The 144179-nt window shown below is 45.0% G+C and overlaps 1 protein-coding gene across 6 annotated transcripts; it reads right to left on the reverse strand.

Moving 5' to 3' along the window:
- Positions 1-8973: 8973 nt before the first annotated feature.
- On the reverse strand, positions 8974-84006 carry ANO5 (anoctamin 5). 6 transcript variants are annotated; one of them, XM_069739932.1, is made up of 22 exons: positions 83812-83991; positions 61190-61234; positions 59773-59846; positions 56593-56640; positions 42815-42931; positions 38537-38605; positions 35835-36119; positions 33956-34069; positions 33616-33731; positions 33115-33249; positions 32434-32539; positions 32300-32360; positions 29821-29972; positions 24226-24300; positions 21457-21679; positions 19261-19430; positions 17595-17692; positions 17292-17422; positions 12729-12934; positions 12203-12384; positions 11339-11444; positions 8974-9980 (listed from the first exon to the last, which is right to left on the reverse strand). In XM_069739932.1, the coding sequence occupies exons 1-22, from the start codon at positions 83873-83875 to the stop codon at positions 9756-9758; spliced, it is 2802 nt and encodes a 933-aa protein (XP_069596033.1). In that variant the 5' UTR covers positions 83876-83991; the 3' UTR covers positions 8974-9755. The 6 variants fall into 6 exon arrangements, with proteins under 6 accessions (XP_069596033.1, XP_069596036.1, XP_069596032.1 ...); XM_069739931.1 differs by lacking the exon at positions 24226-24300 and adding an exon at positions 25760-25840 and having other exon boundaries at positions 9614-9980; XM_069739935.1 differs by lacking the exon at positions 61190-61234 and having other exon boundaries at positions 9116-9980; positions 83812-84006.
- Between the last annotated feature and the right edge of the window lie 60173 nt (positions 84007-144179).

The raw sequence follows: 144179 nt of genomic DNA on the forward strand, positions 1-144179 counted from the left end.
TTTTTCACCACCCATTCAAGTGGATGGGTGAAAAACCCTAAAAAAAAACTAAACAAAAAAAAAACACTGAAAGTAGTGACATGCTTTGTTGTCCAAAAAAACTCAAAAACATGCAAATCACAAAATCCTGATGATAAAACCCGTGTGTGAGAATTTGCATAGAAACAAAACTGGGGGGGGGGGGGGAAACACCTAGTTTGAACTTAGCCTGAAAATTGACTACCTTGAAAATTATAGGAGAGATCAAATAATGCAGAATTGTCCTCTTGCGCGCCCATCAGTATACTGCGGTGTCCCCTTTACTGCAGGACAGGTCGTAGGCGGAGAAATCCCCCAAAAGTCACAGACGTGGCGGCAGCGCTGAACTTTCCATATAAACTGCCGATATAAATCTCATGACCTTATCGGGATTTGTGTTGTCATTGGAGTCTCCTGTGTCAGCCAGCGACCGGCTTAGCTCTGCTACATCTGTAGGGCACAATTGTAGGTTTCCTACCTGGATTCTCGCCATCTCTGGTCCTGAACTGATAATGTCGCTCACCTGCTCGGAGCGCAGTTCCATCCTCTGGCACCGGCCGCCTTCTGTTTTCCTCTCGGGGGTATGAAATGCTTTTAAGAAGGTGTTTGTTCCTGTCGGACGTGTACTAAGGCAACGCCTGGAGAGTCAGCAATGTCCATCCGCAGAGCATTGCTCCCGACCCTGCCGTCTCTATAGAGCGCTCATGTACAAATCTGTTCCACCGCCACCATCAGAGAGGTCGCCCTGCAGAGCGCGTCACGTCAGCAGCGGATAATTCCAGAACCTTGTATAAGAGCGGCACACGTCATTGGTGGATTCGGCACAACCTGTGCGTTCTGTTCTTGGCGTACAGATAAAACCATATTCTGCGCTTCTTTACCTAGTAAATAGCCAGATTTTCATCCTTCACCGTTTACCTAGACTTTTGGCTGTTAACAATTGAACACAATACAGTATATGTCACAGCAGAGGATTTGTTACACGTAGAGGGTGGCATGTCAGAGTGAGGAGACTTATAGGCCATGCAATGTTCCTGTGGGAAATTAAATATGCAAAGTATCTCTTCAGAGAGGAAGAGGACAGCAACTCTAGCATCTCCTACAGTATTGGAAGTAGCAATCCGAAAAGTCAGTATTAACCCTTGCCACATGATTTAGGATAAAACCCAAATCAGAATCTCAATTTGCAGACACGGTGTTTCGGGGGTGCTGTCCCTCATCAGTGCAAAGTGTGAGATCTGATTTGGCTAGAATAGAGGCTCTGTACTGCAGTCTAAGGGGTAACGTTGCTACTTGTAGAAAGTGACAAGCCAAACCTGGCATATGAGAGTGAGGAGACTTAAAAGACATGCATGCTCCTCTGGGAAATTAAGCCAAATAATTAGATCTCATACTTTGCACTGATAAGGAACAACACCCTGAAACACCGTGTCTGTGAATTGAGATTATAGTTTGGCTTTTATCCCAAGTGTAACGAAAACACACCACACGAGAGTACTGGGGGGGGCGGGGGGGAGAGAAATGGATATCACCCTGCCGTCGCCAATCTGTGACAGAGCTTACACAGTCGCAGCTCTCTGGCACCCTCTTACCCTCAGGTCAGTCAGGGAACGGCACCTAGGATAAGTAGTCGCCGGAGAGGCTGCCCTGTCACGTACTGGTTATTGGGGCACTCTGCAGTAAGGGCAGTATATATATCACCAGTCCCAGGCCGGGAATATAATATAATATTATATTAGATGATAGATAGAGATAGATATCTCCTATCCGTCACTGCCAGGATCCCCCAATAATACAATGGTATGCTGCCACCAGTTCCTCAATAGATATAAGTCAGGTCTGTTAAGCTTATAGCGGGTCAGAGACCAACCCCAGGTAGCATATAAGTATTAGGCCGGCGTCACACTAGCGAGTTTTACGGACGTATGAGCGCATTAAATACATCCATAAAACACGCATTACACACGGCCCAATTATTCTCTATGCCCCAGCTCCTATCTGCCGTATTTTACTGATCTGTATTATACGGCTTTCTACAGCCGTAGAAAATCGCAGCATGCTGCGTTTGTCACCATATTGTGCAAAAAAACGCCAATGCAAGTCTATGGGGGCCAGAAAAATACGGATTACACACGGACCAGCAGTGTGACTTGCGAGAAATACGCAGCGGTGTTAACGAGAAAAGCCAGTAATTCAGTGCGGTGTAAAATCACACTGACAGCTTACAGTAGAATAGGTGGAATAAATGTGTACACATAGAAAATATATATATATATATATCTCTCTCTCTCTCTCTCTATCTATATATATATATATATATATATATCTCTCATTGAGACACATATGTATATATTAATATTTCATCCAGCGCTATATAGCTTAAAAGCCGGTAATTCAATTGCCGCTTTTGCCATCTCCTTCCTAAACCCGACATGATATGTGACATGGTTTACATACAGTAAACCATGTCATATCCCCCTTTTTTTGCATATTCCACACTACTAATGTTAGTAGTGTGTATGTGCAAAATTTGGCCGTTCTATTAAATTAATGGGTTAAATGGCGGAAAAAATTGGCGTGGGCTCCCGCGCAATTTTCTCCGCCAGAGTAGTAAAGCCAGTGACTGAGGGCAGATATTAATAGCCTGGAGAGGGTCCATGGTTATTGCCCCCCCTGGCTAAAAACACCTGCCCCCAGCCACCCCAGAAAAGGCACATCTGGAAGATGCGCCTATTCTGGCACTTGGCCACTCTCTTCCCATTCCCGTGTAGCGGTGGGATATGGGGTAATGAAGGGTTAATGCCACCTTGCTATTGTAAGGTGACATTAAGCCAGATTAATAATGGAGAGGCGTCAATTATGACACCTATCCATTATTAATCCAATTGTATGAAAGAGTTAAAAAAACACACATTATTAAAAAGTAATTTAATGAAATAAACACACCAATTGTAATATTTTTTTTTTTTTTACAGCCAGGAGCTCTGCTATAATGCAGCTATGCTCGTGGCTGTAAAACCCCAGCGAATGAATGGAAACTAGGTCAATGACCTGTAGTTACCTTCATTCGCGGTGAGGCGCCCTCTGCTGGATGTCCTCATATAAACTCGAGCCTGGGAACTTTTCTGAATTTTTCCCTCGCTCGAAGGACATCCAGCAGAGGGCGCATCACCGCGAATGAAGGTAACTACAGGTCATTTACCTAGTTTCCATTCATTCGCTGGGGTTTTACAGCCACGAGCATAGCTGCATTATAGCAGAGCTCCTGGCTGTAAAAAAAAAAAAATTTAACCCCTTCAGATGGAACTACAACGTGGGACGTTACAGATCCTCGGAAGGTATGGATATTGTTGGTTTATTATTCTTTCTTTGTCACAGAGCGAGGGTCTTCAGCGAGTGGATTGAGCGTACAATAAAATATTACAACAAACGATGTGTTTATTTCATTAAATTACATTTTAATAATGTGGGGTTTTTTTTTTTTAACTCTTTTCATACAATTGGATTAATAATGGATAGGTGTAATAATTAACGCCTCTCCATTATTAATCTGGCTTAATGTCACCTTACAATAGCAAGGTGGCATTAACCCTTCATTACCCCATATCCCACCGCTACACGGGAATGGGAAGAGAGTGGCCAAGTGCCAGAATAGGCGCATCTTACAGATGTGCCTTTTCTGGGGTGGCTGGGGGCAGATGTTTTTAGCCGGGGGGGGGGGGGGGACAATAACCGTGGACCCTCTCCAGGCTATTAATATCTGCCCTCAGTCACTGGCTTTACTACTCTGGCGGAGAAAATTGCGCGGGAGCCCACGCCAATTTTTTCCGCCATTTAACCCTTTAATTTAATAGCTAGAACGCCCAAATTTTGCACACACACACACACACTACTAACATTAGTAGTGTGGAATATGCAAAAAAAGGGGGATATGACATGGCTTACTGTATGTAAACCATGTCTCATCATGTCGGGTTTAGGAAGGAGATAGCAAAAGCCGGTAATTGAATTACCGGCTTTTAGGCCATTTCGCGCTGGATGAAATTATATATATATATATATATATATATATATATATATATATATATATATATATATATATATATATATATATATATATATATATATATATATATACACATACATACATACATACACATATACATACATATACAGTATATATGTTTTTATTATTTTTTTGAGCACATGGATCCCTTGTATATCCGTATGTCGGTTTTGCAAGCCTGCGAGAAAATCTCGCAGTACGGATGCCATACGGATTACATACGGAGGATACCATGCGCAAAATACGCTGACACACCCTGCCTACGGAGGAGATACAGACCACTATTTTGGGGACTTTTCAGCGTATTACGGCCGTAAATTACGGACCGTATTGTCTTACGCCGAGTGTGACGCCGGCCTTAGTCGGATTCACAGACGTGGGAAATTAGGTTTCGAGATAAAAGAGCAGCCCAAAATTAATTGATATTTTATTTCCCGAAAGGCACACTAGAAACTGCAAATATATTCAGATATTACAGTCAGAGGTACAGCTAAAAAGTAGGGTACAGGTTGGGAATAGCAGTTAGCTGTAGGTGTCACATTACCGTTTCTTATAGCATGTGGGCCCCAGGGAAGCGCTTGAGTCCACAGCCACTTTCTTAGTTCCTGGTCCGTCTCCACACGTAACGCGACATGGCTTCCATGGCAGAACAAAGACGATAGCTAAAAGTGCAAGATTTCACCTGCATTGGAGGCGGTAGTGGCCCTTTTACTTCTCGGGCCCCTGCTCGGCTGCACAGGTTGCACCAATGACGCGTCCGCCCCTGGATCTGTTCAGGTTCTCAACTTCTGGATGCAAACAATAATGCAATGATCAGCGGCTCATCTGTGAACTGTCTGGATAATTGGCTGCACTGTGATAAGAGACATGTCAGGAGTTTGACACCTCCATCAATCGCTGAAACAAAGTGGCAGGAGAGCATAACCCAGTGGTGATCAGGGGTGTAACTATAGTGGTTGTAGGGCTCCTTGTGCCATAGGGACATAAAAAGTCCCTTTGACCCATAAGAGAGCACCAATATTATACATCCATGATATTTATGGGCCCTGTTGACAATTTTGCATTGGGGCCCAAGACCTTTAAGTTACGCCATTGATGCTCTCGTCCGAGACCGGCGATGACTCAATAGAAAAGTCCATAAGGTAATCTCATAAATCTGTTTTTCAAAACGGTTCTTTACTGTTCAACGCGTTTCGGCACCCTATTGGCGCTTTTCCCAAGGTGGTAAACCAAGTAATGTCAGCTAGTCGGCACTTTTGACAGCAAGTATAGAATATTCAGTGGGGTCTTGATTGGTCAGATCCGTTATACGAGGGGCTCGTCAGTGTTACGTCCATGTGTGCATCAGCCAAGGGTCAAAGCCCCTTAAGCTCAAAAAGCCCAGAAAGCAGCAGCACCGCTGGTCAGACGGCCGCACTTTTCATCTCTAGCAGCATTATTCCTCCATTTCAAATTTGTGAAACAAGTCTGGAGAGGCAGTCTCTTGTACAGCAGTAAAAATGCTCAAAACAACACTCAAAATACTGAAAACTTTTTAAAACGAAGTTTATTTTTTTTTCCCATACAAGTTCAAGCAGCGTGAAACACAATATAAAACCGAGAGGCCAGCGCTAAACTGGCAGAGAAATGTAGTAAAATAACCGGTAAAAACGCAGATTTTAAAAACTATTCACACACAGGTCAACATAGAAATACAGAACAACATAAATCAGTAGGAAATAAGATCCCAATAAAAATGTCCTTCATATACGTATTGATACAAACAGTCAAGGCTTAGGGTTGAGAGCACAGTGGCGCGGGGCAGCACCGGGGGTCAGGGCAACGAGGGGCCAGGGCGAGGAGACTGCTGGGTGGTGGTGATGGATTATTGGGGAGCTTATATGGTTAGAAGGGGGCCTCCGAATACAAATGGTGGAAGCTATAGTATTTTCGGTGGACGGGTCACTCGCTGTTGGATGGGATTTGTATGCAAAATGGCGGCACAAAATAAGATGGCCTGATCGTTACCGAAATTAGGAGGATAATAGGTTGGCCCCGTTGGATTCGGATAGGACATCAGGACCACAAGGTTTATGGCAGGAGTGCAAAATATAAGAATTGAAATATACATAGTTAAAAAAAAAAAAAAAAAACATCCCGAAAAAAGTGGAAAATCACTAATGGGGGTAATAAAGTGATCCGTCCTGAAATACCGTAGGCAACACAATGCTTTTCCAAGATAGCAGCACAGAGGATTTACAGCATTTTCCTAAACTGTGCTCCATTTGGTGCCTCTGTTGGCACTTTAGCCATCCAGTAGGTGTTAAATTAATGTTGCACCTAAATTTTGACGCCCCCTCCTCTAAGCCATTCCCCCTTGTTAGAAAAACCTGCAAAAAGTGTCCAAACAGATAACAAATTGCCACAAAATTTCCCAAAAGTAGAGAGAAAGTGACAATTGTAAACAGCTGTCGGGACAAGATGGGAGCTGGAGATCAACAGGATGGGAACCAAAGTCCTACAAGGCAGATTCCCATCTTGTAGGGATCTTCATGAATATTCCATTATCTGGAAGAAATAAATCTGTAAAACAGACATTTTATCCAAGAAACTGACTGCAGGAAGTGGAAGGAGACGACTTCTGAGCCGAAACAAACATGAGAGGAAACAAGGACTCAAAGTCATCAATGGAGGGGTCCAATATGGCCGCCCTGGCTCTCGTGCTGGGTCACGGGTTCCCTAAATCTGAAATTGTGTTTGTGATTATGACTCTGCCTCAGTCCTTAAGAGAGAAGCTTACTCCTTCGCTTTAACTATTGGACAAAGTCACATTTTTTTTTTTGGTGGGGGGGTGGGGGGGGCAACATTAAATCGTTAAGACCCAATAAATTAACCCTCAGAAAACCTTTACAGCCATTAAGGAGTCTTTGGGAACAGTGCACAAAACAAGAAACAGTCAGCAAAAGGCACTTTTTTTTTTTAGGGGGGGGGGGGGGGGGGGATACACATCAAAATCAGCTGCAGAACACAATATTGGTCACGCTGTACGAGCTCCATAAATATGCAGGAACGTTGGCTGCAATTCCCCTTGCTGCCACATGTGGGCGCTACAAAACATGCATGATTATTGAAATACTTTCATGTGCATGTGAATAAATACTGAACAGGAGGCATGCTGCCTATTATACGGGCTGCATTACTTTCCATACGTCCTACTAGGCCTCCTACTGTGGAGGTAATACAAGTGGGTAGGGGGAGACAGGAAGATGAGACAGGCCTGAAATCCCACTACTGATCACAGAAATTACAGGGTCTTACATTTATGTGCATAGAGTGGAGGAAGACCTTTCCACAAGGCCACTTCCTACTCTGTTTAGATGGCCGATAGTGCAGCCATAGTTAACGTGAGCAGTTGTCCCATCCAGGAACTTAAATCAGGCTGCTCCATTAATAAAATCTATCAAATATCCATAGGATAGATGATAAACATTTGATTGCAAGGAATCTGGCTGCTGGGACTCACATTGATGCTAAAAATTGGAGCTCCAAAACTCCACGGTGTGAAAAGAGTACTGAGCATGTGCGACCACCACTTCTATATACAGAACAGTACTGAGCATGTGCGACAACCACTTCTACACACAGAGCAGTACTGAGCATGTGCGACCACCACTTCTATACACAGAGCAGTACTGAGCATGTGTGACCACCACTTCTATACACAGAGCAGTACTGAGCATGTGCGACCACTGCTCCATTCACTATTTAGGACCACAGTTCCCAGGAACACACATTTATGTATATACTGTACATTTTACGGTTTATGGAACAAGCCCTTACGCTCCAACTCTGCGCTACCGTATCAAAGAGGTAAAGCGAGCGCGGCCATTCATGTTGCCACGCCGCTCAGTTCAGGCCGTCCATACGTCTTCTCGTATGGTTATGAACCTGCACGATGACTGGCCGTGCTTACAGGAGTGAACGAGGGTCGCAAACAAGGCACATCACACGTAGTGGTGTTGGCATAAACTTTAAAAAAAAAAAAAAAAAAAAACACCAAATTTACAAAAAAAAAAAAAATTATATTTAATAAAAACAGAATTGTTTAATGCAAACAGTCAATGCCGCAGATTTCTTCATAACAATCCAAGTAGGAAATGATGATAATAAAGCACTTCTGAGAGGTAGGCTCGGGTACAGCATGAAATCACCGCGGGTCCTGCACGAGAACCACGCTCAGGCCGCTGGGATCTACGTAGATGGCGTCAGCGCCACGGGTGACAATGTGGTTTATGAATGGCGGTATGGAAATGGAGATCTCTATACCCAACACTGACTGCTATGAATAAATGATATGTCAACGAAAAAACCTGGAGACCTACAGTGAATATTCCATGAAAAAAAAAAATCACTATAAAGTTCATTCATGAGCACTGAAAAATGAAGAAAAAAAAAATAAAGAAATAAAACAAACTACTTTGTGACGCGTGATGTAGAAATAACGTTATAATGCAGATTCTGCTGTTGATTTTGACAGATCACAGCGACACCTACAGTTTGCAAGAAGACCTGCCATGAAAATGGGTGTTAAGGTTACCTCCCTCCATCACCAGAAAAAAAAAAAAAGGAAGTTATTTCCTAATCTATGGATAGGGTACAACTTTCCTGACGGCTGGGACCCCCATCCTTAGTGGAACAGAGGTGGGCATGATCAGCCTCTGCTCCAAATCACCGTCTATCTATGAAAAAGCCATGTACTGGGGGTCCCAGAGATCAGACAGGATGATCAGCAAGTTATGACCCATCCTCTGCATAGGTGATTTTTTATTTTTTTAAATTTTTTTATAACGAAAAACGAATTGAAAGAACGCATTGAAGAGACGCTGCCGTCAATGTGATGTTTTTACATATAAAAAAAAAAAAAAAAAAAAAAAAAATTGTGTAGCAATGTAATTTAATCATTGTAAAAAACAAATTAATGCCTGAGCCAAGATAAGCAGGGTTCATGATAAGATTTTTGGATTTAGAGGAAAAATACAAGTTTTTGATTTTCTGATAATACTTTACTCTTTTAACAGAGCTAAAATATAGTTGATGATAAATGTCATTTTCATAATAATACGCAAACATAGAAGATTCAGAGAAAAAAGTTACAAAAAAAAAAAAAAAAAGGGCATCCTCCGTTAAATGGCTTTTGATAGATTTAGGCTGAACCCCAACAGCTCTGCCAGCACCCATTTATAAAAGTGCAAATTTAGGTGCCAGTAAATCACGGAACATAAAGTGACTCACATATAAAAGATGCAGATATGTCTTGATTAAAAACCAAAATAAAATAAAAAAAAAAAAAATGTATAAATACATTTAAAAAAAATTGTCCTGTGCCCCGTGGGTGTTCAGGGGCCTCATACGCATTGTGTAAATCCAGCTACCTGGCTAGTAGATCGAGGCGAGGACTCGTGTGATGCAGTGTGATATAACAGCAGGACTGGGGTCCCTGTAATCATTCGAAGCCCCAGAACTGGAAGCAGCCATGGTGGACGAGTCTTACAGAGCTCCGAGCATCCCGGGACCAGGGGCTCTTTGCTCCATCTTGCCCACTACGCCAACATTTACAGCAGCGTCTTGAAGAACGTGGCTTTATAGTACGGCCTGAGTGAGCAGAGTGTCCGCTGTTGCAGCAGAGGAGCCGCTACATAGCGGCGGAGAGCTGCACCTTCCCTTCCGTGGCGATGACCTCCTTCGCCATGGCGGAGCAGGGATCCTTCTCGCACAACCTCTCCCGTAACTTCTCTAGCTCGTACTCGTGTAGGATCTTCTGCGTCAGGTACTTCTCCCGCTTGATCCTGGCTTTCACCTCGGACGGCACGTCTGGGATCAGCCAGGCCACGAAGAATTTGACGATGAACACGACGTGCTGAAAAAGAGGACAGACGTGAGAGCACTGTTTTTTGAGAAGAAGGACGGCTGACAACCGGCAGACTAGAGGGGTTGTCAGCTTTCCTGAAACTGATAAGATAATGCAGTTATGTCACATTTTGGGTTTAATGCAGTTTTAAGGAGGGGAACTAGATACAACTATAAACCTCATAGTGGAATCAAGCGACTACTGCAGTTTTCTTAACTTTTACCTCCAGTGCAGGTCATTCCATAATCCCCTTTTTTTGCACCCTAACGCTTGTGTACGGATCGGGATTATAATCTGAACCTTCTCCATACTGGGCAATGTCATCTGTGTTACACAGCCAACATCTGCCTGTAACAGCAAGAGATGGCGCTTGCTCTGATTGCTGCTGCTGAACCATTTAACAGCAGCTGTCATTTACTGAAAGTGGCATTTATATGGCGCGATGGCCGGATCCAATCCAGTCACTTTCATCCCCCCAATGCCGATTGGTTAATATGGAAGTCCTGGGCCCCGCTATGTGATGCAAGCTCAATTTATCTTCTATAAAATAAGAAATCAAAATGTCGGCAGAATCAGATTCCCTAGGAGGTACTAAAAAATAATGTTAAAATTAAATATAATATATGTTACGTTTAAAAAGTTCGGATCACTCCTTTTCCACAGTTTGAAAATAAAGACGAGGTATAAAAAAAAAAGAAAGACCACACACTTGGATGGTATTGTTATTTCCATAAAAGTCTGATCGATCAAAATATAAAATTATTTCAATGGTATGCTAAATGTAGAAAAAAAAAAAAAAAAGATATATAAAAGCCAGACTTATAGCTTTTTCAGTCACTGCACTCCTCACATCTCACTGCCAAGAATCAAAAAAACAAAAACAAACAAACACTGAATGTACCCATATGATATTGAAAAAAAAAAAACTAACAAAAAAACTACAGGTCGGCATGATGCAAAAATCAAACTCACTGGGCTCCACTGATGGAAAAATAAAATTACAAGTTGCAAAAAAATAGTGATAGACCAAATGGTCAATAATAATAATAATAATAATAAATAATAATAAACTACTTGTAATACATATCAAAATGAGCAAAACAACATAGTAAACCAAGCCGAACACTTTTTCTTTATTTTACCGTCAGCTTGCAGATTTTAAGAATAAACTGATTTTTTTTTTTTTTATTTTGCAGACCGTTGCATAATATAACCTCATAACCTGAGTGGTTTCACCAGGCAAAACCTCCCAACCTAAGGTTTTCCCCTTTTCTGTACCAATTTTCTGGTTTATGCATCGATTGTTGGGGAATTTATATAAATTTTGTCTACTATTGGCAGAAGAACTACCGATGACGACATCATACCTCCATAATGATGATAAAGGCCATTTTTGCCGCCAGTATGTGCCAGAACTGCATGGTGTGTAAGTATCTGTGCGCATGGTCTGGAGGGTAACGATAATCTCTGTACCTGTGAACATAAAATAACAAACAAATTGGAGGTTATAGCAGAGGTACCGAGCAACGATGAGCTCAATCATAAGTGACTAACCAGAAGATGGGGACATCCATACATTGGTCAATATAATTTGCAGGACCCTGATCCAGTGGCCATGTTGGTAGTTGATGGACCAGTGCCCATCAAAAGTGCCTCCTACCCGTGACATCTCCAGCACCTTTTCCGATTAGTAGGCCTGGCACGGCTTCATTCACATGTCACGCTGCAATGATGACGTTGATACAGGGCTATGAATCTGAAGAGGCACTGAGTACTCCGGCAGATAGGAAGAAGGTCACAGAGCTCCCGTCAGGAGACGACGGATTATTGACGTGGCCGCTGAACTAGGGTCCTGCAATGCATTAGATCCTCTCTATCAACTACGATAACTGTCTCGCCCCATGTACATCGGTTGGAAAACATGGCGGCATTCCTGCCACCTCCTGAAAAAGGCGGTAGACCTACTGGACTTCAGGATGAGTGTCAAATGATCTGCTGAAGCCTCCAAACAGCAGGTTTTGGGAGGTTCTGGAAGCACTGAATAGGAGGCGCGAGAGGATGGGCACAAGGCATGGCCTGAAATGGAATATGAGGCTGAAAAGTTGAGAAGTTTTGGTGATGTGCACATAAGAGAATGAGTTCCATACCCGTGCCTACTATGCTAAAAAGAAAACAAGAAATGACCCACTTGTTGGAATTTCAGCACATAGTACAGAAGTAAAACAACCAACCTGCACGTTAGGACGTTCATTTGGTTTTCCAGAGGCATGCTGATATTCCTAAAATCGGAAACGTTAAACTCCGAGAGGCTGTTGCTAATATATCCTGCCATGGGGGAGTCCGGGTTCTTAAAGTAGGCGTAAGAGTAGACCAAGCGCGGGATCATGTCAGAGGTGAAAGCCACAATAAACGCCTGAAAGAGAAGAGCAAGGTAACATATCTGTAGGAAATCTATAGGACATAAGGGTTTGAGCACAGTGACTGCTGCCAGTGTATGGAAACATCCTTGCTTACATCCTGGTATGTAGATTCGATCACATTTCATTGGATTCCACTGGAAAAGAGGTCTACATGACATTCGTGAAGGGGCTTATTATATATGCACATGACAGTGACCAAATCTATACTGCATGCAATCCATGTAGTTAGTGCAATAGGAGCACACAATGGGGTCCGGAGGAATTCTATACAACTGAAGCCCATCTTGGCAGTGGCTTATGTCCCCCCCCAGAACAAACAACAACCAAGTTTACTCACGTTTGTTACCACCGATAATATGGCCATAGCATTCAGGATTTCCTGCCACACCCCAATGCTGTGAGCCTTCGCTGCAAATGGCCGTCTAAACTGCGTGGTCAATTTCCATGAGTCAACACGAATCTCAAGGATGTTGTTTAGGAGAGCAAGGAGCGGAGCCAGAGGAAAGGAGGCCACAAATAAAGTGATGAACCCAAACTGGATGACTACAAAAGAAAAAGCATCCGGTGTTAGCACAATATAGTAACTTATAGATTTCCCTACATATGTTAGAAGATAGGAGGCAGTATAGTAGTTCTATTCTTAAACATAGGAGGCAGTATTATAGCAGTTTAATACAGCTCCTATGTACAAGACTATAACTACTATAATACTGCCCCTATGTACAAGAATAACTACTGTAATACTGCCCCTATGTACTAGAATATACAGTGGGACAAAAAAGTATTTAGTCAGTCAGCAATAGTGCAAGTTCCACCACTTAAAAAGATGAGAGGCGTCTGTAATTTACATCATAGGTAGACCTCAACTATGGGAGACAAACTGAGAAAAAAAAAATCCAGAAAATCACATTGTCTGTTTTTTTAACATTTTATTTGCATATTATAGGGCAGCACGGTGGCGCAGTGGTTAGCACAGCAGCCTTGCAGCGCTGGGGTCCTGGGTTCTAATCCCACCCAGGACAACATCTGCAAAGAGTTTGTATGTTCTCTCCGTGTTTGCGTGGGTTTCCTCCGGGCACTCCGGTTTCCTCCCACATTCCAAAGACATACTGATAGGAATTCTAGATTGTGAGCCCAATCGGGGACAGTGATGATAATGTGTGCAACCTGTAAAGCGCTGCGGAATATGTTAGCGCTATATAAAAATAAAGATTATTATTATTATTATTATTATGGTGGAAAATAAGTATTTGGTCAGAAACAAAATTTCATCTCAATACTTTGTAATATATCCTTTGTTGGCAATGACAGAGGACAAACGTTTTCTGTAAGTCTTCACAAGGTTGCCACACACTGTTGTTGGTATGTTGACCCATTCCTCCATGCAGATCTCCTCTAGAGCAGTGATGTTTTTGGCTTTTCGCTTGGCAACAAGGACTTTCAACTCCCTCCAAAGGTTTTCTATAGAGTTGAGATCTGGAGACAGGCTAGGCCACTCCAGGACCTTGAAATGCTTCTTACGAAGCCACTCCTTCGTTGCCCTGGCGGTGTGCTTTGGATCATTGTCATGTTGAAAGACCCAGCCACATTTCATCTTCAATGCCCTTGCTGATGGAAGGAGGTTTGCACTCAAAATCTCATGATACATGGCCCCATTCATTCTTTCATGTACCCGGATCAGTCGTCCTGGCCCCTTTGCAGAGAAACAGCCCCAAAGCATGATGTTTCCACCACCATGCTTTACAGTAGGTATGGTGTTTGGAGGAAAAAGAATACTGAGTTGCATCCATCAAACACGACAAGTTGTGTTTCTACCAAACAGTTCCAGTTTGGTTTCATCAGACCATAGGATATTCTCCCAAAACTCCTCTGGATCATCCAAATGCTCTCTAGCAAACTTCAGACGGGCCCGGACATGTACTGGCTTAAGCAGTGGGACACGTCTGGCACTGCAGGATCTGAGTCCATGGTGGCGTAGTGTGTTACTTATGGTAGGCCTTGTTACATTGGTCCCAGCTCTCTGCAGTTCATTCACTAGGTCCCCCGCGTGGTTCTGGGATTTTTGCTCACCGTTCTTGTGATCATTCTGACCCCACGGGGTGGGATTTTGCGTGGAGCCCCAGATCGAGGGAGATTATCAGTGGTCTTGTATGTCTTCCATTTTCTAATTATTGCTCCCACTGTTGATTTCTTCACTCCAAGCTGGTTGGCTATTGCAGATTCAGTCTTCCCAGCCTGGTGCAGGGCTACAATTTTGTTTCTGGTGTCCTTTGACAGCTCTTTGGTCTTCACCAAAGTGGAGTTTGGAGTCAGACTGTTTGAGGGTGTGCACAGGTGTCTTTTTATACTGATAACAAGTTTAAACAGGTGCCATTACTACAGGTAATGAGTGGAGGAAAGAGGAGACTCTTAAAGAAGAAGTTACAGGTCTGTGAGAGCCAGAAATCTTGATTGTTTGTTTCTGACCAAATACTTATTTTCCACCATAATATGCAAATAAAATGTTAAAAAAACAGACAATGTGATTTTATGGATTTTTTTTTCTCAGTTTGTCTCCCATAGTTGAGGTCTACCTATGATGTAAATTACAGACGCCTCTCATCTTATTAAGTGGTGGAACTTGCACTATTGCTGACTGACTAAATACTTTTTTGCCCCACTGTAACTACTATAATACGGCCCCTACGTACAAGAATAACTACTGTAATACTGCCCTTATGTACTACAATATAACTACTATAATACTGCCCCTATGTACTAGAATATAACTACTATAATACAGCCCCTACGTACAAGAATATAACTACTATAATACTGCCCCTATGTACAAGAATATAACTACTATAATACTGCCCCTATGTACAAGAATATAACTACTATAATACTGCCCCTACGTACAAGAATATAACTACTATAATACTGCCCCTATGGAGAAGAATATAACTACTATAATACTGCCCTGTGTACAAGAATGTAACTACTATAATACTGCCCGTATGTACAAGAATGTAACTACTATAATACTGCCCCTATGTACAAGAATATAACTACTATAATACTGCCCCTATGGAGAAGAATATAACTACTATAATACTGCCCTGTGTACAAGAATGTAACTACTATAATACTGCCCGTATGTACAAGAATGTAACTACTATAATACTGCCCGTATGTACAAGAATATAACTACTATAATACTGCCGCTATGTACAAGAATATAACTATTATAATACTGCCCCTATGTACTAGAATATAACTACTATAATACTGCTCCCTATGTACAAGAATATTAGTAGTTATATTCTTGTACATAGTAGCAGCATTATAGTAGTTGTATGAAAAAGCGACTGCAGCCATGGGTAATTAACCCTTTGATTTACTTACTAATAACATCATTGTATAACAGATACCAGAATGATACCATGACCGGAACTTTTATTTTTTTTAGCAGCATGATTGGTTGTGTGATGGTGTGATATACTATGTGGGTATCATTTTTGTGTATATTTCTATTTTACTTATGGTCATGGTGTTCTCTAGTAGAAGGAGTTATTTGCTAATTGATGAATGGCTGTTGCTGCCATCTGATATCAGCCTCCACAGTACTGTATTGTTTGCCCTTATGCTAATGACATGTTGACCTAGCTTGTTGAAACAATGAGCCCCTGAGACCTTCCCCCTCCTGACCTGTGAATGAGGAGGGAGGCTTTTAAAGATATCATGGAGGTGAGACACAGATCAGTCCTGTGTGGAATGATGATGTGTGCACAGCATCTCAGAGAGAGAAAAAAAAAAAAAAGTATATGGACTATGCTATCTTCTGTCTGCCGGATTGTTGGACTTTTATCCTGTTACTGAACTGCATTCATGTTCTGGACTATTTTATCCTTTGTGTGGTAGATTATATATGGACCTTACATATTTTTGCCTAAATAAAGGTCTTGGAATTGTTTACTATACTCTAGCTCTGTTGATTGTGTGATACCGGAGAAGGAACCTGTGACAGTTGAGATAACTGAGTTTTTTCTGAAATCAGGATTACAGATGGTCTAACTTGAATATTTATTCTACCATGTGGCTATTTACCAAATCATGTTGATACTGCAATATACTGGTATTTCATCTAATTACTATATGCTCCTGTTCATAGCCTCCGGCCACTGCTTACCGGTCACCTTTTTGGATCAGAAATATAATGTACCCATAGTTACAAAAATATTTTAATTTTTTTGTATGTTTATTGTATTCACAAATGTTTTTGTTGCACAAATACAATTGTAATATATAACGACTCAGATCCTCCTTTTGTGGAAAATTCAGCATTAGGGTCAATATTTTTATGGGTACTGTGATTATTTGAGAATGGTACTGTATTTCATAGTTGCAATATTATAGCAGTTATAATATTTTTACATAGAGGACAGTACTATATTGTTCCTATAGACAAAAAAAAGTCTGAAAAAACAAAACAATAGTAAGGCTATGTTCACACACAGCGTTTTTAATCAGCGGCCAAAACGTGCTCTCTTGACAGTGAAAATGTTGCTTCTGGAGGTTTTTTAGCAGCATTTTTTGTATAGAATACAAGTCTTTTTAAAATCGCCAAAAAATGAAGCAAAAAAAAAAAAAATGCTGCAAAACCAGTTTTCAGCATTTTTGCACCCCAATTGCTTTCTATGGGTGAAAAACGCTGCAAAACACTAAAGAAATTGACATGCTGGAGATTTAAAAAGCCAAGCGGTTCTCAAAATTCAGTCAGGAAACAATAAAACAATCGTGTCCAAGATTTCTGAAACGTCATAGCTTTGGTTGGTCCTGTAAAATGCCACTTCTTATTTAACTCTGAACAGACGCCGTGTGTGAACATAGCCGAATTACAGACTAGCCTTTCCTTTCTCACCCATTTCAAGATATTCATAGAAGAGTCCCAGTTGTCCAAAGACCTGGAGGTCAAAGTCCTGCTCCCACCGGCTGTACAGACTCTCTGGACTGTTTCTCGCTTTTCTGCTTCTCCACCAATTCTGGATCCACCTAGAAAGCAAAGATTTGTGAAGGACGCAGGAAACGTTCTGAGACTATAAAGGGGAATCTATGATCTTCATTTCTGTAATGTAAGTTAGTTAGTTATTTCTTTAATCAGCGCCACTGATACCAAATAAAGGAAACTTTACAGAATATTGAGATTCCCCGAGGATTTACTTACGGAACGAAGGCCTCCTGTATATTTCCCCAGATTTGTTTCCCGGCCATCACTATAGTGAGCTGCGTCGTCAGTTCTATCAGACAACCGGCCGGGTCACACTAAGAATTGAGGAGAAAAAAAACCGACATATACAAATCATCATTTTACTGCCTTCTCTACCACGTGGAGCATCATAGAAGGAACCATTATTATTATATTATTATTATTATACATTTTTATCAACCCATTACTGGTTTAGTGTGGGGGTCCCACTCATTACACAATAAGAGTGGGTTCACATGCCACAGGCAGTTTTGTAGCGAGAAAATTTCACTGGGATTACTGGGGGTCTCAGCAGTCAAGACCCACCATGATCACTAACTTATGGAATTTGCTGGTAAGTTATTAACGTATTGATCGCTGAGGGTCCGAACAAGAGACCGAGGGCTCTGAAGAGGTCTGTCCGAATGGGGCAAAGGTTGATCATGGACACCAATGCTCTATTTAATGGGACTGGCAGGGGCAAAATTTTACTAGGTGTCTTTTGGCACATATGAGACGACCAATACTATTATAGACCTGGGATTGGTGGGCACTGGGTTGAGTCTCGTGAGCCCCGATGAAAAAAATTTCAAGGCAGTGCGATAGAGGGCTGAAGCTCCGTCTTGCGGGGGGGGGGGGGGGTAGTTATCACAGTGATCAGTGCACTATGGAGAAGTGATAACAGCTTTGTGCAAACCCTTTAAAAGGAAACCTGTCACCCCCAAAATTGAAGGTGAGCTAAGCCCACTGGCATCAGGGGCTTATCTACAGCATTCTGGTGGTAATACACATAAATGAAGTGCACATGTTGGATAAAAGACAAATAACCAAGATAAAATGTCCAAAAAAGTTATATATAAAAACCAATATAGGCATGAGGTGTACCATCAGAGGAAAAAAAATATATATATATCAGGACTCCTTAAAAACAATCTAAATTAGTAATACGTGACAGTAGTGAAAAAAATTGTAAAATTTATAAAATAAACAACGTGCATGTCCGATACAAAATCATGGGGTTAAAAATAACCCATAATAGGGTTAAGCTGTAAAAGCAACCTTTGTATGGAGAAAGTGCAAAAAGAGTGCAAATGTGCAAGCCTGCAGTGTTCGAATAGTGTGGAATACACCCAAAAATATGTTAAGTGCAAATAGGCACAATATAAACAAAAAGGGAGAAGTGAAGGGAGATAATGAAAGATTGTAGCGGAGATCCTGTACCTTGATGGCGTCACCGAATCCAACCAATGCGCACCCCGACGCGCGTTTCGGATTGAAAATCCTTTGTCAGGGGTTAAGATGGGAGGCACCGGACCGCGACACCCATCGTACCGGGACCGCCCCTGGGTGAGTATAATCTAAACTCTTTTTCTCATCTTTCAGGATACATCGGGGGCTTATCTACAGCATTACAGAATACTGTAGATAAACCCCTGATGCCGGTGGGCTTAGCTCACCTTCGATTTTGGGGGTGACAGGTTCCCTTTAAACACTTCTAAATTTGCGTGCATCCATAGGTGGGTGTATGTATAATGTTACTTAAGTTTTCAGTAGGTGCCGTAGGAACCTTGAGAGCCATTAGGGGGTTTACAAGATATCTGCCCAAATCTGGTTGATGGTAGGAATTGATTGTCAATGTGCCCACCTCCTCGTTACGCCAGCGACTGAACATATAGGTGTAGTCGCCAGGATACCCAACAAACTTCCCCTTGAAGAAAGCCACGTAGAAACACGAGGAGTAGTAGTTAACGAACTGGAAGAGAAACATCTTCATGGTCAGCCGGTTTTCGTACTCCAGGTGAGTTCTGGGGATTTCTAGTTAAATAAATAAATAAAAAGAATACCGTAATGCATTTTAAATGAGAGCTATCAGCAACTTCTTCAGACGCCGGCTTCATTTTACAGAACAAATTCCATACATTGGCGATTTGGATCTACAAGGTCATACGTGTACATATTAAGTCGCTGCACATTGGTGCAAGTGCCTCTTCTCAAGGAAGGGGGCAGTACACACAGGGATCAGGCCACGGGCATGAACTTCAGTATTGGAGCATTCCTATGATCCACGGTGTGGTTGTCAGGGACCTCAGTATCATGACAGCGTTATCACATTGGAACCAGCAATTACATGTACGGGTGCATGCTGGTGGCCTAATTATTATTATTATTATTTATTATTATACATTTTTATAGCGCCATTTATTCCATGGCGCTTTACATGTGAATACGGGGCAAATATAGACAAATACATTAAACATGAAACGTTATCGCGTCGCTGCAGCGTGCCCAATAGCCAGTACATAGCAGGCAGCCTTTCTGGCGACTAATTACCCAGGGTGCAGTACCTGATCTGACCTGAGAGTAAGGGGGGCGCCAGAGAGCTGCAAGTGTTAAGTGGAACTGTAAGCGGGATATACATAAATCCCTGCAGTTCGTGGTATATAGAAAAGCAGTGGGATACCTAGAATAAGCCCCTGCTGTAAACTAAGAGGTCAATAGCCTTGTGTGTGGTTTTTTTCATCACATCGTGGAGTGGAGGGATAACTAAGATAAGCCCCCTGCACATGTGATAGCCGTCTGTTGGCCTAAAGTCACCTCAATCCGTGACGTAGGGGTGACGGTCACGGTGTGAATCCTGACCCATTGGTGACAGCGGTCAGGGGGAATCGTGACAAATTAAACCCCGATATACAAAAGAAGACAGGCGCGACTAACAATTTAATCTGGATAGTCGATCATCGAATTTGTATGGGACCCCTTGACTTTTCCCCAACAGATGAGATAAAGAATGTGTTTGCTTTAAAAACACCAAATTCTTTTGTCTACCCCAGGTAGAGGGCTGAAATGAAGAACAGAAGGTCCTGCGAGGTGGGGACGAAAGGAAGGAAAGACAGAAGGTCCTGGGAGGCAGGGATAAAAGGAAGGAGACTGAAGGTCCTGGGAGGCAGGGATGAAAGGAAGGAGACTGAAGGTCCTGGGAAGTGGGGATAAAAGGAAGAAGACTGATGGTCCTGGCTAGTGGGGATAAAAGGAAGGAGACTGAAGGTCCTGGGAAGTGGGAATAAAAGGAAGAAGACTAAAGGTCTTGGGAAGTGGGGATAAAAGGAAGGAGACTGAAGGTCCTGGGAAGTGGGGATAAAAGTAAGAAGACTAAAGGTCCTGGGAAGTGGGGATAAAAGGAAGAAGACTAAAGGTCCTGAGAGGTGAGAAAAGACAGACCAGTATAGAGGTGGGGAGGAGGGTGGAGAGTACAGAGGAGCCTAGAGTTGGTGGGTGGGGATGGGAAGGACCGATGAGTCTACAGATGTGGGATTGAGGGAGGAAAGACAGAGGAACCTGGGGAGGAAGGACAGACAACAGACCCCAATACATTTCAAATGGTCAGGTGTGCCTGTCTTTCATCTGTGTATGGATGCACTTACTTCTCTGTCCCCACAGAAAACATTTGAACCATTGTCAGACAGCCATCTAAAAGCTGTACGGGCATATTATGCCTGGCCATACATACTGGACAGTGCGGATGTGTACTGGGATGCAAGACTTTCTACACTCGTGAGCTCAGTTTTCTACCTTAGACATATTAGTAAAAGAATGTAATAAAACTTTAATAAAAATCGGAACTCCTGAAATATACAGAAGAGCAGGACATTGCATCTGGCACCACTGGAGAAGGACAAGCATGTAGAGACGCTCATGCCACAGATTCTAACACTGACCCGCGACTAGTTCTCAGTGGAAGGTAAAATGTAGCAGACAATGATAAAAATGTCAGAGAAGACTGTAAAAATCCATCACCCGTCTGTGGGTCTGCCATAGTGACCAGTGCCCTCTGCTCGCTTACCCATGTCGGTGATCCAGACAGCCACCCGTTCATACAAGAAGTTCAGGATCATAATCATGATGAAGTTCAGGCAGGAGGCCGTCACCGAGGTGGCCAGCTGTGGCGTCAGCAGCCCGCTGATGGGCTCCAGTGAGTGGTTATTCTCCATGACACTGGCGAACGCGGCATAGACCGCCAACCGATAGACTATAACTGCGATCATGCTGGCAATGATTAAAGAAATCTGCAGAGGACACGAGATGGAAAGATTATGGAAACAAAACAAAGAGGAAATACGGAATATATTGGGGAATTACTTATATAGCAATTCTTCATAATGTTAGAATTGCTCTCGCTAGCTGGAGGACTGATGAAGACCTATGGCTGACAGGGAACTAGCAGTCAACATAACCTGGACAGATTTTACTGAATGGACCCCAGACCAAAACTATTGGAATACGGCCAACAGCCAGAGTCCTGACCGGGACAGAGGGACCACCACCTCTGCAGTCCCTGCACTACTATAGTGCCCTGTATTGCTTGATATATATTTTAGTACGGGTGGGCTAGGGGAGGGCATTGCGTTTATCTAAATTTGGTGCTCAGTAGTTCAACATCTGACACTACAACACCCAGCAAGTGCCATGATATGCACAGGTGGTTACAGAGAGCATTGGCTCCTGAATAAGCTATCTTGGTGAAACAATGTTACTCACCCCTTAGGTACAGATGGGATCGCCAAACCAGAAGTGAGGTCACCGACCACCAGTGACCCGACTGAAGTATGTGGAATCGGTGGCCGCAGCGGTCAGTTCACTCATGGTCATTGACGTCATTGCTACCGGTCAGTGCTGGAGCAAGGAGCGGAGTACAGGGGGTGAGAACTGCCTACACTATGATCTTACTCCCACTTATCTCCACTACCAGAATTAACCTTTGAGCAGGGAACCCATTTAATGCATCTTGTGACGGCTCATAACCTGTATACTCAATAGTACACTGGGAGGAAAACATCTACTGCCAGTATAAGGCTGCAACACGGCTGTCGGGAAAAAAACTGCTGAGCTGGAGTGGTGGTGGTCAGTCCAGGCTCATGGGGACGAGACATTTTAGGTTGGTCATGGGCATTATAGGTCTTGGGGCATTAGATCTGAATAAACGGCTAGATATAAACAGATAGAAAGCTAGATCAGTGATATATGCATAAACATGTGTATCTGGGATTTTACAAATTTGGAGAATTATGAAGAATTTCAGCACAATCATCTATATCCAGATTGGATTTGTCTGGAGGTTAAAACGGTTATTTTGACAATTTCATTCCAATGCACAGTCAAGATCATAACCCTCATCTTGGCAATGTATTATATACAGACAGAACAATTGTTTGGGACCCAGGATAAACAATATGGCATCTCGCTGGCTAGAAGAAGTTATGCATTAGCCATTCTGTATCAGTTGCCCTCGGAAAGAGTCGTTTGGACTCCTGCGATATAAAAGATGGCACGTCCTTCAATGGGTTGAAAACTGCTGTTGAGCAAAAACATTTGCGCTGCCCTGATCCAACGTCCGGTCGAATGTGGCAGCCATTACTTCTGCAGCCGGCGTCCTAGGCCCTACGACGTCATACAGTCACCAAGCCTGGTAAAAGTCAGTGGTGCCCAAGAAACCAGCTGCAGAAGTGATGACTGCCAAGGAGGACGGGACCAGGGCAGCGAAAAGCTTCTTGCTCAATTCCAGTTGAAGCAGTTTTCAAAACCGCAACCACAAGAGGAAAAAAAAAAAATCCAGATGAGGATCAGAGCACGTTGCGGATTTTAAAAATTCACAACATGCTTGTTCTTGTGCAATAGAGCATCAGATTTCTCACCGGTTATTCGCCCGCAGCACACCGGGAATTCACAGCTCGTTCAACTGCAAAACCTACATGCAAATTTTGCAACAAAATCAGCAAAGGACTTGTCGCAAGATCCGCAGTGGAGTTGTTCTGATTCATGTGAACTAATCGATGAGGTTACTATTGATGAATGCAGAGCAGAAAACACCAGGCTAATGCATGTAGCTTCCTACCAGTAGGGGGCGCCGCGCAGGTTTCTCTACTCTGGGCACATGCTAAGGGTAAAGTAACTGGTGGCGGATGCACTGTGGCGACATTAGGTAAATAGTAGCAGAGGACTATGTGCACTGTAAAGTGTAGGGTAAAGTATAGACCATGTGTGAGTACAGATGCATTTTGGAGAACCTCTTTGGGGGGGGTCTTATAACCAAACGGTGGCTCCGTGGGGCACTACAAACTCCAGTATGATTACTGCAACTATGATGGAGATTCGGTATACACTGCGAGTCTCTGATGGGAGATTGGAGGAACCTATATATACACACATGCAGTAGATGAGACTTAAAGGGGTACTCCAGCCAGTACACTGGATAGTTGATGAATGTGTGAGCTATTGGAGTCTCCAGTCAAATCAGGGAAACCCTGTTTCTCACCTGACTGCAGTTTGGAGGAGTTTAAATAAAGCGTGGTTCAGTCACAGCCATGCCGCTCCATATAAAAAGTCTATGGTACAAACTGTACTGCCCCAACAATAGCACAAACGGGCCAATGTGTTTATACTGGGTCACCAAACATATCTGTAATTGGCTTAGAAATATAATTCTGAATTTAGAATACAGAAAAGTATTAAAAAGAAAAAAAAAAGCAGACGAAAGTTCACAGAGGGAAAGGGGGAAATGTGAGACACAGCACCACAGAGCGATGTTAAGTATTAGAGATATAAAGACGCTCACCCAGAAGAGCACTGTGGTTCCAGAGAAGCAGAACCGGGCCGCCTTGCTAGTTAACGGCAAGAAAGGCTCCATTTCCTGAAACAGTCAAAGCAAGCAAGGCCACGATTCACCATCAAGTAAAGAAGCTCACACCCAAAATAAGGAGAAAACAGGACTTTGGCAAGTGATGTGCGGAGGCAAAAGTGGCAGAGAGACCATCCTGCTTCGGAGTCCGAAACCTAACTGGATCGGCTGCATCTATGGCACTATGAGGACCCTCTAAAAAACGGAGGAAGGGGTTTAAAAAAATAAAAATAATAATGCCGCCTCTACAGCTCCATGGTTCTTCCGTTGCCAAGGCCAGGGATTAGCCTCCTGCAGTCATGTAAAGGGGCAGACACTCGTCGGCTAAGCGCGTCCGTCTACACCAAGTGATCATGAGAGTCTGATCAGTAGTCTGGTCTAGACAGGCGAGGGGCCCAGGACAGGCGAGGGGCCCAGGAGAGGCGAGGGGCCCAGGAGAGGCGAGGGGCCCAGGAGAGGCGAGGGGCCCAGGAGAGGCGAGGGGCCCAGGAGAGGCGAGGGGCCCAGGAGAGGCGAGGGGCCCAGGAGAGGCGAGGGGCCCAGGAGAGGCGAGGGGCCCAGGAGAGGCGAGGGGCCCAGGAGAGGCGAGGAGCCCAGGAGAGGCGAGGGGCCCAGGAGAGGCGAGGGGCCCAGGAGAGGCGAGGGGCCCAGGAGAGGCGAGGAGCCCAGGAGAGGCGAGGAGCCCAGGAGAGGCGAGGGGCCCAGGAGAGGCGAGGAGCCCAGGAGAGGCGAGGGGCCCAGGAGAGGCGAGGGGCCCAGGAGAGGCGAGGGGCCCAGGACAGGCGAGGGGCCCAGGACAGGCGAGGGGCCCAGGACAGGCGATTATGAATTGGCAGCCATTCTGCAGTATTTGAGCAAATTGAATGTCAAAAATTAAAAGTGTGCTGAAATCAGACATCTTTGGGAATTCCGTAAAGAACTCGATGTCTTACAGATGGATTCGCTCATCTCTAGCATTGGCAGATTATCGCTCATGTCTAACGTAAAAGCAAAAAAATATATATATACTACTGCAGATTTGGTTTCTCGGTGCCAAATATGAATAATGGAGGTGGATTATCCCAAGTTGAAATGTTTTACTCAAGCACAACTTAACTCTTGAATTCTAATTTTAAAAAGTTGCAGGACTTTTTCTCAAAAGTGGCAAATGGGTATTGAAATCGATACCAATCGGCAGCCAGCAGAGATCATCAACAGCAGTCATATTTGGTAGATGCTGAATTTTCACCATTGTTGGCGTTAATACTTTTGCTATCAGATTATCTGCCAATTTTTGCATTTGTGCCCAGTTTATATCCCATGATGAAACAAGATGGTTTCCATCGCTCTCCTTCTGCCTTCCACACATCACCAGGCATGAACACCAGTGCAGAAACCCATTTTTTTCTGTAGCAAAACCATCCGAGAAAATAAGTTAATGGTTGTTAGTGTCAACTTTCGAGAGGCTGAGATCTCGGAGCCTCCCTCTTACCCAGAACAAAATGGACATCCAGCACAAGAACACTTTCCCCAAGAGGTCAGCCGGACTTCGCTTAAAAACCAGTTCTATTTCCTACAAATGTAGAAAGGCTGAATGTGTAACAAACCAGAACATCGGATCAGAGACTGTCCACGGAGCACAGGAATAATACAACATGTGCATCCTGCACAGAACACAGGCAGACATTTTGGTTTCAAGGTCCTGGAGCTTAGTTATTATATATGTTTTTTCCTTTTTTTTTAATTTTATTTTAAGAGGATGTCCACCTTTGGGGCACTTTCAGGTCGGTGGTTATAAAATCAGCTATGAAGAGCTATAAAAAAAAAAACAAAAAAAAAAAAAAAACAGATGAGAGTTAAAAACTCTTTCATTGGACTATCAGAGTCAGCTCACTGGCAGATTCTCAGTTACATCATTCTGTAGCCAATAATAGAAAGTGCAAGACGAAAGCTATAGAAGGAAAACTTTGCAATCTTTTAATGAAACCCAATTACAAAGATTATTTGTAGCCAAAAATACTTGCATTTAAGAAAAATCAAAAGACCCCAAAAGGTGGAGAACCCCTTTCAGAGAAAGCTGGGATGCAACCAATATGCCTGCCGTTACCATTCTTCCATTTGAATAACTCATGAATGTCAGACAGTTTCTGGGAAAGCAGTGCCAAAATAAATATCTCCATCGCAGGTTGCCACCTAACGAGCCAAAGCCCCAGAACGGCCAGATGAAACGTAGTTGCACAGAAACCTATCCTGTAGGTTACCACAACTAGGCAGATCGAGTATAATGCAGCTTTCTTAGGAGCATAAATCTGAAACCCAACTTTCCTAGACATAGCAATAAAAATACGCCATTCAGAGGTCAAAGAAAGCCCTTACAGACCCGTAATGGCAGCCATAGTGGTCATCTCCAAACTTTCTAAAAAAAAAAAAAAAAAAAAAAAAAGGATAACTACTAAATATAACAAAAAAAATGCATTAAGAACGTTTGGAATTTGAGGAGACATATCCTTAAAACGCTTTACAGTTATTTAAAGGGGACCGGTCACACGCCATAAATATGTAATTGGTTTACCTTTTGTAAATGCCGTCATTTTCCTGAATCGGACGATGGTTTTTCTTTTTTTCCGATGTCTCTCCGTTCCCGAGATATAACCCCCCTTTCTGTGTATATCAATCTAGTCTTGTTAGCCAAAGGGGCGTGGTCTGCAGCTATTTGAGCGCCACATCCACTTGCCCAACAGTATTAGATTTACGGTATATAAAAGGAATAGGGGACCAAATCTCAGTAATGGAGAGAGGCGCAGGAACGAGAGAAAAACAATGAATTAGGGAGAACGGTGCCGTTGGCACGTTTATGGCGGGTGACAGGTTCTCTCTATAGGATGCTCGCCCTGTCATAGCTCAGAACACAAAATGGCTGCCTTTGTACTGTCAAGACAAAATACAAAATGGTTAATACTGTTAAAAATATAAATCGTCGCCTTAATGTAGTCTGGAAGCTCCAGCTAAGAAGCGACACTGTGCTCAACGTACAATTAATTAATGCTGCAAATCTATAAAAAAAAGTAAGTTTAATAATTGACAACAACCCCACAGGACAGGAAATATCGGTGCAATTAACACTGCCCCCCCCCATACTGTGGGGAAAGGCATGATTATGAGAACTACTAGGCCTCATTTATCAAAACAGACTTTGTTGCCCATAGCAACCAATCAGAGCTCAGCTTTCATTTCATAAATTGCTCTGGTAAAATGAAAGCTGCGCTGTGATTGGCTGCTATGGGTCTCAGTCTTTTACTTATATGTATGGCCTATACACACAATAAATAAACCATGGTTAGAAAAAACATGGCCAATTCTTTCCAGAAACAACATCACACTTGTCCATGGCTTGTGTGTGGAACTGCAGCTCAGCTACATGGAAGCTGCGATACCACACGCAACCTATCAACAGGTGTGAAGATGTTTGTCTAATACCAGACAACCCCTTTAAGTGGCGAATATAAACATCAGTTATATCAGGACGAGACTGTCCAGTTATATTATTACGCGCTGCATGTGACAAAAACATCACCTTAAAACACAATATATGGACTAATCCCTTTAATTCGGCACTGAATAATCCAGAAATTCCAACAATTCAGAATAAAATCAAAACAACAAGAACCGATTGCGTAATGTCAGGATTATCTTTATTATTTTAGGTTTTCCACCTTGAACAGTGTGGATACTTTTCTATCACCATCCAATAGTCCAGAATCTTTGCTACTCGGACAGCCATTGCCAAATTAAAGAGATTTTTACTTACCGTATAAACTCGAGTATAAGCCGACCCGAGTATAAGCCGACCCCCCTAATTTTGCCACAAAAAACTGGGAAAACTTATTGACTCTAGTATAAGCCTAGGGTAGGAAATGCAGCAGCTACCGGTAAATTTCAAAAATAAAAATAGATGCTCCATACTGTTCATTATTGCCCCATAGATGCTCCATATAAAGCTGTGCCCCATATAATGCTCCATACATTTCATTATGGCTCCATAGATGCTCCATATAAAACTGTGCCACATATAATGCTCTGCACCGTTCATTATGGCCCCATAGATGCTCCATATAAAACTGTGCCACATATAATGCTCTGCACCGTTCATTATGGCCCCATAGATGCTCCATATAAAGCTGTGCCATATATAATGCTCTGCACCGTTCATTATGGCCCCATAGATGCTCCATATAAAGCTGTGCCACATATAATGCTCTGCACCGTTCATTATGGCCCCATAGATGCTCCATATAAAGCTGTGCCATATATAATGCTCTGCACCGTTCATTATGGCCCCATAGATGCTCCATATAAAGCTGTGCCCCATATAATGCTCTGCACCATTCATTATAGCCCCATAGATGCTCCATATAAAACTGTGCCATATAGAATGCTCTGCACCGTTCATTATTGCCCCATATAAAAGCTGTGCCATATAGAATGCTCTGCACCGTTCATTATGGCCCCATAGATGCTCCATATAAAGCTGTGCCATATGGAATGCTCTGCACCGTTCATTATGGCCCCATAGATGCTCCACATAAAGCTGTGCCATATGGAATGCTCTGCACCGTTCATTATGGCCCCATAGATGCTCCATAGAAAGCTGTGCCATATATAATGCTCTGCACCGTTGATTATTGCCCCATAGATGCTCCATATAAAGCTGTCCAATATATAATGCTGCTGCAATTAAAAAAAAAAAAAAAAAAAAAAAATCACATACTCGCCTCTCTTGCTCAGGATGCCGGCGCTTTCAATATTTACCTGCTCCTCGTGCGGCTCCGTCTCCAGCACTGACGCTCAGCAGAGGGCGCGCACTGACTACGTCACCGCGCCCTCTAACCTGAGCGTCACAGCTAGAGGACGCTGGAGACGGAGCCGCACCGGAACGAGGAGCAGGTAAATATCGTGCAGCGCTCCCCTCCCAGTATACTTACCTGCTCCCGGCGCAGTCCCTGCGCTGCATCTTCTTCCTGTATTGAGCGGTCATAGTTACCGCTCATTTTCAGTCATGAATATGCGGCTCCACCTCTATCGGAGGTGGAGCCGCATATTCATTTCTGTAATGAGCGGTACCATGTGACCGCTCAATACAGGAAGAAGATGCAGCGCTGGAAGAAGCAGGGACTGCAGGGACCGTGCCGGAGCAGGTAAGTATAACTAGACATCCCCTGCCCCCCCTCCCCTGCCAACCCCCGGGGATGACTTGAGTATAAGCCGAGAGGGGGACTTTCAGCCCAAAAAAATTGGCTGAAAATCTCGGCTTATACGCGAGTATATACGGTACTTCAATACTAATAATTACGATATAGATAACAATAAAGAAATATGAAATTCACTACCCAATTATTTAAAAAAAATTATATATATATATATATATATATATATATATATATATATATATATATATATATATATATATATATATATATATATATATATATATATATATATATATATATACTGATAACAGATACTGCTTTCCATAATTTAGGGCCCCAAATATACCTGAGTGACTGGATTTTTCTTCTTTTGGGTACATTTGGCCTCATATTCTGGCCTCAGCTGAAGTTGTTGTTGCTCCTCTTCAAAGTCAACCAAGTCCCATTCGTACTCGAGCCGTGCCTGCCTGCGCTTCCAGAACTCCAGGAACAAGGTCACTGCAAGGAGAGCGGGTCAGTCTCCCCTACAGCAGCGGTGAACTCGCAGCATAGACCTCTTCGGACTCATTATTGCATTTCTGCCCTTTTACGCAAGTTTTAATTTGCGTCATTTTATAAAGTCTAATTTACTGATTGTATTTTTTTTTATGTTAATCATTGCAGGGGAGGTTTTGTTTTTCTAGAGGTATTTGGCAGAGTTATCAATTGCGCAAAATTTTTGTGCAAATGTCCTCCAGTGTACCCCCTCCTGGAATGATTTTATGGACAATTTTTGCGACATTACAGTAAAACGTTGAACTTTTATTCTAGTGTATATAATAAAAAAAATAAAATAAAAAAATAAACAGCATTTTTGATTTTGCACCAAATTCATGAACTACATTTGCCAGTTTGAAAAATGTCATGCAAAAAACACCAAATATCACAAGATAATAGAAGAAAAAAACAAAAACAACCAGGCAACCCCCACATGTACTTAAGCTGGCTAACAGATGTAAATCATTCAGCTGCGGCAAGAAAAACTAAATCTCCGAGCACTAAAAAATACTCGGAGGACCCTTGGAGCATGCTCGAGAAATCTCGAGTAACGAGTATATTCACTCATCACTAAAAATGATGACTCGGCCCATAGAGTCATTTTCTTTTTCTCAGAAATAAAAAGAACCTGGCAAAAAGAGGACAACATTTTACCAATCTATGACATACAAAGATTTAATTCATTGTATTACAGTAATTTAATCTTCTAATGACCGGACACTGTCGATTTCATACACATGGCCGTTTATCGGCCCTATTTTTATTTGTTGGGCTACGGAAATAATTGTTTGCACTAATTGTTCAATCGTTTTGTCAAGTTTTTATTAAATTTTATTAATGGTAAAGACAGGGTTCACATTTAACATGTGCTCTATTCTGAGCGCTAAGTCAGAAGTTCTCCCCTAAAGCCCCCAAAATTGGGGACCATAAAACGGAGCCAGTCACTATAATTGGGCAGTCACGATATTCTACGTCTGACCTACTTTCAGGCAAAGTTTTTTTTTTGTTTTTTTTTTTTATTAGCCTAAAAAAATAAAAAATAAAATCTTAAATTTAATTTACTGTCATACATTGACATGTACAGGGTACCAATGGCGGCAAATTTCACTTTTTTTTCCTCTTCCTTTGTGTTTCATTTTTTTTTGCTTATGTATGACTATATTTTTGATAGTTACCATATATACTCAAGTATAAGCCGACTTGAGTATAAGCCGAGACCCCTAATTTTGCCACAAGAAACTGGGAAAACTTATTGACTCCAGTATAAGCCTAGGGTGGGAAATGCAGCAGCTACTGGTAAATTACAAAAATAAAAATAGATAGATACCAATAAAAGTAAAATTGAGACATCAGTAGGCTAAATGTTTTAGAATAACCATATTGAATCAGGAGCCCCATATAATAATCCATACAGTTCATGATGGGCCCCATAAGATGCTCCATACAAAATACGCCCCATATAATGCTGCATAAAAGGGTAATGATGGCCCCATAAGATGCTCAATATTAAAATATGCCCCATATAATGCTGAACAAAGGTTAATGATGGCCCCATCCATATTAAAATATGCCTCATATAAATGCTGCACAAAGGTTAGGACATGCAATTTTCCATTCTCCTGGGGAATCCAAAGGAGCCCCAATCACAAGAAAAGACAGTTAGAGCCGTAATAGATGTCTGTGACAATCAGGCCGATATCTGATCACAATGCATGGACTGGCCGCACGTCTCCTGACCAGAGCGTAATAGCTTCATATATTTCTATAAAACTATCACGCTTGCGTCGGCCAGTATTGCGATCTGACCGATTATCACTGACACCTGAAAGAGCCCTTCTGGTTACGTTTCCCCGATGGGCTTTTGGTGAGTTTTTGACACTGCACCATTTAGCAGTAGTCCCATTAGCTGATGCCTGTGATCAGGGGGGTAAACGTTTAACTCGTCACAGCTGCAGGCTCATGCTGTCATCTGACAGCTTGGGAGTCGCAGCTCTGACCGACAGTAATGTTTTTACCACCATTTAGAGGCAGTGTTTGTGACATGCACCTGACAGTGTGGCAAACACTGGATGTTCGAGCCCCCATTTAAGAGAATAGTGTCCGGATTTGGGTACTGTTCTGGTACCAGAACTTTTTCTTTTTTCTTTTAACTGTTCATCTGAACCCGCCGGACCCAAGCATCAAGCTGTTCACCCATCACTGTCAGTGCAGTCCTTCACATCAGTTTTGACATAATTTCTAGCCTAAATGCATCGATATTGTAGTTGGGGTGAAGTTAAGACACTTACCCCATATTCCCATGAAGATGGCGAAGAAGAGGGTCGCCACGTTGTCAAACAAGTGCGAATACTGTAGAGAGGAGCAGAGGATCAGTACGGAAGGTAGGGATCACAAAGAGTCAGGGGAGGAGGAGGAAACTTACCTGAGAAGGTTCACAAGTGGAGTTTAACCTCCAAAATTCACAGCGCTGGTCACACAGGGGGCACATGATGATCTGACCACCAATGTCCTTATCACAGATTTCTTTACTGCAGAAAGAAATCAAAACAAAAAAGGTTTCTCCAAAACAATATGGATCGGGTGGTTTACTTTTCCCCCATATTCTTATGTTCTTCTTTTAAGTTACAGCTATTTTGAAGCTTATTTTCTATTTGTTTGTATTTTTTTTTTTTTTTTTTTTTTAATATGTTCACCATTATGGGAATGGTTTTTGTTTTACAGACGTTTCGAGCTGGTCCGTCAATTGCGAACTTTTAGAAAGCTGCAAAATTTTTTGCACGGATGTACTCCAGTCCTCCTCTTCCCACAGTGATTTTTTTTTCTTCAAGTGTCAAAATTTCGCCAGTAACTATAATAGAACATGCGACTGCGTGCTGACATGACGCAAAAGGTTAAAGACAAAAAAAAAAAAAGTTCTTTGAGTTCGTGCAGACAAAAAGGGACTTAAAAAATTAGCAAATGAAGAATCAGGCCTAAAATATAACAAATGTTAGCAATGTGTAGTAGGGTGTATGGACAGTGGGGGGCAGAGTGGTACCAAGGACTTAAATAAACCGGTTGCAGTTTTCAAGGTCGTACGTCGGGATGTTTTACATAATCTTACCTACTGATGCTTTCATCCATTGTAATCCACCCGTATAGGAAGCAAAAAAATCCAACAATAGCAGCAAAAAATAACATTTCCGTATAGAAGCCGAGCCAAGCAAAGTAGATGCCAATCTTCTCCCCGTAGTATTTCCTGGAAAGAGAAGTAAACAGCACAATGGTCAGTGGATGTGGACACGTTATGCAGCACATGAACACGGTCAGTTATGTTAGTAATGGTGAACTGGGATATTTTTGTTTTTCCTCCTAAAGGTGGCTGGAAACGGACTCAAAAAGCGCCAAGAAAAAAAAAAAGAAGAATGAACAGAATGAGGTCACAGATTCTTAATTAACTCGTTCTGCAGCCAGGGATACTGCCGAACTCTTTTTAAAAGAAACCCAATTGTAAAACTTATTTTTAAAAGGCAAAAATACTTGCATTTCAGAAAAATAAAATTGCCCTGGAAGGTGTCTATATCCCAAAATCTCGTGATTCAGAAACCATTTCTCCCGCACTCACCTAATCAGATCCAAGGGCTGCTCCTTGTAAAACTTTCCAAACCTGGCCCACTGCTTATACAACGTGTATCGCTCGCTCTCACAATTCTCGTCCAGCGACTTCTTCCAGTACTGGCACTACGGAGAACACACGATAAAATGTGATAATCCGACTGGAAATAGTCGATCATTAATAGTAATATGTAAAGATGTTCTTTAATGGCAAGAAATTAAAATGCCTCTCTCCCCTTGGAAAAGCTGGGTGACAACCAATACAGATGCATTATCGACATAGGAGCTATAATGGCTTCTATACAGAATATTTAGTGACTCCAGGAACCACATTTCGGGTTACTACTTACGTCATGGATAGGGAAGGCAGCCGAGTACGTCCCGTTATTTAACAGCCTCTTAATGCCAAACTTTCTCTTCTCCTCCCCGACCCCATAGGGGCAGCGAGACAAAATGTAATAGACCTGGAATTGGGAAAAATCATTAAAAGAGCAAAAAACGTCAGTATGATAATAGGATTAGGGTTTTTTGTCCTGGCTGGGTGCAGATGCATGGAGCGCACTCATAAGCTGAGCATAATGTATACACGGCTGGTGCCAACTGTGTTAAACAGCCAGCGTCCGACTCCTCAGCAGCATTGAGCAGAGCTACCACAGATCAATTCAATTTAAATATTCAGATGCCCCTTTTTCCCCAAACAGTGTACAGCAGGTATCAGCCACCGGCTGTACGATCTCTGCCATGACTGTTTTTGCAGCGTTTCAGAGAAAAAAAACAAAAACAAAAAACACTTTTAATAGCCGCCAGTGCCAGGTGACTAGTGGTACAGGTGAGTGGCTTGTCCCCGCCTCTTCCTACGTGCACATATATTATGCAGAAGCTTGTCAATGTCGGCAGGTGGGGAGAAGCTTCCCAGGACCCGCCTGTATGATCAGTCATCAGCGCACGTTGGTCCCTGCTGGCTATTAAAACACAAGGCTTTGATCATACATTCAGTATCTCCTTGCAGATTCCCTTTAAATGGAAAAAAAACTGGTGACAGATTCCCTTTAAATGGTTTCTAAATGAAGACTTCCCATTGACACCAACTTTAGGCTTCATAGGAAATTGTATGACTATTGTGGTAAATCGGCTCACTCGGAAGCACACAGAGGTAGACACAGAAACGTGGTTTTCTTGAAATCTTCCACTGGTTTATTAAAAAGTTACTGCATAAATCAGTGCAGCGTTAAGCAAAAAAAAAAAAAAAAAACCTTTCTGGCCTAAAGAGAAAACAAAAACATAACCTGTGGCACAGTCTGTATTGCTGCGGGGATCTGCCCGCTCAGGAACAAGCAAAGGAAAGTTTAGCTTTCTTTATCATGAAAGCACAGCTCTGGAGTGCCCAACTCCAGACACACCCAACACTGAATGAGCCAGAAAGCTGCCAATTTATCCTCTGGACTCCATCCTGGGGTGGAGATATGGTGAACAGCCTCCCACCCACAGATTTTCACTAAACCTAATCCTGAACATGGCTGATTAACCCCTCTCAGCACTTATAGCACTTAAAGTGCGGGAGCATTTTCCTGGGTTCATATCAATGAAGCTAACAACCTCAGTGATGCATGTCTCATCTCCAATACCTTGCCAGCGACTGTCACGCATTATACTGCAATGCTGAAGTATTACAGTACATTGTATAAGTGAACAAAATGCTCACAGGATCAAGCCACTTGTGAAAAGTGTAAGGAAAAAAAAAAAAAAAATGAAGACAAAAAGAAAGTCAAAATGTAAAATTGTTTTTAGGAATACTGTTAAAAAAAAAAAATCTCCTATTCTGCATCATAAAACAAGAATTAAAAAAACAAATTGTTATAGCCATGCTCGTAAAAATTTTAACAACGAAAGTATGAAATTAATGCACCCACAATTTGAAGGGAAAAAAAGGGAAAAAAAAGGAAGAAATCAAAAGCACCGGATTTTCTGTTTTTTTTTTTTTTCCCATCACTGCACTTCCCCCAAAAAAAGAGTAAAGGAAAAAAAAAATACTTTAAAAAAAAAAAAAAATCATTATTATTTTGTTTATCTCTTAATTCTAAAGCAATTTTGGCATTTTTATTTCTTCCTTTTTTACCTTTAAGCTGTTGGGTGAATACATTTCATTTTAGATCATATGGTATTTTCTGAGCGGACGACTCCTTTATGGGGTAACAAGTCTCCCACATATGAACTGCTCAGGGCACTTACTATCCTGTTCCTGGTGGCCGGTGTGAAGAACGAGCTCTTGTCATTGATGAGGAACAGCTCCTGCTTCTGCTTGCTGAACGGGGCGGTAAAGTAGTCCTGCTCCGGGTTCATGACTTCGTGTGGCAGTTTGAAGAGTCGCAGGAAGCAGTTTAGAGGGTTTTCCTTGGTCTGGACCAGATCATTCACCTTTATGGGCACCTTGATATTCAGCACCTCCGCATAGGTGGCAAGGACCTCCCAGGGGGCGTGGATTTTGACAAAGTAAATTTTGCCATTTTCAGATTCCTGCAGGGAGAAATACAAATGTCAAAACTTAAATGATGAAATGAATTCACTGATACAGAGCACTGGAGGCAGAGCGGGATACAGAGCACTGGAGGCGGAGCGGGATACAGATCACTGGAGGCAGAGCGGGATACAGATCACTGGAGGCAGAGCGGGATACAGATCACTGGAGGCAGAGCGGGATACAGATCACTGGAGGCAGAGCGGGATACAGATCACTGGAGGCAGAGCGGGATACAGAGCACTGGAGGCAGAGCGGGATACAGAGCACTGGAGGCAGAGCGGGATAGAGCACTGGAGGCAGAGCGGGATACAGAGCACTGGAGGCAGAGCGGGATACAGAGCACTGGAGGCAGAGCGGGATACAGAGCACTGGAGGCAGAGCGGGATACAGAGCACTGGAGGCAGAGCGGGATACAGAGCACTGGAGGCAGAGCGGGATACAGAGCACTGGAGGCAGAGCGGGATACAGAGCACTGGAGGCAGAGCGGGATACAGAGCACTGGAGGCAGAGCGGGATACAGAGCACTGGAGGCAGAGCGGGATACAGAGCACTGGAGGCAGAGCGGGATACAGAGCACTGGAGGCAGAGCGGGATACAGAGCACTGGAGGCAGAGCGGGATACAGAGCACTGGAGGCAGAGCGGGATACAGAGCACTGGAGGCAGAGCGGGATACAGAGCACTGGAGGCAGAGCGGGATACAGAGCACTGGAGGCAGAGCGGGATACAGAGCACTGGAGGCAGAGCGGGATACAGAGCACTGGAGGCAGAGCGGGATACAGAGCACTGGAGGCAGAGCGGGATACAGAGCACTGGAGGCAGAGCGGGATACAGAGCACTGGAGGCAGAGCGGGATACAGAGCACTGGAGGCAGAGCGGGATACAGAGCACTGGAGGCAGAGCGGGATACAGAGCACTGGAGGCAGAGCGGGATACAGAGCACTGGAGGCAGAGCGGGATACAGAGCACTGGAGGCAGAGCGGGATACAGAGCACTGGAGGCAGAGCGGGATACAGAGCACTGGAGGCAGAGCGGGATACAGAGCACTGGAGGCAGAGCGGGATACAGAGCACTGGAGGCAGAGCGGGATACAGAGCACTGGAGGCAGAGCGGGATACAGAGCACTGGAGGCAGAGCGGGATACAGAGCACTGGAGGCAGAGCGGGATACAGAGCACTGGAGGCAGAGCGGGATACAGAGCACTGGAGGCAGAGCGGGATACAGAGCACTGGAGGCAGAGCGGGATACAGAGCACTGGAGGCAGAGCGGGATACAGAGCACTGGAGGCAGAGCGGGATACAGAGCACTGGAGGCAGAGCGGGATACAGAGCACTGGAGGCAGAGCGGGATACAGAGCACTGGAGGCAGAGCGGGATACAGAGCACTGGAGGCAGAGCGGGATACAGAGCACTGGAGGCAGAGCGGGATACAGAGCACTGGAGGCAGAGCGGGATACAGAGCACTGGAGGCAGAGCGGGATACAGAGCACTGGAGGCAGAGCGGGATACAGAGCACTGGAGGCAGAGCGGGATACAGAGCACTGGAGGCAGAGCGGGATACAGAGCACTGGAGGCAGAGCGGGATACAGAGCACTGGAGGCAGAGCGGGATACAGAGCACTGGAGGCAGAGCGGGATACAGAGCACTGGAGGCAGAGCGGGATACAGAGCACTGGAGGCAGAGCGGGATACAGAGCACTGGAGGCAGAGCGGCCCAGGGTTCGGGGCTAAATTTAACCACTTGGGGAATCTGCAAAAATTAGGGTGACATGAAATCTGACATGAGAGAATAGAGGCATCTCTAATCTAAAGCTAGTCCTTATAGACGCAGACACAGCTCCAGTCTGGGGACTAGTCACAATGCTTAAGTCTGCAAAACCAAGAAGAGCGACATCTGAACAGCAGGCCGGGCGCCAAGTTTTTAAAAACCATCAGGTTTCCCCCTCCATACAGATCTGCAAGGATGTTTTCGAACGTAATCGCACAGTCGTGCAGGTGCAAAAGCAAGGAGACAACTTTCAGAGACTTCCACGCTCTGTACAGAGAAGGCAGAGATGGGTTATTACCACCTCTGCTTTCCTGATCATTGTATACAGAGTACAAGCTGCGCCTCCAGTCCAGGGACTAGTAATGGTGCTTCCTCCTCACTACATCGCAGCGCCATACAAGCGACCAAGGGTACCAAAACTGCAACAAGCAAGTTGCAAACAATCCGACACAGCTGACTTGCTTGTTGCGGCACCCTTGGGGGTCACAATGAAACCCTATTGTATGGGATGGCGATCCAGCAACGTCAGCATGCATATTTTGGTACCACAACATGTGTCAGGGCCAAAAGCGCAGTGTAGTCGCAGTCCAAGTCTCCCTATGCAACCTTTAGGAGAGGTGAACAGGACTGCGCTGCGGCTTGCTCTCACCTTCTTGTCCTCGGTTTCTACCTCCAGACCAGCTTTCTGTAAGCTCAATTCAAATTCTCGCCTTCTGTCCTGGGAAAAAGAAAAGAAAAAAAATAAAATAAAATCTTTAAGATTTTATCCAATTATACTAATGCTAAATAGTCCCCTGACCTCCCCGGTGGCTCTGGATCATGTGACGGAGGCACTGGTAAAAAAAGTTTCCCCAAAGAGGAAAAAGTTGTGGCCGACTTCTGACCAAGAAATTCTAATATGTGGCAACTGCTTTATTCATGGGAACCATTGTAGGGGACTTTCCCCCCTCCTCCCAAGGAGACTTGGCCTAATAGGTACATTCACACAGCTTTTATAGACACAGCAAATTTTTGAACATCCTGTGTATTAAAGTATTAGATAGGAGTGAGATTTTATTATTAATGCAGGAAATGGCCACAGAAAATGCTCTGCAGATAAGCCCAGTGAGGATGTAGCATTAAAGAGAGACTTCTTTAATGTGTGCAGTCAGTTTTGCCAAGTCATAGGACTGTGATGCCTTTTGGGTGGAGCTCCCCTGTTCCAATGATCCCCACTAGGTGGCAGCAGAGCAGCAAAAACCAATGTGGCGCAGCATCGCCTCCATATATTCTGCCACATTTGTGCTAGGAAAATCTGACATCAGCTTTGTGTCTGCATTATGGTTTCCATTTATAAGGGAATCCATGACAGTGTGCGGGATCCACTATACGACTTATAATGGGGGTCTGTCCAAGCGTCGGTGTTTCCATGGGATAAATGATGACCCCCTCACCCCCAGTCAAATATGGCATCATGTCACTTATGATTTCAGATTTGCAATGTGTACGTGACAATATGTAAAAAAATGTTGCAATACCTTGGAAAAGTCCCTTCTGATGTGCACTCATTACTTGCAATGTGGCCATGTGAACCTAGGGTCATCTTTTGGGTCATTGGGTGCAGCCAGCAATAAGAGAAGTCATAAGACCGTGGATGAATCCCCAACGCTGGCAGATGCCATACAGATGGGGACACGCAGACTCTGGTGATCCCGCACAGCAGCGATATAAACCACAGGAAGTGCCCGACCCAAAGATATAAACATAATAAACCGATATCTCAGGGTCGGGAACTTCCTGTGGTTTATGTCACTGCCGTGCGGGGTGTGTATAGAGATCACTGCAGGAAACAGACACCGGTCACATAAAAACACAGCCGGGTGATGGCACAGTTGGGTTATGTGCACAAGTTGGGTTTTATGTTTTTTTTTTTTTAAAGCAGATTTTCACTATAGAAAAACGGAAAAAACCCAAAGAAAAACGCTTGAAAAACTTGCATTTATGGCCATCAAAAAAGCACTTGGCTGTTCTTGTGTTCAGTCATTGGTGGGAGAAAAAGTGCTTTTTCCTTCTTTGAAGCAGCTCCTGGTGGAGTCCACGCTAAACTAGGCACTGTCCAATCAGAAAGAAAAAAAACAAAAACACACAACTCATCAAAAACATGAAACTTTTCCAAAAGTTCCCTGAAACGGTTTCCACTAGAAAACGTTTTGTTTTTTTTTTTTTTTTTTTTTTAATGATAAAAAAATCTGCGTGTGCACACAACCTTGTATGTGGAAATGAATGGTGACCAGATGCTGGATCTGTAATGGCCGGGATCCATCCACATGTCCGCTCCTCCCTGGCTCTGCAATGGTCGGGATCCCTCCACAGGTCCGCTGCTCCCTGGCTCTGCTGGGACTAATGGCCGGGATCCCTCCACAGGTCCACTGTTCCCTGGCTCTGCTGGGACTGTAATGGCCGGGATCCCTCCACAGGTCCACTGTTCCCTGGCTCTGCTGGGACTGTAATGGCCGGGATCCCTCCACAGGTCCACTGTTCCCTGGCTCTGCTGGGACTGTAATGGCTGGGATCCCTCCACAGGTCCACTGTTCCCTGGCTCTGCTGGGACTGTAATGGCCGGGATCCCTCCACAGGTCCACTGTTCCCTGGCTCTGCTGGGACTGTAATGGCCGGGATCCCTCCACAGGTCTGCTGGGACTGTAATGGCTGGGATCCCTCCACAGGTCCACTGTTCCCTGGCTCTGCTGGGACTGTAATGGCTGGGATCCCTCCACAGGTCCACTGTTCCCTGGCTCTGCTGGGACTGTAATGGCCGGGATCCCTCCACAGGTCCACTGTTCCCTGGCTCTGCTGGGACTGTAATGGCTGGGATCCCTCCACAGGTCCACTGTTCCCTGGCTCTGCTGGGACTGTAATGGCCGGGATCCCTCCACAGGTCTGCTGCTCCCTGGCTCTGCTCGGTCTGTAATGGCCGGGATCCCTCCACAGGTCCGCTGCTCCCTGGCTCTGCAATGGCCGGGATCCCTCCACAGGTGCGCTGCTCCCTGGCTCTGCTCTGTCTGTAATGGCCGGGATCCCTCCACAGGTCCACTGTTCCCTGGCTCTGCTGGGACTGTAATGGCCGGGATCCCTCCACAGGTCCGCTGTTCCCTGGCTCTGCTGGGACTGTAATGGCCGGGATCCCTCCACAGGTCCACTGTTCCCTGGCTCTGCTGGGACTGTAATGGCCGGGATCCCTCCACAGGTCCACTGTTCCCTGGCTCTGCTGGGACTGTAATGGCCGGGATCCCTCCACAGGTCCGCTGTTCCCTGGCTCTGCTGGGACTGTAATGGCCGGGATCCCTCCACAGGTCCGCTGTTCCCTGGCTCTGCTGGGACTGTAATGGCCGGGATCCCTCCGCAGGTCTGCTGCTCCCTGGCTCTGCTCGGTCTGTAATGGCCGGGATCCCTCCACAGGTCCGCTGTTCCCTGGCTCTGCTGGGACTGTAATGGCCGGGATCCCTCCACAGGTCCGCTGTTCCCTGGCTCTGCTGGGACTGTAATGGCCGGGATCCCTCCGCAGGTCTGCTGCTCCCTGGCTCTGCTCGGTCTGTAATGGCCGGGATCCCTCCACAGGTCCGCTGCTCCCTGGCTCTGCTCGGTCTGTAATGGCCAGGATCCCTCCACAGGTGCGCTGCTCCCTGGCTCTGCTCGGTCTGTAATGGCCGGGATCCCTCCACAGGTCCGCTGCTCCCTGGCTCTGCAATGGCCAGGATCCCTCCACAGGTGCGCTGCTCCCTGGCTCTGCTCTGTCTGTAATGGCCGGGATCCATCCACAGGTCCGCTGCTCCCTGGCTCTGCTCGGTCTGTAATGGCCAGGATCCCTCCACAGGTGCGCTGCTCCCTGGCTCTGCTCGGTCTGTAATGGCCGGGATCCCTCCACAGGTCCGCTGCTCCCTGGCTCTGCAATGGCCGGGATCCCTCCGCAGGTCCGCTGCTCCCTGGCTCTGCAATGGCCGGGATCTCTCCGCAGGTCTGCTGCTCCCTGGCTCTGCTCGGTCTGTAATGGCCGGGATCCCTCCACAGGTCCGCGAAAAAAAAATGCAGCATGTTCATTAATTTTGCGGTTTTTTTTCTTCGCGTTTTTTGCCCGCTATATAATGCATTTGGAAAGCCCCGGAAAAAAAACGCGCAAAAAACGCATGCAGATTTCTTGCAGAAAATGTCCAGTTTTCTTCAGGGATTTTCTGCAAGAAATTCTTACGTGTGCACATAGCCTTAAGGCTAAGGCTGGAACAGGATGGCTGTATGGCCCTGCAACATCTCAGAGTAATACAGGTCAATGGGGTCACATTAAAGCCCTTAGGGACTAGAGAGATGCAAAAACCTAGGATGAGGCCAACTTGCATTTTGCTTGTTGCGGACGTGGCACGCTAGGGGGTCTCAACGTGATCCCATTCTTCTAGATTAGAATTCGCACATGGCGATCATTGGCCATGGCATCCACATTAGCCCCAGGCATAAGGCGGCCATACACATTTAATAGCTGATAGACAAACGCTGCCCGTCTGTGCCGTTATGCAGCATGGCAGCCGGCCAAGAACCAGCGCCGAGTAAGGGAGGGCGATGGGAGGAAGGACGGCGATTGTTACACACTGTGTATTAGACATATAATAACGCAGCATTCCTTTAATCCGACATCCAATAATCCAGCACAGAACTCAAATACATAAGACCAGTACATAATGTCACCCTCCATTATTCTACGTACATCCAGTAATCCAGAAAGCGGGATCAACCGCTAATTGGAGCCAGATTACACGAATGTCGTGGCACATCGGAAGAAGACATCAGATGTACGACAGACCAGATCTGGACAGATCCTTAAAGGGGCGAGATAGGTAATCAATATCAGATTTGTGGGGGTCCAATATTTGGCTTTTTTTTGTTGTTTTGTTTAACTTACAGCTTTTCGCCGGTCCAGATCTTTGGTTGTTTCATCAAAATAAGAAAGAACAAAATCGATTCTCCGGACGCCATCGCGGAAGAAGACGGAATCTTTACTGTGGTGATGCTTATCTATCTGTGGAGATAAAAAGGCAAACTCAGGACCTGGAAGAAGAGAGCGGGGTGGGCAACGAGACCCCTGCACGCACCGCAATGTGTCACCGCACTGCAAGGAAACAGGAGGTTGTAGTGTCCTATGTGTTACATGGAGGCGCATGCAGCGACCCTGCACAAACACAGGCAATAAACACACACAGACGGCGGAAAAGAAGAGGGCGTCAGTTGGCTTACAGCAGTCCGCTTCATACGGACCAATGCCCCCCGCCAATGGGCAAGTGATGAGGTGTAGGGGGGAGTCATCCCGACATCCCCCCCTGGAAGATTGGGACCCTAATAAGGTGGATTCATTGGAGTTCATGGCTGCTGTATAAGTCCACTCGCAATGGGCGCCCCCTAGTGGTGACCGCAGACTCCCAGAATGTTGTAATTATACAGCTGTGCCATTCACAGGACTTTCTGATATAGACTCTACAGCAGAAGATAACGTGCCAAATACATCTACAGCAAAACAAGACTCCTTCCTGTTTCCCAGTAGGAAAAAAAATAAATAAAAAATTATATAATTTTTTTTATTGCTTTAAAGGGATCCGGTCATGTATGAGAAATATGTAATTTTTTAGTGGTATAAATGCTGCTGTTCTCCTGAATCCGGTGCTTTATTTCTTTTGTTCCTGCTCCTCTCTGTTCCTGAGATATGACCTCCTCTTTCCTGTATATAATGCTAGTCTTGTTAGCCAACTGGGTGTGGTCCTCAAACCTTTTCTGTGGGCGTCTCCTTAGATCTACACCCACTTGGAAAACAAGGCAAGTTTTATATACAGGAAAAAAGGGGCCATATCTCAGGAATGGAGAGGAGCAGGAACAAAAGAAAAACAGCGCCGGATTCAGGAAAACAGCAGCATTTACACCAAGAAAAAAAATAAATTAAAAAAAAAAAAAAAAAAAAATCACAACGCATGAATATTAAATAATAATGGCAAGTGACAAATTCCCCTTAAGGATCATATATTGCTCTTTTGATCTGCTACACGGAGGCCTCACTACCAACACCCGATCCTCGGTATATCGCGGAGCCTGGCAGAACGCCAGCCACAACCTGGTACGTAACACCTCGGATCTGCCAGCGACACAGGTAAATAATGAGCTGCCTGACAACTGCTGAGGCTCCGTGCCAGGGGATCGGGTCATTACTTTAGTTAAAGAGCAATAGGGAAGAGAAGAATAAGAAGAAAAAAGAAGGACACTTAATCTATAAGTCTACAACTGGAAACAGCCCCCAAGAGGAAACAGTTACCCTGCGGAGACTAGACTAAAGTTTCCAGGCACAGTAGCCAAAAGAAATGCAAACAGTATAAAAAGAGAAGCCACTTGTTGGAAATTGTACACCGAGACCAGACAGAAATTACAGCTACACGTCAGGACACAATGTAACGTCTGTGCACATTTACTTGGGACTGCAATAGAACCTAAAACTTTTACTGGACTGTTCCATGACGGAGTGATCCGAGCCACTGCCCCTGGTGGAAGGAGTCACTGCACCTTTAGAAAACATGTCGGATGGCTTTATGGTGGGTGTCCGGATGCAGAGACCCCCATCGATGGTGCTTCAGAGACTGAAGATGGTCTCGGACCTTCTACTGAGCCGGTCTTCTGACGAGCAGCACTCGGTGCTTAAAGGAACTTTCCATTCTGAAGAAGCTCTTGGTATACAGTACAGATGCTGCACTAAAACAGGGGCAGTGTTCAGCATCTTCAGCTTTGATAGAGGTCGGACCCACAGGCGGACATCTCATTGGCAGCCACAGATTGCACCAAGAGGTACGGGGCCACATCCAGCTCCAAAGCCGGTGGAATTATGTATTATGAGGAGCTATTGGCCTGCAAAGGGCCCATCTGTTCTTGCCCAGGGGCCCCCTTCTGCCTGCGTCCGCCAGTGGTCAGACCCTCATCATAATGACTACCTATCCAAATATAGTCGACAGCACTGGGCAGCAGTGGAGAGTATTTTGGACCCCTCAGTTTACATGCATTTTCACAGCAAGCTTTCTGTACACCGGAGCTGACAATCATAAAGCCGAGAACGTGCATCACTGGTCCGTTCATTCTTAATGGGACAGCTGGAGATCGCCAAGTTCACAGCTCAACCTTCCCAAATGTAGGGGCAGAGGGGCACGGGCAACACTCCATGCAAACAGAGGGCATCTCAGAATCAGAGAATTCCCCGTGGATGAATCTTCTCTACAAGCTGTTCACACCACACTTTTTTTGGTTTAAATTTCACACCTCAGCAAATACGTAAAACCATTTTTCTCTCTTTTTTTTTTTTTTTTTTACCCGTAGTCGACTCTTCAGGAATAGACCCTGCTTGTGCCATTTCTGTGGAGCAATTAGAAATGTCAGAATTTCTACCTATAAAAACACAATATCTTCCAATGCTTAGACCCATCATTCTGGGGGGAAAGAAGGGAGCTGACGGGTAACATTACACTGGGTGGCGAGGGATGCCGGACTATGTCCTTGACCCATGGACAAGACACACCGTGGCATGTAAAAGTTTGGGCACCCCTGGTCAAAATTACCGTTATCGTGAACAGTTAAGCAACTTGATGAAATGATCTCTAAAAGGCCTAAAGTTAGATGACACATTGCCTTGGTGTTTTACTATATACACACCATGGGCACCTTCCATGGTTAGTACCTAGTAGCATCCCCTTTTGCAAGTATCACAGCTTGTAAATGATTTTTGTACCCAGACAAGAGTCTTTCAATTCTTGTTTGAGGGATTTTCATCCATTCTTCCCTGGAGAATTCCTCCAGTTCTGTGAGATTCCTTGGTCGTCTTGCATCCGCTGCAATTTGGAGCTCTAGCCACACATTTTCAATGATGTTCAGATCAGGGGACTGTGAGGACCATTGTAAAACCTTCATCTTGCGCCTTTTTAGGTCACTTATTGTGGAGTTTGACGTGTGTTTAGGATCATCATCTATTTGTAGAAGCCATCCTCTTTCACCTTCAGCTTTTCACACATGGAGTTTTGTTTGCATCAAGAATTTGCTGAAATTTCATTGAATCCATTCTTCCCTCTACCTGTCAAATGTTCCATGTGCCATTAACTGCAAACACAACCCCAAAGTAGGATTGCTCCACCCTCATGCTTAATAGTTGGTGAGATGTTCTTTTCCTGAAATTGTGTTTTTTTTTTCTCCATACATACCTTAAGGCTGTGTGCACACGTTGCGAAAAAAAAACCGCATAATAATAATCTTTATTTATATAGCGCCAACATATTCCGCAGCGCTTTACAGTTTAACAGTTTCAAACACAAAAGTCATAAGTAACAACGTTAACAATACAATAATTAAAGCAAAATAAGACGACATACATATGCATGCATATGCATCCTATCATTTAGAATGCATTCCACAATTTGTGTGCACATGATGCTTTTTTTCCCATGAAAAAACGCATCGCGGTAAAAACGCAGCATGTTCATTAATTTTGAGGATTTCCCATTATATTATTGCATTGGGAACCTCCAGGAAATCCACACCAAAAAAAAAAAAAAAAAAAAAAAAAAAAAAAAAAAAAAAAACACACACACACACACCAAAAACGTGGTAAAAACGCGAGAAAACCGCATGCGAATTTCTTGCAGAAAATGTCCAGTTTTGCTCAGGAGATTTCTGCAAGAAATCCTGAACGTGTGCACATAGCCTTAATCATTGTGGTCCATTGTGTTTCCAAAATGCATCAGGCTTGTTTAGATGTTCTTTTGCATATTTCTGATGCTGAATCTTATGGTGAGGATGCACGAGAGGTTTTCTTCTGATGACTCTTCCACAAAGGCCATATTTGTGCAGGCGTCTCTGAACAGTAGAACAATGTACAACTCCAGAGTCTGCCAAATCTTTCTGAAGGTCTTTTTCACTCAAGCGGAGGTTCTGACTTTTCTCTCTAGCAATCCTACGAGCAGCTCTCACTGAAATTTTGCTTGGTCTTCCAGACCTTATCTTGACCTCCACTGTTTCTGGTAACTTCCATTTCTTAATTACATTTTCGAACTGAGGAAAAGACAACTTGAAAACGTTTTGCCATCTTCTTATAGCCTTCTCCTGGTTTGCGGGCCTCCACCATTTTTATTTTCGGAGTGCTAGGCAGCTGCTTAGAAGAACCCATGTCTGCTGTTTTTAGGCACAAGGTTAGAGGAGGCTGGTTTTTATAAAGCTGGGAAATTTGCATCACCTGGCCATTTCTAATGATAATAGTGAACAAGCCATAACCCTAAACAGACTAATTAAGGTCTATAACCTTGGTCAAAGTTATCTGAGCACACAAATCTCCAAGGGTGCCCACACTTTTGCATTGGCCCATTTTCCTTCTTTGTAATTTTTTAAAAATTGAAAATACAATTTTTTTTTGCCTAAAATACAAAGGACATGTGTGATCTTTAACTTTAGCTCTTTTAGAGAAAATTTCATCTTCAATTTGCTTAACTGTTCACAATAACAGTAATTTTGACCAGGGGTGCTCAAACTTTTACATGACACCGTATTCCTCAAATTCCATTGAAAATCAAAAAGGATTTGGAAACCGGTATAGAATAAAATGGACTAGAAAATGGAAGATAAATATTATTGATGAAGTCATGCATCGAGGATGCCACAATCCATACCATAAATAATAGAATAAAACTACGGACAGAAGGATTCATGATTATTGGTTACTAATGAGCTGAGCAGCAGTTCTCAATGTCAGGAAGCAGCTGAGAAAGCAAATAAGATTTTGAGTTGTATAAAAAAAAAAAAAAAAAAAAAAAAGCAAAATGTGATCACAATGTATTATTACCCCTTCTATAAATCCAATGTAAAGACACATTTTGAATATGGGATTCAGCTTTTGACTTCAAGGTTAACAAAAAAAAACCCAAAACAAATATGGCGTGGTGGCTCATAAAAAAATGTAGCACTTAATGCCGACGACCAATGGCTAAAACTTATAGAGGAAGACAACTCAGGGACTGTAAGCAGTATACCGAGTGCAGCCTAAAGCAAAGTGACTCGTGTTCTTGGAATCCGTGGGTCTTGCTCTGTCGCCCCCAGCCATACTCTGGGTATAGGGTGTAGAAACGTCTAATTCATAGGAAGAAATGTTCTTTGAAAAGCTTCACTCTAGGACCAGGTACACAAGGGCAGCATCACCGCTCTGTATACAGACTGCAATGTCCGGACTGACCCCAAGTCTCCAGTCCCGAACTTACAGCCTCATACAGTGGGGCAAAAAAGTATTTAGTCAGTCAGCAATAGTGCAAGTTCCACCACTTAAAAAGATGAGAGGCGTCTGTAATTTACATCATAGGTAGACCTCAACTATGGGAGACAAACTGAGAAAAAAAAATCCAGAAAATCACATTGTCTGTTTTTTTATCATTTTTTTGCATATTATGGTGGAAAATAAGTATTTGGTCAGAAACAAACAATCAAGATTTCTGGCTCTCACAGACCTGTAACTTCTTCTTTAAGAGTCTCCTCTTTCCTCCACTCATTACCTGTAGTAATGGCACCTGTTTAAACTTGTTATCAGTATAAAAAGACACCTGTGCACACCCTCAAACAGTCTGACTCCAAACTCCACTTTGGTGAAGACCAAAGAGCTGTCAAAGGACACCAGAAACAAAATTGTAGCCCTGCACCAGGCTGGGAAGACTGAATCTGCAATAGCCAACCAGCTTGGAGTGAAGAAATCAACAGTGGGAGCAATAATTAGAAATGGAAGACATACAAGACCACTGATAATCTCCCTCGATCTGGGGCTCCACGCAAAATCCCACCCCGTGGGGTCAGAATGATCACAAGAACGGTGAGCAAAAATCCCAGAACCACGCGGGGGGACCTAGTGAATGAAGTGCAGAGAGCTGGGACCAATGTAACAAGGCCTACCATAAGTAACACACTACGCCACCATGGACTCAGATCCTGCAGTGCCAGACGTGTCCCACTGCTTAAGCCAGTACATGTCCGGGCCCGTCTGAAGTTTGCTAGAGAGCATTTGGATGATCCAGAGGAGTTTTGGGAGAATGTCCTATGGTCTGATGAAACCAAACTGGAACTGTTTGGTAGAAACACAACTTGTCGTGTTTGGAGGAAAAAGAATACTGAGTTGCATCCATCAAACACCATACCTACTGTAAAGCATGGTGGTGGAAACATCATGCTTTGGGGCTGTTTCTCTGCAAAGGGGCCAGAACAACTGATCCGGGTACATGAAAGAATGAATGGGGCCATGTATCGTGAGATTTTGAGTGCAAACCTCCTTCCATCAGCAAGGGCATTGAAGATGAAACATGGCTGGGTCTTTCAACATGACAATGATCCAAAGCACACCGCCAGGGCAACGAAGGGGTGGCTTCGTAAGAAGCATTTCAAGGTCCTGGAGTGGCCTAGCCAGTCTCCAGATCTCAACCCTATAGAAAACCTTTGGAGGGAGTTGAAAGTCCGTGTTGCCAAGCGAAAAGCCAAAAACATCACTGCTCTAGAGGAGATCTGCATGGAGGAATGGGCCAACATACCAACAACAGTGTGTGGCAACCTTGTGAAGACTTACAGAAAACGTTTGACCTGTGTCATTGCCAACAAAGGATATATTACAAAGTATTGAGATGAAATTTTGTTTCTGACCAAATACTTATTTTCCACCATAATATGCAAATAAAATGTTAAAAAAACAGACAATGTGATTTTCTGGATTTTTTTTTCTCAGTTTGTCTCCCATAGTTGAGGTCTACCTATGATGTAAATTACAGACGCCTCTCATCTTTTTAAGTGGTGGAACTTGCACTATTGCTGACTGACTAAATACTTTTTTGCCCCACTGTATGTGCGCTGAAGTCAGTCCAGGTATTGTGGCCTGTATAAAGCATTGTGTGTAACTGGCCTAAAAAGGTCCATCACAAACAATAAGGGGTATTCCCATCCCCAAGATCCCATCCCAATATGTATAGGTATAATAATAGTCGCAAATACCTCTAGTTAGAAATTTATTATAGTTCTTCAGATTTGCAGTGCCGCTTACCCCATGTGCAGGGCATTTCAGTAGCTTAGGGTATCCAAGGCTACGGTCAGTAACCCACTATAGCTGTGGTCGTAACCATGGATACCCAAGCTACTACAATGTCCTGCACATTGGGTAAGCGATATAGCTAATCAGAAGAACTATACTACATTTCTAATTGGAGGTATTTACTAATATTATACCTACTACATACTGGAATATGATCTTGGAGTTGAACTTAAAGTTGGCCAAACCTGCAGATTTAGGCTGGATAAGGCTACGTTCACACTAGCGTTGTGCGCCGCTGCGTCGGCGACGCGACGCACAACGCACTGAAAAAAACGTGCAAACGCACGCAAAACCGCTGCGTTTTTTGACGCATGCGTCGTTTTTTTGACGAAAATCGGACGCAAGAAAAATGCAACTTGTTGCGTTTTCTTGGTCCGACGCTAGCGTAAAAAAAGACGCACGTGTCGGAAAACGCAACAAGCAAAAACGCATGCGTCCCCCATGTTAAACATAGGGGCGCATGACGCGTGCGTCGCCGCTGCGTCGCCCGACGCTAGCGCGACGCACACTAGCCGAACGCTAGTGTGACCGTAGCCTTAATGGATCGTCCGATGTGTAATGGGGCAACCCGACTCTTTGCGAACAGATGTCTGGAGATTAAGGATCAGGCAGCTCTCCAGTCCGTCCAGAGGACTCTTAGGGTGTGTGCACATGTATTTTGGGGGGCTGCGGTTTTTCCGCAGCGGATTTCATAAATCCGCAGGTAAAAAGGCACTGCGTTTTACCTGCGGATTTATTACCGCGGTTTTTAAGCGTAATTTATGCGGATTCCACCTGCGGTTTTACACCTGCGGATTCCTATTATGGAGCAGGTGTAAACCGCAGTGGAATCCGCCCAAAGAATTGACATGCTGCGGAATGTAACCTGCTGCGTTTCCGCACGTTTTTTTCCGCAGCATGTGCACTGCGGATTGCGTTTTCCATAGGTTTACATGGTACTGTAAACTCATGGAAAACTGCTGCGGACCCGCCGCAACGTGTGCACATAGCCTTCTCCATACACCGGAGCGCTCATCCAAGCCAAGCCTTCCTGCGAACTGGGATGGGCGGGGGGGGGGGGGGAGGTTCAATTTCGAAGAGAGTCACCAGAGCACTTTAAATTTGGGGGAACATCTAAAATGTAAAAATAAAAATGGGACAGAAAAAAAAAAAAAAAAAAGGGACAAAAGATATGGAGCCACTTGTGCCTAATATGGCATTAAGAAATGATCAAAGATTGTGCCAATTATGCATGTGGCTAATCCACGAACATTGCATTGAAAGCAAGGGTCGTCTTCCTTATTAGGCTACGTTCACATTAGTGTTGCGTTGGGCGCAGCCGCGGCGACGCATGCGTCATGCGCCCCTATATTTAACATGGGGGCGCATGGACATGCGATGTCTTGCGTTTTGTGACGCATGCGTCATTTTTGGCGCAAGCATCAGGGCACAGAGGACGCAGCAAGTTGCATTTTTTTTGCGTCCAAAATAAAGCCAAAAATGGACGCATGCGTCACAAAACAATGCATTTTTGCATGCGTTTTGCATGCGTTGTGTTGCCGATGCAACACACAACAACGCAAATGTGAAGGTAGCCTTAGAGAGCACCAACTACATGTTCTCCATGTACGAGGTGGCATATATTAATCCGACCGCCTGGTAGTGATCATTTTAGATCTAGTTTAGAGCTCCGGCCTAAAGGATTTAGAATAAGAGAAGGAATTAAGATTCCTCGCTGAATCAGATCCTTCCTGTTTATCGGTGCCATGACACCACGTGTTCTGCGAGTAGCCACAAGCCGTGGTATCACCAAGAGCAGCAGAAACCTGGATGAGGATGTCGGCATTCCTAGAATATCTGTCCTCAAGGTGAAGAAGAAGCTGCATGCACGTAACAGGAGTGTGAGCGAGTGCGTGCAATGTGGTAGAGTGCGTGTGAGCGAGTGCGTGCAATGTGGTAGAGTACGTGCGTGCGAGTGCGCGCAATGCGGCAGTTGAGTGTGTGCAATTGGCAATAACACAAGCTTCAGGAAGCCACTGGGAAGTCCAAAAATTGAGAGAAAAAAAAAAAAAAAAAAAAAAAAAAAAAGATGACGTAGGAACATTTTCTTCTCGGTGCCCATCCGATAAAGCTTCAAGTCACGAAAAAAACGGATTTTAGCTCTGTCAGTTTGGGCCAGGTTTCCCGCTTTGCTAGATCCGTTAGGCCAATTTGTAGTAAATGTATCATAATGTGCCCACTAGTGATGAGCGACTATACTCGTTACTCGAGACTTCCCGAGCAGGCTCGGGGGTCCTCCGAGTATTTTTTAGTGCTCGGAAATTTAGTTTTTCATTGCCGCAGCTGAATGACTTACATCTGTTAGCCAGCATAAGTACATGTGGGGATTCCCTAGCAACCAGGCGACCCCCACATGTACTTATGCTGGCTATCAGATGTAAATCATTCAGCTGCGGCGATGAAAACTAAATCTCCGAGCACTAAAAAATACTCGGAGGACACCCGAGCCTGCTCGGGAAGTCTCGAGTAACGAGTATAGTCGCTCATCACTAGTGCCCACCCTTTTCTGACTTTTTTTTGTTCTTTTTAAAACATTCAAAAAAAAGTACTGTTTTGTGCAAAAACAATGCACAACAAAATAGGCAACCATATAAGCAATGCTCCAATGACAAAGCCTTAAGCGAAACGGTCGTTGGCTGCTTGCATTCTGGTACTTTCATGCGCTTTGACGTGTCATTTTATTACTTGATGCTAAAATGTCTGGGGCTTGTTAATATATAAAAAGGTAGAGAAAATAAACTGGATTATAGCACCCAGCAATTTACTGCAATAAAAATGGAACGGTCAGCAGGATTTCACCCCCATAGCAACATGCGCATGTAAATAGTCTATTTCAAAGACAAGTGCAGCAATAGCTTTACAGGACCGGTCTGTCCCTGCAGCTTCTGGGTGTTGGGAACTTTTCCATCTATTAATCTCAATCGAACATATAGATAGAACCATAAACAAACGAGCAAAAAAACAAAAAAGGATCAGGCATCCACCCCATGAATGTGCTCGTGGCCGCAGCTAAACATTTATCTTCCATCACTGGAAAAAGTATTACAAAAAACATTCTGTGTCTGAATCCTAGAAAATAACAAGTGCTGAGCCAACCACAGCCCTCGGCCTCCTTGTACTTGAACCTCAGAGATTGCCAACAAAAACTGCAGCCTCGCTGCCCACTTCCCCCTTGCCAGCACAATTCAGCCTTGTCTGGCAATATGGATCCAAGGCAGCGGCTGCCTGCAAAAAAAAACAGAAAATGCAAAGCAGCCACTGCGAGATCTTCAGTGCAAGGCCACGGCGAGAGGAGGGAAAGATACCCGAAGATTGGGAGGAAAAAAATTGGATAAATATGACGTAATGAGTAGTTAACATGTTACCGTGTTGCAAGCACCATGATAAAAACGTACTTTGGGGCTCCTGGAAAAACTGAACCAAAAACTTTTTCACCACCACTGTCCTGTGACGCAGGTCATTAAATCTAGAGAAAGCAGCACAAGTGAGAGGAGCTGGGCCAAAATACTGCGGATCATATTGTAGAAGAGAAGTCATAGCGGAGGTGGAGAAAGTAGCTGTGAGCTGCAGGTTACTTGAAGAAGAGCATTTACCGGCAGATACGGATCTCTATCGCTGTGCGGTGTGCCGAGGTTGCATCCAAAATACTAACAAACCACCCCCTGTGCTGAAGACAAGAGACTACCGTCAAATTTACTTCATTTGACATATGGTAAAAAGGTTTTAATACTAGAAGGTAGGACCATCCCGAATAGGGTCACCTTGACGCGGTGGAATGGCCTTTACGTTTCCTTGATCAACGTTATGTTAAAATTACATAGGGTAGTTAGTCCATGCACTGTTGCCATTTACTGCAGGTTATTTACCATTTTGTTTTTATCTTGGGTTTTGACTGTGGCCAGTGTGAACATGCGCCTACACGTTGCATGCACACATCTTACAGTGGGTACAGAAAGTATTCAGACCCCTTTACATTTTTCACTCTGTTTCATTGCAGCCATTTGGTAAATTCAAAAAAAGTTGCTTTTTTTTTTCTTATTAATGTACCCCATCTTGACTGAAAAAAGCAAAATGTATTAATTTTTGCAAATTTATTAAAAAATACAAAAACTGAAACATCACATGGTCATAAGTAGTGATGAGCGAATATACTCGTTACTTGAGATTTCTCGAGCACGCTCGGGGGTCCTCCGAGTATTTTTTAGTGCTCGGAGATTTAGTTTTTCTTGCCGCAGCTGAATGATTTACATCTGTTAGCCAGCATAAGTACATGTGGGGGTTGCCTGGTTGGAAGGATCACAAGGAAATGGACGGTATGTGACTTACATATGAGTGTCGGAGCAAAGGGTCTCAATACTTATAACCATGCGATATTTCAGTTTTTCCTTTACTAAATTTGCAAAAATTTCTACATTTCTGTTTTTTTTCCAGTCAAGATGGGGTGCAGAGTGCACATTAATGAGCAAAAAAAATGAACTTTTTTGAATTTACCAAATGGCTGCAATGAAACAAAGAAAAATTTAAAGGGGTCTGAATACTTTCCGTACGCAATGTACATTCCAGTTCATCTCTAGGTTTTTCGTCAGATCCCATCAGCGTAGCCCATGCTGCCATTAGTTGGACAAGTCTGAGCCAATATTGTAACCGCCAAGAACCACGACTTTAAGTGTAACCATTAAGCGTTTTGCCTCTTTATAGCCTTACTCTGTTCACACTTTGCGGATTTTGCTGCGGATCCGCAACGGATTTGACCGTTGCGGATCTGCAGCAGTTTCCCATGAGTTTACAGTACAATGTAAACCTATGGGAAACAAAAAACGCAGTGCACATGCTGCGGAAAAAACCGCGCGGAAACGCTGCGGTTTACATTCCGCAGCATGTCACTTCTTTTCTGCGGATTTTCACCTGCTCCAATAGGAAACTGCAGATGAAAATCCGCAGAAGAAACCGCAGTAAAAAAGTGTGAACATAGCCTAAAAGTTCTTGTACTTTACCAGCTCGTAAGAAAAAAAAATAAAATACATTTCTAGATTGAGGGTTGAGATAATTTGTGGGGAAGCCACAGAGCACTACAGATGACAGCTGTTTCCGGAGTCCCACAGTGGTGCAAGATCCGACGGCTCGCGGGGATAACATACACCAGCGCTGTCATAGTAATAAAGAGATCCGAAAGTCTCGTCAGAATTATTAACGTTTCATTATTTTCCAGCAGACGGGATCAACATTACTGCCTCCAATTTCAGAGTTTGGAATATGGATTTCTGGACAGTCCCGATTTATAAGAGACCATTGGAAACAATTGTACTTAAAAGGGGCAGTCAGAACTCAGCGCCATTCTTAGAATAAGTGACGGGGGCTTTGTCTGAGCGGCTGGTGGCAAGTGTTGGCCTCTGCAAGGGAAATCTGGTATTCTATGGCACCCATGTTCTATATTATTAGTTCATGATCAGGGGGGTTTCAGCGGAATCTTAGACCCTGCAGAGCTTCACCAGGGGCGGTGAGATGCTCTAGTGGTGATATATGGCACCACGCATGGTCTGTCCCATGTCTGCAGGGATCCCGGATGGAGGTCCAGCCGTCTGGCATTTTGGTCGACTCCGTGCAGTACGGCTTTATTCCAGTGTGTATGGGCAGTTTTAGAGGGGCTTTCTACTTCCAAGAAACGGACGGACCCCAAATGATTGGATACATAAAAAAAATATACAAAAAACAGATTGTATTCATGCTCCCCTCATCCAACACCGGTTCTCTGCTCCAAATCTGGACTCTGTTTTGGTGACGGCGCACGTCACCGCTGCAGCCGATCACTGAGCTCAGCGCCTAGTGCAGTCCCGATGATCTCCAGAATTGGCTGCAGGGATGATGTGAGCTGTAGTGACCGGGACCGGAGCAGCGGCAAACTACCACTGACCCCAAGAAGGGAGAGAACCATCATGGATTGTTGTTTTTAGTATACAATCATTTGAGATTTTTTTTTTTTTTTTTTTTTTAAATGGCAAACTCCTTGAAAAGGAAAAAGTTACAATAGTTAGTACAAGAAAAAAAAAAAGTTAGTAGGTTAAACACCAAAGCACACCGACACTACACCACAAGCCACAGTCCCTTCGCCACAGGTCTAAAAACACATTCCAATATTACCTGCCATATACCAAAGGTATCGGAGCCCACGGGAGGGTGACAAAAAACGGTGCAAGGATTGTTTCCTGCCTCATCTCTCTGTTACTGGGAGACCGGAGATTCATCACCCCCTCTCCATTAGCAGGTCCTGGTATCCAGACAACCAGGAATGGGGGGGGGGGGGGGGGGGGGGGTCCTCAACCAAAAATGGCAGACATAAAAATCCCTTAAAAGAAAAAAAAAAAAATAATAATAATGATGACTCACGGACCTTAATGAGCCAGCAATGGCAGGAGGGATGGAGAGATATTGCAGATAGGGACTGGAATGTGTTCTCTGCCCGACTACACACTAAAGATTCCAGCTAAACACCAGTCCATGCACGGGGGTCTGCGGCCGCTTACCCTCTGATGATTGGCGATGAGGAACGTGCTCTCTGTGCTGCTGAGGCCCTGAGCATGGCATCGCGGGAAAAATATAATGCGGTTAGTAATGGTGCACAAATTAAAGCATACGGAATAAAAACAGGTTAGAGGATGAGGAGATGATGGGTTTGTTACAGTGACGTGTACAGGGCAGAATAATTCGCTCATTCTCTACGGTTCGGGCTCTGGAAAGGTTCTGCTTTTCTAATATCCTTGATTTATCAATATCATAACGAGCTCTCATAGCCGTCATTGAATGGAAATTACTATTGGTTACCTCCAAGAAATGGGAATCTGTCCTGGTCACCTGCAAGTTGTGCTGCAGTCCAGTCGTCGCTTAACAATGACGGCAAAAAGGGGATGGTAAAACCCTAAAGATAGACAACGGATACACTAAGGATACTGGAAAGTGGCAGAACCTTTCATAATAAGGACGGCAATACCAAGAGGCCGCGTCCCCTGCGCTTACAATCCTTGCAAGATTAGCTGTGCAAATAAAAGACAAGCTGTGTGCGGCAAGGATGACGATTAATACTTATTATTTTCCTTCCACTGTGGGGAGATCTTAGGATTAATGCCAGGTCAGCTGAAGTTTGCAGACTTAATGAGGGGCAGGTCACAAGTGGCAGATTTAGTGCAGAAATTGGCGAAAGTGCGCGGAGCTGTAAACATTCTGTACGAAATCTGCTCACACCCCCAGACAAAGCATCTGCGAAACCGGATTCTGTACGTGCGGGATAAGCAGATTATTGGGGAAGATGGATAAAAACGAGGTCATGCACAAAGTAAGAGTAAATAAAAACACTGACATCACACATCAGGCATTATAAAATGGCTACAGGTGATCGGTATCCGAGCAGAATTACAGGGGATCCTTGCTGTGGATTCTGCAGATGGGGGTCCCGTCTCCGGTGTGTAGATCTCAAAGTTTTCCTGCAGGGACTTTAGATTTGCAGTCCTGAGGGACATGATGTCCTACTAATGTGTAATTACGTGGAGGGTTGAGGACATCTGGCCAGCTGCCCTAGATCCCCGATGAGCCCCCATTGGAATCAATCTGACATATGGATCCGGTGATACAAAGGAGAATCATAGGCTACATGGCCTAAGAGGTCAGCATCAGGGTGCAAGGGGAACAATAACATGGCGGCATCGCACCGCCCGTGCCACCCTCTCCACGTGGAAGGGAAACGACGACTTGATCGATTAAATTAGGAGAGAAACTGGTGCCACGAGACCAGTGATCTTTAATCTGTGGCTCTCCAGCAGTTTCTTATAACCCTAGAACTTGCAGCATGCCAGGATGTTGGGAGTTGTAGTTTTGCACCAGCTTGATAAATAGAGTTTGAAGATCACAGCTCATATTTGGCTATGAGACAGGACGGGCAGAGTTCAGCCTATAGACATACATGTTTGCTCTACACACCGCTGGTGCCCCCTATCTACAGGGTGATGTATTATACAGGAAAAAGCCCATTCTGACAATACTTGTTACTTCTGACAAGGGAAGGTTAATGAATGGCGATCAGATCCTGTACAAACTGAAAGAGAAAGATCTATAATCTGTGGAATAATGAAATATCCGTAATAAACCTCAATCTGATCGTAGAGTTAATAATCCAATGGTCGTGTACAGGACAAGTAACGGACAGATGATAGACACCGGGGTGATGGAGCGATCACAAGGGAAGAAGTTTGCGGTGATAGTGATGGCGTAGACACAAGCAAACACTCCGGGTCAATATTTACAAAGTCGTCATAAACATCATTTCATCTGTAGCAGAAAATATTCACAATGGCCGATCACAGGGAAATAAACAGCATCACAGCGGGGGAGCGCCTGCCCCCGCCATTAACCCTGTCCCCACCACATACACCGGTAGTGCAGGCGGAAACGCGGCCGTCCGTGATCGGATATCGCTGGTCGGTAGTTTCCTAACTCTGTGGTTACTGAACGGAGGCCGTAATTAATAATCACGGCCATCAGTCTGAGGAGATTTCCAGGAAGGTAATAACTGCAGCTACAATGTCTGGAGGCCGCCCAGACCCGCAGCTTTCTAATATGTCAGTCACAGGGAAGACAGACAGGAAAGCAAATCATTTACTGGGATTTTATTCTGGTTATGTGTATTTTATTACACTCCAGAGCTGCACTCACTATTCTGCTGATGCAGTCACTGTGTACATACATTACATTACTGATCCTGAGTTACATCCTGTATTATACTCCAGAGCTGCACTCACTATTCTGCTGATGCAGTCACTGTGTACATACATTACTGATCCTGAGTTACATCCTGTTTTATACTCCAGAGCTGCACTCACTATTCTGCTGGTGCAGTCACTGTGTACATACATTACTGATCCTGAGTTACATCCTGTTTTATACTCCAGAGCTGCACTCACTATTCTGCTGGTGCAGTCACTGTGTACATACATTACATTACTAATCCTGAGTTACATCCTGTATTATACTCCAGAGCTGCACTCACTATTCTGCTGGTGCAGTCACTGTGTACATACATTACTGATCCTGAGTTACATCCTGTTTTATACTCCAGAGCTGCACTCACTATTCTGCTGGTGCAGTCACTGTGTACATACATTACTAATCCTGAGTTACATCCTGTATTATACTCCAGAGCTGCACTCACTATTCTGCTGGTGCAGTCACTGTGTACATACATTACATTACTGATCCTGAGTTACATCCTGTATTATTCTCCAGAGCTGCACTCACTATTCTGCTGGTGCAGTCACTGTGTACATACATTACATTACTGATCCTGAGTTACATCCTGTATTATACTCCAGAGCTGCACTCACTATTCTGCTGGTGCAGTCACTGTGTACATACATTACATTACTGATCCTGTACTGATCCTGAGTTATATCAGGATCAGTAATGTAATGTATGTACACAGTGACTGCACCAGCAGAATAGTGAGTGCAGCTCTGGAGTATAATACATGATGTAACTCAGGATCAGTACAGGATCAGAAATGTAAAACGTTTACAAAAGGAGCTTGTAGATTCCCTTTACACGTGAGCTGATGACTAACTGTGGACATATGATAACTGCCGGTCTCCATCTGTATTTGGGGGACCAAAGCCAAAAAAAAAAAAAAGAAAAAAAAAAAAAGTTAAAACCCCACTCACCTCTGAGTTACTGGGAACAATCTCTGAATCGGCATTCGAGTTGATCTCGTACAGCGGGCCGCTGAGGTCTTCACCTAGAACAAGGCACAGAACAGAGTTAGGCGGCAGATTTATATATACGATCCCGCTGCTCCATCCCGAGATCTAATCCTTGGACACCTGTAAATTAATGATCTGAATTCCAGAGACAGCAAAAAGTATGACACAAAGACACAAAGACAAAAGGGAGACACTTCACAAAGTACCTGTAAGACAAAAGTGAAATGATTGCACATAGAAAATGATCAGATGGAGAACACAATTCGGTAGAATCCTGGCAGCGGTTTGCCATCTTTCCCGCAGAGGCCACTTGGACGCTCGGATGAGTATTCTTGTCTATGGGGGAGACAGAAGACATAACTCTTGCTTGGCCGTCAGCCATCTAAGGTGTATGGGAATCTTTAGACTTTTATGCTGCATTTGTCTGAATCTAGAATATCTGGTTGCCGGGCCAAAAGGAGAAATTACCTTTAAAAAGATGATTGTGCAAAGTTCGGAAATTATCAACCATCTACTTCATAGGGAATAAAGTTCACAGTTTCTGGGGCTGCAACCGCTGGATCCCTTACAGATCCCAGGTACCGGGGTGCTTGTATTGAGAACTGGTCAATCGTACGCACCTCCACTCATTCTCCATGGAATCACCGGAGATCACCGAATGCAGCACTTGGTTGGTCTTTGGTGCTACCAGAAGAATGAATGGAGCAGAGGTGATGATCAACCATCACTCCAGTAGTCACACGAGCCCAGTTCTGGAGATCAGTGGGGTCACAGCGGACCTTCAGAGATTGTGAACTTATCTTCTATCCAAGGGATCATTTCTGAACTTGGTACAATCCCTTCAAAAAAGGTCCAATTATAGGAAGAAGATTTCAGCCCAGAAATGAGCATCGATTGACTACAGACAAGGTGGTGGGTTCACGCAGGCCAATAAATCTATATGGGGCAGAATAATCATTATTGGGGCCGTTCTGCCTCCAGCTTGTCTGCAACACCTCCCCGATTACTCGGGACCATCTGCCGCCTTAATGATGATTTTTATGTCGGCATAAACGCTCCAATCACCTGATGGTAAAGGGCTTTGCCGTCTTGCGGCACCAATTATCGGCCCATGTAGATGAACTTATAGTCTCCCCATGGGGGAAAGACAAGATGGGAAAGTATGGGTGACATTGCTGGGATGAGCCTTTTAACCACCCTGTGTTTTGCGGTCCCTAGAGGTAAAGGGTCCCGTCTTGGGGACGTCTATGGGTAGGAGTTTTTCCAATTAAGACAGTTTTGTAAATGTTACAGACGAGACAAGACACAGACAGGAAACCATTTATTACAGAAGAGAGCCAAGACACAGAACACGAGTCAGTGCGGGTTAGTACGATACCTGGAGAATCGGGAGTCTTGATTTCGGTAAGCACAGAAATGTCGTCTTTAAACAAAACGGTAAAAATTTAGAGTGTTAGAATATTAAGCAACAAAAACAGCAAGCAAAGGAAAAAAAAAAAAACAACAAACAAACAATTTTTTTTAATATTCTTAGAAAATGATGGAGGCAGGGGTCAACAATCCTGGTGGGGGGGCACAATATAAGACATCACAAAGAGACAGTCAGTAGGTTGGCTTGTAGAAGGAGGGATGGACGAGGGGCTCGCTGTGATTTTATTCATCTCACACAGAACGTAACCCGGTCACTGTGCCAAAACCAACAGCCCCCCACATTTCCCACCGAAGAGAGATCGGTTTCTGGGGTACTGACACAAGTAAGTGATGAGGTTTTTATGCAAACCTTTGAGTTTACCTTTACAATTTCACAAGGGTTTAATTTAACAGTATTTTCCATCTTGGGATTCATAGAATAAAGTTTACAAATATTTATGAAATTGTATCCGGAACATTAACAAGATGAGAAGTGAACATCTGATTGGATTATGTGGGTCACCCCGCGTCCCTTCTGTTCCCGTCTCCCGGGATTTACGGCGACTGTGCAGCGGATAAGTCGTCTCCATCGAGAGGTTGTGAATTTATTGACTTAGTCACCGAGCAGAAGGAGAAGAATAGAGCCACCCGACGAGACGCAGTGACCCCAATTCCTGCACACATCACAATGTTATCTAACGAGGCCAGGAAGCCTCCACAACAGCCAGTCCATAAAATGAACGTCTCAATGAGGAGCCGGCCCTGCTCGCCGTTGTGATTTCTGCCGAGGACAGAGACAATCTATTCCTGGAGTCTATTAGCTGCTCGATATCCTGCGCAGGCTTCTGGGAAGAGTCACTTAAGATGCAGGCCTTACAGAATGCACCGGCCATGGCACCCAACACACGGGCTGATCCGATCCGACTAAAGAGAAGCTCTTAAAGGAACGCTGAACCTAAAAATGGATGATCCCATCAACAAGCAAAAACACCAACTGCATTTCTAATTTGTCTGCAGCATTTTCTTTATATCTTGAAACAGTCAGTCTTATAGCAATCCTATAGGGAACACGGGGGGTTAATCTCCCGCTGATCAGTTCCATACTTAGCTAGTGTTCAAGAAAAGCACATCCAGCCCATGAATGGCAGCGCTTCCCAGGACTCACATTCAAAGATGATATTTCATATTTTTTTTATTTCATAACTTAAAATAGAAGAGATATAACGCGTTTCGGATACAGTATATATCCTTCTTCAGGTATCATAAAAACACAGTACAAATCCTACTAGTATAAAATTCAAATTCAGGCAAGCTGCAAGCCCTGTATATTGAAAAGTATCTCAGAGGGAATTTGGAGGATACACGATCTAAAGCCATTTTAGTCTTTTATCAGGTGAGTGCATAAAATTGTGCACCCTTTAAAGACTATAATATTGTGTTTACACACTTAGGGCGCCGCGATTTGTCTGTTCTTCTCTCCCAAACAGGGTTTTTTTGTATACTTAGCTAGTGGCCAACCCAAGTCCTGTTCTCTTAGCCAAGGGGCCCGATGCTGAAGGCAAAGCAAAAGGGGGGGGGAGGATCCTGCTGCAGAAGGGGCCGGATGTAAATGTGACTGAGCGGACCACCATAGTTCCCTATGTCACTCTGTTCTCGAGTTATACACACCAGTGTGACGGAGAAGTGACGTTCCACTACAACACACGTCTACGTCCAACCGTGGCTAGCAGCCGATCGGCCCCTCACCAATCTGACATTGAGAACCTATCCCAAGGTCATCAAGATCAATGTAGTGGACAAATCGCTTTAAGTAGAATACAGTGGCTTCATGGTTAGAATGATCGGCTCTCAGCATTTGATGGTGGCTTTATCCCCGACCAAGAGCTCCTTTCATGCTTTTCTTCTAGGTTCCTCCTTAAAGAGTCTAAACTTCATCGAAAAGTAGACCCCAAATGTGATCGATTACATTGGGAGCTCCTGGGGACTGATGCACTAAAGGAATAAAACGGCTTCATAATCTAAGGGAAAGAGGGCGAGGGTCCGGCCACTTGGCTCAACCATCTCAGCTAAATGGCCTCTTTGGCTGACGACCATCAACCTCAACTCTCCTATTAAAGTGCACATTAGGCACAATCCCTCAATACAGTAGATGAGGTATTGCCTATACTGCCAAACTGTGCAGAATAATACTGCTAATAGGGGACCATTACGGATTACGCTCCTGTTAACAACCCGCACAGTAGTGAAGAGCAGAGACTGTATGAATTGCTGAACCTCACCATGCGTAATATGGGTCATAAACGTCAAGTACAGTTTATCTAGAGGGCAATAAAAAGGTAATGTTATTGCTTCTTATCTTAGTTTATACTAGGCGGCCTCTATGACCCAGGCAGCACTATACAAACAGAGGACATCGGAGATGGCAGGTGACATGGACATGTGGAATAGATCAAGGAGTTTCACACTGTATGGTAAGAGCATATAGGTCAGTCCTGGTGATTGACCTATATGCCCTGTGCAATCACCAGGACTGACCTATATGCCCCGTGCAATCACCAGGACTGACCTATATGCCCTGTGCAGTCCTGGTCATTGCACAGGGCATACAGGTCAGTCCTGGTCATTGCACAGAGCATACAGGTCAGTCCTGGTGACTGCACAGTGCATACAGGTCAGTCCTGGTCATTGCACAGGGCATACAGGTCAGTCCTGGTCATTGCACAGGGCATACAGGTCAGTCCTGGTCATTGCACAGGGCATACAGGTCAGTCCTGGTCATTGCACAGGGCATACAGGTCAGTCCTGGTCATTGCACAGGGCATACAGGTCAGTCCTGGTCATTGCACAGGGCATACAGGTCAGTCCTGGTCATTGCACAGGGCATACAGGTCAGTCCTGGTCATTGCACAGGGCATACAGGTCAGTCCTGGTCATTGCACAGGGCATACAGGTCAGTCCTGGTCATTGCACAGGGCATATAGGTCAGTCCTGGTGATTGCATAGTGCAAGGTAATACAGCGTGATTATGTGCTGCAGCCCTTTCCTTTTTTGCTAATAAAAGGGAGGGTCCTTTCTATAACTGCCAAAACAAGGGAACATCCTTTAAAAGGGGGTCCTTGTAATATTATAGGTGGGTAGGGGGCTTCATCAGAACATTGTGGAGAAAGAAATCTATAAAAAAAAAAAAAAAAAAGGGCCAAAACTGCAAGTGCCCGCCCCGGTTGACAGTACCAAGCACGGCAACTGAAAAAAAAAAAAAAAAAAATGGGCTGCGCTGGCCAATAAAACCAGCCCTGTGCCGCTCAGGGAAGAGAGCGATGATGAAGCAGTGAAATGAGCAGGATACAGAGGAGAGCGGAGCACTTGCTGGCTCAGGACTGCTCACCTGCCACCTTATTAGCATCTAGGATAAAAGTAGGAAGAATCTCTCAAATCCCACAAAAGGTGTAAGTTTACAATTCAGTTTACAGGAGCCCGTACAAATTAGATCTCTCCCGATTCCCCCATGTACAGGAACACAGCTTGGCCAAGAGCTCCTGTGTTTTCTATGAAAGATCCACTGCCAGAATCATCTGGCAGCGGCTTATCTCACTGCCAAATAGAAGGATTCGGAGATGGATTGGGTGGTTAAAGATGAATCGTTCGATCCTCCTGTCCACTGACAATTTTTAGACATTCGGGAAGCCCCCGTATACATCACATGGCCAGCCGATCCCAAAGAAACAGTCGGGTTTTGGCTATGTGTCTAACACTTATGGAAGCCCATGATGGTTCTATCCAAGACACTATTTAGGTGTGTGCCCATTACTTTTTTTTTTTTTTTTTTTTTTTTTTAAGGAGGTGGGAAAAAGAAAAAAGCTATCTTTTCAAAGATGCTTCTTGAAGCATTTTTTTTGCATTATTTCACTAGTTTTATGAACGCCATCCCAGTGACTTGTATTGTGAAGCATAGAGCATCTTCAGGGAAGAAAATGCCCGGAGTATCAGGTCACTTCTTTTAACCATCGGGCATCTTTGGAAACGTGAAGTGGTTAAATATAGAATTGCATATGTTCATTCTCTTGAGCATTTTAGTTAGCGCTTTTTCAAGTGGGTCTTGGAGAAAAGATGCTTAAAGGGAAAAAAAAAAAAAAAAAAAAAAAAAGGGTTTGCACATAACGTTAGAAGAAAGAAGTCCGAAAGTCAGGTTTAATATCCATAAAACTCAGATTGAGTATTTTTTTTTTAAATTCTTTATTTTTAATGTCTTCATGTCATGTGATCAGGTAGCAGAGCATACCCAATCTGCACTGCCGGCATCGTTAAATTTGGAGGTGCTCCCACGGTTACAGACGACATTGGCCATACTTAATTTTCACAAGTCACCAGGTTCCCCATTATTAAACATGGCGAGCACTGGACTTCTACGAAGATATATTGTATTGGAAACAGGAAAGATATTGGTATAAATAAGACCCCAGAAATACCTGCAGGAGCTGGAGACATCTATAGGTTTATATCTTGGAGGAAGAAGTGGTGACAAGTCTGCAACAAGATGCCAAATGTACACAGCATATTCTGCATCTGAAAGCACAAAACCCCCGGCTTTCTAGGAAAGTTCCCACGATCTATGAACAGCCAGCAGAGGGCGCCTCACCGCAAATGAAGCTAAATATAGCTCATTGATCTATATTTAGACTCATTCCCTGGGGTTTTGCAGCGAGGAGTAGCATTGCATTAGCAAAGCTCCTTGCTGCAAAATGTTTTAACCCCTTCAGAAGGATTTACATCGTTGGACGTTACAGATCTGCGGAGGGTAAGTATATTGTTGGTTTATTATGTTTTTTCTTTCACAGAACGAGGGTCTTCAGTGACTGGATTGGGCGTAGATTAAAATACTCCAACAGCCATTGTTTTTATTTCATTAAAATAATTTTAAATAATGTGTTTGTGTTTTATTTAACCCTTTACTACAATTGGATTAATAATGGATAGGTGTCATAATTGACGCCTCTCCATTATTAATTAGGCTTAATGTCACCTTACAATAGCAAGGTGGCATTAACCCTTCATTACCCCATATCCCACCGCTACACGGGAATGGGAAGAGAGTGGCCAAGTGCCAGAATAGGCGCATCTTCCAGATGTGCCTGTTCTGGGGTGGCTGGGGGCAGGTGTTTTTAGCCAGGGGGGGCCAATAACCGTGGACCCTCTCCAGGCTATTAATATCTGCCCTCAGTCACTGGCTTTACAACTCTGGCGGAGAAAATTGCGCGGGAGCCCACGCCAATTTTTTCCGCCATTTAACCCTTTATTTTAAGAGCTAGAACGGCCAAATTTTGCAGATACACTCTACTGACATTAGTAGTGTGGAATCTGCAAAAAAAATGGAGAGAAGACATGGTTTACTGTATGTAAACCATGTCTCAAATCATGTCGGGTTTTAGGAAGAAGAAAGAAAAAGCCGGTAATTGAATTACCGGCTTTCAAGCTGTATAGCGCTGGAATAAATATTAATATATATACATATATGTGTCTCACTGACATATATATATCTATCTATTCTATGTGTACACATTTATTCCACCTATTCTACTGTAAGCTGTCAGTGTGATTTTACTGTACACCGCACTGAATTGCCGGCTTTTCTCTCTAACAGAGCTGCGTATTTCTCGCAAGTCACACTGCTTGTCCGTGTGTAATCCGTATTTTTCACGCTTCCATAGACTTTCATTGGCGTATTTCTTGCGCAGTACGGTGACAAACGCAGCATGCTGCGATTTTGTACGGCCGTAGAAAGCCGTATAATACTGATCAGTAAAATACGGCAGATAGGAGCAGAGGCATAGAGAATAATTGTGCCGCATTTTTTGCGAGTTTTACGGACGTAGTTTCTGCGCTCTTACGTCCGTAAAACTCGCAAGTGTGAAGCCGGCCTTATAGTAGTTACATTCTTGTAAATAGGGGCAGTATTATAGTAGTTATATTCTTGCACATAGGGGCAGTATTATAGTAGTTATATTCTTGTACATAGGAGCAGTATTATATCAGTTATACTCTTGTACATAGGGATAACTACTATATTACTGCCCCTATCTATCCCCCACCCCCTGAAGATGGCTGAACCATCATTGTAAATAAACACCTGTACTTTGTATCGCCCCCACCTCATTGTAGATTGGAAGCTCTCACCAGCAGGGTCGTCTTATTTTGCTTTAATTATTGTATTGTTAACGTTGTTACTTATGACTTTTGTGTTTGAAACTGTAAAGCGCTGTGGAATATGTTGGCGCTATATAAAGATTATTATTATTTATTATTAAAAACAAAGTAACAAATATGTATATTAGGAAAATGTTGAGTTTGAAAAAGTATAAGTGATACATTTACATAAAGATTATTTTTCTACATTACAGTCGTGTCAGTCAGAATATGGTGGCATCATGGATGTTGGCGAGTCATGGCAAGGTTTTTAGGGATAAGCGGACCAGTTCCAACATCCAAAGGTCGTTAAGAGCCACCGATAGTCTTGTCACACAATAGATTACAGCAAGATAAAAGAGGCAACAAGGACCGGGCTCCTTATCTGTACAGGATTTATCTATACTATGAAATGCACATTATATCTCATTTACAGCAGGAATCCCAGGAAAAACCTTCACCTTGCTGAGCAATCCCCAAAGATAACAACATTCTCATACATTACAGACATTAGAGCTATATCACTAGTTATATTCTTGTACATAGGGGCAGTATTATAGTAGTTATATTCTTGTACATGGGCAGTATTATAGTAGTTATATTCTTGTACATAGGGGCAGTATTATAGTAGTTATATTCTTGTACATAGGGGCAGTATTATAGTAGTTATATTCTTGTACATGGGCAGTATTATAGTAGTTATATTCTTGTACATAGGGGCAGTATTATAGTAGTTATATTCTTGTACATAGGGGCAGTATTATAGTAGTTATATTCTTGTACATGGGCAGTATTATAGTAGTTATATTCTTGTACATAGGGGCAGTATTATAGTAGTTATATTCTTGTACATAGGGGCAGTATTATAGTAGTTATATTCTTGTACATAGGAGCAGTATTATCTATATCTAGTTATATATATATATATATATATATATATATATATATATATATATATATATATATATATATATATATATATATATATATATATATAATTGTCTAAGGGTTTTTCCGTCTGTCTGTCTTTGTCTGTCCTGGAAATCCCGCGTCTCTGGTCGAGGCCTGGCGGCCTCGACCAATCAATCAGCAACGGGCACAGAGACAATGATGTCATAAAGGACGTAGAAATCCCACGTTTCTGATTCAGCGACGGGCACAGTATCGACGTAGATGTCATAATGGTTGCCATGGCGACGATGATGTCATAAAAGTTGCCTCGACCAATCAGCGACGGCACAGTCTGCCGCGAATTCTGGAATCATCATTGTCCATATACTACGGGGACATGCATATTCTAGAATACCTGATGCGTTAGAATCGGGCCACAATCTAGTAGTAGTTATATTCTTGTACATAGGAGCAGTATTATAGTAGTTATATTCTTGTACATAGGGGACAGTATTATAGTAGTTATATTCTTGTACATAGGGGCAGTATTACAGTAGTTATATTCTTGTACATAGGGGCAGTATTATAGTAGTTATATTCTTGTACATAGAGGCAGTATTATAGTAGTTATATTCTTCTACATAGGGGGCAGTATTATAGTAGTTATATTCTTGTACATAGGGGCAGTATTATAGTAGTTATATTCTTGTATATAGGGGGCAGTATTATAGTTTTCTTCTATAAAGATGCAATATTATAATTTATTCTCGATTTATGTTGTATTTTACAGTACTTCTGTACAATTCTGCAGATGGTTTTTTGCTCATGAGTAAACCTGGATCTAGCATAATATAGGCAGATGTATTATGGCCAGAACATTACATAATCTGCTAATCCTGTAAATCAATTTATGTAAAACATTAAACTACAATCCTGGGATTTATGGGTTTGCTTGGTAAAGACAATTATTTTTATTGTCCTCTGCCACAGACATTGACACAGGAGAGGACCACACCTCGTTTTCTGCTTTGTAAAGTCCTTACATAAGGATGGACATACAACCATTTCACTTGGATATATTACAGCATGAAATGTTCCAGACAACTGACTAGGGAAAATGGGATAAAATATGAGCAAGCGAAAAATGCTCATCATTACTGGCTCCAGACGGCAAATCTCCAGAATAGTCAGCAGATCTCTCACCGCTACTGTAGTTACAGCCACCCCGGGGAAACGAGCATCTGACTGGGACGTCATCAGCCGACGCTGACAGATCTCTGCAGATCGATCCATCACGAGGGTGCCGATTACAATAAAGTAGTCGTACTTGGCAGGACGACCACTATAACTGTGCTCCTAGTGAAAAATACTTATTTTGCTGAAGGTCCCAGTGACTTATCTCCTCTCCTTTGCCTTGCTCCATTATGCTAATTATTCCCTCCAAAAAGGAGTCATTTGAGTAATTGGTGATTTCTATTCTGAGTAATTAGTTGATATCAAATACTAATAGGTAGATAAAGACCCGGCGGAGTGAAAATGTAACACAAAAATAGGAATGTAGCAGAAAAAGGAATATAATGGCAGCAAATCTTCAAAGTCATAATATTAGGGAATGGCATTGTAAGCATTTTCTATCAAGAAATTAATCTGAAGAAAAAACAAACAAACAAACAAAAAAAAAAAGTGTTAGGTCCTGAAATATTTAGACAGTGGCCAAACCTTCATGATTTTAGCTCTGCAGGTCAATATTTTGGATTTTAAAAGAATCTGTCCTCCCGGGAAGTATAATGACCTATTAATATGGACATACAGGTAATATAAATGTTACACTAGTCCAACCTTCAAAAGGAACCTGAAGATCGACAAGCCTACAACCTGCAGTAACCACCGATCCACCACCACCACCTCTATCCTCACCCATCCCTTGTAGATTGTGAGCCCTCGCGGGCAGGGTCCTCTCTCCTCCTGTACCAGTCGTGACTTGTATTGTTCAAGATTATTGTACTTGTTTTTATTATGTATACCCCTCCTCACCTGTAAAGCGCCATGGAATGAATGGCGCTATAATAATAAATAATAATAATAATACCGGTATGCCTCATAGTAACGGTCTTGTTACGTTCTTTCCTTATGCTAATGATTTCTTCCAGGCCCTAGGACGTGCGGTCCCCAAAATAAACCTCATTACAATACTACCCCCTCCCATGTCAGCTATGGCCCCCGATTCCTGTATGTATGTATGTATGTATGTATGTATGTATGTATGTATGTATGTATGTATGTATGTATATATATATATATATATATACACATACACACCTCATCCTCCCATCTGTGGGCGCTGCATTCAGGGATCTTCTGTGCAAACCAAAAAAAAAAGTAGAACACGTGAACATTATCCATATGTCGTCCACTTTTCATGCATCCGTTATAGTAATGTACACAGGAACAACAACTCAACCGTAATTTAATTTATTTTTGCAGATTTAAAAACCAAGTACGGCGGCTCAGCTCCTATTGAGGTGAATGATCTGCAATAGAACGGCGACTATACGGCGCACAGAGCAGCGTCGTTCTGGCTCCGCACACTGTGCACGTCTGGCAGCCGGAGGGCATGCTGACAGCAACTGATTGGTGGGGTTGTCGGGTGCCCACGATCTGATATTGATGAGCTAGCCGAAAATGATGCACCATCAATATTTAAACCCTGCACGGCCCCTTTATATATACACAGCCTTAGTAACAGTGATATGAAGCCCGGTTCTGTATACCGTGCACAGGCCTCAGAGAACAGATGCTGCTCACGCTTTTCATGAAGAACAATGATCTCTGCGTTATATTTCACCTGCTTCCTCCATTGCCGGCTGCAGGAGCGACACTCGCGTGTTCTCATTGTTTAGATCACTGCAAAACATGAAAAACGGGACTAGGACTCTGCCTGACAAGTTCTACAGAAAAACCAATCTTCTCCGCCCCCTGACAACCTCACCAACAGAGATTCCTAAAAATCTAGGAACGTGCATAAACCTGCAGTATATGATGAGCTACTGTAGACCAAACCAGTGACATGGGAAGAGAACAATTAAAAAGGAATTTCCCACCAGGGAGGACAATTTGTATTTTTTTTTTTTTTTTTTTTTTAAATCTTTTACTTAAAGCACCGCTCCAGCATTTTTTATCGCTTTAAATGGAATTCCCCGGCCTCCCATCTTATACTCACCTGCCGCCGCCATCCTTTTCCAGCAAACAGAGTGATCTATTTCACCTGCTTATTTCTGTTAAGGATGATGATTATGGCTTACAGCCAAATGAAAACCCAAAAGTCATTATCTCAGTAAATTAGAATAATTAGCCAAAAAACACCTGCAAAGGTTTCGTAAGCATTTAAAAAGGTCCCTTAATCTGTTTCAGTAGCTCCACAATCATGGGGAAGACTGCTGACCTGACAGATGTCCAGAAGGGAGTCATTGACACACTCCACAAGGAGGGGAAGCCACAAAAGGTCATTGCTAAAGAAGCCGGCTGTTCACAGAGTGCTGTATCCAAGCATATTAATGGAAAGTTGAGTGGAAAGAAAAAGTGTGGTGGAAAAAAGGAGCACAAGCAACCGGGATAACCGCAGCCTTGAAAGGATTGTTTGGGGGAGATTCACAAGGAGTGGACTGCTGCTGGAGTCATTGCTTCAAGAGCCTCCACACACAGACGTATCCAGGACATGGGCTACAAGTGTCGCATTCCTTGTGTCAGTCACTCATGACCAATAGACAATGCCAGAAGCATCTTACCTGGGCCAACGAGAAAAAGCACTGGACTGTTGCTCAGTGGTCCAAGGTGTTTTCAGATGAAAGTAAATTGTGCATTTCATTTGGAAATGAAGGTCCCAGAGTCTGGAGGAAGAGTGGAGAGGCCACAACCCAAGCTGCTGGAGGTCTAGTGTGAAGTCTCCACAGAAAGTTATGGTTTGGGGAGCCATGTCATCTGCTGGTGTAGGTCCACTGTGTTTTATCAAGACAAAAGTCAGCGCAGCCGTCTACCAGGAAATTTTAGAGCACTTCATGCTTCTATGGGGTATTGTCAAGAGGAAGATGATAGACACCAGACCCAACAATGCAGACGAGCTGAAGACTGGTATCAAAGCAATCTGGGCTTCCATAACCCCTCAGCAGTGCCACAGGCTGATCGCCTCCATGCCACATTGATGCAGCAGAGAGCTGAAAGGGTAAAAATAACCAAAATACACCCTGCATAGATGGTAGGTATGGAAACTATTTAAAAACATAGTAACATAGTAACATAGTAACATAGTTAGTAAGGCCGAAAAAAGACATTTGTCCATCCAGTTCAGCCTATATTCCATCATAATAAATACCCAGATCTACGTCCTTCTACAGAACCTAATAATTGTATGATACAATATTGTTCTGCTCCAGGAAGACATCCAGGCCTCTCTTGAACCCCTCGACTGAGTTCGCCATCACCACCTCCTCAGGCAAGCAATTCCAGATTCTCACTGCCCTAACAGTAAAGAATCCTCTTCTATGTTGGTGGAAAAACCTTCTCTCCTCCAGACGCAAAGAATGCCCCCTTGTGCCCGTCACCTTCCTTGGTATAAACAGATCCTCAGCGAGATATTTGTATTGTCCCCTTATATACTTATACATGGTTATTAGATCGCCCCTCAGTCGTCTTTTTTCTAGACTAAATAATCCTAATTTCGCTAATCTATCTGGGTATTGTAGTTCTCCCATCCCCTTTATTAATTTTGTTGCCCTCCTTTGTACTCTCTCTAGTTCCATTATATCCTTCCTGAGCACCGGTGCCCAAAACTGGACACAAGAAAAAAAAAGAAAAGAAAAAGAACCTGTACTTCTGGGGACCCCCCCAAATGTGTGAGCTATGTTGGGATTGTGCAGCATTTCCAGGGTTGCATTTACCATTGTGCATTGCTTTTGGTGTTTGCTGGCTATCTGGCATGTACTTTGGTCGTTGCCGCAATCCGTGCTCTTTGCCGAGTTTTTGTTTATAGCCCTGTGTGCAGTATAAAGTACACTAGTAGAAGTTTGGGGGCATGTAGTAATCCCATACGCCCCCCGGTATATTACTTCTTGGGCTGCCGTCACACTAGCAGTATGTGGTCAGTATTTTACATCAGTATTTGTAGCCAAAACCAGGAGTGGAACAATTAGATGAAAAGTATAATAAAAACACGTCACCACTTCTGCATTTATCACCCACTCCTGGTTTTGGCTACAAATACTGATGTAAAATACCGACCAAATACTGATAGTGTGACTGCAGCCTTATCTACGCTGTTTGTGGCTCACTTTGGGGTTGTGTTGCATCGCTTGGATTCCATTTACCTTTTTCAATTATCTGTATTCTTATCACATATTTTGTGTACATTTTCGGCATTTTTACATCACTCGGCCCTATTATAATATACCTGTCGGTGTAGATTAATTATTTACTATGTATAGTGTGCATCCATGTAGCCTGCAGCTCATGTTTCTAGGTGGATGGGCCCACAGTATGATCCAGACTTTTTTAATCTAAAATTACAAAAAAAAAAATATGTTTATCTAAGTATTTGACATTTACTATGCTATGGTGTTCAATATTAGCATGAATTTATCATTGTAACAAGTATATATTTCATAGATTTGTGTGAAGCCTCCACTAGGTCGGCTGCAGTCTGAGAAGGGAGAATCCGGCATGGAGCTCGTTCACACTGTTAGTAACTTCAATATCTGTCTTTTTCTCAGCTCCTATCTGTTATTTTATGACAAATATGAAAACTGTTGGAGGTAAAGACCACTTTTTAACAATACCTTTGGACTACATGATTCAGCAGCGCAGAATTCGACCACGTTCTCCTACATTGTATTTTATGACAAATGAACAGATAAATAAAGAGCCTGTAACATTTTTATTGTAAACCCGATTGCAAAAATGATTTTTAGCTAAAAAAACAAAACAAAAAACAAAACAAACACTCTTGCGCTGTAGTCCTGACTTAGCCCATAGCCACTCACTAGTCACATACCCGGGGGCTGCGTTACCAAGTGATCTTGTTGCACACAACACACAGACGTCAGCCGGTATCTAACCGATCGTGGGAACAACATGGCCGTCAGATATCGTCATGCACTTCCCAAAAATGTGCCTGGATCCAGGAAGGACCCGTAGAACAGGAGTTTACTTTCCATTACTATACTGTCCATAGTGTTCCAGAACATGAAACCACGTATATGACACCATGTAATAATGAATATACAGCACCCACGGGTGCACCGACCCTCCCCCGCTCGATATGTAATAATGAATATACAGCACCCACGGGTGCACCGACCCTCCCCCGCTCGATATGTAATAATGAATATACAGCACCCACGGGTGCACCGACCCTCCCCCGCTCGATATGTAATAATGAATATACAGCACCCACGGGTGCACCGACCCTCCCCCGCTCAATATGTAATAATGAATATACAGCACCCACGGGTGCACCGACCCTCCCCCGCTCGATATGTAATAATGAATATACAGCACCCACGGGTGCACCGACCCTCCCCCGCTCGATATGTAATAATGAATATACAGCACCCACGGGTGCACCGACCCTCCCCCGCTCGATATGTAATAATGAATATACAGCACCCACGGGTGCACCGACCCTCCCCCGCTCGATATGTAATAATGAATATACAGCACCCACGGGTGCACCGACCCTCCCCCGCTCGATATGTAATAATGAATATACAGCACCCACGGGTGCACCGACCCTCCCCCGCTCAATATGTAATAATGAATATACAGCACCCACGGGTGCACCGACCCTCCCCCGCTCGATATGTAATAATGAATATACAGCACCCACGGGTGCACCAACCCTCCCCCGCTCAATATGTAATAATGAATATACAGCACCCACGGGTGCACCGACCCTCCCCCGCTCAATATGTAATAATGAATATACAGCACCCACGGGTGCACCGACCCTCCCCCGCTCGATATGTAATAATGAATATACAGCACCCACGGGTGCACCAACCCTCCCCCGCTCAATATGTAATAATGAATATACAGCACCCACGGGTGCACCGACCCTCCCCCGCTCAATATGTAATAATGAATATACAGCACCCACGGGTGCACCGACCCTCCCCCGCCCGATGTTTGCCCAGGTCACACCGCGCTCCACTAGCCATGAATACAGATCCTGAACCTGTTCTTACAAGTCACAAACCATAATACACAGAGATCAGGACCCAGAAGTGAGAGAAATGCAGCATATTAGTTAGTGCAGTGCTGCGATTATTAGGTTTCAGCATTACAATAATGAGCTTTAAAAAAAAAAAAAAAAAAACCCTGAAGGGAGGAGGAAACAGACGAGACAAATGTAACAATGTATCACTTCCATGTAACCATGGAAACCATTCTGGCTACATGAAGATTGCAATAAGTGAAGGTGGAGACATAATACCAGACGGCTTTTTCTTTTAGGCTATGTGCACACGTTCAGGATTACTCGCAGAAAATTCCTGAGAAAAAAAAAAAAAAAAAAAAAACACGGACATTTTCTGCAAGAAATCCGCATAAAAACAAAAAACGCATGCGTTTTTGCCCCGATTTTGACGCGTTTTTTTTTTCCGGACACTTCCCAATGCATTTTGTAGTGGAAAATCCGCAAAATTAATGAACATGCTGCGGTTTTTACCGCAATGCGTTTTTTTCACGGAAAAAAACGCATCATGTGCACAAAACATGCGGAATTCATTCTAAATGATGGGATGCTTATTGTATGCAGTTTTTTTTTGCGGTTTTATAGCGTTTTTATCGGGAAAAACCGCAAAAAAAACGCAACGTGTGCACACAGCCTTAAAGTGATATTCTGTAGGAAGAAACAGACTCCTATCCAAAATCCAAGCAATAACTGCTCTATTAGACACCCATTAACTGCCAGAATTGGGGACTTTTGTCCCCCCATGTAAAAGTAACCGAGGTCATATGTGTACACCGCCGCACCAGTCACTCTATGGGGCTGCTGAAAATACCCCCCCATCTCGGGTCATTTCCGTATCGAATGAATGGAGCAGCATTCCGCAGTTTCGACTGCCGTCCCATTCATATTGCGGACCCCTGTTTTGGCAATTGGTGAGGGTCCCTAACTGATTGGGGCGGTGGTGAAGCACGGACTCCTCATTCATTCTCTATGGCAGGATTTTTAGCTTTATTTCATGCAATATTATTAGCAGAGTGACAATGATGCCAATATTCACAAATAATAATAACTAAAAAAGGAAAGCAGCAGCGTTGGTAATCTGAAAGCACGGGCGAACGCCTCTGACCCAGCAGTCGCCAACAATCAGCAAATATGGAGGGTGAGGCCGCAGATCCAGTGATAGGAACCTTTTATTAACCCATGAGACGTTTCAGCTCTGCGCTCGGGAAATGTTGTGTGGGCCAATAACAGGTTAATCTCCCCGGATGTGCGGCCTCACTCTCCAGATTTATTCATAACCAATAAATAATTATTATTCAATAATAAATGAAAATAAATAAACTTCCTCTTGTGAATTTTTTTTTTAAGGTGTAAGACAAATGAAGAATACAAAATAAAAAAAAATAAAATAAATATGTAACATGTCCCAGTCTCCTCTTTGCTGGAGAATGGCAACAATTTCTATTTCTGGAATGTTTATTGGCAAGAAATTCTTTCTTCCAGACAGCTGTCTGCACAAGTTCAGAGCGAAAGCTGCGTCCTGCTCACAACTAACTACTACTGAAGGCCTATGCACAGCGCAATAGTCCGTAATGTGGGATCCAGGGCTCACAGCTCCTGCAGCAATAAACTTTAAACCCCGTGTCACCCAGTGAGTTCTCCAGTTATCACAACGCCCCCAATTCTAAAAATACAACCATTACACAGCAAAGGGCGTTCCTTTCCGGGTGATAAAAAAAAAAAAATTAACTCTCAAACTGCATCTGTAGTTGGGGGGTTTCACGCGTTTATGTTGCAATCTTCATAATGTAACATTTTTACTTTTATTTTTTTTGTAGGCAAAGTTTTAGAAAATGACTAAAGAAACAATCCACCCATTCACAGGGAGCGTAACAAGATGGCTGGATTCGGAGATTACGCTTCTGGTTTTCGCTTCCCGTTTTTCCCCCACCAGTTCATCGACTAAAATATAGGTCAGTGGTTAATGACAGAGGAAATCTCGACCCTTTGCGAAGAACAGGGACAGAATTAGGAACTTGTTTGTACCTAAGCTTCAAGGAAATCCGTCATGTTGAAAATGGTATCTGATCTGCAGCCAGGAGGAGCTGATCACATTGATAAAAAAAATAAATAAAAATAAGTCTATGTGAAAAGAGTCAGGAAAAAAAACAACACTTTAGGCACAGGAGTCCAGTGGGCGGTGCTATTCAGTGATTAACAGCTTTCACCCTGCATGCAGTCATACAGGGAAGGCTGTCAATCACCGAGTAGGACCGCCCACTGGACTCGTGTACAAACACCAGGGAATAAAATGCAAGTTAGGCCACATTCACACGTTCAGTATTTGTAAGCCAAAATCAGAAGTGGGCGAGAGCCGCCGATCAGTCCGAGCATTACGATGTGATCATTGTCCGTGTTATAATGGTCATATGACTGCGTCCTTATACTGAAAATCTCAATAAATCGATGTATTATCCTACTCCGCTTCTTCTCTATTCTGTGCTGTCCACAGATCAGACGGCACGTACAACATGACATGTTCCCTTTAAATTTGGTGCGAAATGTAGTCACTTCTTTGCCCCATTCGACAAGTTGCTCGGCTTTAGATGACGTTTACAGCATGTGACCATGAAGATACATAGGTCAGAAGAGCGGCCAGGAGTTTAATCTATTTACAAAGCTATTTCTTCACACGCAGATTAATAGATGATGCCTCCAGCAGTAATGAGGCTTTTCGGTGCTTCATGATGGTCTAGCAGGGGCCATAACGTGACGTCACTCTGATAAACCAGAGGACCTTGGAGGGGTCATCATCAGAAGTCTTCTGGGACCGCTCACTTTTTTTATAACGTTGCGATGGAAACAATCTACCAATTCTCAGATCAATAATTGCAGCCCTAGAAACCCTACACCCACTCCCCCATTATCTATACTTATCAGTACCATCTGGATACGGCTGATCTGTGCCCGGCATGCCCAATAAGGGGCAGCTGGGATTTTACAGCTCAACGTTTTGTAGGACAGACCGGTCATAGGGACATTCTGACAGATGATATCAGGGCAAAGGAGGAAGGGGAAAGACACATTTCAACGTTCTGATAACCGGCAGCACGTGCGCTCCTGATGCTGCAGACCGACAGCAGCATTGGAGGAACACAGCGGTACTGAAGCCAGGCCCAGACTGCCGCTTACAATCTCTTTACTATACAGCTTGCAAGCGCTGCACTCCTTACCTAGAAAACCGGGCACCTCTGACGGAACGCAGAGGTGGCCGGTAATCTTGGCAACGAGCAGTAAAATATAGAATGAAAAAGCTTTATTCTTGAGAACAGAGGCAAATTTTACTTACGCAGATTAGATGTACCAATTTTAAACAGCACCAACCATCTAACTTATAAAAAGAAGACCTGACTCTTCCCCGATGGCAGATATCAAGCGAAATCAAAGGTAGGGCATGTTGGATTTTAATATGCCCAATTGTTCTGTTCTTATGGGATACAAGCTGTGACAGCAGATCCCTATTAAAGGGAAACTGTCACCTGACTTTGGCGGGACCGGTTTTGGGTCATATGGGCGGAGTTTTCGGGTGTTTGATTCCCCCTTTCCTTACCCGCTGGCTGCATGCTGGCCGAAATATTGGATTGAAGTTCATTCTCTGTCCTCCGTAGTATGCGCCTGCGCAAGGCAAATTGGAGGAACGCACTTCAGAAAAATGGGATCTTTACGTTCCTGTTCAAATTGGAGTCTAAAGTCACAAGTAAATGCTGCGAGTATTCCCTCAACTAAAATTCTAACACTGACAAAAGTTAGCAACAATGTATACCGCGAGGGTAAACCTTTGTTTCCCTAAATGGTTAAATAAATCATACTGTCCCAACAGAGGCAAGAAAAACTTTTTTGGCTTCCATCAGGTGAACTGCACCTAGGGCTACACTGAGGTCTCTTGGTACATATGAAGGACAGGTTCTTAAAGAACAATGTGAACACAGACTAAAACCAGAGGCACAGATGGAGAGATGGGGAATTTAATTTAGATTTTAAAAAACCTGTGGTCCGCCCTCTGTCACCAACTAGAACACCCCTCATTTAGAAGCAAGAAGAGCTCTATTTATGGAGAGGAACTCCACCCTGACCCAAAATTACAGGAGCACAACTCAGTCCAGACTTTCAATTATAGAGAAAATAACTACAAAAAGCAGAAGGGTCCTAATGTGCAGGGAGACCACCAATCTCCACACACCCACAAGCCTAAAATAAGAAGCAGCGGTATGTGGATGACCAGCGCCCTGGACGGGGCCTGCACCAGATGTCACGAGACGGGAGAACAGCAGATCATCCAGAGGACCATAGAACACCCCAGTGAGGTCCTACTAAAAAGGCTGCCTCGATTAATCGAATTACCCTTCTGGTCCCTATGATAACACCTCCTGTACTGTGCCTGTGCGATCAATATGTAGGTGATGCCATTCACTGTCTGTGACGATAATGAGACTGTAGAAAAGTGATCTCTACTGAACAGGAATCAGGCTATTATGGAGCTCAGTGGTCAGGAAAAACTGCAAGATTTCAGGATGTTTATAAATAGTAAGAATCATTCAGAGAATAAAGAAAAATACCAGAAATTCCAAAAATACGTTTAAAATGAAAACAATCTGTTAATTTTTGAAGACTTTCTCTTTGAAGCACACATCCAGTTTCAGGCACAGAGGGATTCTGGGTTTTGAGAAATGGGTGAAAAAATAATAATAATAATAATAATATTTCATTATTTTAAGAATAGAAGTAGTAACTAGTTAGGCCAAATGTCAGGCCCGGCCGTGGGTGTCCTTATCATAGACATATATAAGGATGTCACGTTTGGGTCCGATGACCCATGGTCAGTCCTTGTCCGTACAACCAGCCTAATATAAGGAGGTTCCCCACTTCAATAACCGCAGCAGAGAAACATTACTACGCACATGTAATTGGCTGTCAGGGCGTTATACATAGTTAGGCCGTACTGTTCCTTTAAGAAGTGATACATAGTATCTAATTTGAGTTGAAACAGGAACCAATACAAAAACTGAGGCTACAACATGGATACAAAGTGAAAGATGAGGAAAATGACAGCAAAGATTCATCTGCACAAACACTATCTCCCATTCTCAGCCTAGAAAAACTCTATAGGAAACAATAATTACCATGTGCATCTTTCAGGGACTCCCCAGTGTGCACACAGTCACGTCATTAAATGTGGTGTTAGTCACATCTGACTCTGGGAAAGCTGGGTTATCACCATGTGGCTGCTTCCCCGATCTCACAGGGAATGTGAGAGCTTTCCCATTAAACGAGCCACAGGTAACACAGCTCCCATTATAAGTATTGGTAGTTGTGCGCGGTCGCCGTCTCTGCAGCTGTCGGGATGTTATGAAAGCTGCCCAGGTGACATCATTTATCACCGCCCCGAGGTACATGTACCTGCAGGTGCGGCACGACATGACAACCCTCACTTTCTCCTATTACAGCACTGAGCTGCGTCACTCACAGGCTTCCATCGCACGGAACAGTAAAGTGTAATCATCAACCAGCCCAACTCTGGACCACCAAGACAGTAAAAGGGAAGCCATCATCAGAAAATGGCTTCTTGCGTTCCTTTTAATTTTTCCCAATTTGGCATTTTTTTTTTTTTTTCACATCAGGATCTACATTTAAAAAAATAAATAAATAAAAGTTTTTAGAAGACTCCTTATCATCAGAGGCAGAATTACAATGACCGGTAACACCTATATACACAGCTCATAAACAGGGTCCACCAATCACAATAGGTGATGTCAAAAGGTGACCCACCCCCTCTCTTACAAAAGCTAAAGTCTGACCTTTGCAGCTATGTACATGTGTTGTTTCCTGAAACAGTCTGATTCTTACTCATTTTTAATAGGTAATGATATGGAGGGGGAAAAAAAAAAAAAACGAACTATACACATTTAAAGGGGGCTGTCAAGGCTTAGCACTGAAGTCTGCAGTTGCTCTATATATCTGCAGATTTGTGAATCATCACAGTGCACACTGTCAGGATTCTCCGATGCTGGTGGCGAGATTGAGTGTCCATGTGACTAAGTATGCGATATACTAACTTCAAGCCACATTCCGACTAGAAGTGTGCGGCCACCCTCAGGTCACTTGTATTGAGTGAGGCCGCACACATCTAGTCGGAAAGTGACCAGGAGTATGTAAATCGCACACTTGTGGTTACACGATAGTCGCCCCTGGAGAATCCTGACAGTGTGCAGTGCGTGCACTGTGAGGAGAGTCACAGAGTGACCGCAGACTTTTGTGTTAAAGCTGAACACCACCTTTAAGGGTATGTGCACACGTATTTTGGAGCTCTGCGGGTCAGCCGACAGCTTTATCTCCTGACTCCTCCATACACAGGAGTGCGCCTGTGTTCTTTGGGAGAGAGGTGCTGCCAGACCCCTCAGTCCTTTCCAGACCCCTCTAGAGGTGGCTTATCCATTAGAGAACAAAAGGATCGACAGTCCGAAATCAGACAAGCCAGATCCTTATCTCCCCCATCATCACCCATCGGGGATGAGTCTGGGCCCCCCCCCCATACACATTACACTGTCAGCCGTGCTTATCAATATCGGTTGGTTCAGCTGATGTTAGTGAAATGTGTACGGGGGTCTTGATTTTTAAGTTGACGTATCATCTGCACACAGCCTGCCATCGTTCTCGACAGCACAGGTCCTGTTTACACCACATGATGTGCTGCCGAGAGTGATGATCTCTTACTCAGCAGCCTGTTTAGACTGTACGATTATCGCGAACGCTCGTACGTGCACCTTACGGCTGATGTAGCACAGAAGGTGGGATATCCACGGAGCGTTACAGACGCTGCAAAGTGGGCGAGATTGTAACAAGGATCATAATCCATAGGGTGAAGTCTGCATGGAACGATCCAGCTGCGGACTGTCACAGATCAGCAGAGGACTATTATGGTCAGATGTGGGCATATCCGAGTAGTTCAGCCCCCTGGAATATTATCAAAATGGTGACAGTTTCTATTGACGTTTGGGGTCTCAGGTATAAAGGGCTATTTCCACCAGCACACGGGCAGCACACGCGGACGCCAACTGTGTGCGGTTTGGTTTTATCATGAACCCACAGGCTTACACTGAAACTTTCCATCTGTGACATAAACTGGCATGTGAACAGCCCCGTAGACTACAATGGGCATATGTTCTACAGAAGAAAACCACAGACAGAACACGTAGAGGTAAAAAGGACGTCTGAACGAAGCCTTGGGCCCCAGTCACACATCTGTAAAAAAAAATAAAAATGGCGCCGGTGTCAGTGTGTGGCCCGTGTGTTTTTATTATCAGTGTTTTTCACAGATGGATAAATACGTTACCTGCCTTGTCTTATGTCACAGCTCACAGTCTGACGCCCCATCCAGACATCGGTATTCTATATGGATACAACACGCACCTATTGTTATCTACAGCGCCATTCACACGGATCTCGTGTCAGGGCAAAACACGGAGACACGTCTTATTTCCAGCAGCGCAGATGACGAGGGACAACACAAGTCTATGAGGCCTTGAAGAACACGACCAGCATACGGAGGGCGTCAGCGTCTAATGTACGCTGTCCGTGTGAGAGGAGAAGCCGCCATTTATCCATCCGTGAAAAAACACTGAGCAGACCCCGGCAGCAAAGACGCAAACGGCAAAGACGCAGACACGCCGACGGCAAAGACGCAGACACGCCGACGGCAAAGACGCAGACACGCCGACGGCAAAGACGCAGACACGCCGACGGCAAAGACGCAGACACGCCGACGGCAAAGACGCAGACACGCCGACGGCAAAGACGCAGACACGCCGACGGCAAAGACGCAGACACGCCGACGGCAAAGACGCAGACACGCCGACGGCAAAGACGCAGACACACCGGCCAAACACTGAAGGTAAAAATGGACACACTGACAGTAAAGACAGACACACTGAGCTGACACAGTAAAAACGGATAAATATGGACCAAACACTGAAGACACACTGACACCAAAAAAAAACCTGATGACACCGGTGCCATTTTTTACCCGTTCATACACAGAGGTGTGAATGAGGCCTTCTGTGCAGTCGTGTACGGACTCCAGGACACTGTCCCGGTCTCCTGCAGACACTGCTCCTTGTATAGACACATTCCACACATGAGTCACCCGGAAACCCCGAGCGTGAGTCACCCCAAAACTGATAATAACCCCCGGACCGACCACCCTCCAGACCCCACCAGTGTCCCCGCCGCCCCAGACTCACCGTCCGCCGCCCCCGACATCTCTATCAGCGTCTCCTCCTCTTTCTTCTTCCCGTTGCGGTTCATGGTTCCCGGCTTCTCTCAGCTCTTATCTCCGAGACAAGAAAGAGAAAGTCGGAGCTGCCACAGCACGGGGAGACCGACAGCGAGCGGCGGATATAACCGGGACTGACGGCCTCCAGCACAGCTCCTCCTCCAAGAAACTACCCCCATCCTCCGCCCCCTGAGTATATGAGACTACTCCCCCCATCCTCCGCCCCCTGAGTATATGAGACTACTCCCCCCATCCTCCGCCCCCTGAGTATATGAGACTACTCCCCCCATCCTCCGCCCCCTGAGTATATGATATATGAGACTACTCCCCACATCCTCCGCCCCTGAGTATATGATATATGAGATTACTCACCCCATCCTCCACAACTCCTCCTCCAAGAAACTACCCCCATCCTCCACCTCCAGAGTATATGATATATGAGAGTACTCCCCCCAACCTCCATCTCCTGTATATATTAGACTACTCTCCTCATCCTCCGCCTTCTGTATATATTATACTACTCTCCTCATCTTCTGCCTTCTGTATATATTAGACTACTCTCCTCATCCTCCACCTCCTGTATATATTATACTACGCTCCTCATCCTCCTCCTCTTATATATATTACACTACTCTCATCCTCCTCCTGTATATATTACACTATCTATTGTACGGTAATGTCTCTATCATTACAGAATAACATTTACTCTTCTGCGCCATATGTCCTACAGAGGCAGCGTCAGTCTGGCGAGACAGCGTCAGTTTGGCAAGACAGCGGTGGTCAGGCGAGACAGGGTCAGTCCGGCGAGGTAGCGTCAGTCCGGCGATGCAGCGTCAATCTGGTGAGTCAGCGTTAGTCCTGTGAGATAGCGTCAATCCGGCGAGGTAGTGTCAGTCCAGTGAGGCAGCATCAGTCCGGCGAGGCAGCGTTAGTCCAGCGAGACAGCATCAGTTCAGCGAGGTAGCGTCAGTCCAGGGAGGCAGCGTCAGTCCGGCGAGGCAGTGTCAGTACGGCAAGGCAGCGTCAGTCCGGTAATGGCAGCGTCAGTCCGGTAATGGTAGCGTCAGTCCAGGGAGGCAGCATCAGTCCAGGAAGGCAGCATCAGTCCGGTGAGGCAGCATCAGTTCAGCGAGGTAGCGTCAGTCCAGGGAGACAGCATCAGTCCAGTGAGGCAGTGTCAGTCCAGCGAGGCAGCATAAGTCTGGTAATGGCAGTGTCAGCCCGGTAATGGCAGCGTCAGTCTGGCAAGGTAGCATCAGTCCAGGGAGGCATCATCAGTCCAGCGAGGTAGTGTCAGTCCGGCGAGGCAGCGTCAGTCCGGCGAAGCAGCATCAGTCCGGCGAGGCAGCGTCAGTCCGGCAAAACAGGGTCAGTCTGGCAAAACAGGGTCATTCCGCCAAGGTAGCGTCAGTCCAGCAAGGCAGCGTCAGTCTGGCAAGGCAGCGTCAGTCCGGGAAGCAGCGTCAGTCCGGCAAGGCAGCATCAGTCCGGTGAGTCAGTGTTAGTCCTATGAGACAGCGTCAGTCTGGCGAGGTAGCATCAGTCCAGTGAGGCAGCGTCAGTCCAGGGAGGCAGCGTCAGTCCAGGGTGGCAGCGTCAGTCCGGCGAGGCAGCATCAGTTCAGGGAGGCAGCATCAGGCCAAAGAGGCAGCATCAGTCCAACGAGGTAGTGTCAGTCCAGGGAGGCAGCGTCAGTCCGGCGAAGCAGCGTCAGTCCGGCGAGGCAGCATCAGTCCGGCAAAACAGGGTCAGTCCGGCAAGACAGTGTCATTCTGGCGAGGTAGCATCAGTCCGGCGAGGCAGCGTAAGTCTGGCAAGGCAGCGTCAGTCCGGTGAGTCACTGTTAGTCCTATGAGACAGCGTCAGTCTAGTGAGGCCGTGTCAGTCCAGGGAGGTAGCGTCAGTCCAGCGAGGCAGCATCAGTTCAGGGAGGCAGCATCAGGCCAGAGAGGCAGCATCAGTCCAGCGACGTAGTGTCAGTCCAGGGAAGGCAGCGTCAGTCTGGTGACGCAGTGTCAGTCCAGCGAGGCAGCATCAGTTCAGCGAGGTAGCATCAGTCCAGGGAGGCAGCGTCAGTCCTGTGAGGCAGTGTCAGTCCAGCGAGGCAGCATCAGTCTGGTAATGGCAGTGTCAGTCCGTTAATGGCAGCGTGAGTCTGGCGAGGTAGCATCAGTCCAGGGAGGCAGCATCAGTCCAGCGAGGTAGCGTCAGTCCGGCGAGGCAGCGTCAGTCTGGTGAGGCAGCATCAGTCCAGCGAAACAGGGTCAGTCCGGCGAGGCAGCATCAGTCCGGCGAGGCTGCGTCAGTCTGGCAAGGCAGCGTCAGTCCGGTGAGTCAGTGTTAGTCCTATGAGACAGCGTCAGTCTGGCGAGGTAGCGTCAGTCCGGCGAGTTAGCATCAGTCCAGTGAGGCAGTATCAGTCCAGGGAGGCAGCATCAGTCCAGGGAGGCAGCGTCAGTCCAGCGAGGCAGCATCAGTTCAGGGAGGCAGCATCAGGCCAGAGAGGCAGCATCAGTACAGCGAGGCAGTGTCAGTCCAGGGAGGCATCGTCAGTCTGGTGACAGTGTCAGTCCAGCGAGGCAGCATCAGTCTGGTAATGGCAGCGTCAGTCCGGTAATGGCAGCATCAGTCTGGCAAGGTAGCATCAGTCCAGGGAGGCAGCATCAGTCCAGTGAGGTAGCGTCAGTCCCGTGAAGAAGCGTCAGTCCGGTAAGGCAGCGTCAGTCCGGCAAAGCAGCGTCAGTCCGGCAAGGCAGCGTCAGTCCGGCGAGACAGAGTTATTCTGGCGAGGTAGCTTCAGACTGGCGAGGCAGCGTCAGTCTGGCAGGCAGAATCAGTCCGGTGAGTCAGTGTCAGTCTGTGAGACAGCGTCAGTCCGGCAAGGCAGCGTCAGTCCGGGAGGCAGCATCAGTCCGGTGAGGCAGTGTCAGTCCAGCGAGGCAGCATCAGTCTGGTAATTGCCGCATCAGTCTGGTAATGGCAGCGTCAGTCTGGCGAGGTAGCATCAGTCCAAGGAGGCAGAATCATTCCAGCGAGGTAGCGTCAGTCCGGTGAGGCAGCATCAGTCCGGCGAAGCAGCGTCAGTCTGGTGAGGCAGCGTCAGTTCAGGGAGGCAGCATCAGTCCAGCCAAGCAGCGTCAGTCCAGGGAGGCAGTGTGAGTCCGGTAATGGCAGTGTCAGTCCGGTAATGGCAGCGTCAATCCGGCGAGGTAGCGTCAATCCAGAAAGGTAGCATCAGTCCAGCGAGGTAGCATCAGTCCAGAGAGGCAGTGACAGTCCAGTGAGGCAGTGTCAGTCCAGAGAGGCAGCATCAGTCCAGCGAGGCAGCGTCAGTCCAGCGAGGCAGCGTCAATCCAGGGAAGAAGCGTCAGTCCACGGAGGAAGCGTCAGTCCAGGGAGGCAGCGTCAGTCCAGGGAGGCAGCGTCAATCCAGGGAGGCAGCATCAGTCCAGCAATGGCAGAGTCAATCCAGAGAGACAGTGCCAGTCCGGCGAGGTGACTCTTTCCATAGAGTATTCACCAAACTGAAGTGCCCTCACTGGTGGGAATATGCGAGATGTCAGTGAACGGGGGGAGTACCCCAGAACAGTACTTCCTGCAGAATAGTCCTGCCTCGGATCTTCTCTCCACAACACTAACATTCTCAATGGAATCCCCATCTAGGTAGGACTGCGGAACTCTCATGCACCTGATGTTCCAGCGTCCTACTATGGTGGAGATGTCAATCCTGCGTAGAGACAATGGCGGACACACCATTGGTACAACATGCCGCACGGCGTCACAGGAGATAAGGGGGCTCTTCTTCCTCCAAAGCAGGTGAAATTGTGCATTATGAGGAGCTCTTGGACTGCAAAGGGCCCATATATTGTTCGTGTACGGGGCCTCTCTTGTTTGTGCCCGCTCTCGCTTAGGGAGGCATAATTAGAAGATCAGAGAAAGGACTAGTCCTTCATTAGTATAAGCGGCGAGGTAGCGTCAGTCCAGGGAGGCAGCATCAGTCCAGGCAGGCAGCGTCAGTCCAGGAAGGCAGCATCAGTCTGGCAAGGCAGCATCAGTTCAGTGAGGTAGCGTCAGTCCAGCGAGGCAGCATCAGTCTGGCGAAGCAGCGTCAGTCTGGTGAGGCAGCGTCAGTTCAGGGAGGCAGCATCAGTCCAGCCAAGCAGCGTCAGTCCAGGGAGGCAGTGTGAGTCCGGTAATGGCAGTGTCAGTCCGGTAATGGCAGCATCAGTCTGGCAAGGTAGCATCAGTCCAGGGAGGCAGCATCAGTCCAGTGAGGTAGCGTCAGTCCCGTGAAGAAGCGTCAGTCCGGTAAGGCAGCGTCAGTCCGGTGAGGCAGCGTCAGTCCGGCAAAGCAGCGTCAGTCCGGCAAGGCAGCGTCAGTCCGGCGAGACAGAGTTATTCTGGCGAGGTAGCTTCAGACTGGCGAGGCAGCGTCAGTCTGGCAGGCAGAATCAGTCCGGTGAGTCAGTGTCAGTCTGTGAGACAGCGTCAGTCCGGCAAGGCAGCGTCAGTCCGGGAGGCAGCATCAGTCCGGTGAGGCAGTGTCAGTCCAGCGAGGCAGCATCAGTCTGGTAATTGCCGCATCAGTCTGGTAATGGCAGCGTCAGTCTGGCGAGGTAGCATCAGTCCAAGGAGGCAGAATCATTCCAGCGAGGTAGCGTCAGTCCGGTGAGGCAGCATCAGTCCGGCGAAGCAGCGTCAGTCTGGTGAGGCAGCGTCAGTTCAGGGAGGCAGCATCAGTCCAGCCAAGCAGCGTCAGTCCAGGGAGGCAGTGTGAGTCCGGTAATGGCAGTGTCAGTCCGGTAATGGCAGCGTCAATCCGGCGAGGTAGCGTCAATCCAGAAAGGTAGCATCAGTCCAGCGAGGTAGCATCAGTCCAGAGAGGCAGTGACAGTCCAGTGAGGCAGTGTCAGTCCAGAGAGGCAGCATCAGTCCAGCGAGGCAGCGTCAGTCCAGCGAGGCAGCGTCAATCCAGGGAAGAAGCGTCAGTCCACGGAGGAAGCGTCAGTCCAGGGAGGCAGCGTCAGTCCAGGGAGGCAGCGTCAATCCAGGGAGGCAGCATCAGTCCAGCAATGGCAGAGTCAATCCAGAGAGACAGTGCCAGTCCGGCGAGGTGACTCTTTCCATAGAGTATTCACCAAACTGAAGTGCCCTCACTGGTGGGAATATGCGAGATGTCAGTGAACGGGGGGAGTACCCCAGAACAGTACTTCCTGCAGAATAGTCCTGCCTCGGATCTTCTCTCCACAACACTAACATTCTCAATGGAATCCCCATCTAGGTAGGACTGCGGAACTCTCATGCACCTGATGTTCCAGCGTCCTACTATGGTGGAGATGTCAATCCTGCGTAGAGACAATGGCGGACACACCATTGGTACAACATGCCGCACGGCGTCACAGGAGATAAGGGGGCTCTTCTTCCTCCAAAGCAGGTGAAATTGTGCATTATGAGGAGCTCTTGGACTGCAAAGGGCCCATATATTGTTCGTGTACGGGGCCTCTCTTGTTTGTGCCCGCTCTCGCTTAGGGAGGCATAATTAGAAGATCAGAGAAAGGACTAGTCCTTCATTAGTATAAGCGGCGAGGTAGCGTCAGTCCAGGGAGGCAGCATCAGTCCAGGCAGGCAGCGTCAGTCCAGGAAGGCAGCATCAGTCTGGCAAGGCAGCATCAGTTCAGTGAGGTAGCGTCAGTCCAGCGAGGCAGCATCAGTCTGGCGAAGCAGCGTCAGTCTGGTGAGGCAGCGTCAGTTCAGGGAGGCAGCATCAGTCCAGCCAAGCAGCGTCAGTCCAGGGAGGCAGTGTGAGTCCGGTAATGGCAGTGTCAGTCCGGTAATGGCAGCATCAGTCTGGCAAGGTAGCATCAGTCCAGGGAGGCAGCATCAGTCCAGTGAGGTAGCGTCAGTCCCGTGAAGAAGCGTCAGTCCGGTAAGGCAGCGTCAGTCCGGTGAGGCAGCGTCAGTCCGGCAAAGCAGCGTCAGTCCGGCAAGGCAGCGTCAGTCCGGCGAGACAGAGTTATTCTGGCGAGGTAGCTTCAGACTGGCGAGGCAGCGTCAGTCTGGCAGGCAGAATCAGTCCGGTGAGTCAGTGTCAGTCTGTGAGACAGCGTCAGTCCGGCAAGGCAGTGTCAGTCCGGGAGGCAGCATCAGTCCGGTGAGGCAGTGTCAGTCCAGCGAGGCAGCATCAGTCTGGTAATTGCCGCATCAGTCTGGTAATGGCAGCGTCAGTCTGGCGAGGTAGCATCAGTCCAAGGAGGCAGAATCATTCCAGCGAGGTAGCGTCAGTCCGGTGAGGCAGCATCAGTCCGGCGAAGCAGCGTCAGTCTGGTGAGGCAGCGTCAGTTCAGGGAGGCAGCATCAGTCCAGCCAAGCAGCGTCAGTCCAGGGAGGCAGTGTGAGTCCGGTAATGGCAGTGTCAGTCCGGTAATGGCAGCGTCAATCCGGCGAGGTAGCGTCAATCCAGAAAGGTAGCATCAGTCCAGCGAGGTAGCATCAGTCCAGAGAGGCAGTGACAGTCCAGTGAGGCAGTGTCAGTCCAGAGAGGCAGCATCAGTCCAGCGAGGCAGCGTCAGTCCAGCGAGGCAGCGTCAATCCAGGGAAGAAGCGTCAGTCCACGGAGGAAGCGTCAGTCCAGGGAGGCAGCGTCAGTCCAGGGAGGCAGCGTCAATCCAGGGAGGCAGCATCAGTCCAGCAATGGCAGAGTCAATCCAGAGAGACAGTGCCAGTCCGGCGAGGTGACTCTTTCCATAGAGTATTCACCAAACTGAAGTGCCCTCACTGGTGGGAATATGCGAGATGTCAGTGAACGGGGGGAGTACCCCAGAACAGTACTTCCTGCAGAATAGTCCTGCCTCGGATCTTCTCTCCACAACACTAACATTCTCAATGGAATCCCCATCTAGGTAGGACTGCGGAACTCTCATGCACCTGATGTTCCAGCGTCCTACTATGGTGGAGATGTCAATCCTGCGTAGAGACAATGGCGGACACACCATTGGTACAACATGCCGCACGGCGTCACAGGAGATAAGGGGGCTCTTCTTCCTCCAAAGCAGGTGAAATTGTGCATTATGAGGAGCTCTTGGACTGCAAAGGGCCCATATATTGTTCGTGTACGGGGCCTCTCTTGTTTGTGCCCGCTCTCGCTTAGGGAGGCATAATTAGAAGATCAGAGAAAGGACTAGTCCTTCATTAGTATAAGCGGCGAGGTAGCGTCAGTCCAGGGAGGCAGCATCAGTCCAGGCAGGCAGCGTCAGTCCAGGAAGGCAGCATCAGTCTGGCAAGGCAGCATCAGTTCAGTGAGGTAGCGTCAGTCCAGCGAGGCAGCATCAGTCTGGCGAAGCAGCGTCAGTCTGGTGAGGCAGCGTCAGTTCAGGGAGGCAGCATCAGTCCAGCCAAGCAGCGTCAGTCCAGGGAGGCAGTGTGAGTCCGGTAATGGCAGTGTCAGTCCGGTAATGGCAGCATCAGTCTGGCAAGGTAGCATCAGTCCAGGGAGGCAGCATCAGTCCAGTGAGGTAGCGTCAGTCCCGTGAAGAAGCGTCAGTCCGGTAAGGCAGCGTCAGTCCGGTGAGGCAGCGTCAGTCCGGCAAAGCAGCGTCAGTCCGGCAAGGCAGCGTCAGTCCGGCGAGACAGAGTTATTCTGGCGAGGTAGCTTCAGACTGGCGAGGCAGCGTCAGTCTGGCAGGCAGAATCAGTCCGGTGAGTCAGTGTCAGTCTGTGAGACAGCGTCAGTCCGGCAAGGCAGCGTCAGTCCGGGAGGCAGCATCAGTCCGGTGAGGCAGTGTCAGTCCAGCGAGGCAGCATCAGTCTGGTAATTGCCGCATCAGTCTGGTAATGGCAGCGTCAGTCTGGCGAGGTAGCATCAGTCCAAGGAGGCAGAATCATTCCAGCGAGGTAGCGTCAGTCCGGTGAGGCAGCATCAGTCCGGCGAAGCAGCGTCAGTCTGGTGAGGCAGCGTCAGTTCAGGGAGGCAGCATCAGTCCAGCCAAGCAGCGTCAGTCCAGGGAGGCAGTGTGAGTCCGGTAATGGCAGTGTCAGTCCGGTAATGGCAGCGTCAATCCGGCGAGGTAGCGTCAATCCAGAAAGGTAGCATCAGTCCAGCGAGGTAGCATCAGTCCAGAGAGGCAGTGACAGTCCAGTGAGGCAGTGTCAGTCCAGAGAGGCAGCATCAGTCCAGCGAGGCAGCGTCAGTCCAGCGAGGCAGCGTCAATCCAGGGAAGAAGCGTCAGTCCACGGAGGAAGCGTCAGTCCAGGGAGGCAGCGTCAGTCCAGGGAGGCAGCGTCAATCCAGGGAGGCAGCATCAGTCCAGCAATGGCAGAGTCAATCCAGAGAGACAGTGCCAGTCCGGCGAGGTGACTCTTTCCATAGAGTATTCACCAAACTGAAGTGCCCTCACTGGTGGGAATATGCGAGATGTCAGTGAACGGGGGGAGTACCCCAGAACAGTACTTCCTGCAGAATAGTCCTGCCTCGGATCTTCTCTCCACAACACTAACATTCTCAATGGAATCCCCATCTAGGTAGGACTGCGGAACTCTCATGCACCTGATGTTCCAGCGTCCTACTATGGTGGAGATGTCAATCCTGCGTAGAGACAATGGCGGACACACCATTGGTACAACATGCCGCACGGCGTCACAGGAGATAAGGGGGCTCTTCTTCCTCCAAAGCAGGTGAAATTGTGCATTATGAGGAGCTCTTGGACTGCAAAGGGCCCATATATTGTTCGTGTACGGGGCCTCTCTTGTTTGTGCCCGCTCTCGCTTAGGGAGGCATAATTAGAAGATCAGAGAAAGGACTAGTCCTTCATTAGTATAAGCGGCGAGGTAGCGTCAGTCCAGGGAGGCAGCATCAGTCCAGGCAGGCAGCGTCAGTCCAGGAAGGCAGCATCAGTCTGGCAAGGCAGCATCAGTTCAGTGAGGTAGCGTCAGTCCAGCGAGGCAGCATCAGTCTGGCGAAGCAGCGTCAGTCTGGTGAGGCAGCGTCAGTTCAGGGAGGCAGCATCAGTCCAGCCAAGCAGCGTCAGTCCAGGGAGGCAGTGTGAGTCCGGTAATGGCAGTGTCAGTCCGGTAATGGCAGCATCAGTCTGGCAAGGTAGCATCAGTCCAGGGAGGCAGCATCAGTCCAGTGAGGTAGCGTCAGTCCCGTGAAGAAGCGTCAGTCCGGTAAGGCAGCGTCAGTCCGGTGAGGCAGCGTCAGTCCGGCAAAGCAGCGTCAGTCCGGCAAGGCAGCGTCAGTCCGGCGAGACAGAGTTATTCTGGCGAGGTAGCTTCAGACTGGCGAGGCAGCGTCAGTCTGGCAGGCAGAATCAGTCCGGTGAGTCAGTGTCAGTCTGTGAGACAGCGTCAGTCCGGCAAGGCAGTGTCAGTCCGGGAGGCAGCATCAGTCCGGTGAGGCAGTGTCAGTCCAGCGAGGCAGCATCAGTCTGGTAATTGCCGCATCAGTCTGGTAATGGCAGCGTCAGTCTGGCGAGGTAGCATCAGTCCAAGGAGGCAGAATCATTCCAGCGAGGTAGCGTCAGTCCGGTGAGGCAGCATCAGTCCGGCGAAGCAGCGTCAGTCTGGTGAGGCAGCGTCAGTTCAGGGAGGCAGCATCAGTCCAGCCAAGCAGCGTCAGTCCAGGGAGGCAGTGTGAGTCCGGTAATGGCAGTGTCAGTCCGGTAATGGCAGCGTCAATCCGGCGAGGTAGCGTCAATCCAGAAAGGTAGCATCAGTCCAGCGAGGTAGCATCAGTCCAGAGAGGCAGTGACAGTCCAGTGAGGCAGTGTCAGTCCAGAGAGGCAGCATCAGTCCAGCGAGGCAGCGTCAGTCCAGCGAGGCAGCGTCAATCCAGGGAAGAAGCGTCAGTCCACGGAGGAAGCGTCAGTCCAGGGAGGCAGCGTCAGTCCAGGGAGGCAGCGTCAATCCAGGGAGGCAGCATCAGTCCAGCAATGGCAGAGTCAATCCAGAGAGACAGTGCCAGTCCGGCGAGGTGACTCTTTCCATAGAGTATTCACCAAACTGAAGTGCCCTCACTGGTGGGAATATGCGAGATGTCAGTGAACGGGGGGAGTACCCCAGAACAGTACTTCCTGCAGAATAGTCCTGCCTCGGATCTTCTCTCCACAACACTAACATTCTCAATGGAATCCCCATCTAGGTAGGACTGCGGAACTCTCATGCACCTGATGTTCCAGCGTCCTACTATGGTGGAGATGTCAATCCTGCGTAGAGACAATGGCGGACACACCATTGGTACAACATGCCGCACGGCGTCACAGGAGATAAGGGGGCTCTTCTTCCTCCAAAGCAGGTGAAATTGTGCATTATGAGGAGCTCTTGGACTGCAAAGGGCCCATATATTGTTCGTGTACGGGGCCTCTCTTGTTTGTGCCCGCTCTCGCTTAGGGAGGCATAATTAGAAGATCAGAGAAAGGACTAGTCCTTCATTAGTATAAGCGGCGAGGTAGCGTCAGTCCAGGGAGGCAGCATCAGTCCAGGCAGGCAGCGTCAGTCCAGGAAGGCAGCATCAGTCTGGCAAGGCAGCATCAGTTCAGTGAGGTAGCGTCAGTCCAGCGAGGCAGCATCAGTCTGGCGAAGCAGCGTCAGTCTGGTGAGGCAGCGTCAGTTCAGGGAGGCAGCATCAGTCCAGCCAAGCAGCGTCAGTCCAGGGAGGCAGTGTGAGTCCGGTAATGGCAGTGTCAGTCCGGTAATGGCAGCATCAGTCTGGCAAGGTAGCATCAGTCCAGGGAGGCAGCATCAGTCCAGTGAGGTAGCGTCAGTCCCGTGAAGAAGCGTCAGTCCGGTAAGGCAGCGTCAGTCCGGTGAGGCAGCGTCAGTCCGGCAAAGCAGCGTCAGTCCGGCAAGGCAGCGTCAGTCCGGCGAGACAGAGTTATTCTGGCGAGGTAGCTTCAGACTGGCGAGGCAGCGTCAGTCTGGCAGGCAGAATCAGTCCGGTGAGTCAGTGTCAGTCTGTGAGACAGCGTCAGTCCGGCAAGGCAGCGTCAGTCCGGGAGGCAGCATCAGTCCGGTGAGGCAGTGTCAGTCCAGCGAGGCAGCATCAGTCTGGTAATTGCCGCATCAGTCTGGTAATGGCAGCGTCAGTCTGGCGAGGTAGCATCAGTCCAAGGAGGCAGAATCATTCCAGCGAGGTAGCGTCAGTCCGGTGAGGCAGCATCAGTCCGGCGAAGCAGCGTCAGTCTGGTGAGGCAGCGTCAGTTCAGGGAGGCAGCATCAGTCCAGCCAAGCAGCGTCAGTCCAGGGAGGCAGTGTGAGTCCGGTAATGGCAGTGTCAGTCCGGTAATGGCAGCGTCAATCCGGCGAGGTAGCGTCAATCCAGAAAGGTAGCATCAGTCCAGCGAGGTAGCATCAGTCCAGAGAGGCAGTGACAGTCCAGTGAGGCAGTGTCAGTCCAGAGAGGCAGCATCAGTCCAGCGAGGCAGCGTCAGTCCAGCGAGGCAGCGTCAATCCAGGGAAGAAGCGTCAGTCCACGGAGGAAGCGTCAGTCCAGGGAGGCAGCGTCAGTCCAGGGAGGCAGCGTCAATCCAGGGAGGCAGCATCAGTCCAGCAATGGCAGAGTCAATCCAGAGAGACAGTGCCAGTCCGGCGAGGTGACTCTTTCCATAGAGTATTCACCAAACTGAAGTGCACTCACTGGTGGGAATATGCGAGATGTCAGTGAACGGGGGGAGTACCCCAGAACAGTACTTCCTGCAGAATAGTCCTGCCTCGGATCTTCTCTCCACAACACTAACATTCTCAATGGAATCCCCATCTAGGTAGGACTGCGGAACTCTCATGCACCTGATGTTCCAGCGTCCTACTATGGTGGAGATGTCAATCCTGCGTAGAGACAATGGCGGACACACCATTGGTACAACATGCCGCACGGCGTCACAGGAGATAAGGGGGCTCTTCTTCCTCCAAAGCAGGTGAAATTGTGCATTATGAGGAGCTCTTGGACTGCAAAGGGCCCATATATTGTTCGTGTACGGGGCCTCTCTTGTTTGTGCCCGCTCTCGCTTAGGGAGGCATAATTAGAAGATCAGAGAAAGGACTAGTCCTTCATTAGTATAAGCGGCGAGGTAGCGTCAGTCCAGGGAGGCAGCATCAGTCCAGGCAGGCAGCGTCAGTCCAGGAAGGCAGCATCAGTCTGGCAAGGCAGCATCAGTTCAGTGAGGTAGCGTCAGTCCAGCGAGGCAGCATCAGTCTGGCGAAGCAGCGTCAGTCTGGTGAGGCAGCGTCAGTTCAGGGAGGCAGCATCAGTCCAGCCAAGCAGCGTCAGTCCAGGGAGGCAGTGTGAGTCCGGTAATGGCAGTGTCAGTCCGGTAATGGCAGCATCAGTCTGGCAAGGTAGCATCAGTCCAGGGAGGCAGCATCAGTCCAGTGAGGTAGCGTCAGTCCCGTGAAGAAGCGTCAGTCCGGTAAGGCAGCGTCAGTCCGGTGAGGCAGCGTCAGTCCGGCAAAGCAGCGTCAGTCCGGCAAGGCAGCGTCAGTCCGGCGAGACAGAGTTATTCTGGCGAGGTAGCTTCAGACTGGCGAGGCAGCGTCAGTCTGGCAGGCAGAATCAGTCCGGTGAGTCAGTGTCAGTCTGTGAGACAGCGTCAGTCCGGCAAGGCAGCGTCAGTCCGGGAGGCAGCATCAGTCCGGTGAGGCAGTGTCAGTCCAGCGAGGCAGCATCAGTCTGGTAATTGCCGCATCAGTCTGGTAATGGCAGCGTCAGTCTGGCGAGGTAGCATCAGTCCAAGGAGGCAGAATCATTCCAGCGAGGTAGCGTCAGTCCGGTGAGGCAGCATCAGTCCGGCGAAGCAGCGTCAGTCTGGTGAGGCAGCGTCAGTTCAGGGAGGCAGCATCAGTCCAGCCAAGCAGCGTCAGTCCAGGGAGGCAGTGTGAGTCCGGTAATGGCAGTGTCAGTCTGGTAATGGCAGCGTCAATCCGGCGAGGTAGCGTTAATCCAGAAAGGTAGCATCAGTCCAGCGAGGTAGCATCAGTCCAGAGAGGCAGTGACAGTCCAGTGAGGCAGTGTCAGTCCAGAGAGGCAGCATCAGTCCAGCGAGGCAGCGTCAGTCCAGCGAGGCAGCGTCAATCCAGGGAAGAAGCGTCAGTCCACGGAGGAAGCGTCAGTCCAGGGAGGCAGCGTCAGTCCAGGGAGGCAGCGTCAGTCCAGGGAGGCAGCATCAGTCCAGCAATGGCAGAGTCAATCCAGAGAGACAGTGCCAGTCCGGCGAGGTGACTCTTTCCATAGAGTATTCACCAAACTGAAGTGCACTCACTGGTGGGAATATGCGAGATGTCAGTGAACGGGGGGAGTACCCCAGAACAGTACTTCCTGCAGAATAGTCCTGCCTCGGATCTTCCCTCCACAACACTAACATTCTCAATGGAATCCCCATCTAGGCAGGACTGCGGAACTCTCATGCACCTGATGTTCCAGCGTCCTACTATGGTGGAGATGTCAATCCTGCATAGAGACAATGGCGGACACACCATTGGTACAACATGCCGCACGGCGTCACAGGAGATAAGGGGGCTCTTCTTCCTCCAAAGCAGATGAAATTGTGCATTATGAGGAGCTCTTGGACTGCAAAGGGCCCATATATTGTTCGTGTACGGGGCCTCTCTTGTTTGTGCCCGCTCTCGCTTAGGGAGGCATAATTAGAAGATCAGAGAAAGGACTAGTCCTTCATTAGTATAAGCGGCGAGGTAGCGTCAGTCCAGGGAGGCAGCATCAGTCCACTCAGGCAGCGTCAGTCCAGGAAGGCAGCATCAGTCTGGCAACGCAGCATCAGTTCAGTGAGGTAGCGTCAGTCCAGCGAGGCAGCATCAGTCTGGTAATGGCAGTATCAGTCCGGCAAGGCAGCGTCAGTCCAGCGAGTCAGTGTTAGTCCTATGAGACAGCGTCAGTCCGGCGAGGTAGCGTCAGTCTAGTGAGGCAGCGGCAGTCCAGTGAGGCAGCGTCAGTCCGGTAAGGCAGCTTCAGTCCAGCAAGGCAGCATCAGTTCAGCGAGGTAGTGTCAGTCCAGGGAGACAGCGTCAGTCCGGCGAGGCAGCGTCAGTCCAGTAATGGCAACGTCAGTCCGGCAATGGCAGCGTCAGTCTGGCAAGGTAGCATCAGTCCAGGGAGGCAGCATCAGGCCAGAGAGGCAGCATCAGTCCAGTGAGGTAGTGTCAGTCCAGGGAGGCAGTGTCAGTCCAGTGATGCAGTGTCATTCCAGCGAGGCAGCATCAGTCTGGTAATGGCAGCGTCAGTCCGGTAATGGCAGCGTCAGTCTGGCAAGGTAGCATAACTCCATGCAGGCAGCATCAGTCCAGCGAGGTAGCGTCAGTGCGGTGAGGCAGCATCAGTCCGGCGAGTCAGTGTCAGTCTGGTGAGACAGGGTCAGTCCGGCGAGGCAGCGTCAGTCTGGGAGGCAGCATCAGTCCGGTGAGGCAGTGTCAGTCCAAGGAGGCAGCATCAGTTTGGTAATAGCAGCGTCAATCTGGTAATGGCAGCGTCAGTCTGGCGAGGTAGCATCAGTCCGAGGAGGCAGCATCAGTCCAAGGAGGCAGCGTCAGTGCAGAGAGGCAGCATCAGTCCAGCGAGGTAGCGTCAGCCCAGGGAGGCAGCGTCAGTCCAGCGAGGCAGCATCAGTCCAGGGAGGCAGCGTCAGTCCAGCGAGGCAGCATCAGTCCAGCGAGGCAGCGTCAGTCCAGAGAGGCAGCATCAGTCCAGCGAGGTAGTGTCAGCCCAGGGAGGCAGCGTCAGTCCAGTGAGGCAGTGTCAGTCCAGCGAGGCAGCATCAGTCCAGCGAGGTAGTGTCAGCCCAGCGAGGCAGCGTCAGACCAGGGAGGCAGCATCAGTCCGGCAATGGCAGCATCAGTCCAGGGAGGCAGTGTCAGTCCAGGGAGGCAGCATCAGTCCGGCAATGGCTGCGTCAGTCCAGGGAGGCAGTGTCAGTCCGGTGAGGTAGCGTCAGCCCAGGGAGGCTGCGACAGTCCGGGGAGCTAGCATCAGTCTAGAGAGGCAGCGTCAGTCCTGCAATGGCAGCGTCAGTCCAGGGAGGCAGCATCAGTCCAGCAATGGCAGCGTCAGTCCAGGGAGGCAGTGTCAGTCCGGTGAGGTAGCGTCAGCCCAGGGAGGCTGCGACAGTCCAGCGAGCTAGCATCAGTCTAGAGAGGCAGCGTCAGTCCTGCAATGGCAGCGTCAGTCCAGGGAGGCAGCATCAGTCCGGCAATGGCAGCGTCAGTCCAGGGAGGCAGTGTCAGTCCGGCGAGGCGCCTCTTCCCGCAGAGTATTCACCAAACTGAAGTGCACTCACTGGTGGGAATATGCGAGGTGTCAGTGAACGGGGGGAGTACCGCAGGACAATACTTCCTCACAGAATAGTCCTACCTTGGATCTTCTCTCCACGACTCTGACATTCTCAATCCCCATCTAGGTAGGACTGCGGAACTCTCATGCACCTGATGTTCCAGCGTCCTACTATGGTGGAGATGTCAATCCTGCGTAGAGACAGTGGCGGACACACCATTGGTACAACATGCCGCACGGCGTCCTAGGAGATAAGGGGGCTCTTCTTCCTTCAAAGCAGGTGAAATTGTGCATTATGAGGAGCTCTTGGACTGCAAAGGGCCCATATATTGTTCTTGTTCGGGGCCTCTCCTGTCTGTGTCCGCTCTCGCCTATGGAGGCATTATTAGAAGATCCGGGGCAGGACTAGTCCTTCATTAGTATAAGCGACACTGCAAAATGAAAGTTCATTCTTGAATTATTGTATTATTAGTGTGGCCAAGCAAACACTAGAATACATGAACGGTCAGGGGACCTGAGAGGACCCCTTTAAATATACTCCCATACCAATCTATGGCTGGGAGACGGTACTGTACATGGATGGAGCTGCTATCAATTACGGTCATTACCTCAAATGTTTAAAGGGGATTTTTTTTATGTTTGATGTACGGCATAGCCACCTATCAGAAGAGCGGGAGCCGTCTGTGAATCATGTACAGAACACTTCACCATTATAGTCTATGTGGCTGTTCACATGGTTGGGTTTTTTTGGTCTGCAAAACATGGCTGCTGCAACTATGAATGAATGAATGAATAAATAGAAAATCAATCCATAGGTCCCAACTGTCCTGGAGATGGAGGGACAGTCCCTGATTTGGTTACGTCCAGGATTTTGCCCCCTGAAAACCATCATGTCAGAAGTTCTTGTTTACATGGTTGCCCATGGATACGTCCCTTGTTGTTCTTTCATGACAGGTCACACATGCTCAGTAGATACCGGCTATGCTTTTATAGCGGGTATCTCGTTATTTTGCAATGAGGCAGCGCCCCCACATGGGCACTTACTGCGGTCACAGGAGGAACAACTGATCCTCCTCCCCAGCAAAGCGCAGTAGCAGGAGTCAATAAGGCTACTTTCACACTAGCGTCGTACGACGCACGACGCAATGCGTCGTGGCGACGTATTGACGCAAGCTGTGAAAGCGCAGTACAACGGGGGCAGCGGATGCAGTTTTACAACGCATCCACTGCCCCATTGTGAGCTCCGTGGAGGAGGGGGCGGAGTTCCGGCCGCGCATGCGTGGTCGGAAATGGCGGACACAACGCACCAACAAAACGTTACATGCAACGTTTTTTGGTGCCGACGGTCCGCCACAACACGACGCAATCGTCGCACGACGGTTGCGACGTGTGGCAATGCATCGCAATGCGTCGCTAATACAAGCCTATGGAGAAAAAAACGCATCCTGCAGACAACTTTGCAGGATGCGTTTTTTTCTGCAAAACGACGCATTGCGACGTGCGTCGTACGACGCTAGTGTGAAAGTAGCCTAACCCAGCAATGGTTTTTTTCTGGCCATATTTGCAATAATGGATACCTCCGACTTATAAATACAAGCAGGCCATTATCAACACCATGTAATGGAGAAGCTGTCTCTGTCGTTCATAGCAACAATCACACCAATCAGAGCACAGCTTTCATATTTTCAACATCGCTTGAAAAATGAAAGCTGTTCTGTGATTGGTTGCTATGGGCAACGAAGAGCCAGGAGAGGACGCAGAGGGGGGAATTTTGTCTAGAACATATACAGAAATGGAGGATTAGAAAGCAGGGGCATGAGAGTGAGAGAAAGGACAAGAATTCGGCAGAATTTAATGTTATCTGTGCATGTGTGGGAGACAGGAAGCCAGGAGAAGAAGCAGGGGGTTGTGGGATATGTAGTTTACAGTGGTCACATGACTAGCTCTGACTGGAACTGCTCACTTCACAGCTGACACAAGTATGGAGGAGAGGGAGCCAGTGCTGTGAGAAATTAGCCATTAGTGAAGATGTGAAGACCCCCTGGGCTACTGTAGAGGGGTCTTTAGACTACAGGGAGTGGGGAAGAAATAAACTCTGGGACTCGGCCTTTATTAAAGGGGTTGTCCACTACTCTGACCAGACCTTCTTAAATATATGCTCCCTTGTCAAATAAAATACCCCATACTCCTCGCCTCCTGCCCCGGTTCGCATGTCCGTCAGTGGCCGCTAAGTGTCTGAGGTTGGTAAGAGCACGGTGCAGACGGTGATTGGCTGCAGGGCTCACGTGGAACAAGAAATGTCTCGAGCGTTTTCGGCGCCAGTCCAGAGGGTGAGTATAGTGTATTACTATTATATAAGGGGGAATATAATATTTAAGAAGGGGCTGCCTGAGTAGGGGACGACCCCCTTGAATTGTGGTTCTGAGCGGCACGACCATTCAAATTCCTTTTCAATGTAGTGCGGATGAATAGGGGGCTTTGGACCCCCATTCTAGTAACCAGTGAGTCCACTAGCGAGGATTTATGTCCTTTATAGACTAAACGATTAAAACTGCCCTAAAGTATAAGATTGATTTTTTTTTTTTCCATTGGTTGGACTGAATGACGAGTGGACAGGCTTAGAGGGGCGGCTCGTAAGGGGGTTACAAGGCCATAATTTAAAAAAAAAAAAAAGCTCAAAACATACATTAAAAATAACTTGTGCCGTTCTATCGCTGAATTTTCTGGGTCACAGGCTAATTCTGGCACTGTCTATCACTAAAGATCCCACCACTGATTGACAACTTTCTGGGCACACTGTGCATAGGCAGAAAGCTTTCAATCAGTGTTCCGGGGTGAGATTATACAGAGCTCAACATTCAGAGAACTGCTAGATCTGCAGCAGATTAAACAGGGATTTTATCAAAACTACAAGAGGCAGCCCAATAAGTGGTACGTCGCTGGAATCAGGGTCTCTGGCCCGAAATCAGATGGGGGTGAAAAAAATCTGGTGACTGAGTCCCTTTAATTTCAATGGAGGAAGCATGGACACCTCCATTTACTCACCGCCGAGGTGCATCTGCCGCTGGCCGGTGTGTGTATTGGGGTCATAGTTGGGACCCTTGCACTGTTTAGGATTTTTTCCCTATGGATGTTTCTCTTGGGGGTGTGAGCGGCTCAGTTGACAGCACATATGTTGGTGACTGCCCACGGGTAGAAATAAGCCACGGCGGACTGTATTTAGCCAGACGTTAATGGCAGGCTGCGCAGCGGAGTCTGTTATTACCTTCGTATGGATTCACCACAATAAAGACAAGTAACAAGATCTACATGGGAGATGATGGGAGTGGTTGTTAGAAGGAACAATCTTAGGCTCTACATCTCGTAGCTCAAACCTGCAATTGTCCCTAGGATCAGAGATGAAGCCTCGACTTATGTCACCCCAAAACCAGCAAACGTAGAAAAATGACAGATCTGCGCTGTCGTCCCGCCACGTTTACTCCACTAAGATCCTCTATTACCTACCATGTTTATACAGGAAATACCAGCTGCTGCCATTTTTCCTTTTTTTTAATTTTTTCCCTCTTTCCTGACAAGAGCCAGAACCTTTTTTTTTTTTTAGCTTCTTTTTGCCGATCAAATTGTAGTTTTTTTATTTAATCATTTCCCATATAAATTGATAAAAATAAAGCAACTAAATTTGTAATATAACTAAAAGAAAACAAAAAAGCAGCAATTCCCTTTTTTCTTAATTTCACTATGTGGTATCAGTATGACTACAACGATAACAGATTTTTTATATTAAACATTTTGCTGATTTTTAAAAATTGAAAACTTAAAAAAAATATATTTGTATCACCATTTTCTTACACCTCTAACTTTTTACTTTTTATAGCTTTTATTTTACTTTTTGGGGAACGTGACTGACAAAAAAATGCAACTCTGGCATTTTCATTTTTTTTGTTTTTGGGGGATGTTTACCATCATATAAAATAAGTAAAATAATTGCTTTATTAGTTCAGGCTGTTATTAGAGTGGAGATACCAAATATGTTTATTTTTTGTGTAGATTGTTTACGTGATGAATTTCGGATGATGGTGGGGTTTTTTTTAAATATTTTTAACAATTTTCCTTCTAAATATTTTTTTTTTACCCTTTTTTTTTTTAGTTTCGCAAGGTGATGTCAACCTGTGATTACTTCTAAAGGTAAAACATTACTCACTTACTAAAGCTCTCTGTTACTCTCCTTTGTCTTTTTTCGATAGACTGCAGTGTTGACATCATGGCTAAAGTGAATGTTACCGCTGCAGCCAATCACCCATGTATGATGTTCAAATCTAATTCAATTCCATCAAAGGTAAACAGATCCACCACTGTAACACCTACAGTGTAACATCCATTCTGTGTTGTGAAACAAAAGGTCATAAGACCCCTTAGGCGAGAGACTCGGAGGCGAGATCTCCATCTGAATCTGCAGCTTTACATAAACATTTTACATGGTATTACGAAAACAGCAGGACAAGTTTTGTGCGTAATTTTCCCACGTTAAATATGTTTTTGAAGCCAAAATAAGCACAAGACAACTGTGTGAAAATACCCAACTGTTTTCTGGAAACTTTTATTTGTAATTGATTTGTGCCATCTAGTGGACAGTCTATGAAATGCTCCTTTTGGAACATAGGGTCTGGTGATACTCAGCTAGGCACGGAACATGAGCGTTGAAGATGATACAACAACCCCACACACCTGGCAACATGGGTGCATAATCGTCAGATATTGGGCACTTGTCCTATTCTAATGAACGGGACCTGTGCATGATATTTGCTGATTGTGCGCCCTTCTTGGCAGGTGGATGGGGTCGTAACATCAGCTACCCCACTCACATCCCATGTGAAAGCGAATGACCCTGGTGAGTCTCTTTAAAATGTTTACCCTCAAAGAAAATCGTCACTTGGGGTCTCTTGTTCCTCTTCACCTGCACAAAAATAGTTTAAGAATTGATGTGGAGCGCTGTACTCCTATGCAATTTGTATATAAAAGATGTGCACATGCCCAACTGCGAAAAGTAAAACTATCGTCACCTTATTCCAGTGGGGGAATTCATGGGGCCCACAAAACTCCCATATAAGTGATCAGTAAGCCCCCCAGCATTTTAGCTTTCTACATCACTGGCATATATAGAAATCATAGCATGACATTACAAAAATCTAGTTTGCCACCCGAACCGAATAAAATAAAAAATATTAATTGGAATTCTAGCATGTAGGTTCAGTCACAGAAGGATAGAGATGCATACCTCCCAACTTTTACAGAAAGGGAGTGTTAAATGTATTAAGCACAAACACAGAAATGTTGCCCTTACTGAAGAAGAGCGCCCCGTCAGGACAAGGGGTTACTCGGTATCGGGTCCTGCGGTTCACAGGGGGGTGTCATGGTGGCTGACCCGGTTCGTGACCCTGGGACGTCCATATAAAAGGGAAAGATCTTTAAAGGGATAGAGTTTATGTTCGTGACGCCACCTGTGGTATTAGGTCAGGGTGACCGACGCTGCTTTAAGGGGTCCGCTGGGGTGATGTTGTGGCAGCTAGATGGTATACCTCCCCACAGGTGAAGTATATCCTCAGGGCTTCCCAGTGTACAGATGGTGGTATGGGGAGTGGTGCAGTGAAGAACGAAGACACAAGGTTGCAGTCTTTTTACCTTTATTGAAGACTTCAGCATCCACAGTCCAGAGCACCAGATCACAGGGCAGGCAGAGTCCGGCCGGTTCAGAGGCAAGTTCAGAGTCCCCTTGTCCAGGTGGAAATCAATAGCCTTCCCTTGCACTGTAGTGGTGTAGTCCCTTACTGCATAAGCTTCAAATAAGGATCTCACAGATGTAGTGTCTCTTTCTCTGTCCCCCGTATAGGATAGGACAAAGCCCGTATGACTGGTGACTTGAGCCTATTTATAGGGTCTCTTAGATAATCCGCCTCTTGGGTGTAGGTGCGGACAGGTAACATGCAATTAGCTGTCCTGCCGGTCTCTGAAGTAAGGCATAGAGGTCCTTACTACCTATATATATATATATATATGTATATATATATATATATATAGTCACCTAGTAAATAGGATCAGAAGCTCCTCCTGGTGGCCTGGAGTATGAAATGTGTTGCATGTTTGTGATACCTGGATGCAGTTATCCTTCCTTGCCTCCGAACGTAGCATCACCCTCCCCGGGAGGAAACCAACACTACTGTGACGACCAGGACCCTGGGGCGCTGCACTATAGAGAATGATGGCCCCAAAATCTTTCCCACACAGTATGATACCTCCCACAGTGATCCCAACACAGTATCATGTCCCTGGAGAGCTCCCAACACAGTATGAAGCCTTTACCATTGTAACAACATAGTATTATGACATCAGACACCCCAACCAAGTGTGATGTCCCAATACATTATTTTGACCTATACTGCCCCCTGAACACAGGATTCCCCCACTGTGCCCCCCAACATTGTATAATATTCCTATGGTGCCCCAACGTAGTATAATGTCCCATCAGTGACCCCCAACACAGTGTGATGCCTCCAAAGTGACTCCAACACCAGTATAATTTCTATTAAGTGCCCACAACATAGTATGAAGACCCCAAATGTTCCCACAGCACAGTATAATGAAACTATAGTGCCCCAAAACATAGTATGATGCCTCAAAAATAACTCTAACAAAGTATGTTGCCCTACAGTGCCCCCAAATACACTAGAATGCCCCAACATTGCCCATATACAGTAGGATATCTCCACAGTGCCATCAAGACAGTCTAGTGCCCTATCAGTGCCCATAACATAGTGTGATGCCTCCACAGTGCTTCAAATATGGTATGACATCACCCCTACCCTAAGTCAAAATACCAAGGATTGTCTGTCTGCTGTCTCTAACATCATGTCTTCCCTCTATCTGAAACTTAATCTCTCCAAAACAGAACTTCTTGAGTTTCTCCCTTCTACTAACCTCACTCTACCCAACATCGAAATTACCCTGGAGGGTTCAACCATAACTCCCAAGCAGCATGCCCGCTGTCTTGGGGTCACATTTGACACCAAACTTTCTTTTTTTCCCTATATCCGATCACTCACTCGCTCTTGTCACCTGCATCTTAAAAACATCTCCAGAATCCGACCATTTCTCACCTTTGAAACTGCTAAGACTCTTACTGTCGCTCTTATTCATTCCCGTCTGGACTACTACAACTCTCTTCTGATCGGTCTCCCTCTTACCAAACTTTCTCCTCTCCAATCCATCTTGAATGCGGCAGCCAGGGTCATATTTCTGTCCAGCCGCTTCACCGATGCCTCCATCTTGTGCCAGTCATTACACTGGCTACCCATTCGCTACAGGGTCCAGTATAAACTCATCTCTCTCACCCACAAAGCTCTCCACAGTTCTGCACCGCCTTATATCTCCTCTCTCATCTCCGTCTATTGCCCTACATGTGCCCTCTGTTCTAAAAATGACCTAAGACTAACATCCCCCTTATTCCGAACCTCTCACTGCCATCTCCAAGACTTCTCTCGTGCTGCGCCACCTCTCTGGAATGCACTTCCCCAGACGATCAGACTGATACCTAGCCCCGACCTATTCAAGCGCGCTTTAAAAACCCATCTCTTCAAACAAGCCTACCACATCAACTACTCAGTAAACTAACTTTGTCCTGTTCCCTTTTTCCAAATATTATCTGCATGTGAATCTGCACCCTACTATTCACCTGACTCCACACCCTCCATGCACACGATAACTGCACTTGATACTTGACTATTGCACTTAAACACATGGGCTGATGACCGGATCATGCAGCTTTGTATGAAAATCCCTATTTATTATAATTGCCAGACCTGAAATAACAAGCACTTTTCACCTATTGTGTCCCCCCATTTCCTTGTAGATTGTAAGCTTGCGAGCAGGGACCTCACCCCTAATGTCACTGTTTAAATTATCTTAACTTATACTGAATTTATTGTCTGTACATGTCCCCGCTTAATTGTAAAGTGCTGCGGAATATGTTGGCGCTATATAAATAAAAATTCTTATTATTATTATGATGCCCTATCATTGCCCTAAACACAGTATGATGTCCCCACAGAGCTCTCTGCACAGTATAATGTCCAAATAATGCTCCAAACACAATAAAGTATGGTGCCCTATAGTGCCCATAACACAGTACGATGAAGCCATTGTGCCCCCAAAACAGTATAATGGCCCATTAATGCTCCCAACACAGAAATAAGTCATCACAGTGCCCCCAACACTGTGTGATGTCCTAAAAATTGACCCTAATAATGTATGATATCCCCACTTACCTATGGCATGAGAGAAAAGAACAATTTAGATGAGTTATTGTGGTTGCTAAAAACAATATTCACCTGAATTACCATGCAGAAAAGATGTTTATTCATTCACAATATCTAGAGTGAATGAAGCTGTTCCCATATGGAAGTTGGGAAATCCTGAATGGTATTATGGAGGCGATCATAGTAATAATAATCGGTCTGTATATTGGCTGATCTATGGGGTCAAACTGGTGGATCAATTACAGAGCAGAATAATATCTGAAGTACATTGCCTATTTATTTGAATGCTGATTTATAGGTTAAGATGTCGTTAGTGTAACTGGTATAGAATTGTAAAATGTCAGGTGAAACCTATAGCTTCCAGTAAGATATACAAAGAAATGAGCACGGGCACCCAATGTGAGATGATGATGATGATGATGAAGTAGCCAACTTTATAGGAGATAGTTCTTAAACCCACTCCTTCCCATAAGGAATTAGAAAAATGAAGGAAAGGACTACGAAAGGCCAACAGTGGCTACAATATAACCTGTTCCTTCCAATAAGGACTTAGAATTAGTAACATAGAATATACAATAGAAACCGATGGTACAAACAACTATGTAGATGTCATATTGGATAATTCTTGCTCAATTCATGTTCGTAAAGGCAACTCATCCAGACAGGATTGGAAAAAGAAGCATTCCAGCCAAACCAGACCGTACACAGAACCCACTCCTTCTAGTACAGAATTAGAAAAAAAAAGAGAAAATAGGGCTACTAAAGCCCCAATAGTGGCAACAATAGGACTCATTCCTTCCAATAAGGAATTAGAAAACATAGACAAAGGTGCAAGTAACATTTTCAGATATTGTATTTATTGTGATGTCTCACGCATGGATTAGTCAGTTATAGGAGATAATTGGCCTCAAATTATGAAGTCATCCCTCTGCATGTCATAGAGGGGAAAAAACCCCGGTGGGGAAATACTCTATGAAGCGTAATGGAAGGACCACCCTTCATTTGGGCATAGGTGTTTGATAAATTTAGGTCTTCATCTGTTTGTGCTGTTCTTCCATGAAAATGTTCTGAACGAGGTGAACAGCCATGATGAGCAGATGATGGGGTCACTGTGGCTCAGTGGTTAGTACTGTATGGTGGCTCAGTGGTCAGCACTGTTGCTTTGCAACGCTCGGGTCCTGGGTTCAAATCTCACCGAGGAGTTTGTATGGGCTCCATGTGTTTGTGTGGCTTTCCTCTTACTTCTATTGTTTCCTCTCACGCTCAAAAGCCATACAGATAGGAAGACTGTGAGCCCCAATGGGGACAGCGATAATTTCTGGAAAGCGCTGTGGAATTAATGGCGCCATATAAGTGAACAAAAGAAAATGAAAAAAAAAAATTAACTAGAATTGACGATCTGAATGATGCGGAGGAGGATGACTTGGTGGATGAAAACAAATCCTGTGAGTTGAATCAAAAAAAGAGAGTTAAATTCACATCTATGAACAAAAGTTTCCCCGAAAGGACTTTGCCTAAAAAAGTAATCATAAAGGGCTTGTCCAGGCTGAGATGAAAAGTCTGCAATCACTTAAAGTCTCAATAGAAGAGAGTTGAGAGAAGCCAGATGAGTCTAGTCGGCATGTGACTGCAAGTTAGCAAATTGCAATTGTCAGGGCAATCATGACAGTGTGCGCATTGCACAGTTATGATTCGGCAATCTGCAATCACATAATTATCTGCAGACTTTTCATTTCGGCCTGGACAACCCCTTTAACATGATTGGTTTTGATAGTGAACATTATCTAGGTTTAGAAGACTCTCATAATCTATCAGGGCTCCTTGTAGAGGAGAACTGGTGGAGTTAGATGTTGTTCTCCGCAGGATCTGTCCACCTGCTACTGACATTTCTGAAGTCCTTGAATTGCCGCTGTTCCTCTGGTGTTATTGGAGGCCCTCGCGGTTGTCTTGCGTTCAGCGTGGCCACAACGGGAATAACGTCATCCTGCACTGCTGTCTGTGAGAAGTAAAGTTTGGCGTCAAAGTTCACTAATATCTGGAGAAAAATTACAACTTCCTGCAAGAAGCCTGGAGGACTCGTCCCCAAAAGTTATTTAATGTCAATTACTGATCCTAGTCATCTCCCAATAAAGCCCCCAGGGTGATAGGTACCTACCGGCTTCATGTGGAGTGATGGAGACACTTTTCCAGATTCTAATGCCAACCAGTCAATTGTGTCAAACATGAGATGGGTCCTGAGTCTCTCTCACAAATAATCGCCAAATTTACAGAGAAGCTGAGAAATAAACAGAAAAAGAGTCCATCATCCTGGGTGACGCCACCCGTCATGTCTTCTCCCTGGCAGTGGTGTAGCGTGTGTTGCCAGCACATGGGTAAGGACCCTTTCACACATCAGTTTTTTTGCCGTCAGTCACATTCCGTTGGCTCGACGGATTTGTCGCAGAATGTGAAAAACTGATGCAATGGATTTGTTTTTTCGACGGATCTGACTAGCGGATCTGGCTAATTGGATCCAAAAAAAGCGTAGCATGCTCAGTTAAAAAAAACAGAATCCATCGCCGGATTCCGTCATTTGACGGTTCTGGCGCTCATAGGCTTCCATTCTAGCAAACGACGGATCCATCGCTGTCCGTTTTTTCGACGGAGACAAAAAATGTTACTTTGTCCGTAGTCTCCGGCCGCCAGACAAACAATTTTCAAAGGATCCGGCGAACGATTGATGAAACATAAGGCTATCCGTAACAGTCCGTCTCGAATACAAGTCTATGAGATAAAAAACGGATCAATTTTTTTCAAAATTCGACTGAGTCCCCTCCACCTGTACAGTATTGCTCCCCGTATCCCCCAGACACATGTACTGGAACTAAAGATCAGACTGATGTCATTATGGTTTGCCCTTCGGCTTTCTAGTTTTTTTCTACTTTTTGTTGAAACCTGACATCAAATTAAAAATATGGAATTCTACATTGTTATATATTTTTTATACTTTGCATTTGTTTTTTTTCTGTGAGTGTTTCTGTTTTTTTATAACCCTAATCCTAGACACAACCGGAAGGGGGTGCGGTGTACTGGACAAGAGCAACCTGTATAAATTGTGGTCGGGGGGATGTCTTCATTCTTAACCTGATGTTCGGGATTAATAATAGGAAATCTAGTAACCACTGTGACATATGATGACGTGTTGCTTACTTCTGGAGCCATGTATCTCCGGGTTCCTGCATATCCAGAAACTTTCTGACCCTCATAGACATTCATGTCCACGAGGCCAAAGTCCCCGATTCTGACGTGGCTGTCTATAAAGATGTTTGATGGCTTCAGGTCTGTGGAAGAGATGAAAATTTAGATATTGGAAAGAGGAATGTGGATAAATTGGTAGAAATATTGTGATGTATCTATATGTCTGTGTACAGCTGTATATATAGGTGAGTGTCTATATGTAGCACTCAACCTGCTGTGGCTGGGAGGATATAGTATATATTTGGAATATTATAGAATGCATTACCGGTGTTTAATGCCTCTAGAATGGAGGAACTGGAGGCCACAGGTAAGTTCAGCCGTGTATAACCTGATAGGAAACAGAGCCATCTCTTCTTTACAATCTGAATTGCCAGGTGATGCCCGCTGACCTTCTCTGAGACAAACAACACCTGAAGGAGGAACAGAAATAAGATATCTGGGGTACGAGGTGCTAGAATCTGCAAGAGCAGAGTAGATCTATACCGGAAGCCCAACCCATCATGTACCCGCCATGGCCTCTTCATATCTGGACTGGTGGAAGGCACTCAGAGAATGCTAACGGTTCACGTGTTATGGGGCGCAAAACTCTTGCCTTGCCCAGGGCAACCCACATTATGCCACTGCCCACTTGTATTAGCCAGAGAGTGGTTATAAAGAGCGTTTCTAGCTCCGGAGGACCCGACACATCCGTGCATTGCACACAAAGTCCATCAATTTCACTGACCGCCATGTAATGTGCTTCACATGTGATATTAAACATGAGATGTCGGTTTCTCTACAAATACAGACAATTGTTGGGAGTCCAAACAGTAAAATACCCTCTAACCAGCTAAAAAGGGGCTGTCCCGGAGCACAAAAATAGACAGAAGCTGTTTTTTTTTCCCCCAAACCATGCCACATCGGTGTACAGGTTGTGTGTAGAATTTAAATGCAGTCCCTATGACTGCAATGGAGCTGGGCTGCAATACCAGACACAACCTTTAGGCAGGTGTGGTGCTGTTTTCGAAAGAAGAGAGCCAAGTCTATAATCCTAAAAAGCCCCATTTGATGTTGTGGTGATCACTTCTAACCAAAACGTGACCCCTCTAACCTTTCTATGTGTTTACCACTTTACGGACATTAGTCTAAAATTTAGTACAAACTGGAGAAAAATAAGAATCCCAAACCTTTCCAAAATGTCCTTGACCAAGAACCTTGTGGTACGTGAAACTTTCCACAGAGAGGGTGTCTGGCACAGTGGGCAAGATCTCATCCAACAGGATGGAGCCTTCTCCTGGTGAGATAAAGAGGGTAATATTTTGACTCTTCACTCGGCGAATTACACAAAAGTGGATAAAAAAGAATCGTAAGATTTTCATCCAGAAAAAAAAAAACAGACGATTTTCTTTCTGAGTTGTCATCCATTTGGCCTTTGTTTTTATACATTGGCAGGTAATAAAATTCATTAAACCAAATACAGTTTTTTGTTAATAATTGCAAAGTATCTGGAAAAATGGGATCCAATACAGATGGTCTATACGGGATCCTATTCTTTTGCACACCCATAGACTTGTCAATTCTGATGGGCTTACTTAGTTTTACTTACAACCATCTATTGGTGCGGATTACGCCCTGGATCAGATTAATTTCCCTCTGGGCAGATGTTGGTGTCTGGGCTACTGGGCAAATTGTTGGTGTCTTGTTTTGATCTTTTGGCCACATTAATACAGAATTGGCTCGTTCCTTCACCTCCGGTGATGGATCTTTTCACTTCCACTTCCACCTGTTCTTCTCTCTTCCTCTTTAAAACTCTGGTGTCCACCTGAGTATTTTGAGGGCTGTTTGGGGCTCGCTCGTTCCTCTCCAGCAGCAATACCTCTCCTTTTTTTTTTTTATAAGGAGCCTCGTCTCTGGTCCGCGAATTCCGAGTCCTGGACTTCTCTCTTGCTCTTCAGAGAGAATGTGAGTTCTTCATGTTATGACGTGAAGATGCCTCATCGGGGGTATTCCAGCTCTGGTTTCCACCTGAGTTTTTTGAAGGCTGTTTAGGGCTTGACAAAAAGAAAAGGAAAAAAAAAGATAGTCACCTGACAACTCACAGTTCACATTTTATTCTTCATCTACTCAACATAACCTAAGACATCCAGCAGAGTCCAAAGAATATGTCCCTTGTGATACACCTGTGCCCTGGCCTCTACCATCCATTACTTGTCATTTATAGTTGTTTTATACATTATTGGCACCATTGATTGTTCATCATAAACCAGTGTCTTCACATATAGGTGCAGAGGTGGATTGTAGTCCTGCTCTTATTTATGGCAGAGGGGTCTTTGTACATTTGGGCACAGTTGAAATTGCAACTTCTGCTTCCGTTGTAGCCACATCGCTGGGGCAGTTAGTATGGTGGCGCTGCCTACCTGGCATGTCCCAGTACTAAACAATCTACAAGGTTGGGTCTGGCAGAGGGGATCCATCACCTGATTCTGAAGACATTTTGGGTGGGCGGCATGGCTGAGCCGCTGGCCCGAACTCTTCGTTCTCACATACCACTGTATGAGGCAGCTTTACCTCTGCAGCATCGGCTGCTGAATGTGGCCGGATCCCGGGGCACTGAAATACTGTTATGCCGAACAGCCTAGCTGCAGAGGTGGCCGTAATCTAGACAACAAGCAGTAACTACAAAAAGTGAAAAATCCCTTATTTTGCAATTTTACCCATTTACCATGCTGAGATACTTCCTAGTAATAGAGATTTAGAGAAAGTCCACGGCACTGTTGTGCTTGTATATCACCGCCTCCACAAAAAAAGATGCAACTGAATGCCGCTGCTAAGCCATATACGCCTTACTTTAGACTCTGGGACGACGGCCGTTTCACGCTGCTGCGCTTCTACGGGATTTGAGACCCGTAGAAGTGCGGCAGCGCGAAACGGCCGTCATCTTTTGTCCACGTTCTCCAAGAGACCGGTGAGTGCACTTCTGCTTTTTTCTTCGTTTGGATTTTTGTAATCCCTGTGGAGAATGTAATATGAGTATGAACACTTTTTGCAGCTAATTTTTATTGCCGGCATTACCACTTCTTGCAAATTGACATATATGTACAATGCACACCTTCATTAATTTTGGGAGCAGACTCATATGCCGATATAGTTTATTTAGAATATAATTATTTTCATTACTTATCTATTTCTGTATTACAATGTATTATTAGTGTAAAGCTTACCGGAATCTACTGTACAATGATACAGCCTGGGTTGTCAGCGACTGGGGCAAGGAAAGTATTGGCCCCCTAGCCCAGTAATAATAAAACAAATATGTCCCTCAGTGCACCTTCTAACAATGATTAATGTCCCATAAAAAAAAGTAATGATGCCCCCTGAGTGCCCTCTCCAGAAGTAATAATTCCATCTTTGTTCCAGCCCCTGCAAAAAAATAAAGTTGATACTCGCCTAATCTGAGCAAATCTTCTCCCTGCACACAGAGCGGCCGGCACAGGCGGCACTGTACAGTGATGTCACTGAGCCGCCTGTGCCGGGACATTGCCGTCCATGGGTCTACAGCAGCCTGCGGCCTACAGGATGGAGAGTGGTGGGCTCTTGGATATACAACAGTATCAAACTGTATATCAGCGTCATGAAGCGTCGGAAATGGAAGTGTTATTTTTGCGTTTCTGTTTCACTGTCACAACACACAGTCTCTCCATGCATGCGTTGTGACTGTCACACAGTCGCGACACATGCAGCTGATCAGCCGGAGCGATCCAGGTATCCCGTTTCCCGCGGCAGCTTGTTCGGTAACCGCTATAGCTTGCCGAATAAGGAGGGAGCCAAATATAGAGATTAGGAGCAGTAACCGGAGCTAGCTCTGATCACTTCTTTCAGAATCAAGTGCCTGCTGTTTAACACAGCACGCACCTACCCTTTGTGGAGCGGACTCTGCTGCTGAGCTTGCTCCATACACCTGCACCACGATGGATTTGTCCATAATGAACCAGGAAGGGACCTTTGGTCACTGCTATATTATTGACTGGCTTCCAGTTAGGTGGGAGATGAAGGAACAGTCAAGTTTCAGTCTTGTCGTCCCGTCCTCCACGGTTTGATAGCATTTTTTATATCGGAGCAGACAGAGCTCAGCCTATTAATCAAACTGCTACCTTCATTACAACTACTGGATGGCGAAGTTTGGACATATAAATAAACATCTCCCGACAGAGTATCTTAAAATCATGTTTTTTTGTTTTTTTTTTAACAAGCTGGTCTTCTTGTGCCAATAAAGAAGGAATCCTTTATATCAGGCATTTATTGCTTCCACAGCAGAATGTGGATAACTGTCTATGATGACTCCATAATATAAACCCTCATTGGCTCCAAGTACATCTCAGCACTGTCCTATGCAAGTAGCTCCGCCATGTGCATGGACCCTAAATCCCCACCCCTGTAATACCAGGCTCCTCTGTAGTATCCATTGTACGCCTTCCCTATCACTCAGCAGCTCCCATAATCTGATTCCTGAGTATTTTCATTTTTTTTATTCCTGCGATAGTAACATTTTATTACTTCAAAGTATTTTCCATGTATTCCAGATGCTGAATTAGCACTTTTCCACTAAACACAATTTATTTTTATTCTTTCCTTTTTCTTTTTTTTTCTTTTTTCATGTCGACTCAATAAAACCGTTCTTATTAAAATTCCGCCATTACAATGTAAATGTAAATCGTCTGAGATTACACTACCAGGTTACAGAACTTCCACTCTGTGTTTGCTCAGCACTGAAGTCCTCAATTTATTTCCAAAAAGTGCAGTCATTTAACCTTAATCTTTTTTTTTTTTTCAATTAAAATTTAAGTCTTTTTTGTGTACGCAACATCGATTTTAATGTACGAGAAAAGTTGTCTGAGCAGAAATTACTTTCATCATATTATAAGAAGAATATGATAAACAATTAAGGCTCCGGCTACAAAATGGAAAGGATATATGTAAAGCGCTTGGGGTAAAATGCTGCAGTAAAATAAATGCACAAAAAATAAAATAGTTTTGTGAAAGTGTCTAAAACAAGTGCAAAAATTAAAATACTGCAGACTCAATATACAGAAAGTAAAGAAATAAAATAATACTTCCGCCTAAATGTATAAAAAATATCAAAATTCTAAATATATATATGTGTGTGTGTGTGTGTGTGTGTGTGTATATATATATATATATATATATATATATTTATCAAAAGTGTAAAAACTTAATCGTAAATCTATAAAATCTAAAAGAAAAAAATTAAAACATTTGAAGGAGTTTTCTGCTTTGCATAATCTGCTTGTAGGCTGAGTAAGGTCACTTCACTTTTGCGCACACTAGACTCAGTCATCTATTATGTTCCTACTCAGGGGTGGTATATTTTTGACTGGTCTTAAAGGGTATCTGTCAGCAGGTTTTGTGCTATGTAATCTGAAGATATCAGGAGATAGAGGCTTAAACACAGAATTCAGGGATGTGTCACTTGTCAAAATGCATGCTGTTGGTTTCTCACTAAGAGATTACCATTACTGGACTACATTAGTCCGGCGACGCCCCCTCCCCCTGTGATAAGCAGCTCGCTGTCTACGGACTTTGTACACAGAAATCCTGGTGTGGGTGGAGTTAGCTTTCTCATCTTTGCTTCATTCTAAATCTAAAAACTCTGTGTCAGAATCGCTGCACCCAATAAAGTAAGTGATAAATCATTGGATTCAGCCTCTCTTCGCCTACATCAGGCTGCTCTCAGATGAAGTAGAAAAAAAATCTGCTGACAGATTCTCTATGTAGCAGAGGCGATTAAGTTATGGCAGCTTCTAGCCTCTCATGGAGGCTATTGAAGCATGCCAAAAGTTTAAAAAAAAAGTTTTTAAAAACATATCTGCAGAAAAGTTGTATCCTTAAAAACAGGTAACGAAAAATTGCGCAATTTTTATTTTTTATTTTTTTAAGCAAAGTTTGGATTTTTTTTTTCACCACTTTGATAAGAGAACCTAGACATGTTTGGTGTCTATGAACTCGTAATTACATGTAGAATCATAATGACAGGTCAGTTTTAGCATTTATTGAACCTAGCAAAAAAGCCAATCAAAAAACAAGTGTGGGATTTCACTTTTTTTTTAAATTTAACCACACTTGGAATTTGTTTCCTGTTTTCGAGTACACAAAATGGTAAAACCAATGGTGTCATTCAAAAGTACAACTCGTCACGCAAAAAACAAGCACTAACATGGTCGTATTGATGGAAAAATAAAAAAGTTATGGTGCTAGAAAGAAGGGGAGCGAAAAAACAAAAATGAAAAAGCAAAAAAAAAGCTGCGGGGGTTATGGGGTTAAAATAGTTTTGTTAAAATGTATAAAACAAGGTAAAACAAATAACTACAAACTGAATATAGAAAAAGTTTTAAAACCAATAAAATACTGCAGACTATAACGTACAAAAATGTGTTTCCCGTGCAGGGAAAAACAATGAAGTGGGCACCGTCCAGCTGCTCCTATCCTCTAATGATCAGGATGGAAGGAGAGAAGGGTGATTCTACAGGCTGGGCCCCCACAGAATATAAAGTGATTGCATATTATAGCATTGTGCCATCTCTTTTTACATTAAGGGAATACAACTAAAAAGACTACATGAAAAGTAAAAAAAAAAATAATAAAGTAAAAAGACCCCCAAAACATAATACAGTAAAAAAAAGAAAATCAAACTTCCGAAAAAAAATGTAAAATAAGTGAAAAAAAATTAAATAAGATAATATACGGTAATAGAAAAAAATAATCAAAAAGTTAAAAGAAAAAATTAAGGCTCTAAGACACACGTGTCAAACTCTGGCCCGTAGGCCAAATTTGGCCAACAGTGTGGCCAATGTTTTCTGTATGGAGGCCTACGTGGGACCATTATACTGCATGGAGGACTATATAGGGCTCCTGTGTGAAGGGCTATGTGGGGCCATTATACTGCATGGAGGACTATATGGGGCCCATTATTGTGCATGCAGGACTATATGGGGTCCATTACTTTGTATGGAGGTATATGTGAGGCCCATTATTTTGTATTGAGGACTATATGGGGGCCCATTATTGTTTGGAGGACTATGTGGAGCACATTATTCTGTATGGAGGACTATGTGGAGCACATTATTCTGTATGGAGGGCTATGTGGGGCCCAATATTCTGTATGAAGAACTGTGGGACCTATTATTTTGTATGGAAGACTATGCGAGCCCATTATTCTGTAAGGAGGACTATGTGGGTCCTATTATTTTGTATGGAGGACTATGTGGGGCCTTTATACTCAATGGAGGATAATGGGGGGCTATTATTATATATGGAAGACTATGTGGGGATATTATACTGTATGGAGGACTATGTTGGGCCCAATATTGTGTATGGAGGACTATGCAGGGCCCATCATTGTGTATGGAGGACTATGTAGGGGCCATTATTGTGTAAGGAGGACTATATAGGGCCCATTATTGTATGGTAAGGAGGACTATGCTCAGCCCATTATTGTGTGTGGAGGACTTTGTGGGGCCCATTGTTCTGTATGGAGGACTATGTGGGGCCTCTTATTCTGTATGGAGGACTATGTGAGGCCTTTATACTCTATAGAGGACTATGTGGGGCCCATTATTTTGTGTTTAGGACTATGTGGGGCCTTTATACTCTATGGAGGACTATGGGGGCCTTTATACTCTATGGAGGACTATGTGGGGCCTATTATTCTGTATGGAGGACTATGTGGGGCCTTTATACTCTATGGAGGACTATGTGGGGCCTATTATTCTGTATGGAGGACTATGTGGGGCCTTTATACTCTATGGAGGACTATGTGGGGCCTATTATTCTGTATGGAGGACTATGTGGGGCCTTTATACTCTATGGAGGACTATGTGGGGCCTATTATTCTGTATGGAGGACTATGTGGGGCCTTTATACTCTATGGAGGACTATGTGGGGCCTATTGTTCTGTATGGAGGACTATGTGGGGCCTTTATACTCTATGGAGAACTATGTGGGGCCTATTGTTCTGTATGGAGGACTATGTGGGGCCTTTATACTCTATGGAGGACTAGGTGGGGCCTATTATTCTGTATGGAGGACTATGTGGAGCCTTTATACTCTATGGAGGACTATGTGGGGCCTTTATACTCTATGGAGGACTATGTGGGGCCTATTGTTCTGTATGGAGGACTATGTGGGGCTTTTTTACTCTATGGAGGACTATGGGGGCCAATTATTCCGTACTTGATGATTAAAAGGGACAATGTTTTACATTCTGAATTCCAAACATATTTTTGCAACATTTTAGTTAACGTTTTCTTTTGCAAATAGAAGAAATAATTATAAAGCCAATGAAGCCACTGTCAGAAATGTTTTAAAGATTGTATGTTTTCTTGTATTCTGTTGCATTGCGACTCTGGTGGCAGGCTGTATTGGGGTATTCACATTTCATTGTAGCACAGTTTACAACGACTTTATAGAAATTGTGGCAAAAAGAGCAAAGTTAGTGCAACATATGGAAATACCCCAACGCCTTGAGGGAAGTGTAGTTTCAATACAAATTAAAAGACCGAGGTTGAAAGCTTTTTAAAATTCATTATTGTTTTAATCTTTATTTCATAAATCAATAGTACACGAGGAAACAAACAACTTTGTAATATTTTATCAGATAAATCTGCTGCTTTCTCCCCCTGGACTGATTTTTCATTCGTAATTCAGGGGTAAAATCTGTGTTAAATAGAGACAATTGTTTGGGATAGAAGATGACAATTGGTGCTTATATAATTCTATGGAGGACGAGGAGCTAGAGGCCGACACAGACATTCTGCTGCAAGTACTCCATTGAACTGTATGAGCATCAACTGCTGTGTGCTATCTCAGCAATGGAAAAATCTGTATTCACTGGAGATGATTTGCCTTCCGTGTCATAGACTCGAATGGAAGGAATATTCATGGTCAGGGGAGAAAGAGAAACACAAGAGACTGTTCTGGTGGTAGGTGGGGTTCAAGCGCTATGCCACAGGTGCTATTCTGTAAGCACAATGTGTTTCCGCTATTTTGGAGGGCATTCTACTGGCACTATTGTTTATTTGGGGCAGTGTTTATTAGGTGGCAGTATGTTTGCACTGTCGTTTAGGGGTACACGTTGCAGGACTTGATGCTTGTATATTTTCTTTCTCTTCCTACCAGCCCACCAGGGCAATATTGATGCTCATGTGCCGTATTAAAATGTTCTGATATCAGTGGGAATGGGGAGCTCACCCCAGACCACACAAGCTAAAAAGCGTGTGGCCAACCTGAGCTTCCTCCCCAGCTGCGGGGGCTGCTACTGTGATCGGCTTGTCAATATCAATGAGGGGATATATATATATATATACTAGATTGTGGCCCGATTCTAACGCATCGGGTATTCTAGAATATGCATGTCCCCGTAGTATATGGACAATGATGATTCCAGAATTCGCGGCACACTGTGCCCGTCGCTGATTGGTCGAGGCAACCTTTATGACATCATCGTCGCCATGGCAACCATTATGACATCTACGTCGATACTGTGCCCGTCGCTGAATCAGAAACGTGAGATGTCTACGTCCTTTATGACATCATCGTCGCTGTGCCCGTTGCTGATTGGTCGAGGCCGCCAGGCCTCGACCAATCAGAGACGCGGGATTTCTACGTCGATGCTGTGCCGGTCTCTGATTGGTCAAGGCCTGGCGGCCTCGACCAATCAGAGAGCCGGGATTTCCAGGACAGACAGACAGACAGACAGACGGAAAAACCCTTAGACAATTATATATATAGAGATAGATATATATATATATATATATATATATACTAGATTGTGGCCCGATTCTAACGCATCGGGTATTCTAGAATATGCATGTCCCCGTAGTATATGGACAATGATGATTCCAGAATTCGCGGCAGACTGTGCCCGTCGCTGATTGGTCGAGGCAACCTTTATGACATCATCGTCGCCATGGCAACCATTATGACATCATCATCGCTGTGCCCGTTGCTGATTGGTCGAGGCCTCGCGGCCTCGACCAATCAGAGACGTGGGATTTCTACATCGATGCTGTGCCCGTCGCTGATTGGTCGAGGCCTGGCGGCCTCGACCAATCAGAGAGGCGGGATTTCCAGGACAGACAGACAGACAGACGGAAAAACCCTTAGACAATTAGATATATATATATATATATTTATTTATTTATTTATTTATTTATTTTATTTTTTTCAGCATATATGCTGTGATGATTTTGCCGTTGGACCTTTCAGCAAAACCTCTATAATCTTATTTTTTAAAGTCTTTGAAATTGCTGTTGAGTTTGCAGTTAGGGTCATGTCTCGACAAGGTCCTGACTTCCTAGACAATTACCTGAACCTGCTAAATCTCCAAATAATTAAAAATAAACAGCGGCAGAAGTGCGGGTCACCCTGTGACTGGACAGAACGAGGGAGGAAGCACTGAGCTGAATACATAACAGGCAAAAATACACTATCTATTTATCTATCTATATCTTTTATCTATCATCTATCTATTAATTATCTATTATCTATCATCTATTGATCTATATATATATATAATTGTCTAAGGGTTTTTCCGTCTTTCTGTCTGTCTTTCTGTCTGTCTGTCCTGGAAATCCAGCGTCTCTGATTGGTCGAGGCCGCCCGGCCTCGACCAATCAGCGACGGGCACAGCATCGATGTAGAAATCCCGCGTCTCTGATTGGTCGAGGCCGCCAGGCCTCGACCAATCAGGGACGGGCACAGCGACGATGATGTCATAAAGGATGTAGACATCCCGCGTCTCTGATTGGTCGAGGCTTGGCGGCCTCGACCAATCAGCAACGGGCACAGCGACGATGATGACTCCCCTTCTTGAAGAAGCACTTACGCGAAACGCGCGTCAAGGGGGCAGCAGGAGGACCTACGACACTTGTAATTATGGGTGAGTGATGGCATCCGATTAATATATGTGCGGGGAGATTGTGGATTTTGGTGGCATCCGTAGTTGTTCATGCGCAGAACTTGGATGTTAGACCCATGTAGATTATGTCTCTCTTTCCCCCTCACTTGGCTTAGGATTAGCTGTACGTGCCCCTATATATATTGCATTATTGGTCCAAGCCTGCTGTGCTAGCAGGTTCCTTTTATATTTATATGTATATTTTCTTCCTCTTTATTGTACTTTTGCCCTTCTTTTGGGCGGTCTTTTGTACGTTTTTATGTACTAATAAAATGATTGTTATATTTTGCAATCGGTTGGTGTTTTTTATACTCCATGCTCTCTAGGTTTGTATATATAATATCTACCTATTATATATATATACTAGATTGTGGCCCGATTCTAACGCATCGGGTATTCTAGAATATGCATGTCCCCGTAGTATATGGACAATGATGATTCCAGAATTCGCGGCAGACTGTGCCCGTCGCTGATTGGTCGAGGCAACTTTTATGACATCATCGTCGCCATGGCAACCATTATGACATCTACGTCGATACTGTGCCCGTTGCTGAATCAGAAACGTGGGATTTCTACGTCCTTTATGACATCATCGTCGCTGTGCCCGTCGCTGATTGGTCGAGGCATGGCGGCCTCGACCAATCAGAGACGCGGGATTTCCAGGACAGACAGACAGAAAAACCCTTAGGCAATTATATATATAGACTAGATTGTGGCCCGATTCTAACGCATCGGGTTTTCTAGAATATGCATGTCCCCGTAGTATATGGACAATGATGATTCCAGAATTCGCGGCAGACTGTGCCCGTCGCTGATTGGTCGAGGCAACCTTTATGACATAATCGTCGCCATGGCAACCATTATGACATCTACGTCGCTGTGCCTGTTGCTGCCTGGCAGCCTCGACCAATCAGAGACGCGGGATTTCCAGGACAGACAGACAGACGGAAAAACCCTTAGGCAATTATATATATAGATATATTATCTATGTATTAAATATCTATTATTTATCTGCAGGGGCGTAGCTACGGTTTTGGCTCAGGGGGGGCGAAGCTTCTGCTGTGTGGTTCTCTGTGCCCTCTAAATTCTAAAGCACCCCTCTATAATATAGTAATGCCAGGTGCAAGGGCCCTAGAAAACGGCGCCCACATTTTGTCCCCTAAAAAGTAATATTGCCCTGTGTGTCCCTTTGATAGTCACACTAACCTGAGTTCCCCTATAACAATAAGTGCCCACTTTACATTTAATAATGTCCCGAGTCTCCCCCATTTAAAGCTCTCCTCTACACAATATGATGCTCTCTTATACAGTCTAATGCCCCCTTACTACATATATATACTGACCCCTTAGAGCTATCAAACAGTTTGGGGGATACTAACACTGATCTCCACACTATATGATGGCCCCCTAGATAGCCTCCATATAGTTTAACGCACCAGACAATCCTCAATATAGTATAATGCACTCCCCATAGGCCTCCATATAGTATAATGCACTCCCCATAGGCCTCCATATAGTATAATGCACTCCCCATAGGCCTCCATATAGTATAATGCACTCCCCATAGGCCTCCATATAGTATAATGCAGCCCCTAATATAATGCACCCTCATAGGCAGCCTCTATAGTATAATGCACTTCCCATAGGCAGCTCTATAGTGTAATGCAGCCCCTAATATAATGCAGCCTTTATAGTGTAATACAGTCACTAACATAATGCACCCCATAGGAGGCCTCTATAGTATGTAGCCCCTAATATAATGCACCGTCATAGGCAGCCTCTATAGTGTAATACACCCCCATAGGAAGACTGTATAGTATAATGCACCCCCATAGGTAGCCTGTATAGTATATTGAACCCCCATAGGTAGCCTGTATAGTATATTGCACCCCCATAGGTAGCTTGTATAGTATAATGCACCCCCATAGGTAGCTTGTATAGTATAATGCACCCCCATAGGTAGCCTGTATAGTATATTGCACCCCCATAGGCAGCCTGTATAGTATATTGCACCCCCATAGGCAGCCTGTATAGTATATTGAACCCCCATAGGTAGCCTGTATAGTATATTGCACCCCCATAGGTAGCTTGTATAGTATAATGCACCCCCATAGGTAGCTTGTATAGTATAATGCACCCCCATAGGTAGCTTGTATAGTATAATGCACCCCCATAGACAGCCTGTATAGTATATTGCACCCCCATAGGCAGCCTGTATAGTATATTGCACCCCCATAGGCAGCCTGTATAGTATATTGAACCCCCATAGGTAGCCTGTATAGTATATTGCACCCCCATAGGTAGCTTTTATAGTATGCACCCGCACACCCATTAGGCAGCCTGTATAGTATATTGCACCCTTTATGCAGCCTGTATACTATATTGCGTCCTCATAGGCTGCCTCTACAGTATAATACACCCCTCATAGGCTATAATATGATGCACCCCCCAAAAAAATACTGAGGCCGGGTACTGACATCATCGCGCCCGCTGTCAGTGTCTGAGTCAGTGGCGTCAGATGCTCACAGGGGGATGATGAGAGAAGCAGCGTAACGTTCCCTCTCTCATCAATGTAGTCAGCTGATGTAGCCGATACAGCTGACCCTGCGATGACAGGCGGGGGGCCACTGCTGGCATCGGGCCCCCCCCCCCCGTCTGCTCAGGGGCCCATAATGGCCGGGCGGCGGTGCAGGGAGATTGATTCTCCCTGCTCTTCTGGAGAATGTAACGGTATCAAGCAGTTACAGTAGCGTAGCTCCGGGTGGGCCCCTTCTGAGCACCGGGACCACCGTATCCACTGCCCCCGGGTAGCTACGCTACTATTTATCTGTCTATCTGTATGTCCATCTTTATTTCCATTATTTGCCACCCAGAATTTCTGGAAACAGATAACTTAAGTTTTATTTAGAGAACAGGACAATCTTGAAATAAATTTTTTAGTAGCGAATGTTCTTTCGTATAAGTTTGTGCCCCCGGTTCTACTTTAATTCCCACCCTGAATCCAGTGTGTCTGTCACATAACTCACGTTGTGTGTTTGTCCTTGAGCTGGAAACATTTCCGTCAGCGTTTTTAGAATTATCTTACGCCAACCCGGCGCTCCTGAAAATGTCACCAGTTGGTGTTTCGAGTTAGAGCCGTTTTATGGCAGAATTGACAACTTTGTGAAATTTACAGCCGCGGCCCCTGATGAATTTATAATACGTCTGACTCCACAGCCAGAAGAAAAGTAAAAGTCTGGGGTTTTTTGTTCTTTTTCTCCATCCTGAGTCCAGATCAATATATCACCGCAATAAAGGGACGTAAATCACATTCAAATGGCACCGCCAACCTCCTGGTCTCGGACAAGAATCTGACAAGTCAACGGTGATATCGGCGCTTTTGACAAGATGTTACTTCATCTTATGGATTTCTTCTCATAAACCAATTTGTAGCTGGTAATTTCCTTTTAATGTTGAATGTAGCAAAAGTGGCGGAAAATGTAACATATAAAGAGCAATAAAGGGGTTTTATCAGCAGTAATTAAATGGAGGAGCATCGGGTCCTATTAATTGAAGTGGTTGGTCAGGAGTCAGGGGTAAAAATATATATATATATATTCGATGTTCGTATATCTGATCTCCTCCAGAAAAGTGCCACACCTGTCCATGGACTGTCAGGTACAGCTACTCTGCACTATTGAAGTGAACAGGGCTGAGCTGCAAGACCATGTATTAGAAGGGCCTAGTGCTAGCAAAATAATCAGTGCACTTTTGGGTAATGCCTACCATTTGTGTTCTTCATCTGTGAGCAGTGACTCCAGCTCAGCTGCATTGTCTTCCATAGAAACAGACGGAGTCCATGTCCATAATAATATTACAAATTTATTAATCACCAAAATACAACAATCAAATATATATATGCAAATAAATTACACAAAAATAGAAGTTATTGCAAACAAGGAGAGAGTAGGGTAGCACAGATCACAAAAACAGTGTGGAAAAACCTGATGCCATTATAAAGTGCATAGTGCAGAAATAAGCAGGCATAAGACCGGGGTCTATAAGATCCGTATGGGTAGATCACTAAGCCCTGCACACAGGCTCCAAACGATCACTACGTATGCAATCAAAAACCCACCCCGAGTTCTTACACATGTGCTGGCATCAGAGGAGATTTTGGACAATCCCTGATGAGCCAGTGGTGGTGATTTGGACAGTCCCTGATGAGCCAGTGGTGGTGATTTTGGACAGTCCCTGATGAGCCAGTGGTGGTGATTTTGGACAGTCCCTGATGAGCCAGTGGTAGTGATTTGGACAGTCCCTGATGAGCCAGTGGTAGTGATTTGGACAGTCCCTGATGAGCCAGTGATGGTGATTTTGGACAGTCCCTGATGAGCCAGTGGTAGTGATTTGGACAGTCCCTGATGAGCCAGTGGTAGTGATTTGGACAGTCCCTGATGAGCCAGTGATGGTGATTTTGGACAGTCCCTGATGAGGCAGTGATGTTGATTTTGGACAGTCCCTGATGAGCCAGTGGTGGTGATTTTGGACAGTCCCTGATGAGGCAGTGATGTTGATTTTGGACAGTCCCTGATGAGCCAGTGGTGGTGATTTTGGACAGTCCCTGATGAGCCAGTGGTTGTCTGTACAGTTCGTAGTCACTGGATGGTTTCTAATTGGATCACAGTCTTTTAGGAGTCATCAGCTCTGTGGACAGTTGCCTTTTGGGCCAGTTGTGTAAACGCTGCAGGCAGTCGGCATGTAACAAGGACAGTGCATTCTCCTGCTATCCGCAGCCTATCATTTCAGGATGTAATTCACAGTTTGCCTCTTTACTTCTCCGTTCCCTTTTATGTCAAAGTAAATTTTCCCAAACATTTGATGGCGCCGGCACTTTTCCTATCTGATATCACCCGATGCAGAAGATTTTTAATGGAACCTTTAGTCATTTTAATTGGTCTCATCAGACTGCGTCACTCCGCTGAGTAATTGCCAGCTCTTCACCTAAACAAATCTGCGACTCTCACTCACTTATTCTATTAAATGTGTCCCAGGAGAGATGAATCCACGTTCATCCATTTTGTGAGGCCGCCCGAGCTGCGAGGAGCAATTAGCCTGTCTGTTTATTCCTGGTGTGGAATTTTTTTTTGTAGCAATTAAAAAAACAAATATTGAAATATTTTGACTCCAAGTATAAAGCTCCGTGTATCAGCAGCGCGGCGGATTTATCACACCGGATACTTCTGCTGGGCGCTTAGTAATTACTTCTGTCAGCTGCTGGTGAACGCAAAAATACTCAGCAAATCGCCTGCTAGCACTTAGGCTTTGCTGATTCTAGCAAGAACTTGGATTTTATCTATTAAATTATACCTTGTCGATCATAATGACTACTCACTATTTATCGTCCCTGATGACAAACACACATGAGTCCGGCGGAGAGGCCTGGCAGGAGGGGGGACATTTATGCTGATGACGGGGCGATTATTTATTTTTCTGCCAACTAATTTGATCTCTACAGTGCTTGGTCTGAAATTGCAAATTTCTTCACATCTATGAAGCCTTTAGAAAACAAATGGGGGATAAAAAGTGTATCAGATATTAATGCAATTGACAAAACGTGCAATATCGAGAGTTAAAGGGAACCTGTCACCCCGTTTTTTGAGATTGAGATATAAATACTGTTAAATAGGGCCTGCGCTGTGTGTTACTATAGTGTATGTAGTGTACCCCGATTCCCCACCTATGCTGAGAAATAACTTACCAAAGTCGCCGTTTTCGCCTGTCAATCAGGCTGGTCAGGTCGGGAGGGCGTGTTCACAGCGCTGGTTCTTCCTCAGCTTTACGTTGGTGGCGTAGTGGTGTCCGCATGTTGAGGTGACTAATCCACTGTGGGCACGTGAAGACACAGCGCACGATCTGCGCTGTCATCCCTTTCGTCGGTGGGGGCGGCCATCTTCCTGGGGCCGCGCATGCGCAGATCGAGTGCTCTGCTGCACGGGGCTTCAGGAAAATGGCCGCGGGATGCCGCGCGTGCGCATTAGAGATCGCGGCGGCCATTTTCCCAAAGCCGAGATGCAAACTCGGCTTTTGGAAAATGGCCGCCGCGATCTCTAATGCGCACGCGCGGCATCCCGCGGCCATTTTCCTGAAGCCCCGTGCAGCAGAGCACTCGATCTGCGCACGCGCGGCCCCAGGAAGATGGCCGCCCCCACCAACGAAAGGGATGACAGCGCAGATTGCGCGCTGCTTGTTCACGTGCCCACAGTGGATTAGTCACCTCAACATGCGGACACCACTACGCCACCAACGTAAAGCTGAGGAAGAACCAGCGCTGTGAACACGCCCTCCCGACCTGACCAGCCTGATTGACAGGCGAAAACGGCGACTTTGGTAAGTTATTTCTCAGCATAGGTGGGGAATCTGGGTACACTACATACACTATAGTAACACACAGCGCAGGTCCTATTTAACAGTATTTATATCTCAATCTCAAAAAACGGGGTGACAGGTTCCCTTTAACGTGTTGCATGATCTGTTGGGTAAAGAGGTAGGTAGTCACTTCGGGCTCGCTCACATGTCCAATTTCACTTTCGGACCTGATAGTCCTCTGCACGTCTCCCACCAGTCTTCCTCTTCTGCTGGTGAGGCTTAAGTTAGTAGATGGAGATTATCAACCAATAATTGGCTGCAGCAGTCATACACTGTTCAATCTGTATGCTGCAGTCCGATGGCCATATATATCGGACCGCAATGTATGGACTGGCTGGCGGCTCTCCTGACCCGAGCGTCTTAAGAAGCGGTCATGCTCGGGTCGAGAGAGCAGCGGCCAGTCCGAACATTGCGGTCCGATCTCGATCAGATCTTTATCCTGTTTGACTGTGACCTAAGAGGGAGCTAGCAGACTGTTTGAATGACCTGTAACCGCTGCAGTCGATCAGTGGCTGTTGATTGGCTGCAGCAGTCACCAGAGATTTAGCGCCAGAAGAGGAAGCAAGGAGACAGGCTGGAGGCTTGGGTAGCATAATTGAGGAGTGAATGCATCTCGGTCGTTGAGTATACAAACCTATTTCTGAAATATTTAAGACATGATGGACAACTCCTTTCAAATGTCTCCTTGACCTGATGAGATTGATGTACTTACTTTAAAAAATACATGGTTGTATAATCTTTATTGAAATTTCAAACTCTGTCTCCTCCAAGCTAGCCTGGTTGACGAGCTCCTCACTGTCCCTCCTCCCTGCTGCTGATGATATCTCACACTGCTCAGTACAAGCTGCAGCTGTCACCTTGGCTGGGCAGAGAGTGAATACACTTGGCCTCATGAACTATTTCACTGTTTAGCTGGACTCACAATACTCAGTATCTGGTTTAGACAGCCATTCTGATATGGATTTTCAAAGGAAAGCACATCAGCCTCATCAGGTCTATGAGATATCAGACCCATAGACTGAAAAATGCTACAATCGTATCCATCTTTACCTATGATCTTTCCTGGTCTGCACTTTCTTTACTGTCTTTAATCCATTTATGCCGCCGCTGCCTCCACCAATTTTGGATCAGGGCCATAAATATTGAAAAAAACTACGTAATTTCATCATCGGAGAGGTGTAACGGGAGCGTGATTGTTTACTGTAATATTCTATCATTTCCTAAAGAGATAACCATAAATGCTGATCCCAAGAGAGGAATTAAATTGGATCCATTTTCACTTTTTTTTTTTTTTTTAGCAAAATGCTGCAATATTTAAAGCTGGTAAATAGAAAAGGGAACGAGTCTAATTCACATGTGCAGCCACTAGAGGCCAGGATTAGAAAAGAAGACCACTTGATGCTACACCAAGCCAGAGAGGGCAGAAATACCAACAAAAATTTATTTGGGAAAACAAGAACTACATGTAGCTCCAATTACTTTACCTTCTGGCCCCATTAATATATCCCGTCTCCAGCAGATGGCACTAGTGTCACATGCTCTGTGTGTCTGAGCGCTGTGTGTCTGAGCGCCATCACACTGCTGCCCGGATGGTTGTAGCTGCATGTCTCCTATTGTTCCCTTTCAGCAGAATTTCCTATTTGCCACATTTCATTTTAGGTTTCACAGATAAATCTTCCTGCCCACCTCGCACATATGAAGAGCTGCAAAGGATCTTGTAAAATGTTCCCAGCTGTGGTGCATTTTTTTCAAATCTGTAGCACGGCAATTCTTTCAGCGTTTTTGGAGCATTTTTCATCCATTTAAATGAATGGAGAGAAAAAACGCAAGTAAATAACACATATAAAAGTGGCAAAAATGCATGTATTTTTTGTATCATTTTTTCTGCCAAGATACTAGTTTTTGATACAGAAAAGTCTGCTGCAAATACTTTATAGTCTGTGGCCTCCTTCACTAGTCCTGGTGATTCCTGTAATCAGGACTGCGGTGTAACGTAGTCCGTTAAACTGGTCACATAACGCAATGTGACCCCAGCCTAACAACTTCCAGCCATGCAGCATAAGCTATCACTGACAATGTGTGCTACCCATGGCCCAGATTATATAGGAGATGGGAGTGCCTAACAGTGCACAGCTGAAAGCCTTAATGCAGGAAAGCTTCCAGGAGCTATCAACTGAGCAGATGAACCGCTGCACTGCTAAAAGTAACTTGCATTGTTTAATATGAAGGTGAAGTACAGGAGCAGGAGAAGTCAGACGCTGTGGTCTTCTGTCTCTATTCTGTCACAGTAAACCTGTGACATCCAGGCTAGTAACAAAAGCTCACAGCTGTTTGTTTAGCCTTTACTGAATGTATGGGGGATCCCATAAAAAAAATTATGTATGGTCCCCCTATAAATTCAAACCAGCAAAGGCTAAACAGACAGCTGTAGGTTGATATTAATTGCCTGGGAAGGGGCCAGCAATATTGCACCCCCTAGGCTACCAATATCAGCTCTCAGCTGCCCGAGAAATAGCGCATCCATAGGATGGCGCTGAGCCTTGCTCTTCCAACTTGTCATAGTGTGGTGGTAAGTGGAGTAATAGGGTTGGGATTGATGTCACCTTTGTATTGCCAGGTGACATCAAGCCCAGTAGTTAGTAATGGAGAAGCGTCAATTAGACATCCCCATTACTAATCCCATAGTAAGTATTGAAATAAACACACAGCAAGAATTAAATCCTTTATTTGAAATAAAACAAAACAGCCCGCTTTAAACATTTATTTCAAAATAAAAAAACAGTTATACCAACCTTTACACCTAATCCATTGAAGCCATTGTCACCTGTAAAAAACAAAAATGATAAACCATCCAGGCTAAGCGCCAGATTTTGGATATGCCATTTCTGGGGCAGCTAAGGGCTGATGTTGGTAGCCTGGGGGCGTAATATCCATGACCTCTACTATTATTATCAACCTACAGCTGTTTAGCCTTTGCTGGTTTGAATTTATAAGGGGACCCTACGTCATGTTTTTCCTGGGGTTCCCTGTAAATTCGCCATGAAAGGCTAAGCAAATAGCTATTGTCCCTTGTCCCAGATTATATCAGTCGCAGTTTTTTTTTTATGCAATTCTTTATTTTACACATGAGTTACACAGCTGCTGTTGAATAACTCCCATTTTTGTGTCCTGTTCGCGTTGATGTCGGCGCAAGCAGTAGACAATGATGAGAGCTGTCTTCAGCCTCCGGCGCCTGGAAGAAGCGATACAATTCGCGCTGTTCCCAGGCGCCGGTGGTACGTGTCATGCTGATGACTCAAGAATGTCATTGATGTGTCATCAGTCAAGAACAAGAAAAAGATATGCATAACGATGGGATCAACCATGACTAATAAACTTTATTGCATGTATCAATACAAAAAGGCATGAGAAAACACATACCGTAATTTAAAAATATTTAAAAGCCCACATGGCAAACAAAACTGAACTCGGTCCTCCCCAGGTGATAAAGGTTCATTAATAACACTTCATAGCATGCACATGAATTGGATCATGAGTGTAAGTATAGGACATAGTAATATCCCTAGTCAGGTGTAAAATAACACTCACAGACTCTAATGGCATACAGTACCAATATACTGCCAGCCGAACCTGTGGATATCAGACAATAATAAATACTAAGCCCCACAAAAAATGATACACATGTCCACCACAGTTGCTATTCAATATTATATGGATTGAAGGACATATCCATAAAGCCACTGAACATACTAAGGGTCTATTGCCCGTAAAAAGATCTAGCCCAGAAGATCCAGATGGTCATGAAGCAATGCAAATGGGAAAATGCTAAGTCCTGTCCATGGGGAGGCTGAGGCCCCATGCGTATCGACGCTACAAGAGCGTCTTCATCAGGGAAAAATGTAAATAATACCGTTAACCTTGCCTTATTTATATCCATCTAATATAGCGAAATGATTACCAGCTGGGTAGCTGCGGTGGCGTGCCGGAATTCTACGGCGTGTGCACGGATGCAAGAGCTTCCGGTTCAGATAGTTCACATTCCATTGCGCATGCGCGTGTGTTGTCATAACAAAGCTGTTGAAACCACAGCGTGCGTAGTGCTTCAGTGCAATGATCTCCAAGGTAACAGGTGACGCTGCGATAGATGAAGTATGCGCCTGCGAATTAACTGCTCAGGCATGGCTATCACAATGATACCACGGCCAAGTATTTATCATGAAGGAGACAAAGAGTATTTAGACAGACTCCAAGCAGATTAGTTGCGCATGTATCCGCATCCCAAAAATATGTACAAGAGCAACAATCTTCTGCGCATGCGCATATATATCAAGCCCATAATCCCGTGAGAGTGGCAACGCAGAATACATGGTGTGCTGGCACAAAGAAAACTATTATAGTAGATAGTGCTTAAATAGTCCAGTCATGCGCATGCGCAATAGCTGCCTCAACATACACGATATAATAATCTCGCAATCGAATACTTATCACAAGGTAAGCCATAGTAGAAAAAAGCCTGCATCAAGTACCTTACGCATATGTTAGAGTACCATGGCAAAGTCACCAGGAACAATCAAATATTAGTAAAGGAGAAGGGGGTAAAGAAATGCCCATTATATGAAAGTGGCCATCCATATATGAAAAGACCCCCATAGCAAAATTCATTGTGAATGCCATGGCACACACTCATAATCAGTCAAATAATAATAATAATAATCTTCTATTTTATAGGTCACATGACCTCAGTGATTATGCTCACTATCGGTGCAGGGGTAATAGAGAGACACCTAGTTTGGGCGTCAGACCTAGCCATGCTGTACTAATGAGACAAGAATCCACAAGGACCAATGTTGACAAATCTTTAACAACAGACGACCAAAACGGTCTTGGATAGAGATAGCTCAAATAGTAACCAAAATCTTATATTATTAGTCCCAGGATCAATTATACCACAAACATCGAGTATCGGTATTGGAACTTTCCTACGCCTGCCCACGTACTTATACTAGCTAGTCGAGGTCAACAGACCAAACACTCCCTAATTGTGAGAAGGTCAAGCTGGCAGAAATTGGACCCTGCACATAAGAGGCAAAAGTTCAACGATAAACTATATTTGAACAAATATAGAAAGCACATTGTATGATCCATATGCACTCGGGGTCTTCCAGAAAATTCCCAGGGCGCCATCTAGGGGATGAGTAAGTTAGACATGTACTCCTGAATAATCTGAAAAAATAGAGGGTGGAGATTAGAAGCGGGCATACTATTATAAGTCCATTTACGTCTCCTTATAAAATCCCGTACATAGAAGTTCCTCATTAAGGCCAGACTATTTACATTGTAAATTCACTTTGTGTCATCAGTGTGCATGTGTGCAGCACGCATTTTGACCATGCTCTGCAAAACAAACTGACATGTCTGCGGACCACCATGGAATACAATGGGTGTGCATGTGTCCATATTTGCGGCCCTTTCAAAATGGACGGCATACAGACACAAAAATCAGACGTGAAGAAGGCCTTTGTTATATTCCAGAGCTGTATTTATAATTCTGAGATCTTCTAAACTTCAATCTGTCATCACTCCCTGCTTGTTAAGTGTTAGCTTTCCTTTAGGGATTTCTAGAAAGAGGGAATTTTCCACTTCAGGGTACAGTTATTTAATGTAGAATACAGTAACTGCTCCCCTGTGTCATGGGGGCTCAGATAAAGAATACCAGCTGCCATCAGTCTGGGGCTGCACTATTTATTTAAGAAAACAGTGGGAAGCCACAGACTGGTGAGCTTGCTAAATATAATTTATGTAACTCAAGATCTGTACAGGATCAGTAATGTAATGTATGTACACAGTGACATCACCAGCAGAATAGTGAGCGCAGCTCTGGAGTATAACACAGGATGTAACTCAGGATCAGTAATATAATGTATGTACACAGTGACTGAACCCACAGAATACTGAGTGCAGCTCTGGGGTATAATACAGGATGTAATTCAGGATCAGTAATGTAATGTATGTACACAGTGACTGCACCAGCAGAATAGTGAGTGCAGCTCTGGAGTATAACACAGGATGTAACTCAGGATTCGTAATGTAATGTATGTACACAGTGACTGCACCAGCAGAATAGTAAGTGCAGCTCTGGAGTATAACACAGGATGTAACTCAGGATCAGTAATGTAATGTATGTACACAGTGACTGCACCAGCAGAATAGTGAGTGCAGCTCTGGAGTATAACACAGGATGTAACTCAGGATCAGTAATGTAATGTATGTACACAGTGACTGCACCAGCAGAATAGTGAGTGCAGCTCTGAAGTATAATACAGGATGTAACTCAGGATCAGTAATGTAATGTATGTACACAGTGACTGCACCAGCAGAATAGTGAGTGCAGCTCTGGAGTATAACACAGGATGTAACTCAGGATCAGTAATGTAATGTATGTACACAGTGACTGCACCAGCAGAATAGTGAGTGCAGCTCTGGGGTATAATACAGGATATAACTCAGGATCAGTAATGTAATGTATGTACACAGTGACAGCACCAGCAGAATAGTGAGTGCAGCTCTGGAGTATAATACAGGATATAACTCAGGATCAGTAATGTATGTACACAGTGACTGCACCAGCAGAATAGTGAGTGCAGCTCTGGAGTATAATACAGGATGTAACTCAGGATCAGTTATGTAATGTATGTACACAGTGACTGCACCAGCAGAATAGTGAGTGCGGCTCTGGGGTATAATACAGGATGTAACTCAGGATCAGTAATGTAATGTATGTACACAGTGACTGCACCAGCAGAATAGTGAGTGCAGCTCTGAAGTATAATACAGGATGTAACTCAGGATCAGTAATGTAATGTATGTACACAGTGACTGCACCAGCAGAATAGTGAGTGCAGCTCTGGGGTATAATACAGGATGTAACTCAGGATCAGTAATGTAATGTATGTACACAGTGACTGCACCAGCAGAATAGTGAGTGCAGCTCTGGGGTATAATACAGGATGTAACTCAGGATCAGTAATGTAATGTATGTACACAGTGACTGCACCAGCAGAATAGTGAGTGCAGCTCTGGGGTATAATATAGGATGTAACTCAGGATCAGTAATGTATGTACACAGTGACTGCACCAGCAGAATAGTGAGTGCAGCTCTGGGGTATAATACAGGATGTAACTCAGGATCAGTAATGTAATGTATGTACACAGTGACTGCACCAGCAGAATAGTGAGTGCAGCTCTGGGGTATAATACAGGATGTAGCTCAGGATCAGTACAGGATAAAAGTGTCTCTTTCAAACATTGCAGGGAGACAGTCACACTCATAAATAATGCTAATGCTGCAATTACTGTACATTAATGCTTAGTTTGCATTTAGGATGTAATGTAATTAAACGTACACGTTCTGTCTGCAGCGATCACTATCGGACGCCCAGTGCAGATAGATGTATACAGATCCATTTGAGGTCACTGAGCGCAGTATAAGCACATAATCGGCTCCCTCTCTACTACATCTCCCCTATTTCCACTGGACCATTTTTCAGAGCACTCACAAATGTCTTCTCCTTTTCTCCACTTTTAACAGGATATTTCTATTATTCTAAAAGTTTTCTAAAGAGTTTTCCCCGATGTTTCCATGATGTCCTGAGGCCACACTTCGTGTTTGCAGGCTGCTTAGTTACAAGAAAGATGCCAAATTACAAAAAGATTTATCTGGATCAATACCATCCAAATGGTAAAAAGGATCAATAATGAAATGTAGATTAATTTTGTCTATGGCTGCAGCATCAGAATAGCTGTCAACTCATGAAATATTCATCTGCACATACAGCACAGAGAATATACAGATACATTTTCTTTCATACTGATACATTGTAAGACAACTGTTTCAGTCAAGTCTCTTCTATAAAGGTATCTAAGCTTCCTTTTTTATGGGATCTACAGATGTATCTAAACCGATCCTTTCCTGATATTGTTAACTGATTTGTGCTTCCTATGTTGCCTATTTTGATTCTTTCTGCTGAGGGACCGTATCCTAAGCAGCTGTATCTTATCATGTGTCTAAGCCTATCATGTGTGATGATACTTGCTTTTTACTGGTGCCCATTTACATAGCATGGACACACTGGCCCTCACTGGATTGAGTGGATTTCCCACTCTGGGATGGAGTAAGTAATGCAGATGGACCCTCAGAAACATTTTAACTGGATTTAACTTACCGGGAGTCAACAAGCTTGATGTTTAACACAGTCTTTTAAAAGGTAAAAGGCTTGAATAGGGGTAGACATGTGGTACAGAGATAACACTGGCAAATCATTGCTCCTACTTGCTGGCAAATACTTCAGCAGCAGTTCCTTCACACAGACACAATCTTTGTCTCCTTGACTGTACAACACAACACAACATCTGCATTGCTGATCATGACCCATCTTCACATTCACATCTCTTGGGAGCAGTGGCCTACAGAGAGAAGAACTTGTCTGGCAACTTGTACATTCTGGTGGCCACACAGTTCTTGCATTCTAGTTTCTCACACACAGGAACCTATCTCTTATGTAGCAATTATCTTTAAAGTCGGACATGAGCAGTCAGTCGGTTCTTGTTTTGCGATCTTCACAGTCAGGAATAAATATTGCGGTTGTCCTTTGCTGTATATTATCTTTGTACTCATGGTGTCTAAATTTCGTCTTCTTGGCGCGTACGCTATTCACTCACTGAAATGATTGTCTATGATCCCCTCTGTGGTGGCAATACCTCTCTATAATAATGGCTCTCTTATCCAGGAGGGGCTAATCTATTTCTCCTGGGGCAGAATATATCAAGAGCAGTGCAGGAAGGAGCTTCTAACATGCTCCTCTTTGGCCCTAACTAGTTCCCTGGGGTGGGACCCCAAATGGCAAGTGCTACTCACCCCTATTTGCCCACTTTTGTCAGGATTTCTTTCTTGCTTACACTTTCAAATCTTTTAGCACAAGTGAAAACAGCATATCATTCTGAACAGGGGGCAGACATGCTAATGCTAAACCCACGCTCGCCATGGTTCAACATTTCACCCAGCAGCTCAGTGTGTTAACTTTTTATGCTCTGTATTCATCACTTTATATTTCACCTATGCTACTCAGCAGCATCCTACCTTGGTATGTCGGACCTGAGCATATCTACTACAAAATGTGTTAATGCATAAAGCATCAATTCCTGGCATTACATAAGCAGCACTTCTCTGGGTCTGTCATACAGTTGACGCAACATGGCGTTAGCACAGTTAAACAAGAACATTGTTGGTTCACAAAGCTACAGTCTGAGATATTTGCAAGATGGTGGTGAACCCACTTCCAACCCTCTTACATGCTGAGACATTGTATCTAAGCCTGTTCTGTGTGGTCCTGGTTCCTGATCTGCAGTTTTGAGCCCTATCCTGTGTAAAGCTGTTTTCTATGTCAGTGCATCTGTGGCCATCACGTGTGATACATTCCAGGTTACCTGATAATTCCTTGTGTTTAGAAGACACCTTTTGTATAAGAAAAGATCCAGCAGAGAAACAGAAACTTATTGTATCTATTAATGGGACAAAAGAGAAGACAATTTTTTTCCTGCTGTTTTTTTGTGTTTCATTTTCTTTCCCTGCTGAGACAAAAAAAAAAAAGTTTTCAGCTTCAGTCTACACAGAACATTGATGTCCAGGCCGGCTGGATCTGCGCCACTCGGGAATTCCATAGTGATGCTTGATTGTGGATTAACAGGTCTGTAGGGAATGTGGACAATGGGGGCTGCAGGGACCATGGACCCCTGTGTGTGTGCCTGCAGGGGCGATGGGCGAGGAATATTGCTACTTGTATGCAAATAATTATGATGGGCAGGAAAATTAAAGGACTGAGGGGTGTGCACTGAGGAGGGGCCCTTAGCAAAATCAGCATGTGGCCCCTGTTTGTGTGTATAGGGTGTGGAGCAGACCTCCAATGCCTGATATTATAGACAGTGGCGTAACTTGAAACTCATGGGCCCTGATGCGAAAGCTCCAACGGGGCCCCCAAATATTTTAAATCTTTTATAGCAATAGTCTTTTTCTATAGGCCAAAGGGACTTTTAGGGCCCCCTAGGCTCCAGGGCCCGGGTGCAATTGCAACCCCTGCACCTGTTGTAGTTATGCCCCTGATTATAGAGTATACATGGTAAACTGCAGTGCTCTGTACGTGAGCCTGATGGTTCTTCCCTTTCTATGGCAGTGCCCAAGGTGGTATGGGAGCATAGGCCTGAGCTGTCAGGTGAATACAGTAGGTAAAATTGGTTCCTTGTCAGACAACCCACGCTGGGTGGCTTAAAGGGAAGACTGTTTTCCCCACTGTTGGCAGCACAGGAGGGCAACTCGCCAGCTGTTTGGAAACTAAAACTCCCATCTGCGTACATCAATTGGTCAGAGGAGCCTTAATCAGGAAGGGGAGCTTGTGCCTACTGAGCCGGTGCCCATTTAGAGCCTGGATAAAGGACAACATGGGTGGTTTAAGACTGGGGATTCCATGGAGCCTTTGCCTGCCAAACCACCCATCTGTGTTTGTGTAGTGCATCCAGAAGATGCCAAAGACCATCACAACAGTGTCTTCTGGTGTCTTAGTTCAGCAGTCCCAGCTTTTGTCAGCACTCATACTGTTAGATCAGTGCTTAACTAACTTAGCACTGACTTTGGTTCTGGTACCATCTACTTGTAGAACAATTGGTTCTATAATTGTATCTATGTAGAACACTTGGTTCTGGTACTGTATCTATGTAGTACATTGGTTCTATTATCACATCTATGTAATAAGCCTGGTACTGGTACCATATGTATGTATAAGCCTGGTTTTGGTAGTTTATCTGTGATAGTAAGTTTGGTTCTGGTAACAAATCTATGTAGTTTGCTTTACTTTGGTACTGTATATATGTAACCAGCTTGGTTCTGTTCCCGTATCTATGTAGTAAACTCTATTCTGTTACTGTATCTGTGTCGTAAGCTTTGGTCCTGGTAATGTATCTATGTAGTAAGCTTTGTTCTGTTCACTTGCTTTTGATTCCTTATTAAAGTAGTATATGTCAAATATTCTGTGAAAATGTTCCCTTTATAGAGGATTTTTGATACATTGAGTCGCTTCTATAATTAATTTGATGCCCACATTAGTAACAGATTATATACAATCTATGAACTACACACTACTATCAGATTTCTTTTTAGCATTTTGATGTTCCATGAGAAGAGAACTCGTAATAAAATGTTAGTGATGGAACGGATGGGACTACACTGTAGCACTTACAGTTCATGCTAAAGAAATGGCAATGTAGTAATAATTCCTGGTCCCACTAAATGATTGAGCTCTTACTAACAATTTAATCATGTTTATCTGGAAAAACAAAGACGGTAATTGTGTGATTTGGAAATTGAAATAATACCACCAGCCATCAATTTCTTATATTTAATCCCTATTTATTAGGAGGAGGTATATGGATTACTGATAGGCCAGCCCCTCTTTATAAGACACAATAACTTTAGGGCACAATTTAAGATCTCAGTCGGGCTGTTAGGAGGCTGACGTTAGGAACTCTGTGGACTATTTCTAATAACAAATTGAAAAATAGTGAGTACAGCTCTGGAGTATAATACAGGATGTAACTCAGGATCAGTAATGTAATGTATGTACACAGTGACTGCACCAGCAGATTAGTGAGTACAGCTCTGGAGTATAATACAGGATGTAACTCATGATCAGTAATGTAATGTATGTACACAGTGACTGCACCAGCAGAATAGTGAGTGCAGCTCTGGAGTATAATACAAGATGTAACTCAGGATAAGTAATGTTATGTACGTACACAGTGACTGCACCAGCAGAATAGTGAGTGTAGCTCTGGGGTATAATACAGGATGTAACTCAGGATCAGTAATGTAATGTATGTACACAGTGACTGCACCAGCAGAATAGTGAGTGCAGCTCTGGAGTATAATACAGGATGTAACTCAGGATCAGTAATGTAATGTATGTACACAGTGACTGCACCAGCAGAATAGTGAGTGCAGCTCTGGAGTATAATACAGGATGTAACTCAGGATCAGTAATGTATGTACACAGTGACTGCACCAGCAGAATAGTGAGTGCAGCTCTGGGGTATAATACAGGATGTAACTCAGGATCAGTAATGTAATATATGTACACAGTGACTGCACCAGCAGAATAGTGAGTGCAGCTCTGGAGTATAATACAGGATGTAACTCAGGATCAGTAATGTATGTACACAGTGACTGCACCAGCAGAATAGTGAGTGCAGCTCTGGGGTATAATACAGGATGTAACACAGGATCAGTAATGTAATGTATGTACACAGTGACTGCACCAGCAGAATAGTGAGTGCAGCTCTAGAGTATAATACAGGGTGTAACTCAAGATCTAAATAAGGTGAGTAATGTAAATGAAATATAATTATAAGAGTATTCTCTCGTCGCTTGCTTGTCCATCAGGAGGTGATGGTTTTACAGTGATGCCGGTACAGGGTTGTACAATGGATACGTTGATCTTGTACCCGGAGTGTCAACAATTTGAAGATTTGATGAAAGTCACTGAATTCACAACTCATTTTTAAATACATTTTGTGTGAGTCCCGGACCAGATGCAGACTCTTCACAGGTCTCTAATTAGACATGAGTATGTGCTGATAACGAATAACTGACAGATCAGTACTGAATAATGTAACACTAAAAGGATCTAAAAGTAGCGACAGGCGCCTGGATAGGACTCTGCAGCCCAAGCATAGGATCAGGTCCAACAGCTCCTTCTAGAAAGTAACAGTAGTGGATTCCTCCCTTTTCGATGACATCTCTGAGCTTCTCTTCTCAGCATTCCTTGATTTTCATTGTTTAAAAAAACTAAACCTGTTCTAAGAGATAAAGAATGTAAGAAGATAATGGTGATAACTGGTGACATATAAAGTGGCCGATTATTATTTAAACTGCGGACAATGGTGCAGATCAGACAGCTTTGTCCTGTCCTCAAAACAAGTTATAAACATATTTCTTCAGCAGTTTAACTGCCTGGCAATACAAACCCAATGCTTGCAGCTTCTTGTCTTCACTGTCCCCATGACAAAACTTGCTGTCAATGGAAAATTACCGTATAGTAACATAGAAATGTGCACATACCCCTGGAGATATAACTATGAAAAGTGGCTGTGAGCAGTACTGTGTATATGTGCTATGCGGTACTGTGAAGGAGATGAAGTAATTGTGTCTGTGTGAAGGAAGTGCTGCTGATATGTTTGCCAGCACACTGATTTTAGTACATCAGCACTGCATTTGTACACTGTAGTGTGTGGTTTTAGGAAGAGTATGCATAAAATTCAGTCCGAAATAAGGAAGAAGCCAAAATGAGGAAACAAAGTGTGAGTAACGCTAATTGGTGTGCCACCCCAAGGAACTAGTTAGGAACTAAGGGGAGCATGTAAGAAGCTCCACCTCATCCTTCAGCCTGCCCCAGGAGGAATAGATTATCATTTCTAGATCAAAGAGCCATCATTAAAGATAGAAAGAGCCAGAATTCGAACAAAAGAGGACATTCTAGAGATTTATTCTTGTGAGTAGGGAGTGTATCCCAAAACAAGCAAAGATTAGCTGCATAAGGACTCATACTCATTTGCTGCGAGAAAGACGGAAGAGTGGAATCCAACAAAAAATCGGATTGCACGCTGACCAATGTTATTCAATGGGTGAAATCTCATCTGGGATTTTTTTCCTCAGCTAATATCAGACCGAGAAACAAATTGCAGCATGGTGCGATTGTCCTCGTATCTCGGACTAGACTCGCCAATGCAAGCCTCTGGGTGCGAGAAAAAAATCACACAGCACTCGGACCATGCAAGTGCAGTCTGATTTTTACGCACCTGTGTCCTTTGAAAAGCCGTAAATTCATGTGCCACATACAGTAAAATCAGAGTGACCGTTCATAATAGAAAAGATAGAATAGGTATATACACATAGAATAGATAGATATATAGATATCAGTGACACACACACATATATATGTATATATATATTAGATAGATAAATAGAAGAAAAGCCGGCAATTTAGCAGCCGTGTAGTGTAAAATCACAGAGTGACAGGTTATAATAGAAAAGATAGAATAGATATATACACATAGAATAGATAGATATATAGAGATCAGTGACATACATACATATATATGTATATATATTAGATAGATAGATAGAAGAAAAGCCGGCAATTTAGCAGCCGTGTAGTGTAAAATCACAGCAGGAGCCAACAGGATAGAAGAGATGGATTACATACAGTAAATATACATAGAATAGGTAGATATACAGATGTCTGACAAATACAATTAGTGCAGTATATGTGTAGCTTACTGTACATTATTTAATTAATAAAAGATTATTTATCTGAAGAAAAAAAATGGCGTGGGTCCAGCGTAATTTTCGTAACCAGCAGAAGGAAAGCCGACTGCTTAGGGCTCTAGATGTAGCAGAGCTAGACCCGTCGTGGGACAAATGGATTAGCAGCATTTCTAGGGAAAGTTGAGGAATATTGTTTCTAAACCGCAGAGGAAAGTGAATAGCGGAACCAGTGTTGAAAAACGTAATTTTTTGTACGGAGGAGTTGAGCCAGATTGTAGATCCTATATATCAGCATAAATGTCCAAATTGGAGGTGCTCAGCATATATCAACATAATTCAGAAAAAATAATACTAAAATGATGCTGCGCTCGAGGATTGGAATAATAAAGGTATATGACACAGAAATGTCGATAAGAATCACAAACAGATATGTGGTGAGCCACCTAATTCACACTGTGTACAAACGCCTTGTAGCGTTATACTTAATGTACAAGGAACTTCACAAAAGTCAATATGTAACATCAGGGGAAGTGTGGTGGAATTGTGACTACAGCACACGCTGGCCCTAGAAATAACCTGGCAAGTACACGCAGCTGTCAGCTTACCTGTGGATGTAAGGCGCTATCCAGCAGGCGATGTGGCTGTGTAGATGCCAAGTGCACATTCCCTTGCTTGGGGCAGACTGTTGTGAATTCTGTTGTCGGGCTCCCTCCTGTGGTCATGAATGGTACTTCGGCTGGTTCTGTCCATGGACTTCCGCTGGTGGGTGTTTCTGAGTTTCACAGGTGACGAGGTTAATTCGTTAGCTGGCTGCTCTATTTAACTCCACTTAGATCTTTGCTCCATGCCACCTGTCAATGTTCCAGTATTGGTCTAGTTCACTCCTGGATCGTTCTTGTGACCTGTCTTCCCATCAGAAGCTAAGTTCCAGCTTGTATTTCTTTGGTTTGCTATTTTTCTGTCCAGCTTGCTATTTAATTTGTTGTCTTGCTTGCTGGAAGCTCTGGGACGCAGAGGGAGCGCCTCCGCACCGTGAGTCGGTGCGGAGGGTCTTTTTGCGCCCTCTGCGTGGTCTTTTTGTAGGTTTTGTGCTGACCGCAAAGTAACCTTTCCTATCCTCGGTCTGTTCAGTAAGTCGGGCCTCACTTTGCTAAATCTATTTCATCTCTGTGTTTGTATTTTCATCTTTACTCACAGTCATTATATGTGGGGGGCTGCCTTTTCCTTTGGGGAATTTCTCTGAGGCAAGGTAGGCTTTATTTTTCTATCTTCAGGGCTAGCTAGTTTCTCAGGCTGTGCCGAGTTGCATAGGGAGCGTTAGGCGCAATCCACGGCTATTTCTAGTGTGTTTGATAGGTTTAGGGATTGCGGTCAGCAGAGTTCCCACGTCCCAGAGCTCGTCTTTATTATCAGTAACTATCAGGTCATTCCATGTGCTCTTAACCACCAGGTCCATTATTGTCCTGACCACCAGGTCATAACAGCAGACACCAGGAGTGCTTGTGTAGAGCCAGGGACTCCCCGGCCGATGGCGTCCCTGGATACAGCGCGGGACAGAAAAAATGGCCGCTAGGCTCCACCTACCTGTGACATCACACTAAGGAAGGAGCGCCGCGTCACTCAAAAAGGATGGGGAGGACCAACCAACGCATTTCAAAGAGACACGCTCTTCTTCTTCATCAGGGTTACGGCCCCCCAATCATCAGATCCCTCATAAATACTCTGTGCAGGCGGTGCCCCTTATCTTAACCCAACACTCCAAGCAAGGATAGGAGTCCTCGGTTACCTATATTAAAAG

The sequence above is a fragment of the Ranitomeya imitator genome, chromosome 9 (assembly GCF_032444005.1).
Source record: "Ranitomeya imitator isolate aRanImi1 chromosome 9, aRanImi1.pri, whole genome shotgun sequence".
Taxonomy (NCBI): Eukaryota; Metazoa; Chordata; class Amphibia; order Anura; family Dendrobatidae; genus Ranitomeya; species Ranitomeya imitator.

Bases quoted from the DNA above. Each gene is read 5' to 3' on its own strand.
- ANO5 (XM_069739931.1), bottom strand. From the start codon at position 83,875: ATGAACCGCAACGGGAAGAAGAAAGAGGAGGAGACGCTGATAGAGATG. The intron at 32,540-33,114 runs GTAAGATTATGT...TTCTTTCTGCAG, and splicing joins ATGGATGAAAGCATCAGTAG to TAAAGAAATCTGTGATAAGG. The intron at 12,935-17,291 runs GTGAGAAAGGAA...TTTCTTTTGTAG, and splicing joins CTATGAATATCTTGAAATGG to TCATCCAGTTTGGGTTCATC.